The following is a 135,682-nucleotide window of genomic DNA, read 5'->3' on the forward strand; positions in this document are numbered from 1 at the left end:
GTAGCTTAGTTCCTAGCTTTTTCCACAAAGTTTTCCAAAAGTGGCTGAGAAATTTGGTGTCTCGATCTGAAAAATGGTTCTTGGGATTCCATGTAAACGCACAACTTCTTTGAAAAAGAGTTCAGCAGTTTGAGTAGCATCATTTATCTTGTTACATGGAATGAAATGCGTCATTTTAGAGAACCGGTCCACCACAACAAAGATAGAATCTCGGTTGTTGATCTTAGGCAGCCCTAAAACAAAATCCAAAGAAATATCTACCCATGGTAGGTTAGGAATAGGCAAAGGCATATATAAAACATAAGGATGTGACCTGGATTTTGCTTTCAAGCAAGTGATGCACTTTGCACAGAACCTTTCCACATCTCTTTTCAAATGCGGCCAAAAAAAATGCTCCATCATAATACTTAGAGTTTTGTCTCGCCCAAAATGTCCCATAAGTCCTCCTCCATGTGCTTCTCCTATTAGCAGCTCTCTCATGGATCATTGTGGAATGCACAGCCTTTTGTCCTTAAAGAGAAATCCATCTTGTTGGTAGTATGACCCATAAACGGCTTTGCTTGTTTCCTTAAAGGCTTCTTTGAAATCTGGATCCTCCGCATATAGACCTTTGATATGATCCCATGACTTTAGCCTCCATTGTAGTGACCAAAGCATGTATCCTTGATAAAGCATCAGCTACAATGTTCTCTTTGCCCTTCTTGTACTTAATCACATATGGAAATGTCTCCACAAATTCAAGCCACCTTGCATGCCTCTTCTTAAGTGTTGTTTGTCCTCTAAGGTGCTTGAGTGTCTCATGATCTGTATGAATAACAAACTCTTTGGATAGCAAATAATGTTGCCAAGTTTCTAGAGATCTTACCAAAGCATAGAGCTCTTTGTCATAGGTTGGATAATTAAGTGCAGCTCCACTGAGTTTCTCACTGAAGTATGCTACTGGTTTTCCTCCTTGAGTTAGAACAGCACCTATTCCTGTACCAGAAGCACCACATTCAATCTCAAACATTTTATCAAAGTTAGGAAGTACCAAAACAGGTGCATGTGTGAGGCTGTTTTTGAGCAGATTGAATGCATCCTCTTGTGCTTGTCCCCATTTAAATTCCACATTCTTTTTAATCACCGATGTCAAGGGTGCAACAATGGTACTAAAATCCTTCACAAATCTCCTATAGAAGCTAGCCAGCCCATGGAAGCTTCTAACATGTCCAATGGTTGTTGGAGTTGGCCAGTCTTGTATAGCCTTGATCTTTTCGTCATCGACCTTTAGTCCCTGCGAACTCACAACAAACCCTAGAAACACAACTTGATCAGTGCAAAACGTGCATTTCTTAAGATTAGCATAGAGATGTTCAGCCTTAAGCGCTTTTATCACCATTTCAAGATGCTTTACGTGATCTGCAAGACTTGTGCTATAAATCAAGATATCATCAAAATAAAAAACCACAAACTTACAGATGTACTCCCTTAGGACCTGATTCATTAACCTCATGAAGGTGCTTGGGGCATTGATGAGTCCGAATGGCATAACTAACCACTCATATAGTCCTTGCTTTGTCTTGAAAGTCGTTTTCCATTCATTACCTTCTTTCATTCTCACCTGATGGTAACCACTCCTTAGATCAATTTTAGAAAAGACAGTAGCTCCACTAAGCTCATCTAGCATGTCACCAAGCCTTGGAATGGGATGTCTATATTTGACAGTGATGTTGTTGATTGCTCTGCAGTCTACGCACATTCTCCAAGTTCCATCTTTCTTAGGTACTAGAAGAACCGGTACAGCACAAGGGCTTAACCTTTCACGAATGTAGCCCTTGGACATTAGATCACGAACTTGCTTTTCCAGCTCTTTTGCTTCTTCAGGGTTTACACGGTAGGCTGGTCTGTTAGGCAATAGTGCTCCCGGAACTAGATCAATTTGATGTTCGATTCCTCTTATAGGCGGTAGTCAAGGTGGTATCTCCTCAGGAAATACCTCTTTAAACCTTCCTAGTAATTCAAGCACTTCTGGTGGTAAGTCGTTCTCCTCTTGACCTGAAAACAAACCTTCCTTAAAGATCATTAGTACCATCTTGTCCTGTGAATTAATTGATTTCAAAACAGTATAAGGTGTTATGTAAAGATTGGTTTTGTTTGACTTAGCTCCCTTTGACATTGTTTGTTGCATTTCATGCACTTCTTGAGGGGTGAGTGGAGCTAGAGTATGCTTCTTGTTGTTGTGTGAGAAGGTGTAGTAGTTTGTTCGACCATTGTGTAAAATATCCTTATCAAATTGCCATGGCCGTCCTAGAAGAAGGTGTCCAGCTTGCATAGGAACCACATCACACACAACTTGATCTGAATATTTACCTATGGTGAATGGTATTGTGACTTGCTCGGAGATCCTTAGTTAAGCCTCATCATTGAGCCACTTAAGTCGATATGGATGGGATGCTTTGTCTTTTGGAGACCTAGCTTATCAACCAAATACTTGCTGGCTACATTAGTACATGAACCACCATCAATGATTAAGCTACATACCTTGGAGTTTATTGAGCAGCGAGAGTGGAAGATATTTTCTCTTTGAATTGTTTCAGGATCAAAAAGAGTGCTAAGCACCCTTCTTATGACTAGAAGCTCTCCCATCTCTGGATAGTCCACAATATCCTCCTCAGATTCAACACGTTCTTCTTCCTCATCTTGTGATTCATACTCTCAATTGGCTTTAAGGATCATTACTCGCTGGTTTGGGCACTCCCTTGCATAGTGTCCTTTTCCCTGACATTTAAAACAAGTAATATCATGAGCTCTTTGGTTAGTAGGCTTACCTTGCTCTGGTTTGATTACTTTTGATGCCTCAGGTGCAGCTCTTTTAAATCTCTGGTCCACATCAAGAGATTTTCCCTTGTCTAATGGTTTTTGAGGTGGTGGTGTCCATGGAGTCTTACTGCGGTTAGTAGAAGCTGCCTTCCTTTTGATGTGTTGTTCAGCTTGGACTGCTAGGTGCAACAACTCTTCAAGATCATGATATGTTTGTCTTTCCACCTTTCTAGCAATCCGATCATGAAGACCATCTAGAAACTGCGCCATCAAGTTCTCCTCAGAATCTTCTACCTCCAATATGTTTTTAAGAGATTCAAACTCTTCAAAGTATTCCTCAACAGATTTGCTTCCTTGTGAAAGCTTGCGGAACTTCTTTTGTAGCTCCCGATGGTAATAAGCTGGGATATATCTATTTCTTAGCTGAAACCTCATATCATCCCAAGTAGTGATTTGTGTATGTCTATGCCTCCTCCTCTCAGATACATCTCTGTCCCACCAAGCTAAGGCATTGTCGGTAAGTTGAGCAGCAGCTAGGGATACCTTTCTTTGCTCAGAATAGTTGTAGTAGCCAAAGATATGCTCCATACGTCTTTCCCAATCAATGTAAGCTTCAGGATTAACCTTTCCAGCAAATGTCGGCGGATTGAGCTTAAGATCATAGCCTCCTTCTCTTATGTTGCCATCATCTCGTCCTCTACCTTGTTGGTAGGGTCTCCTTGGCCTGTGGTGCTGATTAAGATCTTAATGTTCTTCCTCTGAATCAGACTGATCTCTATTATCAACCTCATGGTTTCCTCTTGGCAAGTTGTGAACTGGTGCTCTTGGTGCAGGTGGGGGTTGTTCAATTCGTGTCATGCGATCACCAAGCGTTTGGAGTTGGGCTTGAATAGCTGTAAGCATCTCAGTCATGTTCACCTCTCCTCCTTGTTCTCCCATGGTTCAAAACGTTTCTGTAAAAGTAAGAAAAACAGATCAAGTGCACAGGAAGTCGAAAGGTCCAAAAACCTGACAGATCTAGGATTTGGGAGGTTTTGGGCAATCAAATAAACAGATAAACGAAATTTTTTTTTTCTAGGGTTTTCTTTTTAGAAGATGAACAATCAAAAATAGAGCAAAGACACACGAAAATAACAGATCTAAAAAGTGAAAAACGAACTGAAACAAAATGAACTGAAAAAGACACAAACTGAAGCAAACAAAGGGAAACAAACTGAAACAAAAGGGATAGATAAAACCGGATTTGGAGCGTTTAGCTCTGATACCAGATGATATAGGATCCCAGATGAGAGAACCCACATGGATAGATGGAAATAGGCAAATGGTGGATAACACTATTCTGCCTATTTGTTGGATGATAGATGGAGCGCAGCAAAGAGATGGTGAATAGAAAAATAGTTGAAAACACAGTTCTGTCTATTCGGTAGCAGTGGAAGATGAAGAGATAGATGGGTGGATTGAAGGACGCCACACAGATCTGTGAAAAGATCTATGATAAGTCAAATCTCAATCTTCAAGGAATCACACACAAGAAGAAGGAGAAAAGGGAGGTTGCTTCTATCTCAGAAGAAAACCTAAGAAAACTCTCATTTTATTTCATAAAAACTTGAAAGGTTACAACGCTGTGAAGGGACCTTATATAATGATCCAGCAGCGGGGGACCTTCTAGGGTCGAAATTTATTACAAATAAAAGGACTAAACTTGCAAAAACAACATACTCGATTTTAGGACCTAATAAATAAAAGACTCAAATGACCCAACGGTCGATTCCTGCAAAACAAGAAAAGAACCATTATTATTTGAATTCAAACACTTACCTTGGTAATAGCTCTCATGCACGCTCCAGCCCTTCATTGATTGCTTCGGAAATGATGAAAAGAACGGGTTCTTTAATTCCTAGTAGAACTGGCAAAAATGATGGTTGTGGAGTCTTCTCTTTGGAATCTTCTAGTTCAATGAGAGTAATCAGACTTGCAATGGACTTGTTGAATTGTTCCCTTAAGGTCCTTGCTCCCAACCTTTTCATAGGTTTATGTACCATTTGTTGGCAGAACGAGTTTTTCACGAACTGGAAGAACGGGTTCTTCGGGAAATGCCAGAACGGGTTCTTCGGGAAGTTGACTACTGATGTCCTCATCAAAAACCTAGAGTCTAAAACAAGGTGATCAGTCCTATTTTAGCATTAAGATCATGTGAATCAAAGAACCTAAGGATTAAGAACTCCAAACAACAATTAAAACATCAATTCATTGAATCTCCTAATTGGAACCCTAAAACCCAATTGGAGAACTACTCACACATAGCAAAAGAGAAAACAAAAACCATAGATAAAGAAAACATGATTAAATTGCAGAAATAATAAGAAGGGGTTTAGAAATCTTCTCCAAATTGTCAATGAGGATGGATCTCTAGAATCTCAAAAGAGCGGCTTACAAAAAGTCTCAGGTTGCAGAAAGAAAGCGTAGAATAAAACATAGAATAAAACTTAGGGTTTTTCTCCCAGCAAATAAAAGGTGTTTATAGAGTTCTCCAAATAAGGTAAAAAGGGTACCAGCCTAGTCAAAACATTTCTCAACCAGGCGAGTTTTTCAAGTAGGCGGGTTTTGACGTGAAACTTGCCGATTTAAATTTCGCTTCTCAGCCACGCGGGTTCCTCAGATAGACGGGTTTTGACGTGAAAGTTACCGGGTTAGACTTCGTTTCTTAGCCAGGCGGGTTCCTCTGGTACGCAGGTTTTCACGTGAACCAACATTCATCTCATATGCTTGTTTGAACCCAGAATAACTCATTTTCCTCCAATTTCCTCCAAAGTGTCTTAAAACCTGTAAAGACTCGATAAAGAACCAAAAGACTCCAAAAACACACTTTGACTCAATAAAAAGTATAAAATAAGAGAGAAAACAAAGAGTCAAAACCGATAAAAACTCCACACATCAACTTCCCCCGACTTAGATCTTTGCTTGCCCTCAAGCAAAACGAAAACCTTTGCCAAGTAAAGAGGTTTGAAAACGCAAGAACTCACATATTCTTCTGGGATTATGCTATCAAACAACTGCCTGAAAACCACTGTCACAAAGCTCATATCAAACCGTACTAAATCATACTTTGCCATGACCGTAACAACTTCATAAATCCTAAGATCACAAAGACTTTCAGACTCAGCTAACTTAGCCTTTTAACATTCATTAGTAAATGCATGCACTCTCACAAAGGGGATATCAAACACAGTATGGTCTAGGTGTAGGGACAATTTCAATGTGGATCAAGTGTTTAAGGTTTCCAGCAATGCGAACGGATGCAAATCATTATGAAAAATCACAGTGAGACACAAACCAATTAAGAGGTACACAACTTCCCTCTAACTCGGATCAAACCAACCAATGCAAAACCCCAAACAAATCATCATTGTTCTAGATGCTTTTGATAAATAAACAAGAGCACTCTGACTTTTCCGGTGCAATTCTTACTCCTTTCCCATTTTATTCATTTCTTTTTTTTTTCTTTTTTTCTGTTTTTATATGGGGGAGTGGAACCGGTTCTCGTCTCACAAAATTGCATCAAAAGAACTAAATCATGGAAACTCAACACATGCTTATGAACATAACCGCACGACCACAAAAACTCAATATCAATCACCCAAACAAACTACATTGACAATCCTAACTAGAGGAAAGCTATGTCGGTGTGTATACTCCGTAGTTTTTGCACATGAATGCACATGATGATGATAATCAAAGAATGTGAGTGGTATGAAACTAGGATATGAGTACAGGTGTGGTACTAGACTAAAAATGAGTCTAGCCATTCAGAGTTTACAAAGAGTGGTAAAAATGGTGTAAACTAAACTCTGAATGTATGATCCATTACATGATTCTCAACCCCCTAAGTGAGATATAATAAATCCATATTAAGTCCAAATAAGCAAGGCCAGCCTCAAATCATCCAAATTTCAAAGCGACAGGAATTATTGAAGTGATCAAGTCATGGTTTTTTCTAAACTTCCAAATCATCCTTAAACTATGCTAAATGGTCCCAAGGCAATGAATCAAGCATGGTGCAATTCCCTAAGAAAAGCTCATAATTCTTAACCAGCATTTTGAATCAATAAAACACACTTTTGACTCAAAAAAAACAAATTGACTGACTCAAAATAAAGCAACAAAGGAGAAACAACCAAAGCAAACAAGATTAGTAGACATATGACACATTTACCCCCAAAACTAGCTTCACACCGTCTCGGTGTGAAAAAAAATCCAAGAAAAGAGGTCAAATAGACTCAAAAGAAATATAAAAGAAAATTAAATAGTAAAAGAAAGAAATACCTAGTGGGTTGCCTCCCACAAAGCGCTTGTTTGAAGTCACTAGCTTGATCGGATTCTTGTGAACTAATGGGTGTGAGCATGAGGACGTGCGCCAAAACAAGGTCCCGAGTCATTCATCTAGAGCTTCAGAACTATACTCATAACCCCTTTCGCAGCTTTTCGACCTTTTCCTTTCAAGTCTGATGTTAGAATACTCATAGCTTTGGAAAAAGGTTTTGAGGTTCCCTTACACTGCACCTTATACTCTATGGTATCTCCAACACACTTCATTGGTATTAAGGTTACATGAGGATTTTCCTTGATCCTTTTGGGCTTAACCTTGCATGTAGCACTAATCTTTTTTATTGGAATTTGAAGGTCTCCATCCAGGACTTCCTTGAACTCACTCCAACCAATGCATGTCTTCACATACTTATCCCTAGGATCATCAATGGTTTCAATTGAAAAGGCTTGTCCTCCAATAGTAGGTTTTTTCAGCAACCTTTTCATGTTAAACTCCTGAGTATGGTCACCAATCTGCAAGTGAATTTGCTGCTTTTTAACATCAATCATAGCCCCAACCGTATGTAAGAATGGGCAACCAAGAATGAGAAGATCATGTGGTTCTTTATCAAGCTCCAAAACTGTGAAGTCAGTTGGGATGTAGAAGTTCCCAACTCTAACATGCACATCCTCCACAAACCCAACTGAAGATCGCACAGAACGATCAGCAAGCACTAAGGAGAACCTTGACGGTTTGAAATTGGTGATTCCCAAACGCTCTGACACAGAAAGCGGCATCAAATTGACACTAGCTCCCAAGTCACATAAGCATCTCTCAAACATGAATCTCCCATTTTGGAAAGGTAGTACAAAACTCCCTGGATCTCCAAGCTTCTTAGGAATCTCAATCGGGATGATGGCATTGCACTCAGAACTAACCATCTCTACCTCCTGTTTCAAGTGTGCCATTGAAAGGGTTTTCTCCTTGTTCCTTTGATGTTTTTCCTACTTCTCAAAATGCACATATGTCTTCCCAGTTGAAATCATCATGACCCCTTCTTCAATGCCCTTCTTGTAAGACAAGACATCTTTCAAACATTTCTTGTATGTTTTTGTATTCTTTATTGACTCTAGGAATGAGAGTTTGATGTGAAACTCTTTCATAACTTCATCAAAGCGAGTTTTCGCCTTATTAGCTTGCATTTTACCTTCCATTATACGACCTGGAAATGGGAGCTTAGGAACATATGGTGGTTGTGCAACGTATGGTGGCTCATCATCTCCTGCAATCTCATCATCTACAACAACATCAACAATAAGAACTTCCATCTCTGAAATAATACTCTCATTTGCAGCTTATTGTAGACCTCTCTCAGCAACTTCTGCAGGTTCTTCTTGAATCATAACAGCATAACAATGGTCTTTATTTTTGGGTTCACTTTTCCCTGGTAAAACACCTGATGGTCGCGTAGAGGTGGAAGAAATCTGAGCTACTTGGTTCTCAAGAGTTTTATCATGTGAAGCTAGTGTTGTGAACTTCCCATTGAGATCACGATACATGTTGTCCACCTTAACATTGATTTCAACAGCATTCTTCACCTGACCTTCAAGAATCTGCTGCATCATCAACTTCATTTCATTATCCCTTGAAGAAGACGTAGAAGTGTTGCTCACAGGAGCTTGAACTGGTGCTTGGTAACTTCTCTGGAAGTTGTTAAACTGAGGTTTTTGCTGAAAACCTCCTTGACTATATACATTTCCCTGTCATTGCCCCTGAGGCACAAATGACTTATTGTAGTTCCCTTGCCCTGGTATAAACTGCTTTTGTTGAAACTGTTGTGGTGGATATACCTGATCTTGTGGGTTCTCAACATTAGTGCTCCGGTAAGAGAGGTTGGGGTGATTCCTGTAGCCCTGGTTGAAACCATTGTTCTGATATCCTTACTTCACGTAATTCAGCTCAGCTTGTAGTTCCTCAGAACCATCCCCAGCACCTTCCTGATAAACCTTACCATCACCAGTATCATCACAGAAATTCAAACTCCTCTGAAGTCTTCTCAAAAGCTGCTCCAATTTTGCAGTCAACTCAGCAATCTGTTTTGATTCTCCTCCTCCACTACTTCTCACTGTCCTTTCATAGTCAACACAATGGTTACTGTTGCTAGCAGCTAGGTTCTCAATCAAAATCTCAGCTTCTCCTTCTATTTTGGTCATGAAGTCCCCATTACTAGCTGTATCCAGGGCCATCTTAGACCTCTCATCAACCCCTCTGTAGAACGTGTATATGAGTGATTCTAGTGTGAATCCATGGTGAGGACATTCTCTCTTATAGTCTTTGAACCTTTCCCAAGCCTCATAGAATGACACAGTAGCATGCTGCTGGAAGCCTGAAATCTTATTCCTAAGAAGAGTAGTCCTTGCTTGAGTAAAATACTGTCCCAAGAACGCAACTTTATACTCATCCCATGTTCGAATGGTATCTCCCTTTAACGACTTAAACCAACGATGAGCTTTATCACTCAGAGAAAATGAGAACAATCTGCATTTGACAGCATCATCTGGTACCCCATTCATTCGCGTTGTGCCACATATATCCTCAAAGTACTCCAAATGATAAACTGGGTTCTCTGACGGTAGACCATGAAACTGATTTTGCTTCACTAGACCCAACAGTGCCGGTTTGATCTCAAAATCATTTATGGCGATTGGAGGATGTTGGAAACCTCCGCGGTACATCTCAGCGTTGGGAGCATCATGTTCCCTCAAAGTCTGTCGAACATTGGCGGTCTTTGATTAAAAGCAGCTAAACGGGCAGCTTCGCGGCTCACAGCTTCTCTTTGCGCAGCTACACGGGCAGCCTCTCCACCAGCAGGAGGATTAATGTTCCCAGCAGGAGGGGGATCCTCAAAATATCCATGATGTTCATCATCCACATTGCCAACATTTCGACCAGCTAAGCCATCAGCCATTTCAGCAAGTCTTTTCTTTCTCCTATTCTCTCTCTCAAACTTTTCCAAGTCTTTGTGATATTGTTCTAGGTGTGAAGAGCCTGCACTGCGGGAATACACTTGAAAACACCAAAAAGACAGAAAAAGCTTTAGTTACCAGCTGTAAATAAAAATACTATAGACTATAAACAAATCATAAATCTCTAGGTAACGCAATTGGTCCCCGGCAACAGCGCCAACTTGATTGCTCGAGTAATTACCAGATACACTTAGCTGCAAGGAAGTATATACGGGGTCGAATCCACAAGGACCAATGGTACACTAAAGATTTGCGAGACTTGTAAATAGCTAAAGCGAACGAATGTTTGTTTGTTTGGTTTTCAAGTTTGTAAATAAAAATGCAAAGAAACTAAATCGATTAACTTATAAGATTAAAGAATTGGGTCATAGGGTATTTCAGAGATCAATGACTAATGAGAAAATGAAATATGGAATTCAATAATTAGGAACCGTTCTAGAACATGAACACTACAATAGACTAACCCTCTTTCAAGGCATTAGAAACTAAATTTGACTATTAGTTTGCTAAACTTTCATTTGCAACCTCATAGCCAAATTTGCGTTACAATCAAGTTCATTAAGTTCACAATGCGTCCTAACATCAACTTTCGCAGGCTAGAAATACATTGCTCAATTCACACTCATTCAGGCATTCTATCGAACACTTGTGATGCATAGAAAAACCTAGAGTCTAAAAAAAGGTGATCAGTCCTATTTTAGCATTAAGATCATGTGAATCAAAGAACCTAAGGATTAAGAACTCCAAACAACAATTAAAACATCAATTCATTGAATCTCCTAATTGGAACCCTAAAACCCAATTGGAGAACTACTCACCTTAGCAAAAGAGAAAACAAAAACCATAGATAAAGAAAACATGATTAAATTGCAGAAATAATAAGAAAGGGTTTAGAAATCTTCTCCAAATTGTCAATGAGGATGGATCTCTAGAATCCCAAAAGAGCGGCTTACAAAAAGTCTCAGGTTGCAAAAAGAAAGCGTAGAATAAAACATAGAATAAACTTAGGGTTTTTCTCCTAGCAAATAAAAGGTATTTATAGAGTTCTCCAAATAAGGTAAAAAGGATACCAGCCTAGTCAAAACATTTCTCAACCAGGCGAGTTTTTTAAGTAGGCGGGTTTTGACGTGAAACTTGCCGGTTTAAACTTCGCTTCTCAGCCAGGCGGGTTTTGACGTGAAAGTTGCCGGGTTAGACTTTGTTGCTTAGCCAGGCGGGTTCCTCTGGTAGGCAGGTTTTCACGTGAACCAACATTCATCTCATATGCTTGTTTGTACCCAGAATAGCTCATTTTCCTCCAATTTCCTCCAAAGTGTCTTAAAACCTGTAAAGACTCGATAAAGAACCAAAAGACTCCAAAAACACACTTTGAATCAATAAAAAGTATAAAATAAGAGAGAAAACAAAGACTCAAAACCGATAAAAACTCCACCTATCAAGTCTTAATAGGTTTTCTAGGATTTTGGCATGGATGGAGCAAAGTGGAGCAGTTTGGATCGTTTTGGAGCATTAATCCGGAGGAAGTCAACTTGGAATCGATTCAGAGAGATGGTGTCGGTCGACACCCCTCTTGGTGTCGGTCGACACCCCTGTTAGCCGCAAGAAGACCTAAGTTTTGGAAGTTTTACAAATCTGCCCTAAAGTTTTCCATAAATGCAAGACAAGTCTCTGACGTGTTTTAGGACATATATATATATTGTTTTTGGGTTTTAGAAACCCTTAAGTTTTATTCTAGCAAGTTTTATTTTCTGAACTGCTTTGAGAGAAGAATTCATAAACTCTCTCTTTACTCTTTTAATTCTAATTGCTTATTATTCAGAATTATGTTTTGTTCTTCATTGAATATGTCTGAGTAGTTTGCTTGTTAGGTTCAGAGTTTTTCACAGGGATTTTATGATTTATTAGATCTGTTTGTTTAAGATTCATTATCATTCTAGATCTTCATCATAGGTTGTTCTTCATATTAATTCTTGATTGATCACCTATAATTAATAACATAGGAAAATAAATTGATATGAGAATATAATTGATTATCCACATAAAACCTAGATGAGCAAAATTACTTCTTGCAAAGAGATTTGATTTATCAAATTTGTGAACAATCTAAACTTGTTTTTAAAGCTGATTTTTAACCTTGAATTTTACAAAGAGATTTGGATTTTCTGGTTTTAAATTTAGATAATAATTGCAGTGAGAACTGAATTATTTTACAAAACTGTTTAGAGTTTTAGAGCAGATTCTTAATTGCTTGAATCCTAATTAATTTATTGATTTAATATTTCAAATTTCCTGAGAAATTTCCTAGACCTAGCTTTTTGATCATCTGAATTTACACAGCTTTTATTTAATATTTTGCATTGTTTATTATAATTCAAATTATTCAGTTTAGCGTAATCATAAAACTCTATAGTTTATTGTGTAATCTTGAGTCCTTGTGGAATTCGACCCCCTAAGTATTATAGTGATCTCTTAATTTGAGAGATTAGCTCTAGTGTTTAATTTGAGAATATCATTTACAATTTTGAAAATTAAATAGTAATTTTTGTCCATAATTAATTAGAGGGAGAAAATTTATTTTTAGAAACTAATAATTATTTAAAATATTTTGTTAGTCAAATATTAAGATTATATTTTTACCCTTACTCAAAAATTAAACATTTGCTTTAAGACCAATGGCATGCCAATGTAATTTCTTACACATTATAAGATTAGTTTCATATTTGTACTTCTCAATTAATATAGTAGGATATAAAATAATAGTTATAATTAATAAAAATAAATGGTTATACAAAATAACATGCATGTGTATTAATTTTGAGTAGAATCTATTGATTATTGTCCATTTTGTATAATTCTAGACTACATATATATATATATATATATATATATATATATATATATATATTGTAATTAAGACTGCTAGCAGTCAAGTTGGACAGCTTGAGAACCAAAAAAAAGATCTTAAGTGTATGCAAATTTCATATTTTTAATTTAGAATAATTTTATTAAATCTCAGGTACTTTAACAATTACATTTGCAATGTTAAACTCCACAAGAGTTTCCTCCCGGGCCACCATAATTGAAAAAGTAACCGAGTAGAGTACGATGGAATGGTTTTACCGTACCAATTCTTAGCCCATAACAGTTTGGACTATCTAGCAACTTCTCCATATGAAAAGAACTGATTTTACGCTGCCCATAGTTGGAATTTAAGGCTTCAATGTTTGTAAACATTGCTGATGCTCTTCGTTCTCCGGTTGGAAATTTACCAGTACCCATCGGAGGGCTTGAACCTGAAGGAGAAGCCTGAACCACACCTCCAACTCCAACGACATTTGCACCATTATTTATAAGGTTAAATAACTCTTTTGGCCAATAACCAATATCTACATTAGGTTTTGACAAAAATGTTAACCACCAGTTTTCTGTTTGTTTATCCTGTTTACATATCAAAAAAGACAAAATAAATTTATGCATTAATAAAAAGGGCATTAAATTTAATTGATAAACATGTTACTGTAAAAGCAAAGTATTTATTGCATACTACACATGTTATACTATTATAATCAAATACATCAGTCACTAAGTTTATGTTAAAAAACTTAGTGACTGATGTATAAAACTTGCATAAACATTTGGAAAAGAAGAAAAAACAACTAATGAAAACTAAAAAAGCCTTAAAATATTTTAGTAAAAAAATGAGAAATTGTATATTAAATTAGAAAAATACTTGATGGATGGAACAACGCAACCAGACAGGGACTCCTGGCTTAAGGTCAAAGGGTTCGACTAAGGGAACCTCATGCGAAACTTGAACAAACCCTGGACAAGCGGTATTGTAACATCCTTTCCCATCTTTACCCTATAAAATCCATGTTGACTATTAATATGTTAAGGATTTCAACACAGACATTGTATACACAATAAACGGAATTCATACATGCCAAAATCCATATGTCCAAACACGTCCATCACCGAATATACTTGGATTTATCTGTCAAAAAGTACTTGCACAGTTTAGTATATAACCCAATATTAATGAATTGATAAAAAAACCAATTAAATGTAAAAAAAACGTACCATAAAACCTGCTGAGATAAAATTGACCTCTTTATCCGATCCACTGCCTATATATATTTCACTATATGAGGCTTCATCTGTGCTGATGTTTAATGCATAACCATTAAACCAAGCTTCTATACCACGAAATGGACCATTATTTGACCGTACTCCAGCAATCTACCAAGTACCAGGTAAAAAGACATACAAATGTGTGTATATATTTTTATTTAAAAGTATATATTCTTTTTAAAAATTATTAGATTGATTAATTAGGAGAGGGGATAAATGCTTACATGTGCTTCAGGGCGATTCTGTGAGAGGGGATGAAAATATTGTGGGTTTGTTATGTAATCTTTTGAATTTCTTAATATAGGAACGGTTCCGTCTGAACATCTAATTTTCTTCTTATATGTTTTGTCGTTGTCAGTTGGATTTTTAAATTCAGATCTCGAAATTGATGGTTTCATCTTCAAAAAAAAATGAATATTGCATACAGTGAAATTTAAATTCACATTTTAGGAAAGTAATTATGTACATAGGAGAAAATTTTCTCAAACATTTACGCACCTGGATTGTGTGGTTTTTGAGTAATGGATGATCAAGCCCTGGTTGATTGTAAATATCAATGCAATCGTACGTTACATTTCCACTTATCTGCCAATGCCCCAGAAAAAAATTAAGATTTCTATGACAAATATAAACAAGACAACAGATGTTATTACAAAAACAAAAAAAAAAAAAAAAAAACAAGACGATGTCGAACTTAATCCATGACGTGTATCTCAAGTTTTTTATTTTAAAGCTGACCTTAAAAGATTTGAGAGGCAACATACTTGGACCGGAACGAACTAGGGCTGCTGACAACAAAAGAAGTAAAAGATTCATAATAACAGCCATTATAATTTCTGTAGACATTTTATTACTTTTCTTTTCTGGGGGTTGAGAAGATTGTTATTTATATTAGGTTGTCTAGAAGAGAAAGCAATATAATTACTGTAGATTATTAAAAAAGCAATATAATTACTATATTTGACTATTTTAGCAAAGAATTTTAAGGCAATGTATATATTATATTAATATATTCTAACTACAACTATTACTATGGAAACATGATTTACAAATATTATGGGCTTATAGTAAATAAATAAAAACTGGGAGGAATACAATATCATTATGGCTTAATATATTTTGAAACTTTGACCAGAAAAAAAACTATTGTGTTGACAAAAAAAAAAAAAAAAAAAAAAAGAAGAGTTTTTGGGAAAAAGTGTTTTAGACTTTTTAGTCAAGTGTTTTTTTTTCTTTTTCTTAGAACAACCTCACTGAATTAAAGATAAACGAAGTTTACACTCCACGGCCTCCACCAAAGGAGGACGAGTTTGCTGCTAATAATGCAGACTTTGCGATCGAATCAACTACAACAGTATTGTAATCCGCGGACTGCCCAGTTGTATGATTGTGCTGAACCTATTCCCATTTTTGTCGATGACAATAAGCTTTGTGAGCCGGAACTGCAGGATCTCCATGGCGCCGTCCTTTGTGCTCCCTCCACAAGCTATGATACAAAGCTTGGAAGACATACCTTAGTGTAAAAGTGTTCAGACGTGGCTGTGAAGAGTCAAGAAAGAGGGTAGTGATTGAGCTCCATTTCAATGTGTATCTACTGCTAAGAATGCCATGAGCTAGAGAAAACCAAATTTGTGAGGAATAGGGACAGGAGAAGAACAAATGGTCCCGTGTCTCTAGTTCCTCATTACAAAATGCGCAGCCAATCCGAGATATCCCCTGTTCCATTTGCTGAGTCTGTCTCCAGTTGACAGCCTATTATGAAAAGCAAGTCAATATATGAAAGAGTACTTTGGAGTTGATAAGGGAACCAAACTCCTTTGTACCATTCACATACCGGGCTGATTATTCTGATCTGGTTCCAAGTGCTCTGAGAAGGGAAACTGGTCCTATAACAGAATCAACTACAACAGTGTCCAAACGAGGGACGATATTGAAAACGATTGAGAAAAAAGAACCACTTTAATGGAGGATAGCTTTGAGCTCCTTAGAGCTTGCTTTTGATTTGAGGGAGATAATGAGAGTAGTTGGGAATGCGAGCACACCTCCAAGTTTATGCTAGTGGTGAACTCCGGATCATCCTTCAATGAAAACAGAGCAATTTGTAGCCTGAGAGCCTCTGCTGCAAGAGCCAAGGAGACAAACCTTTGTGCATCAGAGAATCGACGTGGAGCATTGCCAAGGGGGTCATAGATAATCCAGTCTTAGCCACAAACATTAGTCGCCGCATCCACATAGCCTTTAAATGCGTCCACATTACCATTAGCAATAATTCAACTAGAGTTCAAGTTTGCAATTCTTTCCACAGGAGTTCGATTGGCTACATATCAAGTTTTGTCGATACATATGATCTTAAAAAATTTAGAGCTACGGGAAAAACAACAAGGGTCAAGCTTCTAAGTCCCATCACTTCAGAATTTGGTGATGCAAATGATGAGGCACCTACTCTGTTTCAAAGCTTAGGTAATAGAGCCACGATCTCCTTTTAAATCACAGTAGATTAAAATGGTTGTAAAAATTAGGTTAATGAACCCTATCTCTTGGCTAAAACTGTTTCTCTCTCTCTCTTAACCCTTAAGCTTTTCAACACAAGAATCAAGTTTTTTATTTTCTGTGGCAAACACACAAGTTTTACACTTAACTAAATAGGCATTTTAGACAAAAATTACATTACAATTACAATGATACAACGTCTGAAAAGCAAAGCACATAATCATAAATTTGATTTATTTTTTAGAAATCTGAAGTTCTTTCTCACGCCATTTCAATTTCTTGTGGCGTAGGAGAAACGAGTAAATTACTTCGTTCTCTACGTCTTGCGATACACCAGCAAGTGATTCCGCAAGCAGTGATTAGAAGGACAAGAACGAGAAGAGCTAGAAAGACGTACTTCGGGGAGATGGGATCCTCAACATGTGGTTCCTTGAATGTCATCTACGTACAAAGATTGAAGATGAAGAAGTAGAAGTGGAGTAAGAACTGAAACTGATGAACTCGATAAAAAAAAAATTGTGAGGAAATTATGTAAGAGTGCTCTGCTACTTAATTCATCTTATATATTGTTTTAGAAAACAATTTAGATAGTACGTAACAACATTACCCGTCTGGAAAAAAAAAAAGACAAAAACAAAATATAATTCTTTCTTCTACGTTTTTGGCTCTCATTTGTACTCTCTATGACAAATTAAGACAGTTTTTGGCTCTCATAACTCATAAGACCTTAAAAAGAAAAAGACAAATCATAATGAATCAGTGAAAAACTTAAAAAGTTATATGTGAAATGTTAACAAACTTTGCGATGTTATAGATGTTCAGAAAATTAACAGTGAGAAAAAAAACATGTTAATATGAAAACAAAACATGATAACACTTCATAAACTGATCAAAAATTTCGTTAATTAATAGAGGTATTAAAGATTTTGATGCAGTGTGCCTTCTCTCTTTCCTTTTGTTTTCTTAATTAGTTGGGCTTTGGTTTTACGGTTCTCTTTACTTGGGCTTTACGTTTTGCTTTCTATTCAAGCTTTAGTCGGTTAAAGCTTAGGGTTTCTTGTTCTTGTCTAAATAGCCTCAAAACCTTATGGAGGAAGACATCTTTTATTGAATAATATTTAAGAGCTTTAAGCTTATCTCTCTCTTGTTTATCGGCTATTCACTTTGAATCAACGATCTACAAGTCTTTCGTCTTTTGTTCGGCTATTCCTTGAATCAACGAATGAATTGACAACCCTTTTGTTTGGCTATTCTTCGGAATCAACAAACACAAGGTTTATCACAGGTTACGCTGCGCCAGATTTCCCAAGTAGACAAAATCTTTATATTCAATCAAGTAGTATTGTTCTTCTCTTGACTCTTGTAATGGTACCAAGCACAGAAAACTGTGAATTTCGATCTTTGTTTCTTGTTATTCAGTTTTCCCATCAACTGTTATGTTCTCTTCTAACACGCAATTGCGAGCTTCGGTTTGAACGGCTAACTCTCGCCATCATGACCTTATTATATACTAAAGGAAAATGATATGCCAAAAATCAAGTAATAATAACCTTAAGAAGAAAATCCTAAGGTCATTAACAACTCTACCTATATATGTAAGCCAATTTGGAACGATACAAAACCGTCGAAAAGGTTTAGTGCGTCCTCAAATCTTGCATTCACATCAACCAAATAGTCATTTGCCCAAACAAGAGTAGTAGTGAATGAGTGATTTCTCTTATACAACACAACTAGATTAAGACCGGTGCTAAAGTACGGGTTGAAAATCATTTTATTTATATTATAACTTTTCTATAAAATATAATATATGTCATTATTTTTAAAAGCTTTTTTGGATAAAATATTATGCAATAAAATCATATGCTAGATATGATGGCTTGAAAAAAGACATCTATTTTGTAAGTTTTATATTGTTAATGAATCTAGATAAGTACCCGTGCTAAAACACTGGTTAAATTTTATTTTATAAATTTTTTTGTATATTTTATATTTTATAATAAAATTTAATATGTTGTATTAGATTATATATGTGAAGTTATTTCAACAATGTATATTCTACATCATGACTTGAATTTCATTATAGGACATACTTTTGTAAATTTAAATTTAAATATTCAAATTTTGACCCGTTACCCCGTAAAATTTTTGATTCAATAATTATTATTTCTAAATAATAATATTGCTAAAGCTTAAATATTTTATAGATTGAACAATTTATATTTTTTTTTTAAAAATCAACTTATGGTATATCCGGAAATAAAACTATTTTTTATTAGAATAAATAATATAATAATTTATTTGTTTCACAAAATAGACTAATATATAAAAATAATAGGTGAAGTATAATGATAATTAACAAATGAATATGTTAAGTTAGATATCAAAAGATTTTATTTAATGGATAATTTAATAAAAAAAAATTAATATGGTAAGTTAGATGATATGATTCTTTAGAATATTCTCTTTAAAATTTTCGGTATAACCTATTTGTAACCAATTAATCTATCATTAATATATAACATATTTGTTACCAACTTATTAAAATTATATAGTCTACAAAACAATGTCGTGTACTTCCGTTTAATTATAAATGGGATAAGTTTTTTTTTCTTCCAAAATTTACATCATAATGATAAAAATAAATCAAAAATGGTTTTTAGCTCAGGACTCTCTACCTCTACAAGAGGCTTTCAACTTCCCATTTCTTGTGGGATATCCAGAACTGAAACCTATCCTCCTTAGTCAGTGTGATCCCTCGAACTCTGTCATAGACCCCCCCACACTCGTGGCATCTTCATTATCTTCATTGCCATGCTCTGGCTTGCCGGATTCAGCAAACGACCAATGAGGCTGAGTTTGTTTTCCACCACCGCACTGAACGCGCTTTCCTCCGACAGAATCATCGGGCTCTCATCTGCAATAACAAAGATGATAATTATAAAGAGTCCTGAGCTAAAAACCATTTTTGATTTATTTTTATTATTATGATGTAAAATTTGGAAGAAAAAGAAACTTATTGTGCTGACCTGTAATTAAAAATTAATGAGTGATTCTAATAGTAATTACCATAAGACCGTAGCTCTCTATACAATTCCATAGCATCATAAACATGTAATGTATATTTTTAAGACCATGCAGCTCTTGAGTCTCTGGCTGTCAAGATTTATCATTACAATTGCAACTTCAAACCAGCCAGAACCCTCAGCGAATCAAATAGATTCGCACAACACTAAAAGTTATATGAGTTTTGTATATGTCTCGGTGAGTTTTTGGTTATAGGTTCTCTGGGAGATCAAGCTAAGCAACAAGAAAAGAAGATGTACAAAGATGATATATAATACTAGAGGTGTAAAAACAAACTCATCTCTGTCATTTTCTTATTTATTTGATGGGCTTAGGCCGAACCTTTGAAGGCAGGAGTCATGACCAAATTATTTGATAACCTCATATTTTGTAATCAGAAACCAAACCCTGAACCATGGTTCTGCCCAAATACCCGGTCCGAAGCCAATTGTCTTCCGGATTCTAGTAAGAAGTTGCGGTTTCGCATCTTTTGTATTCATGATCATAAGCGATGATTCCCTTTTTCGTTCGCGTCTTTCAACATCAATAAATTAATGCATCACTCCATTTTCTGACTGAAATTACTGACTGCTAGATCGGAAGCATCTACTCAAGGGATCAATTTTTTATTCTTTAAATCGCAGGATAAATTTAGGATTCGAGTTTGACGACATAAAATATAAACAATTTGTCAATGGTAAAATATAATAGTGAAATATAAAAGAATGGTTAAAAATAATAAGAAGAAATGGTCATACAAAAAAACATGCATGTGTATTAATTTTGAGTACAATCTATTGATTATTGTCCATTTTTGTATAATTCTAGACTATATATATTATTAGTAATTAAGACTGCTAGCAGTCAAGTTGGACAGCTTGAGAAAAAAATAAAAGAAGAACTTAAGTGTATGCAAATTTCATATTTTTAATTTAGAATAATTTTATTAAATCTCAGGTACTTTAACAATTACATTTGCAATGTCAAACTCCACAAGAGTTTCCTCCCGGGCCACCATAATTGAAAAAGTAACCGAGTAGAGTACGATGGAATGGTTTTACCGTACCAATTCTTAGCCCATAACAATTTGGACTATCTAGCAACTTCTCCATATGAAAAGAACTGATTTTACGCTGCTCATAGTTGGAATTTAAGGCTTCAATGTTTGTAAACATTGCTGATGCTCTTCGGTCCCCGGTTGGAAATTTACCAGTACCCATCGGAGGGCTTGAACCTGAAGGAGAAGCCTGAACCACACCTCCAACTCCAACGACATTTGCACCATTATTTATAAGGTTGAATAACTCTTTTGGCCAATAACCAATATCTACATTAGGTTTTGACAAAAATGTTAACCACCAGTTTTCTGTTTGTTTATCCTGTTTACATATCAAAAAAGACAAAACAAATTTATGCATTAATAAAAAAGGGCATTAAATTAAATTGATAATCATCTTACTGTAAAAGCAAAGTATTTATTGCATACTACACATGTTATACTATTATAATCAAATACATCAGTCACTAAGTTTCTGTTAAAAAACTTAGTGACTAATGTATAAGTCACTAAGTTTATGTTAAAAAACTTAGTGACTAATGTATAAAACTTGCATAAAAATTTGGAAAAGAAAAAAAACAACTAATGAAAATTAAAAAAGCCTTCAAACATTTTAGTAAGAAAATGGGAAATTGTATATTAAATTAGGAAAATACTTGATGGATGGAACAACACAACCAGACAGGGACTCCTGGCTTAAGGTCAAAGGGTTCGACTAAGGGAACCTCATGCGAAACTTGAACAAACCTTGGACAAGCGGTATTGTAACATCCTTTCCCATCTTTACCCTATAAAATCCATATTGACGATTAATATGTTAAGGATTTCAACATAGACATTGTGTACACAATTAACGGAATTCATACATGCCAAAATCCGTATGTCCAAACACGTCCATCACCGAATATACTTGGATTTATCTGTCAAAAAGTACTTGCACAGTTTAGTATATAACCCAATATTAATGAATTGGTAAAAAGATAAAAAAAAAACCAATTAAATATAAAAAACGTACCATAAAACCTGCTGAGATAAAATTGACCTCTTTTATCTGATCCACTGCCTATATATATTTCACTCTATGAGGCTTCATCTGTGCTGACGTTTAACGCATAACCATTAAACCAAGCTTCTATACCACGAAATGGACCATTATTTGACCGTACTCCAGCAATCTACCAAGTATCAGTTAAAAAGACATACAAATGTGTGTATATATATATATATATATATATTTTTGGTAGAACAAAGGGAGTGACCTCCCTTGAATTATTAATAAAAAGTAAAATTAAATACAAACAGTCCGTGGTATAGCATACCCACTAAGATCTTGCGAGAACAAATCCACCACACAAGTCGGACTAGTCTCAAACAACTGAAAACCTAAATGTAAAGAAAAAGCATAGGCTCCTAACCCATCGGCAAAACGGTTAGCTTCTCTATGCACATGCGTAACTCGGACCACTCAGTCCCTTGATATGAAGTCATGGCATAACCGTACCAGGAAAGACAAAGGATGAGATGAACTAATCCCTGTCTGAAGAAAACCGACCACTATCTCACTATCCACCTCTAGTTCCAACCTCTCGACTCGTTTCTCCCAAGCAATACACAACCCATAGTAAGCACCCCACAATTCCGCCATCGGGGCTGAGCAAACACCAATATTGAGAGAAAAACCCGCCTGCCACTCCCTGATTTCATTCCTCAAAACACCACCTGCAGTTGCTAACCCCGGATTCCCTTGTGAAGCTCAATCAGTATTCATCTTCCACCATCCCCTCAGCGGACGAGACCAACTTATTAACCGCTCCTCCCTTGCAGGTCCAGAACGTATCCCCTTTGTAGCTTGATGAGCAAGTCCAACCTCCTTCGCCAGATCTTTAAGAAACTTTACCCTATCCCTGCATTTGCCCTGTACTCCAAACACATTACCACATCGCCACTTCCAACCCCACCAAGCCGCGACACTAAACAAGGTAGACCACACCAAATCCCCTGAACTTGACACCACATGGAGGTTTGTAAACAGCCACTCAAGTAAGGACGCAGAAAAAAACCAAGGCTGTTTTCGAGCCATTGCTGGACAGTCACGCAAAATGTGCATTATAGTTTCCTCTCCTCCTTTACAGATTTCACACAACGAGGAACCACATAAGTGGCGACGAAATTGCTCAGCGTTTGACATCAAAGCCTGATGTCCAACCAACCACAAAAACACTTTCACACCCTCTGGTGCCGATACACCCCAAACTCGAGCCCAAAACTTGTCAAGCTGCGGTCCCTCACCCTATTTACGAGAAAGCAGAGTATACGCCGATTTAACTATGAACTGACCATTCACAACTTCTGCCCATGACAGTTTATCCCTGGCCCCAGTGAAGTTATCCAATACCATAGCCCCGAGTCGTAACTTGATATCCTCATATACCCATGGTGTTATTCTGTGCAATAATCAACTCCTCCCATCCTCCCATAAATCACTTGCGACCTCATCCAATCGGCTTTCAGGGATCCCATTCTGTATAATCTCAATAATAAGTTTCTCAAGCAACCACTTGTTCTTCCAGAAACGAATCTGTCTGCCATCACCCACAACCCAACCGTGTCCTGGTACAATCACCTCTCTTATCCCAACCGCCACACTTCTCCAAGTAGAAGACCAGTTCCCCTTTGGCTTTACCAATCCACCACCCGAAGATCCCATACACGGTATTTGCGGTGAAGGACACGAGCCCATAGGCTCTCCTGATCACCCAGTAACCTCCAACCCACCTTGGCAAGAAGCGCCTTATTCATATCCTGAAGTCTTTTAATACCAATCCCTCCTTCATGCTTTGGTGTACACACTCGGTCCCAAGATATAAGATGCTGCTTCCTCTTCTCTAGAGTGCTCCCCCAAAGAAAAGAACGTGACACCTTCTCTAACTCGTCTAACAGCGCTTTAGGTAAAGAAATAACACTCATGGTGTGAATCGGAATGGCTCCAAGCACAGCTCTCGTGAGAGTGAGTCGACCTGCAAAACTCAAGCAATGTTCTTTCCACCCTGCTAGCTTCGAAGATACCCGTTCCAAGACCTCCCCAAACATGGACTTATTCAACCTCTTCTGTAGGACTGGCACCCCAAGATACTTCCCCAAATCTGTCGTTGATTTAATACCACTTTCCACTGATATCAACCTCTGCATATTCCTGGAAACATTCTGGGAGAAGTAAATCTTTGACTTCTCAAGACTCACCTTTTGCCCTGAAGCAGTGCAAAAGTCTTCAAGAATCCTTCTAATGACTCTGATCTGTGCAACAGAGGCCTCAGCGAAGAGAATCAGATCATCCGCAAAGCAGATATGCGAGAGAAGAGGTCCTCCCTGAGATAGCCAGATCGGCTTCCATTGCTTCCTTGTTGTAGCTTTATCAATCATTTTACATAGGCGCTCCAGACGCAGAACAAATAAATACGGGGACAAGGGATCCCCTTGGTGAAGTCCCCTAGATGGCTTAAAAGATTTTGTTGTTTCTCCATTCCACAATATGTTCATTTACGGGTTCGTAACACACTGCATAATCCACTTGATCCATAAATTAGAGAAACCCACTGCGAGTAGTGTATCCTCCAAAAAGTCCCAGAGTATGCGGTCATAAGCTTTCTCCAAGTCCAATTTTAACAACATCCAGCCCTTTCGACCCTTCTTCCTCCTCATCGAATGAACTGCTTCTTGGACGACTACAATATTATCAATGATGAGTCGTCCTGGTATAAAACTTGATTGGGAGGGACCAATCAATTTGGAGATCACCAGCTTCAACCGTGTAACCATTACCTTTGTTATAATCTTAAAAATAACATTGCATAGGCTGATGGGCCGGAATTGTGTTATCCTCTCCGGCTTCGCCACTTTAGGGATCAAGCAAAACAAAGCATCATTCAGACCCAATGGGAGCTCCCCCGTTTCAAAAAACTGTAACACAAACTTAACCACCGACTCTCCAACAACATCCCAGCACTTCTAATAAAAAATAGGTTGATAGCCATCTGGTCCTGGTGCTTTATAATCACTCATACTTCTGATAGCAGCCTTGACCTCAGTAGCGAGCATAGGTTTACTCAAACTAACCTTCTCCTCCCATGTAAACGCTTGGAACCCCACCTGTGGTAGAGCCGGAACCAGCATGTCAACATCAACCATTGAATACAAGCGCTTATAATAGGTCACTGCCATAGTCTCCAACTCGTGTGGATCAGTGAGCCAAACTCCATCATCATTCTTCAAGGCTTCAACCTTGTTCCGGCGTCTCCGAATAACAGTGGATGTATGAAAAAAGCTAGTATTGCGATCACCCAAACTAAACCATTTTTCTCTAGACTTTTGGAACCAGATGACTTCCTCTTGCTCCAACACCAAGTCAAGCTCCTGGAGTAAAACCTCCTCCTTACAAAACAACTCATCCGTTTGTGTAATATCCAAAATATCTTGTATTTCCTGGATCTCCCTCAATAACTTCTCTTTTCTCTGAGCAACATCTCCAAATACTTCTCAATTCCATTTTTTCAGAACCAAATTTAGTGCCGAAAAAGCTTTTGTTGTTGTGATATCCCTACGCCACGACATCTCCAACAATTCCTTAAAGCTTTCATGAGTTAACCAAGCGGCTTCAAAACGAAAATGTCGTCGTCTCGGATCCCTCTCCACTTTGGGGTTCAACTGCACATAGAGGGGGGCATGATCTGAGGCCATAAACGGTAGATGAGAGACAACCGCATCTTGCCACTTAAGCCGTGCTTGAGGACTGCATAACACCCTGTCCAACCGTTTAGCAATAAAATTTTGTGTCACCTTCCCTCGTCTCCATGTGAACCTGTTCCCTCTAAACCCCATATCAATAAAGGATTCAGAGTTAATCCAGTCCCCAAACAGAAGTGAATCCGTGGAGAGTTGCCCATTTCCACCCGATCTTTCATCCAACCGAACTATAGTGTTGAAATCCCCTCCCACTATAATCGGTCCATCAACACCGCAGAGCGTACCGCTAAGCTGATTCCATAAACCAGTCCGTCTACTCGTTGTAGGCGCTGCATAAACCGCGATCACATTCAAAACATCATCACCATTCACTACACGAGCATGAATAAACTGAGTAGTCAAAGCAACAATATCCACAACCCCAATCTCACTTCTCCACAACAACCACAACCAACAACTCTGACCAGTTGCGTCCACCTTAAACGAGTGATCAAAACCTAAACCACGACAAATGCGACTCGCATTATCCCCACCAGCATGGGTTTCAAACACAGCTAACAGATCCGTATTGAATTTCTTCAACATATATCGAATTGAGCGGCGAAAATTGGGTTTATTAGAACCATCGGGGGAACCTGATAAACCGTCGGATCTACCGTCCTTCCATTACTCGAGCTATGGCTCCTCTCCTCAACCTGCATCTACTCAGTCCCCGACAAGGAAAGAATCGAACAGCCAACATCATCCTTCTCTCCTCTTTCCGATTCCTTTCCTGGTACACTACCACCAGACGAGAAAACCCCTCCGACGTGACCAGTATCCTCCGACTCCACCCATAAACGTTTGCCATTCGATGGTAACGACACCTCGCCATTTCTGGGGCCAAAAATCAACCCTTTCCCAGGCCTATTGGATCTATTCTGAATTGTTTTAGGCCCATTCCCTCCCACAGTAGCTTTTTGGGATTTTTTATCAGAGGGCCCAACTCGACTCGACCCCTTATTTTTACCAGTCGCCACACCCACACGTGCGCCCCTCCCGTGTTGATCACGTTTTCCCAACGGTAATTGAGAAGTCAATATCACAGTTTCCTTATTTGCCTCCAATTGAATCATCCCACATGGAGAATCAGAAGAGATATTCGTATCTTCCAACCCTCCGAATTTATTGGAAACAAGAATATTCACCGTATCCTGTGGGGAGATTTCCCGAAGATTGCGCCCGATTCCCCCCGAACTACCTGCCGCAAAAACCACCGTCTGTTGTGGTGGTCCTGTTCGCCGGCCACCCCTCCTAACCTCAGTAAACCCATCCTCGGTCTGGTTTTCCGATCGCGTTGTAGTGACCTCATGACATGGGGACGGAGCTGTCACCTCCCTCTCATTCATCCGCCGGGGACAAGAATGCACCAAATGCCCATATATACCGCAGCCAGAGCATATGTTACTTAACCCCTCGTAAGACACAAAAAATCTCTCACCATTCACCTGCACTGTACCCTTCAATGGTCATCGGAGATCAACCTCCACACAAACCCGTGCAAACCTAGCTCGATCGAAATTGAGAGTGGTGGAATCCACACGAATAGGTTTCCCTAATCCCCTAGCAATCCCCATCAAGATCCGATCATGATAAAAGGTCACAGGAAGATTAGCCAGCCGAATCCAAACAGGCGTTGTCGTGATATCATCCCTCGATGGATCGAAATCCGGTGACCAAGCTTGTACCAACAAGTAGCTACCAAACACTTTCCATGGACCTCCGGTGAGTGCCGCCAAGTACTCCTCCTCTCGCTCGAACCGGACCATGAAAAACTGTTTCGGGAGATCAAACACATGCATTGCCCCGTTTGGTTTCCACATTTCACGCAATTTTTTGTTCAACACCGAAATCGAAATATGCTTCCGAGCACTTTGACTATCATACATTGTTTCCACAAACCCTGCATCACCTCTTGTACCTCCTTTTCAATAGTTATAACTGGTTCTCCATCTTCCCCATCCGGAAACGCCAGTTTAACTCTCGCATCCACAAACGCCCCATCAAGCACTGCCTCCGGCATCAACTGACCCCCTCCAAAACTGTCTTTCATTTTGTGCACCCACAATCCTCCAGAGTCCGGCGGATCCCCCAACGGAAGATCCTTCTCCCCAAGGTCAACCATAGTCGTATCCTGTGCCACCGTCTCGGAAATCGCCATCACTTAAAGAAATCAGTTGCTTATAATGTGTGTATATATTTTTATTTAAAGTAAATATACTTTTTAAAAATTATTAGATTGATTAATTAGGAGAGGGGATAAATGCTTACATGTGCTTCAGGGCGATTGTGTGAGAGGAGATGAAAATATTGTGGGTTTGTTATGTAATCTTTTGAATTTCTTCTTAATATAGGAACGGTTCCGTCTGGACATCTAATTTTCTTCTTATATATTTTGTCGTTGTCAGTTAGATTCTTAAATTCAGATCTCGAAATTGATGGTTTCATCTTCAAAAAAAAAACGAATATTGCATACAGTGAAATTTAAATTCACATTTTATGAAAGTAATTATGTACATAGGAAAAAAATTTCTCAAACATCTACACACCTGGATTGTGTGGTTTTTGAGTAATGGATGATCAAGCCCTGGTTGATTGTAAATATCAATGCAATCGTACGTTACATTTCCACTTATCTGCCAATGCCCCAGAAAAAAGTTAAGATTTCTATGACAAAATATAAACAAGACAACAGATGTTACGTTATAAAAACAGAAAACTAGACGATGACGAACTTAATCCATGACGTGTTTCACAAGTTTCTTATTTTAAAGCTAACCTTAAAAGACTTGAGAGGCAACATACTGTGACCGGAACGAACTAGGGCTGCTGAGAACAAAAGAAGTAAAAGATTCATAATAAGAGCCATTATAATTTCTGTAGACATTTTACTACTTTTCTTTTCTCGAGATTGAGAAGACTGTTATTTATATACATATTACGTTGTCTAGAAGAGAAAAGCAATATAATTACAGTTTATTTAAAACAAGCAATATAATCACTATGTTTGACTACTTTAAGAAAGAATTTTTAAGGTAATGTATTTATTATATATTCTAACTACAACGATTATGGAAAAACATTATATGCAAAAATTATGGGTTTATAGTAAATATATAAAAACTGGGAGGAATACCGTATCATTATGGTTTAATATATTTTGAAAATTTGACCAGAAAAAAAAAAAGAAGAAAATAAACAAAGAGCGGAATATTTATTAAGCTTATTAGATTGTAAATTCAATAAAGAAATTATTTGTCGTTATTGTGTTGACAAAAAAGAAGAGTTGGGAAAAGTTGTTTTTGGGAGTTATTGGTTTAAGATTTGAATAGAGTTTTAAATACTTTAAATGTTATTTAGGGGGGTGTATTCAATTTGACATTTTAAGTGATTTATGTGAAATTTACAAATCTTATGTTATTCAATTATGGATTTTAAAAAGTATATTAAAATTCACTGTTATTGAACTGATGATTTAAAAATCTACTTTAAAATTCACTGTTATTGAACTGATGATTTAAAACCTACTTTAAAATCTACTGTTATTCAAAACAATTTTGTGGATTTGGATTTTAATGATTTTTAGGATTCTGGAGGATTTGAGAGGATTTGTTTAGTTAAAAATACAGAAATCCAAATCTCATGGTTTTAGGTGGGATTTGAAAGAATTTTACAGAAAATCATATCAACTTCCCTAAAATCTATCAAAATTCTAAATTTCCTAAATCCCATCAAATTCTCCAAAATCATGGTTTGAATACACCCCCTTAGAATCTGTTGTTATTAAATCAAGATTTTGTTAAACTCTGATAAAGTTTAGTGTTAGTTTGTGACTTAACGTTGCTCAAGCTAAGAGGGCTAGCTCGCATCAGATGTAACGTTGGGAGTGGAGCGAAAAGCGAAAGCTTGGTTCTGGTTTGTTAATTAGACACCAATGGGTCCCCTTATAATCAGCATGGGAGAAGATGGTCGGAGATGTTTGAGAATACCTTGGCTTTCAAAGAAAATTGAAGCTACAACCAGGAAGGCGGGAAGATTGCAAATCCAAGATCAGATCAAATAGTAAATCTTCAATTCTACCTATCAACTCAGCCTGCAACTTTTACCCGACCCGACCCGACCTGACCCGAAATTTTCGGGTTTCGGTTCAACCAAATTTAGGGTTTGGTTTAATTCGGAAAGATTGAAAATCAAGTTCGGTACCCAGACCCGAACCGACCCGAAACCCGATTTTTTATATTATTTTTTAATAAAAATAAAATTATACTGAAATATACCGTAATTTAACCGGTTTAAACCGAATTTATACCGATTTCAATCGATTTTAAGATTTAAACCGGACAAACCCAAGACCAATTCTCATTCGACCCGACCCGAAACCCGACCCAACCCGAACCGATTTTTTCTTCGGTTATATTGGTGGAGTTTTTGAAAACCCGAAAACCCGAATAACCGAAAAACCGACCCGACCCGACCCGTATACCCGAACTCGCAGGCTGACTATCAAATATAGAGCTTCCTAACCCTTCTCCGACAGAATACTCTTTTGAGTGGTTAATAGACGACTGATGATGAACTTGTTACAAAAAGATGAAAAAAAGATTTCTGAGGAAGCAATATAGAGTGCCTCTGCTACTTATTTCATCTTATTGCTTTAGTTACCAATTTAGGTAGTACGTAACATTTCACGTCTGGAAAAAAAGACAAAAATATAAAATTCTTTCTTTTACGTTTTTTGGTTCTCATTTGTACTCTATGACATATTAAGACGTTTTTGGCTCTCATAAGACCTTAAAAAAAAAAAAGACAAATTAAAAAAAATGAATTAGTTAAAAGCTTATATATGTGAAATTTTAACAAACTTTATCTGCATCAAAAACATATGAGTTTGATAGATTTGCTATGTTATAGATAATCAGCAAACAGTTTAAAAAAATATGTAATAAGAAAACAAAACATGATCAAGATTTCCCAAGTAGACAAGTAATTATATTCAATCAAATACTATTGTTCTCCTCTTGACTCTTGTAATGGTACCAAGCACGAAAAATTGTGAAAAATTATATCTATACTACAATTTTGTCAATAATAGTTAAAAAGTGTCCCATTTGTTACTATATTATTCTCATAACTTTCTAGCAAAATAGCTATAATTTGCGATCGTTGATTTTTCTTGCTAACTTGCAGCCATTTTTCACAGGTTTGCAAGGATTGCAAAATGCTATTTTGCAAAACGGTCACAAAAGTTTGCAATGATTGCTTTTTTTATCATAAATTTGCAGTGAATTCACAATAATATTGTGATGTATATCAATCATTGCAAAAAGATTGCAAAAATATTGCAAAAAGATTGCAAAATATGTTACTAAATTGGAACGAACTTGAATATTGCAAAATTTATGTTGCAATACCATATTATTCTTGTAGTGCAATTACAATGATACAATGTCTGAAAAGCAAAAAACATAATCTTAAATTTGATTTATTTTAGAATTATGAAGTTCTTTCTCACACCATTTCAATATCTTGTGGCGTAGGAGAAACCAGTAAATTACTTCGTTCTCTACGTCCTGTGATACACCAGTAAGTGATTCTGCTAGCAATGATCAGAAGGAAGAGAACGAGGAGAACTAGAAAAAGTACCTCGCGGGGATGGGATCCTCAACATGTGGTTCCTCGAATGTCATATGCAAAAAAAGATTGAAGATGAAGAAGTCGAAGTGGAGTGAGAACTGAAAACTGATGAACTTCATGATATTATATAAAGTGCCTTTGCTACTTATTTCATCTTATTGCTTTAGAAACCAATTTAGGTAGTACGTAACATTATACGTCTGGAAAAGAAGACAAAAAAAATAGAAAATTCTTTCTTTTACGTTTTTGGCTCTTATTTATACTCCCTTTGACAAATTATATTAACACGTTTTTGGCTCTCATAAGATGTTAAAAAAAAGACAGATTAAAAAAATGAATTAGTTAAAAACTTTAAATTGTTTATGTGAAATTTTAAAAAACGTTATCTGCATCAAAAACATATGATTTTGATAGATTTGCAATGTTATAGATGTTCAGCAAATAGTTTTTTAAAAAAGCATGTAATAAGAAAACAAAACATGATAACATTTCATAAATTGATCAACCGTTAATTAATAGGTGTATTAAAGATTTCCCAAGTAGACAAAGTCATTATATTCAATCAAATATTATTTGTATCTTGTTATGGTACCAAGCACGAAATACTGTAAATTTCGATCTTTGTTTCTTGTTCTTCATTTTTCCCATCAAATGTTATGTTCCCTTTTAACACGCAGTTGCGAGCCAAAACTCAAGTAACAATAGACTTTAGAAGAAAATCCTAAGGTCATTAACAACTCAAATTATATACATGTAAATTAAGCCAATCATATACATAAAAGTAATATTTCACTCTCTCCTTATTGAGCCATTAAGCATTTAATTTTAAAAATTAATATTTATTTTTAATTAAATTAAAATGTAAGAAAGTACATTAATCTATATTTTAAGTTCACAATTTACTACTAAATTGTAACTGAAATTACATAAATTAAGAATTGACTATTTTTCCATTCATTTTCATTCAAACAAACTATATATTATAATTGTAACTCTTCTAATTAATTTATTTTAGAAATATAACTTTCATCTCTTGAAATCCTATAAATAATCATTCTCACATCATCATCTACCATATCTCAAATTCTAAATATTTTCTTTGTCTTGTTTATGTTCTTGCATGAGTTCAAAACTCATGGTAAGAATGTGATTATATATTTTGTTAGATTTACATTATATTTTGTTCAATTTGTTTTTTTTTTTTTTTTAATGTATTTCTTCCTTCCTTCTTTGTCTTCTTATTATTTTCAATTTGGAAAAAATGTCAAAAAAATCTCCAACTTTCAAATTTAGGACGTTTTAATCACCAACTTTCAAGATGTCATTTTAATCACAAAGTTTCCGTTGACTTGACCATTAAATAGCAAAGTTTTGTTGACCTCACCGTTTTAGTCACGTCGTTTATTCTCTGTTAAAGATCCAAAAAAACAGAGTAAATTGCAGGTTATCTGCTACCGATTAGCATAAACAACCACGTTTTTAACACCAAAAACAACATCGTTTACCAAATTGAAGACACTAAATCCCTAAATCGATTCCAATTTCACAAATACATAACCTAGAAAGAAAACCCTAAATTCTCTCTACACCATCGATGGCACACCACACTCACCAATGCAACCAGATGTGTCAAAGCTTGAACTTAAACTCATCGGAATAGAGAGATTGCAGAAGAAATTTTGGTATTATAGAGAGAATTTGGGGTTTTCTTTATAAGATTAAAGATTTAATAAACGTCGTACCTAAAATGACGAGGTCAACAAAACTTTGCTATTTTATGGTCAAGTCAACAAAAAGTTTGTGATTAAAATGGCATTTTGAAAGTTGGTGATTAAAAAGTCCCAAATTTAAAAGTTGAGGATTTTTATGACATTTTTCCCTTTTCAATTTTCAATTACATATGTAAATAAAATTTTGGTGGGTGTGAAAAACAATTATCAATGGAGATTCAACAATACTAAGTTCGATCAAAGCCCAATGAAGGAATCAAGCTAAAGAAATCATCTTCATTAATGTATATTTATTTTATTTTTAAAAGTATGCAATGTTTTAACAAAATAAACTATTATAATAGAATTATTAAATCATTGACAAAAAAATATTAAATCAATTTTTTTTAACTCTCTCTTACCTCCAAAAAATTTGTAATACATTTTTTTGTATATTCATCATTATAGTTAGTTCTTGTGATCCAATATAATTATATAAAGATCATTATAATGTTTATTTAATTCATAATTTTGTAATTTAATTATTTTTTATATAAACAATAATATGATATTCAATTTCCAAAAATTTTACTACAAAGAGGAAATCATTAGAATTTAACCTAGCAATATAGCTTAAATTAAGGTGAATATAAAAGAGATTAAAAATTACATTAATCTTTGAGATTTTTTAGTTGCATTTCATATTATTTTATAGGAAATATATTTAGTAGATACTTAAAATTTTTTTAGAATTTAATTATTAAATGTTTTAGACAAATTTTGAATATCATAGTACATTTTTATTTTTATCATTAATAATATTTTTTAAATAAGTGGTATATTTTGATATTGTATGATATGAATAAATATAGTGTATTATTGACATTTTGGAAACTAGTTTGTTATATATGAATTTTTAGGCAGAATTTCATCGATACATCTTTTTTCAATACCATTTTTCGAAATACCATTTTTTATAATTAAAAAGAAAAAAAAGAAATAATCTAAATTTTCTCGGGTCGGGTCTAAATCGAGAGTGCACAGTGCGGTTTTTGGTAGAGAGAAAAGGGTTCTTATTTTTGGGATTATGTTTTCTTCTTCTTCTTCTTCTTCGTGATTCGTCTCACAATTTTCATGTCTCTTCCTACCAAACGCTCTACTTGCTCCGCCGCTTCTGCCTCCGACGACTCTTCTTACTCTTCTCCTCCCATGAAAAAGGCCAAAAACGACCTCCACCATTCCCCGCAACACCCTAACGCCGCCGACAAGGTTGGCTTTCCCATGGAGGAAGATCCAACTCCCGCCGCCGCTAATCTCTCTCGCAAGAAAGCTACACTGCCTCAACCTACTAAGAAGCTTGTAATCAAGCTTAATAAAGGTTTCGATCGATTTCAATTTCTCATTGATCGTAATCTTCAGGATTTTCTCCGAGTAATCTTAGGATTTGTTTTGGGGGGTCTTTTTAGTCTAGTATGTAATCGAAGCTCTTGATTGATTCGATATTACTCTCTGGTACAATTGTTAGGGTTCTTAATTTCTAGGGTTTTCATATAAGCTAGCGATTTGATGGGAATTTTTTGTGTGGGTTTTGCTGTTAAATTACAGTGGAGAATTGAGTGTGACTGATGATTTTGATGTGGATGAGTTGTTGGTTTTTTTTTTTGTCAAGTATGAATCTGTTTGTCTAGCCCGATCTAGCTAATTGAAGATCCGGAATCTTTGTTATTACCTTCTTTTTTATCATTTGAAGGGTTTCTGATTATACCATTTGTTGTTATATGAAGCCAAACCAACTCTACCAAAGAACTTTGAGGAGACTACATGGGAACAGTTGCAGTCAGCTATCAGAGCTATATTCCTCAAAAAACCATTTTCTTTTCACTTCGAGAGCCTTTACCAGGTTAGGCTACTTGCAAATTTACTAGCTTCCTTTCTTTTCCTATCTGTAGATGCCGTGCTGATGAGATGGTGACTGTTTTGTTAGGCTGTTGATGACCTTTGCATGCATAAGCTGGCAGGAAAGCTTTACCAACAGATTGAGAAGGAGTGTGAAGAACACATCTCTGCAGCTTTACAATCTTTAGTTGGGCAGAACACTGATCTCACTGTTTTCTTGTCACTTGTCGAGAAATGCTGGCAAGACTTTTGTGACCAGATGCTTATGATCCGTAGTATAGCCCTGACTCTGGATAGGAAATATGTGATACAAAACCCAAATGTACGTTCACTGTGGGAGATGGGTCTGCAGCTTTTTCGGAAGCATCTATCACTGGCCCCTGAAGTTGAGCAGAGGACTGTTAAAGGTCTCTTAAGTATGATTGAAAAAGAAAGGTGATTTTGTAACTTTCTGGCCTATCAAAAATATAGCGAGGTTAATTTTGTCACATTGGGAATTTCTCTTCATAAAGCCACCTTTACCTTGTCTTATTTTTCTGGCTTTCTAGTAAAGATAATTAGGTATAGGTCAAACTTTCAGGAAAAATAGCACTAGTGTAAGTCGTATATATTTTGGATAACATTTTCACCTGAATCTGCTTACATTTCCTCCATGATATTGGTCCTGCAGGTTAGCAGAAGCTGTTAATAGGACTCTACTTAGCCATCTTTTGAAGATGTTTACTGCACTGGGAATATATATGGATAGCTTTGAGAAACCTTTCCTTGAAGGAACTTCTGAATTCTATGCAGCCGAAGGAATGAAATACATGCAGCAATCTGATGTTCCGGAGTACCTGAAGCATGTTGAGGTGCCTTGCATGACTTCATTTAGTATCCCCTTATGATAAGCTGCAGTACAGTTAATAGTCTTGTTAAGGTTTCTAGTGGTGATTTGTGCAGGGAAGGTTGCATGAAGAGAATGAAAGATGCATACTCTACATAGATGCAGTAACCAGGAAATCATTGATAGCAGCTGTTGAAAGGCAACTTCTAGAGCGTCATATTCTTGTTGTTCTTGATAAGGTTTCACTCTCTTGTTATCCTTGTGGCGGCATGCATATTAGCAAATTTTAGTTTTTCGTAGTCTTGCTGAATTTATGAACATCTCCAGGGTTTTACAACGTTAATGGATGGACGTCGTACTGAGGACCTTCAGAGGATGCAAACCCTGTTTTCTAGGGTCAATGCACTTGAGTCTCTGAGGCAGGCGATAAGTGCATATGTTCGGAAAACTGGGCAGAAGATTGTTATGGATGAAGAGAAAGATAAAGATATGGTACAATCACTATTGGACTTCAAGGCTTCTCTTGACATAATATGGGAAGAGAGCTTTAGCAAGAACGAATCATTTGGGAACACCATCAAAGATTCATTTGAGCATCTGATTAATCTTCGACAGGTATCAAATATTATTTTTCTTGATTATTGCCTGGGTCTCTTGCTAACAATTCTATTTTCATGTAAAAGCAACAGACTGATTAAGTGATTATTGTGGAAATGTCAACCTTCAATTACAATGCTACAATTGAAGAGTTTACATTTTATTATAATCTAGAGATTTTTCGTTACTGATTAAGTACTGTATTGCTATGATTTGGAGACATCTTTGGGCAGTGGGTAGAGTTTTCAAACATAATTTTCAAACATAATTAAGTGCTGTATTCTTGTGGGCGCTGGACCTGATTACAGTAATGTTAGCTAGCATTCATCACTTTGTAGACCAAATAGTCTGATTTATTTTATCCAGTATTTGGTCGTCGCTCAAGTCTTGAGCAAAAAATTTTATATCCAATATCAAGAAGCCTCTTGAAAAAGTTCACTTTAGCTTTCTGCTCATTCGTGTATCACTGTTCTAAATCTATAAGAGTTTCATATTTTGTCCATTAGCATGCATGCCAAATTGATATACATCTTATGCTCTTGGTCTATTTTGCAGAACCGGCCAGCTGAGCTTATTGCCAAGTTTTTGGACGAGAAGCTCCGTGCTGGGAATAAGGGTACTTCTGAAGAAGAATTGGAGAGTACTCTTGAAAAAGTCTTGGTTTTGTTCCGATTTATCCAGGTTAACTCTAATTTCTTACATCTAGTACTGTGTTTTGTCACTGTAAATCACTGCTTTGAGGCAGTGCATTGTCTGTAACCCAGCTATTTGATCTTCTAGATACTGGTTTTGCTGATGGATTTTTATTTTTCATTAAAGGGTAAAGATGTGTTTGAAGCATTCTACAAAAAGGATCTTGCGAAGAGACTCCTTTTGGGAAAGAGTGCTTCAATTGATGCGGAGAAATCCATGATCTCTAAGGTTAAAAACTGATTTATTTTCTGGGTGTTTCCCCTTCCCACAATTTGTTTTCCCCTTTCCGACAATTTGTTTTCTATATCGGTAGTTCTTACCGACTGACCCCAACTTTGGTTTTACCTACAGCTTAAGACTGAGTGTGGTAGCCAGTTTACAAACAAGCTCGAAGGGATGTTCAAGGTACTCTTTCCTTCTCTATTTTCTGAAAAGATGTTGGTCGATTGTTGAATGATCCTACACCATACCTACTTTAATGAATTTTGTACATGTGCAATAGTCCTAATGAGTTTGAACTCTGTTATATTGAATTTTTCTTCAGGATATTGAATTGTCTAAGGAAATCAACGAGTCATTCAAACAATCTTCCCAGGCCAGAACAAAACTGCCATCGGGAATTGAGATGAGTGTCCACGTTTTAACAACAGGGTATGTACTATGTATTAATTTCATCCAGGATTCAACTGCTAGAATGCTTGATAGCATGCGTATATATAAAGCTTGTTAACTTTCCATGTCTATTGCAGGTACTGGCCAACATATCCACCCATGGATGTTAAGCTTCCTCATGAACTAAATGTCTATCAGGTTTTAGTAACAGTTCTTATTTAGTTTTTTCCTTTCCTCGTTGGATTCTTTTTTGTTACAGGCTTTTTTTCTAAGTTATCTGTTTGTTTCGTAGGATATTTTCAAAGAGTTCTATTTAAGCAAGTACAGTGGTAGGAGGTTAATGTGGCAAAATTCATTAGGCCACTGTGTTTTAAAGGCAGATTTCTCCAGAGGTAAAAAGGAGCTGGCTGTTTCCCTATTTCAGGTCAGTAGAATTTTCTCTTTTTCCTTTGTAGCCTCTTTCCTGTCTACCCGAGTTATTGCTTGAACATGGTCTTTTCTTTTTGTCTCAGGCTGTTGTGTTGATGTTATTTAACGATGCAATGAAACTTAGCTTTGAAGACATTAAAGATTCCACTGGCATAGAGGACAAGGAGCTGAGAAGGACTTTGCAGTCGCTTGCTTGTGGGAAAGTCCGTGTCCTGCTGAAGGTTAGGCCAAAATCTCCTTTCAACTAATGCAGAAACTGCTGAGATTGTGGATTTACCTTTTCCCATAAGGTTGAGCCTTATTATGTAAATGTATTTGCAGCATCCAAAGGGAAGAGATGTAGACGATGGTGATGAATTTGAATTTAATGACGACTTTGCAGCTCCCCTGTATCGTATTAAGGTACGTCGTTTTTTCCTTGCTCTCTTCCCGTAAAGTTTCCTCGAATCTTTTGATACTGTTGTAGTGGACCAATTCTTTCTTTTGTTTCCTGCGTGCAGGTAAATGCAATCCAGATGAAAGAGACAGTAGAGGAGAACACAAGTACAACGGAAAGAGTATTCCAGGACCGACAATACCAGGTTGGTTTCTGTTCCATTTTCTCTTGCGATACTATTTTCTTGGATCGTTTTACAACCTGGCTCTTTCAATGAGAGAAGATTTTGACAAAATCCCACCACAACCTTCTCTTACAGATCGATGCAGCCATTGTTCGTATTATGAAGACAAGAAAAGTCTTGAGCCATACTCTTCTAATCACTGAGCTCTTCCAACAGGTAACTTTCATCCTGCTAGATTGATTTCAAAACCCCTAAAGTAGGATAAAAAGTAGACTATATTTTGAACTGGGTTCCACGTGAATGAGTAACCAGACGAATAACATGTTGGTTTATGAAAGAAAAGATAAAACATGAATTCCTTAACTCTGTCCACTGTCCAGTCGTACTGGTAATGTATTCGTGATGATTATGCTGGTAATGTATTCGTGATGATTATGAGGGCTCTCAGGACTCAACTAAATGTTATACACCCTGCGATTGTGTTTGTGATTTACAGCTCAAATTCCCAATAAAACCGGCTGATCTAAAGAAGAGGATTGAAAGCTTGATCGATCGAGAATACTTAGAGAGGGAAAAGAGCAACCCCCAGATATACAATTATCTTGCTTAGAGTCTCTCTGGTAAACACCGTTTCAATATTTTCCTCTCTGTATATTTTATTGACAAACAAAAACAATGGCCGAAATTTTCTTTTTATTCAGTTTGAAAAAGAAAAAAAAAAAGAACTCGAGATTCCAATCATTTCATCTCGCCGCTTTGCTTGTACAGCCCTTAACTTGTGCTGCTTCGTAGGTTCACTTATTCTCCTGTTACTTTTTACCATGAGTATTCACTGTGTTGATTTTATTAGGTTTTATCTCATCTGTTGTTTTTTTTCTTTACTTGGAACTTGCTCGTTTTCTGATCTTTTATAGAAGAACCTAAAAGTTGTTTTGTTTATGGACAAACATAATCGTTTTTTAGAACTTGGAGTAGAATTTTTAAGAGAAGTTATCTTCGAGTTTTCTTTGTTGATTCCGTTTAGTGTTCTTTTGAATTGGTTCGTATGGAGAAATAGTTTTCAAAGCTTTTTTTTTTGGATTCGTTTGACATTTTATACATTTTCTGTCTTTAATATATACTGTTTGTGAACCACAAAAAAAAAACTTCTACTATCAAAGAGCAAAAGAACGAAGAGAGAGAAACAAATTGCAAAAGAACGAAGAGGAATGTCAGTAACTGTGTTTATAGGTGTGGTTAGGACATGTACTTTTGAAAATTAGTTTTGTTCTAGACGCTAATTTACGGGATAAGATTTTATCCTAATCAACTAGAAATAATATATGTTTTTAGGCCAAGACGTTGATCCCGAAATCTCGAATCAACTTATTATTAGTCTTATGATATAATCTTAGTATAGAAAATGATACCAAATATCTTTATTTGTTTATTAACTTTTATTTGTTTATTAACTCTTGGTGGATGGGGGTAATATCTAGAATGTCTATTTATGATACTATGCAATTTTTGCAAGTTTAGAAGTACACATTTTGGAAGTACATTTTACAAATAACTTTAATAAGGTAGATATTTACATTCAAATCCCATTACATATGTATAGGTTTCAGAAAACAAATTAATAACAGGCATAAAGGATAAAAATAACAAATTCTAATTTGTGCAATTTAATTAAAAGTTTTAAAACAAAAATAACCAATCAAAATGAACATAGAAGATTTGATATCTAACTTACCATATTAATTTGTTATTCATCTTTTTTTTTTTTCAACTTGTTATTCATCTTATATATTTAAATATCAAATCTTATATGTTTAGAGGGGATACTTCACCTCTCATCTTTATATCATTCTATTTTTGTGAAACAAATAAATATCATATTATTCATTATCATAAAGAAAGTAATTTTTTTCCACACATGCCACAATTTGAATTTTTTGAAATGGATATAAATTGTTCAATCTATGAAAAAAAACTTGTAAGAGATCAAAAATTTAAATTTTAGTAATATAATTTCTTTAAATAAAAATATATTCAATGACGTAGCGGAAGCTAATAGGGATAGAACTAGAGATCCCGTTGATTACTCGGAATACCGGATAACTAGGTTTTGAAAGTCCTCCTCTCAGGGTTTTCGCAAAAACTCTTGGATTTGTGAATACTCTTCACAGTGGTTTATCAAAACCTCTTTAAATCTTTTGATTAATGAATTCATCAATAACTGAATACAATAGGAGGCCTAAGAAGGCTATATATGATAAAGCTTAAAAACCCTAAAACAGATAATATTCTAGAATAATTATAATTAATAGATTAAAAGATAATAATAATAATAGATATTTGGAAATTATCCAAATATCTCGCTGCATCAGGTCTCACCGGCCAAGAAAAGATTTGTCCTCGAATCTTGTATCTTCGCTGCATCATTCAACAAATATGTTGTCTCAGTAACAGGTCGGATATTAAATATTTTGACACATTTTTTTGTTGAAATGTATAATTTTTATATACTATAATAATCTTTATAAATATTTTAATTTGGAACATTTAAAAACAGTTTAACTTGATATTTTTAAAAAAATTATCATAAATATCAAATAGATCAAAAAGTAAAAAATTATAAATACTCTAATTTAATTTGCTATAGCACAGATCATAATATGTCACTATAATATGAAAAAAAATCAAAACCCCAATTATATTATATAAAGAGAGAGGTATAACGTTTATTAAATTACTCTTATTATAATATCTCGCTTTTAAAAAACTGATTTATAAAATTATGTCTTACAATAAAATTCAAGCATTGATGTATGACAGACAATGAAATTATAACATATATATAATTAAATATAACTATGAATAAGGAAAATTCTCATAAATACCACTATTTAAGTTTTTTTCCAAAAATACTACATTTTTTTTTCAAAACTACCATTAAAATGTTTTTTTGTTCCAAAAATACCATAGAATTGAACTAAAGTTAAATATTAAAATATAATCCCTAAATCCTAACCACTAAATCCTACCCCCTAAAAACTATACCCTAAAACTAAATTTGTCAACCCAAACCTAAAAAACTTAAAAATCAATTTTTGTGTGTTGTGGTATTTTTGGAAAAAAAGCTTTTGTTGTATTTTTGGAAAAAAAAACTTAAAGAGTGGTATTTAAAAAAAACTAAAATAATGGTATTTTGAGGAATTCCTATATAAATAACATCATGATACATAAACTAATAGAATATTTGAAAACTTTTTTTGAAAACATAAAATATACAAAATTATTTCTAAAAATAAAATTCAATTTGTGTTATAGCATGATCTAGTATTTTTAGAAAAATCAACGATATCTTATTATATAAAGTTGGGTTTTGAAAGTTAGTCATTAACAAGATTTTGACATGTGTCAAGTTATAAATCTGAGATTTGACATTTGTAAAAGTTAATATTTAATAGAAAGAATTTGATTACAACAAAAATAAAATAATTTGTTTTAAAACAAATTAATAATGCAAAAAGATAATTATCAAAAATTACAGAATTTATCAAAATAATACAATTTTTTTTACAGCTTTGTATAATTGGGATTATTTTTTTAATGGGAAAGTAATTTTTTCTTATTTTTTTAAACCAAAATTTTCTCATACTTTCTCTTTTTCAGTTGGGAATAGGTAAAATTAATATGTTGACCCAAAAAAATATTAATATATGCATCTTCTTTTCCTAATACTGTATTTGTAGTATTTTTAGATTCTTTTATTTAATTTATATTTTCATTTTTATTTGGGATTCATATATTACCATGCTTATAAATTTCTATTGTTTCTTTAATTATGTCAAATTCATTTTTTTCTAATTTATTAACCTTGATTTGGTCAGAAACCTTTTTTTACAACAACATCAAATATGGACCAATCGTTAACATAATCGTTAACCTTTTTTTTGTTTCTTTTTTTTGCAAACATAATTGTTAACATTAATCATTCAATTTCAAAGGGAAACAACGAGTACAAGCTCATCAACCTAATGAATAAATAAAATAGGCTAATCAAACACAAGCGTACAACAAACATAGATAAATAGATGGAAAAAACATAAATCATTTTTGATAGATCCATATGAGCTTAAAGACTCTGACACCCTGGTTTGCGAAAATGTTTAAAAGAATTTATTTGGCCACATACGTCACCAAAATGCATTTATTATTTCGGTCAAGGGTCTTGAGAGAACTTCATGATGGGCGACCTTCCTGAAAGTGCTTGTCGGAACTGTGCGAGTGAAGACAAAACACAGGAAAATATCATTTGTTGATTTGTAAGGTCGGTAAACAAGTTTTTAAAGCTTCCTAGACGTAACAAACTGACCATCGAATATGGGTGGGTCTACGAGCCGAGAATAGATGTAGGGCCCCATTAGGAAGATGGGCCCATGGACTGAGAATGGACATGGGCTCAATAAGCAAGGTGGCGGTTAAGGCGTTACAGAGACAGATGCTACATCATGGTGTGTCAAAGACACTTCCACGAATACATTGGGAAATTTAACATTAGTTACTATCAAAAGATTTTGTGACGTTAGAAAAATGTTTTTACTTTCATTGGTTGTCGTGGCAAGCCATTTTGAGATAGTAAAAAGACGTGACCATTTTATCTCCACAAAGAAAGAGGGTAGAGCCGAGGTTCTATTTATGGTGGAGAAGGTTGGACACAAGGTTATTTACCTAAGAGAGGAAGGTGGAGGAGGTTGGACGCAAGATTATCTCCCTAAGGAAGGAAGGCGGAGCCAAGGTTCTCTCCATGGTTGAGGAGGTTGGACGCAAGGTTCTCTCTATAAGGGATGAAAGCGGAGCCGGGGTCTTTTCCATGGCGATCATATATTATTGTGATGATATCATTGATTAGTATATTATGTAATATATTTATTATTCAAAATGTTTTTTGAGCCAACAAGTTTAGTAATTAAAAAATTATGGAGAAGTGAAAGTAAAATAGGTTGTTTAATTTATTTATATAGACGTTCTCTAGGTGGTGATAAAGAATTATTTGTAACATAAAGTATATTTAGGTATAAAATAAAATAAAAAGTATGTGGTTATTCATCTACGTAAACTCACATAATATATTTATATATGTAGGAGTTTGCTTTTTATATAATCTAAAAGGATGAGTTCTTTGTCCATTTCAGTGTCGTTAAGTTCTTAGAAACACCTAAAAGGATGAGTTCTCTGTCCATGGCTTAAATTTGTTTCATATGATTTGTAGGCTTAAAAAACTGAGTTCCTATTTTTGTAATCAATGCAAATAAAGCCTATTAATCAAAAAAAAAAAAAAGGAAGAACTGGAAACATCTATTCTAGAAAGAAAAAAAACTCACATTAGAATCAGATATCACCAAATTGTACCAAATCTTAGCAGAAAGTAGTCAGTTGTATTCGTATCAGTTATACCAAAAACTACCAATTATACCAAAAACTATCAGGTATACCAGTACTACTAGTACTAAATTCGAACTATTTCTCTAAGATTTAGTTCGATTCAAGTGTTCAATCAATGCCATTATCTATATAATTTGACCCATATCACTACAAGAACAAATCATAATGAATCAAATAAGTATTCATGAAAAATCTTAGAAATTTATAATATCTCTAATTGAACTGAATGAGCATTCATACACAAATAATTTTTTCCTACACCATAAACAAGTTTAGAACTACTTAAATTCGACGCAGATCACTTCAGCTTTGAAGTCTTTCAGTGGTGGTGGATTTTGAGCTTTTTTTTTTTTTTTTTTTAATCTTTTTAATTATATAAAATACTCAAGGGTAAAAATGTGATAAACTGGTCAATAAAGAGTCAAATGGTACTAAGATTATAACATAGTGGAATTGACTCTTTTTTGGTCAAAAGAAATCGGAGATGATTTTCTCCTAAATTTTCAATTAATTTTATAGAAAAATAAAACAAAAAAAAAAAAATACTTTTAGGAAAGGGGATATGAGAGTTGATTTTTTGGTCAAAGGCCATGCAGATTATTTCCAACAATAGAGTTTCTATTTTTGTAATCAACGCAAATAAAACCTATAAATAAATGATAAAAAAAAAATGAGAAAGGAAGAACTACAAACATCTACCTTTGAGAGAAAAAAGAAAAGAGATAAAAGAAGAAGAGAAGAATGGCTTCTCTTTGGCTGAAGTTAGTATTCTCCTTAAGTCTAATAGGCCTCAATTGTATGGCTAAATCAACTCTGGTATGTTGTTAGTTGACACCGTAATTTGGTATAATATATACTAAACTAATCTATTTCTCATATTAAGATTGTTGCATTTTGTGTTGCAGCATCAAGAAACCGAAATCGAGTGCGTCTCTATAAACAAACAGTCTGCTTTACAACATCCTCTTATGAAGAATCATCGTATACAGGTATCATTTTATTTTCCATGAAACATACTAATTAATCAAGTTTTTATAAAGAAGTATGTTGGATTAGTGAACCTAATTAAATGAATTTCTTGTAGACTCGACCAAGTCGAGAGCTTTTATCAATGCTTTCTACGTCCAATGGTAACATACTCGGAGAGATTGATTTGAAGGGATCAGAAGAATGTCCAAAGGGACAAGTACCGATTCATAAACCAAAAACCAACTTAACCGATAATCTTATTCATCCCCAACAACTTCCTAAAGAAGGTAACCTCTTGCATTTGACTTCTTCTAAATATCAATCACCTTTGATGGCAACATCTTGTTGAGGTTTAATTTTGTATTATCTCACTTTACGCTTATATTTCTTTTTTACGCTTACATTTATTTTTACGTATAGACGTTAAACTATATTGTGTTTACTTTTAAAAAGCATGTATATTATGTAATTATTTTTGTGTTTACAATTTGTAATGATGTTTGATAAAATTTGTTATTTTAAACTTTATACAAACTAAATATTTTAACTAGTAATTTGCAAACACAAATATAAGCATGTACACATAAAACTAATAAAAGGACCCATTGTCTACTCTAAAGATTATATTGTATTTATTCTTTGTTGGTACTTGGTTCTTATATCTTTTTAGTAAATAAATAGTATTTTACTCTAACCACAATTCTTTTCCTTCTTCTAGGCAGTCGTCTCCTGAAACAAACTCGTAGGGGTAAAGAACAGAAGAGAAAGAACAGGCTACGTACAAAAACTAAAAGCAAACCCATCTCTTCCGCAATGTTTTCTCAAAAAAATAAGAATCAACACCGCCGGCCAACATTATTTACAGAGACCCATCTACATGTAAGTAGCTCAAGCTGCAACGCCATGCATATATTAGGTGATGATTATCTTACGGTATAAATATGATTTTATTTGCAGTATGCAATTGTTAAGACATTTCTAAATACGACCAACAAATGGCGTGGAGCACAAGCATTGTTTAATATTAACAAGCCCCTAGTGGCACAAAATCAGTTTAGTAAGGCTTGGATTTGGCTTAATTACATACAAGGAAGCGTGACGAGCAGCATCCAGTTTGGTTGGGCTGTAAGTATTTTACTACTAAAAACAACATTGATCGATTTGAATTACTTGTACTTGTAGAACCTTCTTAGATAGTCATTTTAGTTAGATGTTTGGATACTACATGAAAACCCCTCTAAACTTCTCTCTCGATCCATCACTACAGGTGCATAGGAAATTATATCCAGACGATCGTCCAAGACTAACCACATTTTGGACGGTGGTTACTTTCAAAATATACAATGTTTTTATCATGCAGATTAAGAATGTTATATTACTCCCTCACTTTCAAAATATACAATGTTTTTATCATGCAGATTAAGAATGTTACTTTTAACAAGTTCAACTAATCAGAAACAATATTGTATAATATAAAAAATTAAATTAATTCAAAAGTTGTACAGAAACTTGAGAACATCCTATATTATGAAACAAAAAATTATTATTTAAAATATCCTATATTACAAAATAGAAGAAATATTATTTTTTAATATTAAAATTTGAAAATCATCCAAATGGGCTGGGCTGCGGTCTTTACACTTTCGATCCAGTAACAAAATTACGGTTTACAAAATCTACGAACAAGATGATACACGACAACAACAAATCCAAAATAAGAACAAGATGATACAAAAAGAAAGGGAACAAAAAACAAAAATGAGAGAGAAGGCGACTAAAAAGGCGATTTTTTACAGTTATCTTTTCGAATCTCTTTGGCGACGGTTCTCTGCGATTTTGCCGGCGGAGTGGTTCATCTCACCACTACCACTCAGGCAGTTATCTCCACGCTAATTCCCCGAAACAAACGTGATGCCACTCCGACGGTTACAGAGGACCTTTCTCTATATAATCGCAGAATGATAACTCTCTAATTTACATGTTTTTAGCATCCTTTTTTGTCCATATTTTGCATTGTTCATACCTCTAACTTAGCATTTTTAGGTCATTTACTGTAGGAATTCACTTTTAGAGCATTTAGGGTGTTGCATTTCTGCATTTGCATATTTTGGATGAAAACATGTGCTAAAGAGCCAAAAATGGGGAAAAACAAGGACAACTCGAGCATGTACCCGAAGGAGCCATCGAGCTGCAAGAATAAGTCCGAACCCCAACACGATCGAGGAAGATCCAAGAGCATGAAGAGCAACCCGAAGATCCACCCGAGGAGTAACCCGACTTCACCCTCGTGTACCCCATCGAGTAGATCATCCGGCAGGTCTGGGAAGCTAGGTCAAATGGGTTTCCATATATAAACCCCCTCTTCCCCTAGCTTGCAAAGGAGCACGCCGCAAACCCTCAAACCGGAGAGCGAGAGCTTCTGTGAGAGAACTGAGCGACTCAACATTTTTCTTCTTGTTTTGCATTTTTATTTTGTAGTTTTCTTAGATTTCTATCCTTTACTTTCTCTACTCTACTCTATCTTTTAATACAATGTCATTTTCATTCATTTTGATTGCTTTGTTAGTTGCTTCTATGTCCGAGTAGTGTAGTAAGGTTTCTAGGAATGGGAAAGATGATTTTGTGTTCTTGATCGGTTAGGATGATTTAGTTGATTGTAAATGATTGATAGATTTCCTTCTAGATTGGTGCTCTTAATGCTGTCAACAGACCGAAAGGTTGAGATTAGATCTAGGGCGTTTACAAATGCTACAGGTCGAAAGGAGTAGATAAAATGCTTGATTTAGCCAATGCTAGAGGTTTACTTAACTCTGAGTAACAAAATTAGATGAGTTTAAGTGTACTGACAATAATGAATCGTTCTTAATGCCTGCTTGTTCATATTGCTAGTGCGACAGTGTGGTAATGTGTTCAAGGTTGATTGTTGCTAGTGTGAAAGTGTGGTGACAAGGTCTTAGAGGTTCATTGTCTAGGAAATAATTTCATGAGGCATGTAAGGCATCCGTACTGGTCTAGAACACTTAGGATTCGATTACCCCCATCTTTAGGAACTTTCATATTTTATTTATTTGCATTTCTTTCACTTACTCGACTACTTACCCGATCAGGTACACGATAACCTGTATCGAGTAATACCTCGAGCTGTTCATATCTCACTTGCATACTTGATCTCCCCACTCGATCATGTACTCGATTGCTTGCATCGAGTGCTTAGGTCGTGTGGTTTACTTGTTTATATTCTTTTACCTTGTTTATTATAGGAATCGTTAGAACCAAAACCCTAATTGCTTGGCTTGACTTGCATTGTTCTGATCATATCCTTCCTGCTAGCAATACACAACCATTTGGATTGATAACCCTTTGTACTACAACTGCATAGGGGATTGATACCCTGGGTGAAAACCTGTCTATCAATTTGGCGTCGTTGCTTGTCTATCAATTTGGCGCTGTTGCCTGTCTATCAATTTGGTGTCGTTGCCATTTGGTTGTTTTAATTTTGCTACGTTTTGGATTTCAGCGCTTGCTAGATCAAGTTCGTTTTTTTATATTTGGTTTGGATACTGACTTGTTTGCTTTCGCATTGTTTGTTTTGAATCTCAGGTACAACCCGAGCACCCACCCGACCCTTCACTCGATCACCTAGATCGAGTTGATCCTCGTGTACACACTCGGACACATACCTGTGCATGCAAACACGATCCAGAGGTAGCCAGAACCTGAGTTCTTTCATCGACAACATCGACAGACCTCAGCTACTCAGACAACAACAAGTTCAACAAGAACCATCAATCATTGAGGAGACGATGAATAATCAGAACGGTCCACCAGCTCCTCAAGCAAGGACCAATATAGGAGCAGGAGATGTTCCATTTACTCACACTCAAAGGAATGGCATTGTGCCACCAGCTGTGCAGAACAATAATTTTGAGATCAAGAGTAGTCTCATCCAGATGATACAGAGTAATAAGTTTCATGGATTGCCAATGGAGGACCCATTGGATCCAGAGGTAGCCTCACTAAGATCAATGGAGTCAATGAAGATTGATTCAAGCTCCGGCTTTTCCCATTCTCTTTGGGAGACAAAGCACGAATCTGGGAGAAATCGCTCCCTAAGGAGTCCATCACCACTTGGGAAGCGTGCAAGAAGGCATTCCTGGACAAATTCTTCTCCAACTCCAGAACCGCAAGGCTGCGAAATGACATTTCCGGCTTTGTTCAGAGGAACAACGAAACGTTCAGTGAAGCTTGGGAACGTTTCAAGGGATACACTACTCGATGTCCACATCACGACTTCAGTAATGCTTCATTGCTGAGCACACTTTACCAAGGCGTGGTCCCCAAGATACGGATGTTGCAGAACACCGCAAGCCATGGTAACTTCCTCAACAAAGATGTTGATGAAGGTTGGGACCTAGTTGAGAACTTGGCTCAATCTGATGGCAACTACAATGAGGAATATGATCGCTCTGTGCGATCTACAGGAGAGGAATATGCCAAGTACAAGAGGGACATGAAAGCCCTCAAGGACAAGCTCGATCAGCTCCTCAACTAGCAGAAGCATGTTCATGCTATATTAGAGGAAGAGCAGTTTCCACAACAATATGGGGAGACTAGCAACTAGAGGATGTTAACTACATCAACAACCAAGGAGGGTACAACAGAGGGTACAACAACTTCAAGCCGAATCCGAATCTGTCTTATCGGAACCCGAATGTTGCGAATCCTCAGGACCAAACTTATCCATCTGCAATTCAAGGGAACCAGATCCAACAGAAGCCTTTTGTCCAATACAACCAAAGGTTATGCACCTAAGCAGCAGTATTCAGGAACCTACAACCAACCACCTGGATTCCAACAACACCAAGGTCCACCAAACCAATCACAAGAAGCTGAGTTACGCAGTCTCATTCAGCAAATGATTCAGAATTAGGCTACCGCTTCTATGGACATCGCGAAACGGTTCGCAGAGATGAGCAACAAGATCGACTCAGGGTACAATGATCTCAATGCCAAGTACGAATCATTTAACACAAAGGTTCGATACCTGGAAGGCAATCATAACAACCAACCAGCCCCAAAGATCAACCAACTCCCAGGTAAAGCTGTTCAAAACCCCCAAGGATTATGCAACTGCTCAAGCCATCTTCCTTGATGATGACTATGAGGACTACCTCACTGGGGACAGTGATGATCAAGATGGGGAGGAGGTGGAACACCCAATGTGAAATGAGGCCAAGTACTACATATCCGAGTATGAACCCGAGTCTTCACCCGAAGAGACTGATCGAGTTGATGATCGAGAACTGGTTCGAGAATCGCAAACCAAAGAACAACCCGAAGTGGAACCTGATGACCTACATGATGGTGTTGATCGGATGATGCATCGAGTAGATGTTGAAAAGATAGATCATCCTCAACCACCTGCACTAGTAGAAGGGGAGTTAGAGGAAAGGTTCAATGCTGCACTTGACATCCAGCTGGAGGCGCTTGCAGAGCGAATGGCTAAGCGTAAAGCTCCACCACCTAAGTTTTTGCTCCCACACGAGCTTCATCAAGGAAGCTGCCAAGGAAGCAGCTCGATTGGAGGATGAGTTCAAGGAAGCTGTCAAGGAGATTGGTTTTGAAATTCTGATAAGTGGAGTTTGCTTGGATCCTGAGCTGCGAATTGAGGAAAAACTTGAAAATCCTGGCTCTTTCACCTTGCCGTGTTCGATAGGACTTCGGATCTTCAAGAAGTGTTTGTGCGACCTTGGAGCTTCAGTTAGCATTATGCCGCTTTCAGTTGCCAACAAGCTAGGATTCACTGATTTTAAACCAAGTAAATTGTATTTGGTTCTGGCCGACAAAACAGTGAGGCATCTGATTGGTATCCTGGAGAACCTGCCTCTCAGGATTGGAAGATTAGAAGTGCTTGCCGACTTCATGATCCTCGATATAGACAAGGAACCGGATGATCCGCTGATTCTAGGAAGACCATTCTTGGCAACAGTTGGTGTTGTGATCGAGGTGAAGCAAGGCAAGATCAGAATAGAACATGGTGAGCATTTCAAGATGGAGTTTGATGTGAAGAAGGGGATTAAGAGGCCAACCATTGATGGTCAAGCTTTCTTTACAAAGACCAAGCAAAGGGAGGTGCAACATCTTGAAGAGGTCAACACCACATTTGCCTTAGAACCTGGACAAGACCTGGAAAATCTGTTGAACCAGCCTACTGCAGTGGAGAGGATTCCAGAACCTCTTCCACATGGACCTCATGCTTAAGGAGCATGAAGAGTCAAGCTTAGTGACTTTAAACAAGCTCACTTGGGAGGAAGTCCCAAAGGTATCTTTTAATTTTAGCTTATTTGTTTTACTTACTTTTATTTACTTTTTCTCTTTTTGCAATTTTATAAAAAAAAAAAAAATGGAAAATTAAGAAGAGGAAAATTGAGGAACCCGAGGGTCAACCCGACACCGTACTCGACGCGCCTGATCATGTCCCTGCTCAGGTGGCGAGTGGAGTCCGAATCCCACAAGGAAGCCCACTCTCAGTGAAGCCCACCAACCAAACCCTAGCTTATTTAAGGGGTTTCGACATTCTCTCCCCTTCCATCACCGATAAGTATCTCTCAACCCTAGAGTTTTTGCTTTCCAAAGTTTCTATTCTATTCTCTCTCAAACTCGTGCTTTATTCGAACTTTGGGACTAACCCTATTAACCTCGAAACTTAGCCTTTTTCTTCTCAAGGAATCAAACATGGAGCCAATCGCTAAAATCTACCAAAGGAAGGGAAGAAGATCAACCTCCGCCGCTGCTACAACCGGAGGTGATGCCGTCGAAGTTCGAGAGTCTCAAGGAAGAGGAAACGTTCCACATTCCCAACCGTTGGGTGGACGTTTAGCCTCCCCAACCCGATGCACAACCCAATCCACCACCCGACCTGATTCTCGAGTAACCGATCGAGTAGGCCCCCGAGTTCGCTCACCGAGTCCAATGGCGAGTGCTGTCTGCCGTTCTCCTCGACGTAGGGACCTGTCTACGTCCGAAAAGACACTTACCAACCCTATGGAGGTTGATTCTGATGCCGGAGGAGAAGAGCAAGGGGAGATCCAAACCTCTCGATCAAGGAGCAGAGCTGCGGTTGCAAGGGGGAAGAGAACGGCTTCGGAGAAGGGTGAGAAAGTGGTTGAGAGAGCAGTTGAGGAAGAGGATCAACACGCTGAGGAGGAGGACCGAGAGAGAGAAGAGGAGCAGAGAGAGAGGACCCGCCAAGCCTCTCGGAGGCTAAAGCAGAAGGAGGTGGATACTCCGGCAAGACTCTTCAAGTTTTTCCGGAAGATGAGTTTTGTTGGTACCCGCTACCCTCACCGACAAACAATGAAGCAATTGGGCATCGCTAGAGACGTCGAGTACCTGTTCGATATGTGCCACTTGGGCCAATTGATGCGAGCCCACCTTGAAGCATATGAGGAGGAGACGGTCCACTTCCTTTCAACCTAGAAGCTGCACTATTTCGAGGACCACCCAACCTTACTACCCGATGGGGGGATCGGGTTCATCACCTTCTCCCCGAGGATTAAGGACTACCGACTTAGTTTCAAAGAGATGGAGAAGCTGTATAGCTTCAAATCTGGTAGTGGGGAAGGTATGGAGGTAGGCAAAGAAGAAATGAGGTCCCTATGGCTGACAATATGAGAGAAGAACTCCTACAAGTCCACAAGCTCCAAATCCGCTCAAATAAAGAGCCCTGTCTTGAGGTATTTTCACAAGTCCCTTGCATGCACTCTTTTTGCTAGAAAAGAGACTGGGAATGTGAACGACCATGAGCTCCAGCTGTTAGATATTGCACTGTGTGGAGTTTTGCACAATACTAGGGATGGTACACCACTAGTTGGAGATGTTGCGGATACAAGCATGTTGTTTGTGTTACTCGATCAATTCCTCTACCTGAAATCATGGGCCGTGAAAAGAAGAGAAGGAGGCGGAGAGATCTCCATTGGGGGACTAGTCACACCGATCCTAGTGGCATGCGACGTGCCCTTAAAAGGAATTGTTCATGAACCAAGATGGCTGGATGCGGACTACCTCGTGCTGGCGAGATTTTTGGCCCATGAGAGGCCTAATGACATGACGTTGTTCAAGTTTGTCCATCCAACCGCCGGAGCTGCTCAAATGGTTCTACCTAATGTCATATGCACCAAGGTTCGGCTGGGTGACAACATTGACTTCGCACCACCGTTGGAGGAGTTTTACAACCGGGAGGAGGAGTCCGAAGCTGAGAAGAGAGAGGATACCGGGCAGAGACAGGGAGATAGCTCGGAGGAGTTCGATTTTGAGGAGTATGTATGCTCTCAAAAGCAATGGGTTGGAGTGAGGGAACCTCACAAGAGGATCGACTGGCTGAAGAGGATGAACAAGTTCTTGGCGAAGAAAGTAAAAGATCTTACCGGTTCGGTGAAGACAATGGGAGGTCAAATCAAGGAGTTGCAAGATAAGGCAAGCTGTGTCTCAGTTCCTACCTCGGCACAAGCACCAACTTGGATGGGGAGAATCGGACCGCTAGGAGGAACTCGAGGACTGCCACCTCCAGAACCTTACAGAGCATCATCATATGAGCCCCAAGCCGAGGAGAACATCACCCGACCTGAGGCATCGCGGAGAAGTCATTCTGATGCTTACCCTACGTCCAACCCGTTGGGATACACGATGAACTATTCGATGCACCCATCGAGCACCCAATCGGGTGAGTTCACAGGGATCTTCCCTCCACCTTACAAGATGCCATTCACGACGCCATACACGATGCACCCTGCGAGTGGATCTGGACCTTTTCCGCCACTTCCGTCGTACTACCCGATGCCCTACCCGATGAACTACGCGATCCCACCCTCGATCAACACCTCGGATGCTGGTCCGAGTAAGTCGGCAGTGCGCATTTCTGAGCTCTCTGACAAGCAAACACCGGCACCTGCTGAAGCCGGAGACGACCCAGGCTACACGTTGGCGAGTATGGAGGCTGTTGCAACCTCCTTCTTCACCAACCCATGAGGTACCACTTTCATCCGATCTTTGTATATAACATTGCATTTAGTTTAATTCATTTTGTGTGATTCTTGGATTCTTTTTCAAACTTTTATTTACACAGGGACTGTGTAATTTAAGTTTGGGGGAGGGTCCTAGAATGTATTTAACATTGTGTTTTATTTTCTTATTTTTATTATTTCAAATTTTTGCATGCTAGTTTTATTCATTTGAGTCTGCATTGCATCTATGTGCATTAAAAACCCAAAAAAAAAAAAAATTGAAAAATGTTAAGAAAAATAAAAGAAAAGAGTGTTCATGTAGTTGCATTTGCATATTAGGATTGAGTCTAGTTTGTTTCATATAGGATTGTCGCATATGCATCTTAGGGGACAATGATTAAAACCACCTTGTTTAAAATCAAACCTTAGGATTGAAGCTATAGCTCTTAGTCACAGTTCATTGTTGCTAGATCAGTCTTTGGAAAAAAATGAAAAATCTTTGCTTAGACCCTTTCTGTCGATTGAATGCTTCCTCCACTTGCTTGAACATTAGAACATCTCTATATTATTGGATTTAATTTGAACTTTAATTGTCTTGCTTATGGAATTTGAATACTTGCTCCTGGTAACTCCAAACTCGGGTTAGCACTCCACTTTTTACCAATCTTTTCGTTTAACCCGATTCGTTTGTCCTACCCATGAACCCAAACCTTTCTTTCAAACCTTGTTGTGAATTGTTGAGTGAGGCCTCTTTCATTGTGCTATAGGTTGTGAAACCTTGAGAGTATTGAGAACGACAAAGAACTGCCTCTTGATTTAGCTAAGTTAGAATTTGAACTAGCTAATAGATTCAGTTTTGAAGGTTAGGTGGTTAGAATGTTTATTTGGGGTTGGGTTGTGGAATAAAAAAAAAGGAAGAAGAAAAAGTCCCTAAGGTTAGAATCAATTAGCTCTAAGTCTCTAAGTAAAAAAAAAAAAGAAAAAGAAGAATTCTTGCTATAGTCTCCTAGAAAGAAAGAGAAGAATATATCTACATTACGAGTTTAGCAAAGAAAAAAAAAAAAGAGAGAGCTAGAAGTTTAAAGTTTAAAAGTCTAAAACTTAGGGAGTAAAAAAAAAGAGTTAAAATCAAAGATGTGGGTAGTTTAAATTCTAGGGGATTTAAATAAATAAAAAAATGAAAATGAGAGTGAATGAGAAAAGGGTAGATCATCAAGAGTTAAGCTTTGTATGCCCAAATTGTTCTCAGTCTTAGATAGTTTTCACAACTGTCTAGCATTCCATCTTATGAGAGAAAACCACCCAAAGAATTTGTTTGAAACCACCTTACTAAAAAACCTTACACTTCAAACCGATTGAGCTTGATTCACCTTCCATTTGCAAGAATTCGCCAAACACTTAATTGAATGTGAAAGAGATGTTCCTTATCTTTAGTTGGAGGTTGAGCTAGATCGATGCATGGTAATAAGCATAGAAAAATATTTGTAAGTATGTTGATTGATCTTAGCACCATTAAACTATCTTTAAGGACTATAGCTTGAATCTTTCGGTTAGCATCTTAAGGTTATGAGTCCCCACTTTCAAACCGTACCCTCTTACTTTCTTGCTAGAGGACTAGCAAGATTTAAGTTTGGGGGTCTGATAACTCTCTAATTTACATGTTTTTAGCATCCTTTTTTGTCCATATTTTGCATTGTTCAGAAATGCAAATACAGAAATGCAACAACCTAAATGCTCTAAAAGTGAATTCCTACAGTAAATGACCTAAAAATGCTAAGTTAGAGGACTAGCATGTTTTACCTCTAACTTAGCATTTTTAGGTCATTTACTGTAGGAATTCACTTTTAGAGCATTTAGGTTGTTGCATTTCTGTATTTGCATATTTTGGATGAAAACAGGTGCTAAAGAGCCAAAAATGGGGAAAAACAAGGACAACTTGAGCATGTACCCGAAGGAGCCATCGAGCTGCAAGAACAAGTCCGAACCCCAACACGATCGAGGAAGATCCAAGAGCATGAAGAGCAACCCGAAGATCCACCCGAGGAGTAACCCGACTTCACCCTCGTGTAGCCCATCGAGTAGATCATCGGGCAGGTCTGGGAAGCTAGGTCAAATGGGTTTCCATATATAAACCCCCTCTTCCCCTAGCTTGCAAAGGAGCACGCCGCAGACCCTCAAACCAGAGAGCGAGAGCTTCTGTGAGAGAACTGAGCGACTCAACATTTTTCTTCTTGTTTTACATTTTAATTTTGTAGTTTTCTTAGATTTCTATCTTTTACTTTCTCTACTCTACTCTATCTTTTAATACAATGTCATTTTCATTCATTTTGATTGCTTTGTTATTCGCTTCTATGTCCGAGTAGTGTAGTAAGGTTTCTAGGGATGGGATAGATGATTTTGTGTTCTTGATCGGTTAGGATGCTTTAGTTGATTGTAAATGATTGATAGATTTCCTTCTAGATTGGTGCTCTTAATGTTGTCAACAGACCGAAAGGTTGAGATTAGATCTAGGGCGTTTACAAATGCTACAGGTCGAAAGGAGTAGATAAAATGCTTGATTTAGCCAATGCTAGAGGTTTACTTAACTCTGAGTAACAAAATTAGATGAGTATAAGTCTACTGACAATAATGAATCGTTCTTAATGCCTGCTTGTTCATATTGCTAGTGCGACAGTGTGGTAATGTGTTCAAGGTTGATTGTTGCTAGTGCGAAAGTTTGGTGACAAGGTCTTAGAGGTTCATTGTCTAGGAAATAATTGCTTGAGGCATGTAAGGCATCCGTACTGGTCTAGAACACTTAGGATTCGATTACCCCCATCCTTAGGAACTTTCGTATTTTATTTATTTGCATTTCTTTCACTTACTCGACTACTTACCCGATCAGGTACACGATAACCTGTATCGAGTAATACCTCGAGCTGTTCATATCTCACTTGCATACCCGATCCCCCCACTCGATCTTGTACTCGATTGCTTGCATCGAGTGCTTAGGTCGTGTGGTTTACTTGTTTATATTCTTTTACTTTGTTTATTTTAGGAATCGTTAGAACCAAAACCCTAATTGCTTGGCTTGACTTGCATTGTTCTGATCATATCCTTCCTGCTAGCAAATACACAACCATATGGATTGATAACCCTTTGTACTACAACTGCATAGGGGATTGATACCCTGGGTGAAAACCTGTCTATCACAGAACTAGAATGGATGTTTCTTCACTTCCATTCATTGCTATTGGTTCGATTTTACTTTTTCCTTACCGATTCTATAAGATCTTACACAAAATGGAGACAACTTTTGAAGGACAGTTCAAGATCTGAACCTTGGGGTTAATGACGCACCAGTTCAAATCCTAGAGATAGTGGTGGCTCAGGCAGAGGCGAAAAACCGATTCATTCTTATGGGTCGTCCGGTCATGCCTTGAAGACAAATCTCCGTTCAATAATTACTTCAATGCCCCCGGGTGTGGGGACAGGCAGGGCTAGTTTATTGACGAATCATCCCGGGTAACCAGTTTCAATTCATCTTTCCTTCTGAAGAATCCATGGAGACATTCATGAGACGCGATCCTTGGGCGTTTAATGACAGAATGCTGGTCTTGCAACCCTGGAATGCTCTCCAGAATCCTCCATTGATCAACTTTATCCCATTCTGGATTCAGATTAGGGGAATCCCTCTTCAATTCCTCAGTCGAGAAGTCATTGCTCATGTTGGTCGTGCACTTGGAAATTTGATGGAAGTGGACTATGACGCGGAAGCAACGGCGAGAGTTAAATTTGTTAGGGTGCAGGTTAACTGGAATGTGGAGAATCCGTTACGCTTCCAGCGTAACTTTCAATTCCAATTGGGTGTGAACACCCTGCTGTGGTTTCGCTTTTAAAGATTGAGGGGCTTTTGTGAGCTCTGTGGTATGTTAACCCATGACACAGGAGCCTGTCTGCTACAGAATGGTGGAGAGGAGCAAGAGTCGGGTGATGAAGCAGATGACGACATTCCACCAAGGAACCAAAATCAGGGAGTCATAATTCGAGAGATGGACGACGTCGAGGAGAACGTCAATAGAGAAGCGACTCAACCAGACGTGGAAGAACCAGAAGGTGTTGAAGAACTGGATGACATTGATCAAGATCACAATGCCTTAGAGGATGATGAGGATATAGAAGAAACGGGTGGTGAATACAACATGTTTTGCAGTGAGATGGATAGGAATGAGCTCTTCAACCCTATTCCAATCTTTGATAACGCGACTGGAGAGATCCCTGGGAGTTCCTCATACACAACATACTACCCTAACATCCACCCCAATCCAGAGGTAATGGCGGCAAACAACTTAACTCTTCAAGGTGCAGCGAAGGAGACAGGCAAATGCAAGCGAGAAGAGACAGAGTATCAGACAGAGGTAGGTGATCATTCAAAAGTAATCATAAGAGAAAGTGGTGAAGCTAGTGGTTCCTTAGACAGGAACACTCAGTGTAGAGGCGCGGTGAGTCCTAAATCACTACAAGCGCCATGAATACAGCCTGCTGGAACTGTCAAGGTCTCGGCATAGACCTTACAGTTTGAAGGCTTAAGGAGATTCAGAAGAAGTATCTCCCGGACATGTTATGCCTACTGGAAACAAAACAACAAGATGCCAAGATAAATGAAGTCGCTCACGAGTTGGGGTATTCTCGTTTTGTAACAGTTCCACCACAAGGTATAAGTGGTGGAATTGTTGTTTTGTGGAAAAGTACTATTACTGTTTTAGTAGTTTCTCAGTCAGCTAATCTTGTAGATATGCAACTTTGCTTTAATGGAATCTCCTTCTATTTGTCGGTTGTGTATGGGTATCCAGATCAGGGTCGCAGATACCATCTCTGGAATGTATTAGAAAACATATCAGATTCACGATCAGAACCTTGGTTGATAATGGGTGACTTTAATGAAATCAGAGGTAATGAGGAGAAGAGAGGAGGTCCCCGTAGACCAGAGAGTTCTTTCACAGATTTCAGGCGTATGATTACCACCTGTGATTTTCATGATCGAAAATCAATTGGAAATCATGTCTCCTTGACAGGAAAACGTTACATGCATGATATATGGTGTTGTCTGGACAAAACAATGGCAAACCCTGAATGGTTGGCTCTCTTTCCATCAGCCCAGACTGAGTTTCTACCTTTTGAAGGATCAGATCATAGACCCATAGTCACCAGTCTTTGCCACACAACAGATCAGCGAACGAATACATTCAGATATGATAGTCGATTGATTAAACGAGATGGTTTCAGAGATATGATGATCACATAATGGAAACATCAAGATCCATAGAGTTCATTCTCAGAGAGGATAAAAAGAACAAGATCAAAGATCGCTAGTTGGAAGAGAGAGAACATATTGAATGCTTCAGTCATAATCCATATTTTGAAGAAAGATTTGGATAATGCTTTGACAAACGGCTCACACACTAGAGAAGAAATCAACAGAATCCGTTATGACATGAACCAAGCTTATAAGGATGAGGAATATCATTGGAAATCAAAAAGCCGAACTTTGGGGGATAGAAACACCAAATTCTTCCATGCAGCGACAAAACAACGACATGCCATAAATCGAATTATGGCCATTGAAGACTCTGGAAGGATTTACAGAGGGGATGCATAAATAGGAGATGTTGCAGAAGTATTTTTCACTAATCTTTTCCAGTCAACTCGAGACAAGAACCAGGATTACACGAAAGTGTTTAATGGTATGCAAGCGAATGTTACCTCTAGCATGAATGCAGATCTCCAACGAATGGTGACAGAGGATGAGATTAGTGATGCAGTATTCAGTATTGGGGCATATAGAGCTCCAGGTCCAGATGGGATCACTGCTGCGTTTTATCAACAGTTTTGGGACGACATCAAAAAAAAAGTTATAGAAGAGATTAAATATTTTTTCCGGGAAGGACGAATGAAAGAGAATCTCAACCATACAAACATTTGCCTTATTCCGAAATTTGAGGTTTCAACAACCATGAGCGACTTCAGACCGATAGCGTTATGCAATGTAAGCTATAAAATAATCTCAAAGATCCTGGTAGCACGGTTACAATGTCATCTTTCAAGCATAATTTCAGAGAATCAGGCAGCTTTCATCAAGGGTCGCAAGATAATGGATAATGTCATAATAGCACATGAAATGCTTCACTCCCTCAAGAGACGAAGGAGATGGGCGAATAGTTATATGACAGTCAAAACAAATATCTCTAAGGCCTATGATAGACTTGAATGGCAACTTCTACGACAAACAATGCAACATATGGGTTTTTCTCCTGTTTGGATCAACTGGATTATGAATTGTGTGGAGTCAGTGAGTTATTCAGTTCTAATAAATGGAGTTTTGAGGGGTCATATTACACCAACAAGAGGAATCAGACAAGGTGATCCTCTATCCCCTTATTTATTTATTCTCTGTGTGGAAGTTCTCGGTCATCTATTTACAAAAGCTGCAAATGAGGGAAAACTAAAAGGAATGAAGATAAGTAATACAGGACCAACGGTTAACCATCTGTTGTTTGCTGATGATGCACTTTTCTTTTGTCATGCCCATCTGAAATCTTGCACAACAATTATGAATATCTTGGCAGTTTATGAGAGGGCCTCGGGCCAAGCAGTGAATTTGAAAAAGTCAGCTATCACTTTTGGATCAAGGGTTCATCAACATGTCAAAACCAGACTCATAAGAATACTCAACATACATAGTGATGGCGGAGGTGGGACATATCTCGGACTACCGGAGCAAATCGGCCAGAAAAAGAAAGAAATTTTTAAGTATGTTGTTGATAAAGTTACTCATCAGACTCAAAACTGGAAAAACCGGTATCTATCTGAAGCACGAAAAGAAGTCTTAATCAAGACGGTGGCTCTAGCTACGCCTATCTATACGATGAACTGCTTCAAACTGCCTAAAGGGATTTGCGAAGATATAAACAAGACACTGGCTAGATATTGGTGGAGTAAAGACCAAAGGAAGAAACCAATGCATTGGGTATTTTGGAGTAGAATGAGCCTACCTAAGAAGGAAGGAGGCATAGGTTTCAGAGATATTGAAAAATTCAATCTCATCCTATTGGGGAAACAAGTATGGAGGATATCACAAAATCCTAACAGCTTAGTAGCACGAGTACTTAATGGCAGATACTTCCCTGAACAGAACAAATTCAATGCTGGACTAGGATACAAGGCTTCTTTTATTTGGAAATCATTACTAGAGGGTAGAGATCTCTTAAGACGACGAATGAGAGTACTAATTGGAAATGGACGAGATACAAATATTAGGACAGAACCCTGGTTAATGACTCACCCACCAAGATGTATAGAAGGAATCCAAAATAATCTACAGAACGTGTGCGAGTTAATGAATGATACGCATACAGGTTGGGATATAGACATTCTACGAAGGACCATAGCGCCAGAAGATATAGGTCTAATACAGCAAATCAAGGTGATTAATACAGAATTACCGGACTTACTGGGATGGCACTATAACGAGTCTAGACTCTACACTGTGAAATCAGGATACTGGTTGGCATCCAATTTACCAGAGTATGAAGACAATGCAAACATTCCTTTGATAAATCATGAGCTGAAAGGAGCCATTTGGAAACTAAAAACAGCACCAAAGTTACAACATTTTCTTTGGAGAGTTGTATCAGGAGCCTTAGCTGCTGGAACTGAATTGACTCGTAAAGGGATTACAAACAGCGCACGGTGCCAAAGATGCCATCAGACCGATGAATCTACCAACCATCTTCTATTTGAATGTCCCCATGCTCAAGCTATATGGACTAACCAACAACATCTGCTCCCAGATATTTCAAACCCAGGCAACACGCTGATAGGAAGAATCAAGACCATCATTGACAACAGCAAGAATATGAGTTCATCTTTGATGGATCGTCAGCTCCCAATATGGTTACTATGGAGGATTTGGAAAAGCCGGAATCTATTTATTTATCAACAACAAGTCCACACATGGCAGGAAGATCAACATTATGTGATACAAGAAGCAATGGAATGGGTCGATGCTTGGAATGAAGAAACTGTTATGGATACTACACGAGAACGTCATCATCATTCAACAATGTCCAGGTGGTCAAAACCAAAAGAAGGTTTCATAAAGTGCAATTTGGACTGCAAATTCTTCCAGAATGGAGAAATATCACAGTCAGGGTGGCTTTTTCGAGATTGGAGAGGTTTTTTTATCATTGCTGGATGTAGTATTGGCGAAGTATGTACAACAGTCATAGAGGCAGAACTCCAAGCTGTGATCACAGAAATGAAGCAAGCATGGATGAAAGGCTATACCACAATAATTTTTGAAAGTGACAACATCAAGGTCATGCATTTAGCACAAGGAACCACAAAAAGCTTCTAATGGCACACTTGGATTCGCGAGATAAACTACTGGAAGCAGAAGTTTGATAATGTGAAGTTTCAATGGACAAAGCGAACAAACAACAAAGGAGCTGATAAATTAGTAAAGATACATTTTCAAAATAATTTATCTTTTGTTTCATTTGATTATGTACCCAGTTTCCTTGTAAACATCCTTCATGACGATATCACTCCTAATTGATCAATGAAAGCAGCTGTTTTAAAAAAAAAAAAGAACAAGATGATACACGACAACAACAAATCAAAATAAGATAATATATTTTGGTGTTATCTTATTCAAAAATATGTTTTTTTATTATCTTGTGATCTATTGTAAAAATCTTAAAGAGAAATTTATGAGATCTGCCATGTACAATATCATTCTTCAATGTAAATACCATTTTTAATTAAACATTTTCTAAAATGCCATAGGGCCCACTTTGATCTATTAAAAATGACAATAATATCCTTCTCCTAATTCTTTCTCTTCTCTCTTCTCTATTCTCATTTTTCTCGATCTCTCATCTCCCACTCTCTCTCTCTCCTCTCATTCTCTCCTTCTCTCCTCTTTCTTTCTTCTAAACAAAGAAATCTTTTCAAAATCACAACTTCCATTTAATCTGCTTGCCTCTGTCGTGGATGAACAGCGTGTTTTATTCGTTCTAGGGATGCTCTACTCAAGGTTGAGTATAATATTTTTCAATTTGAGTTTCTTTTATTTGTTTCCTTCTCCATAAAACTTCAATGGACCAGATCTGATATCTAACCCAATTTTATTTCCGATAGACCAGATCCAAAAGACTAAATATGCTCAGATCAAGTCTGAGTATGATATTTTTCAATAAAATGTGTCAGCAAGCATGGAGGTGGAGAAAATTGTTTCAAGTTATTGATGGACAAATATCGTCATTTAAGCGAATATAGTCCACTAAGAGAGCTAAGGACATTACTATAGTGGACAAGTTTTGTAAACTTATCCACCCAAGCGGATATGGTCTACTAAGACTGAAAGACATAAATGTGGTGGACAAAAAACATGTTCGAGCTTTAAATCTGGTCCACTAGAGGCACAATTAGATCAATTCATGGATCAGTATACCTGCAGGTGGACTAGTAGAGTCCAACCAAGCGGATCTTGTCTACTTCAGAGGACAAAAAACAAATTTGGGATGTACTAAAATTGATTACGCGTTGGATATGGTCCACTAGAAGTTCAGCACGTGTGTGTTTTGTGCCACAAAATTGTTCCTGTTTAAAAACACAAGTTACTCATCCCAATTTTTTTTAATCCTCTCTTTCTTTAATTCAATGATAGAAATGTCTTTTTATCTCATGCCATAAACTTAGAAAATGGCATTTCTGATAAAGAAAAACTAAAATGGCATTTCTCACAACTTTCGTTTTAAAATGATATTTCTCACTAAATTCTCAATCTTAAACATACATATTTTATTTCATGTTATATAATGTTAGTGATATTATCTTAATATAACTACTGTCACACCTAAATATGTAAGAATTATAATCTCAGTTATCGTTCCAACTTTCTTTTAAATGTTTATGTTGTTCTAATAACACGTCTTAAAAAAAATTATCGATAATAGTTTATAATAAGATAAAAATAAGATTAAATTCTAAATAAAAATATATTAAATTAAAAGTTATAAAAATATTCCGCAGCATATGGTGAGCCTAAAAAAAAAAGACTTTAGGGTTAGCCATATTGATTTTCAAAGATTGCGACTAAAACTTCAAATCGAAACAAAAGTTAGGGACTTTCTTCGAATATTTTATAACAGAAGAGATCATCAAACTATAATTTCTTTTAACCCCCTCGCCGTCTTCTCTCTCTTCTCTCTTCTCTCTTCTGCAACAGACAAATCACAAATCCTTCTCTCTCTCTCTCTCAATTAGAAAAAGAAGGGTTCTTCTCTTCCGACCGGCCTCTCTGTTCATTCATTCAAGTTCTCTGAGAATCTCCGTACAACTTGTATGTTCTTGGCTTGACTCGATGATTTCTTGTCTGATTACAGTTGACAAAATTTTCAAATTGAATCATAAAAAATCGATACTTTCAGTTTTTTCTTACTACACAATTCTCAAATTTTAGTTTTTTTTTTAGGGTTTCTCTCTGATTTGTAACCTAACCCTATCAATCTCTTCTACAATACATTGCTTCTGTTCTTGATGATTCTTTCTCTCTAATCAAAATTCTGGTTCTTTTTGTGTGTGTTGCGTTTCAGGTTTCTTTGTGAATTGCAAAAACAGTCAACAATGGTGGAGCGTGGGAAGAGGAATCATAACCGTTTTAGAGACAGTAACAATGAGAACAACAGGAATCAAAAGAGACGTCTTTCTTATGAATCCGAAGAGAAGATGGATAACAAAGACGATCTCATTGTTGTTTACAGAATCTTGTGTCCAAGTGGAGTCATTGGTAGTGTTATAGGCAAAAGTGGCAAAGTTATCAACTTGATTAGGCAAGAAACTAGAGCTAGGATCAAAGTTGTTGATCCTTTTCCAGGTTGTAGCGAAAGAGTCATAACCATTTTTTGCTCTGTTACTGAGAAGAAAGACATTGTCGACATTGAGAATAGCGAATTGAATTATACTGTTCCTTTGTGTTCTGCTCAAGATGCTCTTCTTAAAGTCCATGATGCTATTGTGGCTTCTTTAGCCACTGCTGCTGAGAACACTAAGATAAATAGAGATGATATTAGAGAATGTCGCGTTTTGGTTCCCTCTAGTCAATGTTCTAATGTGATTGGTAAAGCTGGTTCGATTATTAAGAAGATTAGAAGTAGAACTAGAGCAAACGTTAAGATTGTCTCTAAAGATGTTTCTGATCCTTCACACACTTGTGCAATGAATTTTGACAACATTGTTTTGGTTAGTATCTCTGAATTCTTAGCATATATAGTTTTCTGTTTCTTTGCTTATTTCTAATCGTTGTTACTTATTCTTGTTATCAATCAGATTTCTGGTGAGTCTGAATCAGTGAAGAAGGCACTTTTTGCTGTATCTGCAATAATGTACAAAGTCAGTCCTCGAGAACAGATTCCTCTTGATACAACTGTCCAAGAAGTTCCCGCTAGTATTATAATCCCGTCAGAGCTATCTGTCTATCCACAAGCCGGTTTATACCCAAATCAGGATCCTATTTTCCAACATGGGGCCAACGTTTCATCATTTATGGGTTATGGAGACAATGCTACAAATCCAATGCCAGTTTTTTCTGCTTCTGCTCTTCCTGTAGTTCATGGTGGTTTTGGAGGGTCTTCAAGATCTGAGAATTTGGTTATAAAAGTTATGTGCTCGTCTTCCAAGATCGGCCGTGTTATCGGGAAAGGAGGATCAGCCATTAAGGGGATAAGACAAGCAAGCGGGTCTCATATCGAGGTAAATGACTCGAGGTCAAATCATGATGAAGACTGTGTTATCACTGTCACTGCTACAGAGTCTCCTGATGATTTGAAGTCTATGGCGGTTGAAGCTGTTCTTCTACTTCAAGAGAAAATTAACGATGAAGAAGAGGAAAAAGTTAAAATGCAACTCCTTGTACCTTCTAAAGTAATAGGATGCATTATAGGGAAGAGTGGCTCAATCATAAGCGAAATCAGGAAAAGGACAAAGGCTGATATTCACATTTCAAAAGGGAGTAATAAGCCTAAGTGTGCTGATCCCAATGATGAGCTCGTTGAGGTAATGATTCTTAAATTCACTCAGGTTTAGCTTTATTCAGTTCTTCAATATCTCTCCAATAGTGTATGATTCTTTTTATTGTATTTCAATTAGATATCAGGTGAAGTAAGCTGTGTGAGAGATGCTCTTATTCAGTTAGTTCTGAGGCTGCGAGATGATGTTTTAAGAGATAGAGAGATTGGTTCCAGGAATCAACCGCCTGCAAGATCTGAGAATAATAATTTCTTCTCTTCGGGTAGTAGCAATACTGGTGTCGCAGTTCCTCCCTCTTTCATGTCTTCTGTTCCGGCTACTGTAGATTTTGATAGGAGACCAGAAACCAGGAGCAGCATGAGTATGCTTCCTTCTAGCGGTGGACTCTATGGTTATGGAAGTTTTCCGGTAACATCTCCTTCTGCTCAAACTGGATTTATCTCATTTATTATGTTTTCTGTAGCTTATACTCATAACCTAAAGTGTTTTTATAAACAGATGGGCAATAACAGTTACGGATCCAACTCTTACTCATCCAATCTATATGGAGGGTAAGTTTTCAAGTTAGTTTTATTTTTTTACTATTAGAGTTTCTGTTCTTTATCCCTGTTGATATCTTGTGCATTCACAGATTGCCTCAATCTACTACTGTGGAGGTTCGAATTCCTGCAAGTGCGGTGGGTAAAGTTATGGGAAGAGGAGGAGGCAACTTGGATAACATAAGAAGGGTTTGTTCAAAAGTTTTTTTAGATTTTTACTTCCTCGTTGCTCTCTGATCATCATAGCTTTGTTCGTCTCTTCTTCTGTCTTTCCGCTATAACATTTTTCACATGATGTGTGCCCTTTTCTCTTCTCTCAGATATCAGGAGCTTTGATAGAAATTTCTGATTCCAATAATTCCCATGGCGGTCGCATTGCTCTCATTTCCGGAACACCTGAACAGAAGCGTACCGCAGAGAACTTGTTCCAAGCTTTTATCATGTCCACTTGAATAGTTTGCTCTGCCCCCAAAATCCTTTTCCATGGAAGTTTGTTCCATCTCTCTAGCTCTCAGTGGATTTCTTTGGTCGGGTTCTCAGGCTCTTCTCCCTCTTCCATCAAGTTCATGTTTATACATGGTTACATCTCTCTCCAACTTTTCAGTATCTTTGTCTTCATTAGGTAACTTTTGGTTTCTCGTGCTAGACATCTTACAGTCTGTCAGGATCATTCTTTCTTCCTTTCCTTGCGAGCTGTTCGTATGATAAATGCTTATCTCTCTGTGCAATAAAACAAAAGCGTTCTTATATCAAATCAAACTTTGCTTATTTTCCATATATGAATCAGGTCTGCTTTGTGCTTTGTCCAAAGCAGTCCTTTCAGTTAGGTGGTACTTTTACCAGACTCTGGCACATCCCACATCTCAGCTTCGTCATATGTGATTCCAAATGATACTCATCACATCAGGGTGCTTGGTTTTTCTGTAGAAATTTCTGCAGTGAACAGAAATAACAATTAGAGCCTTTAGATCTCTTCTTGTTAATGGTCGTAACTTTTTCTGCTTCTTGGAAGTTTTTTTTTAACCTTTTTAGTTCTTTTGATCTTGCGATCTGTTTATTTGAAAATCCGTGGGTTTATATCAGTTAAGAAACTTCTCATTCTTTCTGATCATCCCATTCTCTGCTACGATTTTACGGTCTTTAGGTAGAACTCCACCGATTGATCTTTGATATATTTACCACTCTGATCATCATATCTGTGTTCATCTCAAATATCGTTTTTAACTTAAATCTTTGATCTTTAGTGCTTGTAGCTAGCATACTAGGTTGTCAGTATATGATTTTAGTTAGCATTAGATCCTGCAACACTAAAAAAGCTTTTCTGAATGTGGTGTGTTTTCGACTTAGCTTATACAAGTCTTGTCACTCCGCGCTGGCATTTTACCATTCTCACATTCTAGGTTGTCACTCTAGGATCTTAGCATTTAAATCTGGAACACCAAAAGATTTTCTGATTCTGGTAGCGTTTGTGGTCTGATCTCTTTGGCATGGCATATATATGTGATAAACCTGGGGTTCCACAACATATCAGGTTGTTAGAAACCTGCCACAATTTGGTTTTTATTTTTGGGGTTTGATCATTTTTCCGATAAGCCTAACCCTCCAACCACATCCTGGGATTTTTCCTTTTTTCGCAAAAACGCAGTTTCCAAAATATAATGTGTAGTTTAGTTGTTGGCAATTATGAAGTCTTGTTCATTGTTTGATCAGAAGTGATTGAGGATAAGTTTCTTAGAAGAAGATAGATGTTGATCCATTTGGCAGGTTTTGACGTTTGTATTCAAATTGGTCATGTACATACGTTACGCAATTATAAAGTGCTTCACCATTAATATCTACTGAGTTAACCAAGTTTGTTTCTTTTAGTCTCTCTCTCTATTGCAGAACTATTTAAATTATGCAGGCATTTAAATTAAGAAAGAATGTGGCAAGCGTTGGATTAAGTTAAGTGAAAAAGACTACAGCTGGACAATTTGTTATTGTCGTTAATTATTGGTATATAGAACTCACTAATAAGGTTTGCTTATATCCGACTATTCTTGCTATTTTTTACAATATATAGAATAACCAAAATACAAAAAAAAAAAAAAAAAAAAAAAAAATTTGAGAAATAATTTTACCATGTTGAATTTTCTAATTGACGGGAGTAGGCATAAAAATAAACCAAATCAAATTGGGATGTCAATTGATAAAAACTAAATTTCAAACCCGTTAAACCGGGACTAAACCGTTAAATCAAAAATTTAAGTCACATTTACTAATTTAATCTCTTACTTCATATTAGCCACTTTTTTAGTATTCCGTCGGATAAAATTTTACATCCCGAGAAAGTCAGAAAACCATCATTTTCTGGGGAAACGAACTCTCACAGATAGAGAGAGAGAGAGAGAGAGAGAGAGAGAGAGATTAAATTGGAAAACGTTACGTTTGCTTTCATATCTGAAAGACTCTTCTCTAATAATGGCAGCTACAACGAGACGGTTGCTTCAGTGTGCGTCTAAAAGAGTTTCTACCTACGCCGGAGTGCGGCGGAGCTATGGCGGTGTTCCGCAGTCGAACTCCAATTCTCCTCCGTCTTATTCTTCTTCTTCTCAGCGATTGATCGAATTAGAATCTGAATTCAGTGCCCACAAGTAAAATTCTCTCTCTTTCCTTTTTTCTTTTTCCCAAGTTTTTTTTTTTTTTAATCTCCGCTTTGAATATATCGTCGATGGAATCAAGAAACTTTAATCTGTTGAGCTATGGCGGTTTTGTTTGTTTCATTAAAAAGTTATGATTTTTGGGGTTCGTTTGTTTCGATCACAAGTTATCTGTTGATCTCTCGGTTCTTGGTTTACATGATATAAGCTTTTATTGATATTATTTGATATGCGATAGTAGAAATAGGATAAGAGCTGTGTTTGTTATTGATTAAGTAGATCCATATTGAGGCGTAATCAATCTGATAATTGTAATACTTTAGCTTTCTTCTTGATGTTGTAAATCCTGCTAATTAGCTTTCTTCTGTAAATTTCTCTTGTATGTGTTTAAAAAATCCAGTTACCATCCTGTTCCGGTTGTGTTTTCTCGTGCAAATGGCTCAACTATATGGGACCCTGAAGGAAAGAGATATATCGATTTCCTTGCTGCTTATTCCGCAGTTAATCAGGTAATATAATAGTTCTTAAAGCGTCTCGCTTCTCTTTAAGATGCAAGATATGGAAAGTTTCATACTTTTTCAATTCATTGTTTTTGTTCCAGTGTGAGATCTTGTGTTTGTTTTTTTTTCGAATACCGATGCAGGGACATTGCCATCCTAAGATCATGAAGGCGTTGCAGGAACAAGTGGAGAAACTCACTTTGAGTTCACGAGCGTTTTATAACGATAAGTTCCCGGTGTTTGCTGAGCGTCTCACGAATATGTTTGGTTATGATATGGTGCTTCCTATGAACACTGGTGCTGAAGGTGTCGAAACCGCTTTGAAAGTAGCAAGAAAATGGGGTCATGAAAATAAAAATATCCCCAAAGATGAGGTACATGCTTTTCGGGTTCTTTCTTTATAAGAATTGTTATTTACATTAGCATATTAAAAAAATTTGGAACACTTATTTTTACAGGCTATAATCGTCTCTTGTTGTGGCTGCTTTCATGGTCGTACATTAGCAGTTATTTCCATGAGTTGTGACAATGATGCTACTCGTGGATTCGGACCACTGTTGCCAGGGAATCTTAAAGTTGATTTTGGTGACGCCAATTCACTTAAGAAAATCTTTGAAGGTATGAAAATGTTTCCTGCTTCATATTTTAACCGAGAATTTCATTTTCGAGATTATGATTACCCTTGAGCTAGTTGATCATGCTTATTGTCATGATAACTTCAGAAAAAGGAGATAAAATAGCGGGATTTCTTTTTGAGCCTATTCAAGGTGAAGCCGGAGTGAGTTCCTTTTCTTAAGCTATATTAATCTTTATGAATTATTATTTAGAGGATGAATTAGACTGGTTTTTGTCTCTGAAAATGTTTAAAATGGCTTTGGTTTAGGTTATTATTCCTCCTGATGGTTATTTGAAGTCTGTAAGAGAACTGTGCACAAAACACAATGTTTTGATGATAGCTGATGAAGTACAAAGCGGTCTTGCGAGATCTGGAAAGATGTTAGCTTGTGACTGGGAAGATATTCGTCCTGACATGGTGGTATGTTCTTTTACATTTTATAAGCTCTTTATTCTCATTTTCTTTATAGCAAAGCCATTATATAGATTAATATTTCATATCTTGAATCTGTTTCTTGAAAGATACTTGGGAAAGCATTAGGTGGAGGAGTAATTCCTGTAAGTGCAGTGCTTGCTGATAAACATGTGATGCTTCATATCAAACCCGGCCAACACGGAAGGTTCGCATAGGCTTTACTTCAACTCTTCTTACTAACTGTAATTGGAATTTTAAGAACATTTTATTGGTTTGATTAATGCGTTTAAGCTTCTTCCTTTTTTTTGTATTCTTGATTGTCGAAATCAGCACATTTGGTGGGAACCCTTTAGCTAGTGCTGTAGCTATGGCTTCTTTAGACGTTATCGAGGAAGAGAAACTCGTGGAAAGGTTCCATTTTTACTTTCTTAATTGGTTTGTGTTCTTTAGATCAAAATTTTCAGTTCTTGTTGTGGTTTGAATCTCTTATAGATCAGCAAGTCTTGGAGATGAACTGAGGATTCAGTTGAATGAAATCAAGAAACAGTTTCCAAAATACATAAAGGAAGTACGAGGAAGGAGATTGTTTAATGCGGTTGAGTTCAATACCGAAAGCTTATCTCCGGTTTCAGCTTACGATATTTGCTTGAGCTTGAAGGAGAGAGGAGTCTTGGCTAAACCAACTCACAATACTATTGTCCGGTTAACTCCACCGCTCTCCATAAGGTAAAATTCAAAACAGCAGAACCGGTCTGGTTTATTCAGCAGTTTTTTTCTCATCGGTTTATCGATCAAATCAATTATTGATTTTTTTTTTCTTTTCTTTTGCCAGCTCTGATGAACTACGAGAAGGCTCTAAGGCTCTTCGAGATGTTCTTGAGCTCGATCTTCCGAATCTGCGGAAAATCAATTCCGGTAAAACCCCGGTTTCTCATTTAACCGAGTGCGATCGCTGCGGAAGAAGCCTCTATGCTTGAACCGGATCAGAGGTTGATTATGTTCTGGTTTTATTTGATTGTTTGTATCTTGTTTATGTAGGACACAACACCGGTTCGGTATAAGATATATATTATATGTACGTATAAGGTCGAACCGGATTGTACCGAACTCAGTAGAAACAACTCTAGTTTATTTCTGGTTTGGCATTAAATAACCCCGATTTGGCTGTTTGCACAATTATCTCTTTAACGGTTACATGTTCTGGTACGGAAATCAAAAGAAGAATAATTCCGCAGGTCCTTTATGTAGTTCTTTTTTATTTACGAATTTTCTCCGTACTTTTATAGAATTACATTTTTTGGTAGAAATTTTTATAGAATTACTATTAAAGTTAATTATAGCCTTATATGAGAACTATTTTTCATGTATTGTGAAAATATGATTTATTGATTTTTAATTTAAAACTTTTTAATTGTTAATTTATATTAAAATACAATAATATTAAGAAATGAATTTAGAATTTTAGTTAATATTGTAATAGCGACGTAAATCTTATGTTTCCACAAGAAATTATGAAAAATTGATATTTTCATTATGCTGCCTGTTTTTCATAAATGTATCATAAAATTCATAATAGGTATGGGATTATGGGTGTAGTACTAATGTATATATGTACACGTGTTGGCATGTGTATGTAGATATTGATACGGGACATGAAATCATGAATAAACATATGCTTGTCTTCTATAATTGCTCAACCCCAAAAACATGTTGAGGCGTGGAACCCCATATGATTGGTTGGCTCTCCAATAGTTAAATTACATTATCATAGTAACCTGATCAAACTTAACAAGTCTATAAATTATCATCTAAAATATGGTCTTAATTATTTACATTTTCTTTTATAAATCTAGTGGGAGAATATTACTCTTTTCTTTTTGTAAAACTATACAATAAAGCTATGTAGAAGGAAGAAACTTAGATGTTTCATTGGTGATTCTGCATTTAACAGTCACATGTGTCTCTATTGTATCCTAACATTTTGCAACGCCGAGGCGTGCGAAATGGGAAACACACACATGATACAACGTGCATAGTATCGCATAATCAAACACATGACTTGTCTAGTCACTAGTTCATTATGCATATCTTATTCGTTTCAATTTATGACGAAGTTCGGTAGGATATGCAAATAAACTAATAAGTTTGATAGTTACCGGTTGCATAAGGAAGATATTATAGACAGACATAAAATGTTGTCATTTAGTCATCAATTGGATAATTATATAAGTACATATCTGAATGTTTATTATGTACAATATCTTCTATCCAAGAGCTAAACTACAAGTATGTTTTTCCAAACCGTCAGCAAATAATTTTTCTAATCGTTTTTTTCTCTAACACCAATATGTCTTTTTTTTTTGTAACCAATTATATTATAAAATTTTAAAAAAAATATATTATGAAATTAAAAAATATCAAAATATCACCTACTATATTATTTATAATAGAAAAAGTTTCGTCTTCTATATTATGAATGTGGTCTAACTAATCTTAAAAATTAGTTCAAGAGAGAAAGATGATAAAATCTTTTATATATTGCCTAAAGATCTTTTATTACATCCGATGTAGGATTTGAATTATAATAGCCCCTCTCGAAATGTAGATGAGAAACAGTGCAATACACAAATTGTCCAAATCTAATATCTCAAAAATACCACATCAAAACATGCCACTTATATAAATGATATAGAAGAAAAATCATTTTTTATAGGAAATTGCTTGTTAATTCTAACCATAGATTATGATACATATTAGAAATATAGTATAATCAATATGAAAAGCTAGCTCAACAAAGAAATATTACCACATTCTAATCTGAAGCAAAATGCAAATCCAATTAATTCTCACGTGGCACAGCTACCTATAAATTTGATATTCTTCTATATTTATCAAAATGACAATAAATACATTTTTGGCAATATATATACAATCTTACACAAAAAAATTAAAATATATAATTGTCACATCAGTTGTTGATTGACAAAAGAAAAAAAAAACACTTCACGCATCACACGCGCTCATTTTGAAACGACGCGCTTTAAAGTAGAGACAAAACCTCGTGGATATATCTCCTCCCACCATTTGATTTTTTTTTTTTCTTTTCATCTTCTCTCTAGAAACATCTCTCCGAAATGCGTTATCTTCTCCAAAAGCTCAGATTCTGATTCTGAATCAATCTCTCACAAACCCTAGAAAATTTCCCCCCCCCCCCCTCCAAAATTCTCATAGATCCATGGCCGTTATTATCCACCGTTCAGATCCACCGTCACGGATCCATCCCGAACCACCTCAAACCCTAGAAATCGACCACTTCGATCGTCTCCCTGACTCAATCCTCCTCCTCGTTTTCAACAAAATCGGCGACGTCAAAGCTCTCGGACGATGCTGCGTCGTCTCTAGAAGATTCCATTCTCTCGTTCCTCAAGTCGATAACGTCGTCGTTCGTGTCGATTGCGTTATCTCCGATGATGATTCGTCGTCTCTTTCGTCTATCAAATCTCGCTCCGCTGCTTCTTCCGGATCGTTCTCCGCTATATTTCGTCTTGTTGTCGGTGGCATTGTGAAGCCGTTACAAGCTCTAGGTCAATTCCTTGGTACGAAGAGATCTTCATGCGGTGGGTCTGGATCGTCGTCTTTGTCTATCAGTGGTGATGATGATGGTGGAGAGATCGAGCAAGGAGGTGTTACGCATCATTCTCCTACGCAGGTTTTGAAAAACTTCGATGAGATTCGTTACTTGCGTATTGAGCTTCCTAGTGGTGAATTAGGGATTGATGATGGAGTTTTGTTGAAATGGAGAGCTGAATTTGGTTCTACTCTTGATAATTGTGTGATTCTCGGTGCTTCTTCCGTGATTCAACCCAATCCAATGAGAATTTCTCAAGCTTGTGATACTACAGTCGTTGAAGCGTCGGCCTCTGACGATAACGGGAGCATACCGGAATCGTTTTACACAAACGGAGGTTTGAAATTGCGTGTTGTATGGACGATTAGCTCTTTGATTGCTGCATCTGCACGGCATTACTTGTTACAGCCGATCATCGCTGAACATAAGACGCTTGATAGTTTATTTCTCACTGATTCTGATGGGCAAGGTGTGCTTTGTATGAACAGAGATCAGCTAGAAGAACTTAGGGTGAAACCATTATCAGCTTCCTCTGCTTCCAAGAGGACACTTGTGCCTGCTCTGAACATGAGGCTTTGGTATGCTCCAACTTTGGAGTTGCCTGATGGAACTGTGTTAAAAGGTGCGACTTTAGTGGCGATAAGACCTAGCGAGTCGAAAAAGGAAGTTTCTGATATCTCTTGGGTTTCTTCAGCTTTTGAAGAGCCTTATGAGACGGCTGCTAAGATGCTGGTTAAGAGAAGGACTTACTGTCTAGAAATGAACTCGTTCTAGCTTGAAAGGTTTCAGTCGGAATCTGAGGTAAGATATTGCTCCTGTCCTCTTATATGTTTATGAAGTGTTATGGAAAAGCCATTTATGCGAGAATCAATTTCCTTGTGCCTGCATTGGTAATAATAGCTTATCATCAACAACATTAGGAGCTTGAGAATGAATCAGCTGTTTATGAAGTCGTTTGAGAACATCATTTGGCAAGAATTGATTCCCCTCTTGTGGAAACCATTATGATATAATTTTTCTGCATTGGTATAGTTTCTAAGATGAATTAAGTAGTTACTACCACATCTTACTGCATTGCATTTGATGATTAGTTAAGCATTTGTGATCGTAGATTGATAATAGAAATTGGGATTTACGTTGTGTAATCTTTACAAATGTCTTTCACTATTTATGAAAGCACATAGATTTCTCATTGTTATGATTTATTGTATATCAGGGAATCCGATGATGCAATTCAGAAATGTTACATATAATCTTATCATGGGGAAGCAGAGAATGGAATAAAATCGAAGTTTTGATGAATCCAGGAACAAGTTTTGCTGCCTACTGCATCTGCTAGCTAGTTTTTTTCTTTGAAGCATATGCTTTTGCAGGATCTCGCAATCATATATATATATATATCAACAAATTATAGATATCATGTACGAGTTTTCTTTTGTTTTTGTTTTATGTCTTTGTTAGTTACTTAAAAGTCTTGTCCTTTGCTTGCTCTTCTCTATTTATGTGAATATTTGTAGGTATTGCTTATTCACCTGTCATTATTATACAAAGTAATATAAGATTGTAGTTTTGGAATTCTTTTGTTCTGATTAGTAATTTTTTTTTGTAGAATTGTTAAACAAAAAAAAAAAACCTACAACAATGGCAGATTCATTATGCTGAAAAGTAAACTTTAATTTGGTTGTTGATTGACAATTGGTTTTGTGAAAAAGAGGAAAGTAGTTTACGGTGTGGTTGTGCGAGATGCAACGCAAAAGTCGTGGAAACGAAGTTAGGTTCGATGATAATGCGGTTGTTATTATTGGTCGTCAGATGACAAAAGACTTAGAAAGGCTGAGAAGAGGCGAATCTGGAACCGCTTGGCACAAGTGTTTGGAATTCTGTATGAGTTCCGCAAGATAAAACATCTCAAGTTCTTTGCTTTGGCTCTGACACATTGCATGAGAATATGAGACGCAAAACCCTAAACCTTACTGATACATCTTTACAGATTCTGGTTTCTAGTAATTCTTATCAACTTAGTTGTGTGTTGTAAAGAAGTAAGAGACTTAAAAATTAGTGAACCAAATCCATATAGTTAAAAAAATAGGTCCAAATTCCAATAATGCTTGTAGTAGGGTATTTATTTTCACCAAAATAAGTATAAGTTTTGTATAAACAGAGATGTATGGTATTTTAAATGTTTATTTTGAATCTTTCTGATTCAATATTTTGTTTTCTCCTCACTTTTATATTTTCTGTAGACTATCATCGTCGTTTATATTCACCTTGTCTAGAATTTGCTCCTCTCTCTCAATGTTTTTTTTTTTTTTTTTTTGTCTCAATGTTTTTTCTGTTTTGTTTCCTAAAATAAACTATACGTTTTTGAAGCCCAACATTCATTTGTTTGGGCCAAAAGTAGAAAACTCATATGACAATTACTATGATACCCCTAACTAAAACCTTGTATTTACTATATGGTGCCACGCTTAAACCTTTCCTGATACACCATATCCTCCCCTCCTCCGCCCTCGCTCGCTCGATCAGTCGTCACTTGCTGCAACGAATCTGTTCTTTTTCTTCTCTATTAACAACAACACGTAAGTTTCAATAACCAATTCCATCTCTCTCTCTCTCTCTCTCTATATATATATATATATATAATCCCTTTTGTCTCTCTATATATATATATATAGTAAGATCGAAAATTTTCAATTGCAGAAATGGCGGCAGCTCTCGCTTCCAGATTATCCCGAGGTAATTGAAACAACCTTATTCCTCCTCCTTCGATCTCATCCTTGTTTCTTATAACCATAGATTCTCGGTTTTGTTATGAAGATTCAATTTTTTAGACTGTGATAGATGATGGGTTTGGCTAAAAGTCAGATCTTTACCAAGTTATAAAATTTTCCAAATCATGAGCAGGAGGACGCTCGTTGCTTAGAGGTCTTAACAATGGTGGTTTGATGAATACTTCTTTTACTGGAATGATGAATGAAACTATCCTCTCTCAGGTCAGAAACCAATTTCTTATATATATATATATATATATATACGTCTTCAAGTTTTAGTATTTGTTGATTTGAACGGATACTACAAGTGTTTTATTTATGTCGATTCTTGCTTGGATTGAATCGGTGCGGATAAGTAGGATCAAAATGGATATTTGAAATGTCTTAAAAGCTTCTTTGTTTTTGGTGGAAGCAGCAGCAACAGCGCAGGACATTCATTCAAATGGGAACAGTTCTCAAAGTAGTGGACAATTCGGGTGCTAAGAAAGTGAAGTGTATTCAAGCTCTAAAGGGGAAAAAGGGAGCTCGACTTGGCGATACCATAGTTGCTTCGGTGCAAGAAGCTATGCCAAACGGTAAAGTGAAGAAAGGAGCGGTTGTTTACGGTGTGGTTGTGCGTGCTGCGATGCAGAGAGGTCGTGTTGATGGAAGCGAAGTTAGGTTTGATGATAACGCTGTTGTTCTTGTCGACAGTAAAGACAAGAAGACCAAAACCGATCGCCAGCCGATTGGTACTAGAGTGTTTGGTCCTGTTCCGCATGAGCTTCGCAAGAAGAAACATCTCAAGATTCTTGCTTTGGCTCAACACATTGCTTGAGACGCAACAATAGTAAACCTCCTAATGTTTTTTTCTTTTTCTTTTATGGTGCTCTTCAGTAAACTCCAGTGTTACATCCATAAGGAATTAAGATGCTTTACACTTTCAAAAGTCCCCAAGGTTTATTGTAGGCCTCTGTGCTTTGGATTTTTTTTGGTCACTGAAATATAAAATTCAAATGAAAGCCAAAAACAATTTTTTTTTTTTAATTGGGTTTGAGTATAAAACCACAACAAGAAGCAGTTCTTCACTTTGAATATTTTGATGAACTTTTTTGTATATTATGGTTTTTTTTTTCATTAGAATTGATATTTTTTGAACATTTGTGAATTTTTTTGTGAACATTTGTGAAATTTTTTGAAATATTTATATGTACGTCTTATTCACCCTTTTTTGCAGCTCTTAACAATATAACTATTTTTTTTTTCCAAAAAAAAAAAACAATATTACCTTTTTAATATCATAAATACTCCCTACAGTTTCGCTTATTACATATTTTCGCCAATTTTTTTTTTTTTATATCACAATTGATCCTTTTAAATAAATTAAAAAAAACATATTACCAACATAATGACCTAATATTTTTAGTTTATTCGATATATAAAACTTTTCAAATTCAGTCCTCAGTTTCTAAAATTTTCTGGTTACTTTTTTCTCCTTGAAGAAAAAGATTTTAATTTACAAATTCAAAAACAAAAATCTAGATCAGGTGAATTTACCCAGAGAGAGAGGAAGAGACAAACGCGATTTATCGATCCACCGGTGAGAGACGCCGGCGTTTTTGTTCCCCCGCCGCGAAAGAGAATTAATATCTTCTTCCCCGATGTATTGGTGAAGTAGTGTCGGGAGTGGAAGGATCGATAATAATGATGGAAGTGGAAGGATCGAGCACTTCAATGAATCGTGCTCCTGATCAATCCTCCTCCTTACGATCTAAAGGTAAAATCATAAAACTTTCTTCTTCTCTCTTAAGGATTTCGAAGTTTCAATCAAAGTCTTTAGTTTTATAGTTCGTTCTTACGGGTTTAATCAAGGGCACAAATTTGATGTGATTTGGTATCGATTTGTTGTTTTATTAGACTAATGTAACATTTTTTTGATTTGGCAGCTCTGTATCAGTTTAAGCAGCAGAAACTCCCAGCTTGTAAGCCAGTCTTAACACCAACGTCGGTTAGTAGTAGTAACATGAATCTTTGTGACCTTTTATTTTTTCCTTCCTTTCTGATTCTTGGAAATTTACATTTTACATGTCTGTGCAGGTTATAACAGTGTTTCTACTGATGGGTTTTGTTTTCACTCCCATTGGTCTCATTACTCTTCGTGCTTCTCGTGATGTAAGTCTCCTTTAATCGAATGAAATGGTTTTTGAAACTTGTCTGTCTATTGTGTTTGAGGTTTTTAAATCCTTTCAATGGCAGGCTATTGAAATTATAGACCGGTATGATGTTGATTGCATTCCTGAAGAATATAAAACCAACAAACTTTTGTATATAACTGATTCATCTATCCCAAAGAATTGTACGCGTTACTTGAAGGTAAATTTCTTTCTGCTCCATTGATTCCCCCAACCAGTAGAAATCTTAAGAGGCTCTTCATTGTTGCATATTGGTGCGTTTTTCTACTCCTCAATATCATTTATTTTGTATCAACAATTATAGGTACAAAAGTATATGAAAGCTCCAATTTTTATCTACTACCAGCTTGATAACTACTATCAAAACCACCGTCGGTAAATTAGCTAGATCCCTTTTTGATTTACTTAGTAAATTTGGTGATGAGAAAGTCCAACTTTTTGGTGGCTAATGATTTTTTTGCAGGTATGTAAAGAGTAGGAGTGATCAGCAACTGTTACATGGACTTGAGTTTAGCCACACAAGTTCTTGTGAACCCGAGGAGTCAGCTAATGGTCTCCCGATTGTTCCTTGTGGTTTGATTGCTTGGAGTATGTTCAATGATACATTTGCGTTTGCTCGTGAAAGAACGAAACTGAAGGTGAGCCGGAATAACATTGCTTGGAAAAGTGACCGTGAGCACAAGTTTGGAAAGAATGTGTACCCTCTCAATTTCCAGAATGGAACTTTGATTGGTGGAGCGAAGTTAGATCCGAAAATTCCAGTTTGCATCTTAACCACTTAGTTCTATTATCTTAAAAATCTTAATCAGATAGTTTAGCTTTGGCAATGCTGTTTAATCTACAGCTAAGTGACCAAGAGGACTTTATCGTGTGGATGCGAGCAGCTGCTTTGCTAAGCTTCCGGAAATTATATGGAAGAATTGAAGAGGACTTGGAACCTGGAAACGTTGTTGAAGTAAATTTGATGAACAATTACAACACTTACAGCTTTAGTGGGCAGAAGAAGCTTACTCTTTCCACATCAAATTGGTTAGGAGGAAGAAATGATTTCCTCGGCATCACCTATATTGTCGTTGGTTCTTCTTCCATAGTCATATCCATCATCTTCATGCTGCTCCATTTGAAAAATCCAAGGTAAAAAAAGGTTACATTGGCAGAAACTCTTTCTTTTGTTCAATTGCTTATATATATCATTCTCAATCTCAGGCCTTATGGGGACAATTCTTGGAACAAGAAAAGCCTTTCAAGTTGAGAAGCTCTTACATTCTTACTCTGACAGATTCCGATTCCAGGTTCATATATATTCCTACATACTCAAGAGCTGTAATTTGTCACTATATATATGATCGTCTCGATAAAAGGAGTATATAACCTATCTGTGAGCCTATAGTTCTAGAAAACTGAGAAGGTTCCTCCGCTCTCTCTCTCTATATGACCCTTTTGTGTTTGGTTTTCGGGTTCTAAAGATTAATTGAAAAGATAATTGTTTGACCCTTCTTTTACTCTTAAACCTCTAATGTGATGGGTATATCTGTTTTTAGAGCCTCTAAGTTTAGCAAATCTAAGAAAAGCATTATAGAGAATGCATCACTGGCGTTCTGCAAACCTTACATTTATTTTCATCCATATGCCGAAAAATCCTCATGTTTTCTTCTCAATTTTCCATATTTGCCACCTGAAGTCTCTCTATATAGCCTCTCCCATTTGTATTCTCCACATCATATGCACCTCTAAGTTCTCCCATTGAAAGATCTTTCATTCATCAAGTCAAAAGCATCTTTCAATCTTCCTCTGCCCTCCTCACTCGTAAAAGATCCATTTTTTTCTTTCTCAAACTAAACCCGTGTTTTTCCTTCTGCTGCATCGGATTGTTGTCGGGGAAAAGAGAACTGGGTGAAAGAAAAAAAAAATGGCCAAGGAAATGAGGTTTGTTCAAACATGGGGAGAGGTAGCACCAAGGCTTATTGCATCTCACCAGAAACAACAACAGCAATTCTCAAACTTGCCAAAGCTTGAGACGATTTTCGAAGAAGGATGTTGCGTCGATAGTCTTTCTGTTAGGGCGCCGAAGCGGATTGTAATCTTTCTTCCTCTTGCACTCTCAATGATTTTGTACATGGTGTTGCACAAGAGTATCATAGGTTATTGATTTGACTTTGTCTATATTGAGACTTTTGAATCTGTGATGATGAGAAGAAGAGAATGTTCAGGACGATATACAAGAGAAATTGGAAATGTTGTTGATGATGCAAAGTTAAGGACAAAATCTCTATACGAAATTAGGTCAAGAGAGAGTTGAAATTGAATTGTCTGTGTTTTTTATTTCCAGGATTTGTAATCTGATTGCTGATTCTGATTCTGATATATTCAATTGAATAAACTCTGATGAGTTCCAGACAAATACAAGCTTTAGTTCAGTTTTTGTTTGGTTTCGATTCAATTCTTTACATTTTGGACAAAATTCACTACTACACATCCAGAAAAAACTTCCCAAATCTGTATATTTTTGATCCTATGTTCTTTGAGGAACCATGTTACGGTGTAAATGCGTAATCCAAATGGACTTCCTCGATGAGCTCTTTGTCCTTAATCACAATGTGTTTTTTATAATACCAATCCTGTATGGCTATGCGGCCATCTGGAGATTCGTTGCCAGAATCTGCGAGTGTAAGGATGTAGTCAAGTAACATATACAGGTAGATTGGCATAGACCAGTACCACCGAACCATGTTGTTGTTGTTGTGTTGTGTCTCTGCCACATGTAATTAACAACATTGATCTGATTAATTATATCTATAAATTTTTACTATTAGTATACAGTAATTAATAGAAAAGCTTACGATGACATTTTCGAAGACAAGAGGCTCCACAAGGCGGTTGAGAAGTTGAGACATTTTGCTAAATCTTCTAAACTATCGTGGTTTAGTTCTTGTACAATGTACATCTCAGCCGAATACTGTCTACAAAGATAACCTTGAACACCAAGCTGACACATTAAAGAACATTATTAAGGAAATACGAAAGTTTGGACACCAAGTTCAGGCATATAAATTAGGCATGACAAATACTAAGAAAACAGCATATAATTTCATACAAAAAAAAAGTAAAGACATGACAACTTTTAAGGAAATGATCAAGACTCAAGTCATACAAAGAGTACATCACTACATCTTTAGACGCCAAGTTCAACAGATTTTAAATAAACAATGCTGGAAGAAAAATCTTCATGGCAATTTCGTGTATATATAGAGAGTACCAAAAAATATCTCTTTAGAGATTATATAGAGTAAAAAGTGTGGACATCAACTTTACATTGTACAATAATGGCTCATTGTGTATCTAACCAGCGACAACAACAACAATTATCAAACTTGCCAAAGCTTGAGACTATAGTTCCTTTCACTGTTAGGGCACCTAAGCGGATTGTTATTTTTGTGCAAGTAACATAATGATGCACAAGAGTATCAAAGGTTCTTGATTCAACTTTGTAATTTGGTTCTGAGACATTTTTATTGTGTGATGGTGAGAATAATAGAATACGTTCTGTTTTGAACAATAAAAGATTGGAAATGTTATTAAATATGGAAAGTTGATGATGACAATAATATATATTGGTTTAAGGGATGAACCTTGAGTTAAATCTTTTATAATCTCGTTTCTTTACCCTCCTACCATCAAATATATATGTTAAATTATATTTCCTTAAAAATATTATTCTCGCGTTTAATGTCAACTTGGTGTTCAAGCATAAGTCTCTATAGAGAAGACGAGAGAAGATCCACACTAGAAATCGTCACCTCAACATAGTTTAGAGATTTTTGAAATATGCCTCAACTCTTAAGCCAAATCTTGAAGCCCTTTGTCAACAAAAACGTCTTCGTAAGTTTTATTTTTAATTCTTTATACAATAATTGGTGGTGCTTATTTAACTACTACACTATATATTGTTAATCTTGTTGTTTGATTAGTTAACGTACTTACATATTGATAGAGACACAACATGATGGTTCGGACGTTGTGGCGTTCGTCTACGGAAATTAGCCTCGGTAGCTACCCGTTTATGTTAATTGACCACATCCTTAAGGTCGGAGATTCTTCAGATGGTCGCATAGAGAGAGCGCAAGATTCATGGGATGAAAAAGAAGTCTTGATTAAAGACCCGAAACTCGCAGACGTTGTTCGTAGTACAATGAATATCGGATTTGACCGAATGGGAAGAGATATTCACATGGTGGAGCAGACAGAATATACATGCCCCGAGTTGACTGCAAGTGATCGTCTCTACATGTCAAATCAAGAGACATACGAAATTTTTTACTTTCCACCTCTTCCTAAAGGTTCTCAAATCCAAAACCTAGCGCTGTCCTCTCGTCCTGACATAAACAATGAAGATTGGGTACTGGCTGTCAAGTTTTCAGCTTCTAAGCTGAAGCTTTATAGACATAATAATAATAATAATAATAATAATAATAATAATAATAATAATAAGAAGAAGAAGAAGAAGAAGAAGAAAAAGAATAAGGACTTTCGGTGGATCGATATCGAAACCACACATGAGTCTATAAGTCCGTATTCGAGTCTCATGTATTCAATGAAAGATCAAAGGTTCTATGTTCCAACTCCTGGATGCAATTACTTGTGCTCCTTTGATCTCAACTTCAAGGAGAAGGATAAGCTCGAGTTTGTTGAGGTGCGAAAAACAGTTCTTCCTAAGTATGAGTTGTATGAGTTGCAGGAGATAGATGCCTTTACCAGGACAGACCACATGGTGGAGTCACCCTCCGGTAAACAATTCCTTATATCATGGTATGTATTTCTTAACTTTAATTTGTTTCTTGTTAAGACACATCTGAATTTGAAATCTTAGGAGTTAAATTTTATTCATTCATTTTGTGACTATATCATGTCTTTGAAGGGACTTTGGGGACGACTTTAGACTTCACAACACAAAAAAATTCAAGGTGTTTAGAGTGGATGAAAAGATAGCCGATAGAAAAACAAAATACATTTATCACACCGATATCATTGGAGATCTTAGTATTTTTCTGGGACGTGGTGAAGCTTTTTGTGTCAAAGCGAGCACTACTCCTGGTCTAAGGCCTAATTGCATCTATTTCATGGGACACAACTATGGTGTTTTCGATATCACCACCCAAACTTGCACTCTCTTCTCCACCGATGAAGGTCTATTAAGCTCCACAGAATTTCCTTCTTGGCCTCATCCACTCTCTCTCACTCCTAAATTACTTTGATGGCATTGTTGTATTTCTTTTTTATATTTATGCTTTATTTGAAAGAAATACGATTTTTACAATAAAAATATATGCATTTATCTTAAATATAATATTTTATTAATTTTAATTATTTATCTGAATTCTAAATAAAAAAAGAAAATTAATTGAATTAAAGAATGACAAGTGTCAAGTGGGTATGTTAAAAAATTAGAAACTTTTCTCAAATATCTCAATCTGTTTTTTTTTTTTTTTTTTCATTATATGTTTTAAAACTTTTTTGACATGCATGAAGCTGCTGAATGGTGAATATATATTGAAAAATATTCATGAGATTATTATGTAAACTAGTGTGTCATGATACATTTTCAGCAAAAAGTTATAAATGTAAAGCAACACTTAAAGAAAGGAGAATTCAATTCTTTATATTTCATTTCCTTTTCTACCTTCAAATATGTCTAATTATTTATTTCCTTAAGAATATTATTCTCTTCTTTAATTATTTCTACCTTCAACAAGTTTTATTCTCAATAGAGACGAGAAATCACCTCAACATAGTTCAAAGATTTTAGAAAAAGGTCTCAACTTCTCAGCCGAATCATGAAGCCCCTTGTCTACACAAACATCTTCCTAAGCTTCTTTCTTCTCTTTTTTTTCAATTCTTTCTAAAATCATAAGGCTTTATTTTATGGTTCTACTATTTTGTCTTTCTCTTTGTATGGTTACGTTTTGGCAGAGACACAATAACATGGTTCGGTGGTGTTCCTCTGCGCCGATCTACCCGTTAATGTTAATTGACCACCTCCTTAAGGTCGGAGGTTCTTCAAATGGTAACAACTCGATATCAAGAAGGTCCGGATCAGAGGGGGAAAATGAAATCATAATCAAGAACAAGTGTCTCGCTAGAGAAGTCCGAGAGGCAATGAGTACTGGATTTAATCAAAGTGGAGTGTATATTCACATGAAGGAAAAAACACTACTCCGTGATATGGATAACGTTCGTCTAAACATCTATTACGAGCCCTCTGACCCTAAATCAAAATCTGTTACTGTTCATCTACCTCCTCTTCCAAAAGGCTCACAAATCCAAAACCTTGCCATGTCCTCTCTTCCTGACCTGGAAAATGATGATTGGGCCGTTGCTATCAAGTTATCGGTATCTCGGCTTAGGCTATATAGGCACAAGGACTTACGGTGGATCGATATTAAAACCACGCATGGGCATGAGTCTATATGCCCATACTCAAGTCTCATGTACTCTAAGAAAGATCAGAGATTCTACACTCCAAGCCCTGGGTGCAAATACTTGTGCTCATTTGGTCTCAACTTCAAAGAGAAAGATAAGCCCGAGTATGATCACATTTGCAAAAAAGATCTTCCGCAGTATATGTTGTACGAGTTGGAGCAGATGAATTCGTATACAAGGACAAATCATCTAGTGGAGTCACCTGCCGGGGAACAATTCCTCATCTCTTGGTACGTACGTACTAGATATATTTTGTTATTTTCTTTTCTAAGTATACATTACATATCTGTTTCGTTGTAATGGCTCTCTCGTATGTTTGAAGGTACTACGGGGACGGCTTTGAGTCAGACACAGTCGTGCAAAAAACAAAGAGGTTCCTGGTGTTTAAAGTGAATCAGAGATCGGATACAGGATGGAAAGATATGTATTACACCGAAGATATTGGAGATCTTTGTATTTTTCTTGGACATGGAGAAGCTTTGTGTGTTCCAGCGAGCTCGTCTCCAGGTCTTAAGCCTAACTGCATCTATTTCGTGGGACATAACTTTGGTGTTTACGATATCACCACCCAAACCTGCACTCTCTTCTACACTGAGGAAGGTCCATTAAGATCCACTGCATTTCCTTACTGGCCTCATCCATTTTCCCTCACTCCTACTTGATATGGTGTTTTTTAAGAAATTAAAATTTACTTATGTTTTATTTCAACATAAACAAAAGTTAAAATTTTATACAAAAATAATAAAATTTTATTACTATTAAGACTTTAGGTGTAATTAATGGATTCATCAGAGACATTCTTTAAAATTATATCCAAGAAAGGAAAAGAAAAATAAGTTAACCACTACAAAAAAATAATCGATTTGCTATGGAACAATTCATCGCAAGTGCCTCGCAAATGTACAATCATAAGAGATTTGCGAGACACGAAGATTCCTTGCAAATCGCGTCTAGCAAATCGACTAACACCGCATTTTCCTCGCAAATTTTGTGAGAAAATAAGCTAGTCGCAAATCCGATGCAAGTTGCGAGGGAGAATATTCCTTGCAAATCTTAAGCAATTTGCGAGTGAGCGTATCCTTAGCAAATTCGTTGCAAGCCACGACGTAGTACATCTGTCGTAAAAGTTGCGACAGCTTTGCGACGACATTTTTAATCTGCCTAGCTGACATCTGGACTCGTAGTTACTCGCAATATTTCAATTCTGTAGTTTATAAGTGCGTTTAATTTACATTGTTCCGTTTAGTTTTTTTTGTGAATAATAAAATCAAATCAAATTGAAAAATAAAATTCAAATTAAAATAAAACTTCAAAAAATTACAAAACAAAAATTGTCTTTAACAGAGAGTGTTTGTCCCTTCGGGGTCATCCGATAAAAAAGAGAAAGAGTTTTTAAAATGATCTAGAGAGAGATGTCACGTTTCTGGTCCTGGTCCCTGTTTGGCTTCCAACTCCTATTTCACCGGTGTTGCTCTCTAGTTCGGTTTCTCGGTTGCTGCCTTGTGGGTTGGTCATTGTTGGGTGCCCAAACTTAGCAGTAAAGTTTAGATCTTTTTTAGCGAGATACTCGAAGTATGCATCATAGCTATGCATTATCTCTGCACTTTGTTGGATTTGAGTCACCTGAGTTTGAATACATTGCTCAGCGGTAGCTAGCTTTTGAGCCAAATAACCGGATCATTAGGCGGAGACATAGGTGGTGGACCGCTACTGCTAGAGGATGCTTCAAATTGCAAAGAACCAACCCCAAAATCCTGTTTTTCTTCTTCGGAGCAAACTAAGAACAAAACAACAATGAACTTGTAAGTTCCATGGAAATCAAAGCAAGACAGACACAAAACTCAAAGAAAGACAAAGACAACAAATTATACACAACCACTTGAACAAACGAAAATTATTTGACATCCACAAGACATACAAAGTATTTAAAACAAACAAGTTAATTATTACAAGTTCATTATTCAATCCTAAAACTCCAAAAAAAAGACAACCGCTTAAACAAAAAAATCACAAACAAAGTATTTAAAACTTACAGATGTGTAAATTTTGTTTTTGATATGAATGGGCACTCCACCAGAAGCAGTTCTCTCTCCAATATCCCCTGTACAAAGCTCATATTCCAACTCTTGAATCTTGGACGACACCTCATTGAACAGGGACTCAGACTTTCCATCCGTCAATGACTCATCAAGCTTTCGATGAGTCTCTTCTATGATGCGTACAAAATCAGGAGTTAACTCACCAGTTACCTCAGACTGAAAAAGAGAAAAAGAGAGTTGATTAGTCAATTATTAATTGTCCATAAGGTCTAAACACACATGTTTTCGAGTACTTACATGTCCGAAAAAAGAAGGCCTAAACACTTACATGTTTTCGAGCACGAGCTTTAAAAGAGGTTTGGCCTGAGCGGTGCTTATATATGTTGGTGCCATCATGATCATGATATCGAGCATTACGAATATGGTTACTCTTGACTTCTGATTTGGGATAAAGCCAATATCTAACAAGACCACCCCATATTTGAGGATCAATTCCTCTTGGCCTTGCCTCATCACCTTTTAGTTCCACTTTAACTTCCACTTAGACACTTGATTACACATCCTTTACAGCTGTTGTCAGCCTTATAGACACTTGATCACACATCCTGTAAGCCCTTGAAAAAGCATCCAACCACTATCCTCACTATCCAGGGAAGGTTGATTAGTGAAGAAAGCGGCATTACACGAGCATGGGATCTTGGTAAGTTTCTCGGGATGCCTATCATGCATAAGCGGATAAATAAAGACACATTTGGGACTGTTGTTGAGTGGGTGTCGTCAAAACTTTCATGTTTGAAAGGTCACATATTTAGTTTAGCAGGCCGCATTGCTTTGACGAAATCGGTGCTGTCTTCAATTCCAATCCACTCGATGAGCACTATCTTATTGCCTAAATCCACTATGTCAAGGTTGGATGCTTTGTCAAGGGCATTTATTTAGGGGAGCACTATATAAAAGAAAAAACAACACCTAGTGGCCTGAAAAAGGCATGTTTACAGAAGAATGAAGGTGGAATGGGGGTTAAATACTCTGAAGTGATGAACAAAGCTCAAATTGTTAAGATTGGCTGGTGTATAATGCATGATAAAGTGAGTCTGTGGCCAAGGGTGCTTCAATGTAAGTATAAGATTGGAGATTATCCGGATATCACTTGGACTAAAGCCAGGGGTACTTGGCCTTCTACTTGGAGGAGTGTGGGGTCAGGTTCAAGGGATGTGGTGTTCCCATGTTTGAGGTGGGTTCTGGGAGATGGACACTCTGTGAAGTTTTGGACAGGCCATTGGTTGGGTGAGGAACTGCTTGTTAATGGGAGAGTGAGGGATATACGAGCAGATCATATTGAGCTATGAGTGTGTGACCTTTGGGTGGACGGTTTGGGATGAGCCTTGTCTCAAATTACAAAGTTTGTTTCTCCTTTGGACAGGTAACGGTTGGGGACAATGGTGGTTGACTTATCTACGGGCGCTAAGGATAGGGTGGCATGGGGAGCAAACCCGGATGATCTTTTCACGGTACGCTCTGCTTACTCCTTTTTATCACGACAGAATGACAAGAGCAAGTATGGGGAGTTTTTTTGGAAGAATTTGGAGATCCATTCTCCCTAAAAGGGTCCGAGTCTTTCTCATGACAAATGCTGACGGTCAAAGGCGTCACTTAAGTGATTCAAGGATTTTTCAAGTTTGTAAAGATGGGGAGGAGACAATTCTTCATGTATTGAGAGATTGTCCTGCTATGTCAAGGCTATGGAGCCAGATCTTATTGCCAAGTAAGAGAGGGTTGTTCTTTAGCCAGTCGTTGTTAGGATGGATGTATGGGAACTTGGGGGATATGGTGTTGCAGTTTGATGTTCCTTGGGCTACAATCTTTGGAATGGCAGTATGGTGGGGATGAAAGTGGAGGTGTGGAAATATGTTTGGAGAGAGTGAAAAATGTCGAGATAGAGCGGTTTGTTAAGGATAAAGCAAAGGAAGTTTTTTCAGGCACATTTGGCGGCTGGTAAGGGAACTCAAGAGTAAGGTGCAGATGGTAAGACATATTGTTTTGGCTCCGCCTCATGCTGATTGGGTTAAGCTAAACACGGACGGGCATCTCGTGGTAATCCATGGTTGGCTGCAGCCGGGGGAGTTTTAAGAGATAGTGAGGGGAGATGGTTATATGGTTTTGCTTTGAATATAGGGTTTTGTTCAACGTCGTTGGCAGAGCTCTGGGGAATATACTATGGTTTGGTCTTTGCCTGGGAGAGAAGGGTTACTCGGGTGGAGTTAGAGGTGGATTCGGAGATGGTGGTGGGCTTTTTCAAGACTAGAATTAGTGCTACTCATCCCTTGACGTTCCTAGTACGTTTTTGCTATGGTTTTCTTTCGAATGACTGAATAATCCGGATATCTCATATGTATAGAGAGGCGAATCATTTAGCAGATGTTTTGGCTAACTATGCATTTGATCAACCGTTAGGATTGTATTTGTTTGAGGATTGTCCTTCTTGTGTTCATCCCCTATATATTAATAGAGAAGCACATTCTTAAAAAAAGTTGATGTGTCGATGCTAGAGAACTCTGTGCACCTTTTAGTTAAATACCCTTAAATTTTCTACTTAATTACATTAACATACCACTATATTTTCAAAACAAAAACAATTAACTGAATAACAATTAGATATCTCATCATTTCTCACACAAATTTAAATATCACATATTAAAACTAATTAAACAATTACATACTATTTTAAGGCAAAATATCACTAAAATTTACTTACAAATATACAAGTCAAAGTTATATTGATTTCTTAAAATCAATACAAATATTGATTTCTTAAAATCAATATAAGTAAAATATTTTAAAAAGGCTATAAAAACATATCAATTAATATAAAGTTAATAAAAATAAAGAAGATATAACTTATTTACAAAATCATATAAAAAAAATATTTTTTATGTTAGTATTATTACCATAATAATTTAAATAACAAGCTTTCAATAGTTATTATAACTGATTATAAAAAGAAGTATATTACCCCTGAATTATCTCCAACTCATTAAAAGAAACTTAATTCCCAATAAATATATATTTATATATATTCACAAATAAATATAAAAATGATAATAAATTAAGGGATATCATGATGTGTGATTAATATCTAAGTAAGTAAACTAATTAATCTCAACATTTAGAGTGATTATTCATTAAAAAATGGAAACATTGATAACTGCATAGGAATATACGTTCTAATTGTACATTCATCTATGTGCTATTAAATAGGAATGAGACAATAACCCTTATTATTATAGATAAACTTAATACCAAAAAAAAATCATAATATATTTAAAATAAGTGATTATTAGATTATGCAAAATTGTTATAGTTACTCGATTAACAATAAATATAAATTTGATTTTTAAAGAATTAAAGCACAGTTGTCAAAAAAACAAAAAAAAGAATTAAAGCACACAAAAATATATATTGCCATAAATTGTAACATTTTATAAATATTTTCTTTACCACGTTCACATATTTCACGGGTGAAATACTGAAATGTATTCTTGCACGAATACATTGATTTTGAAATTTCATTAATTTTTTCATATGTTCTTTTTGGTAATAATCCATCATTTATGGAAAATATTAAAAACCGACTAATTCAAAAGATTTAAATAGTCTAATCAAAAATATTAAATCAATAAACTAGATTATCTTTAGAAAATTTAGTTTAGAATCTGAGTGTTACTAACATATAATAGAATTAAATAATTTAACTACCGAGTAATTTAGTATATGTTGTTATGGTTAAATAAGAAATATGCAAAATTGTTATGATTACAAAATAAAACATAAGATATATGATTTTTTTTTTAAACCACACAAAAGACATTTTGCAATAAATAGTAATATTTTATCAATATTTTCTCTACCACAAAATCTCTTACATATTCAAAGATTTCACGGGTGAAACATATTTTTATACAAAAAAACACAGCTTCGAATAAATAAATAAAAAACTTTAGTTACATATTATGGTTGACACAAACAAATATTGGTTGTAAGATAATTATTATATTTATAATAATTTTCTTTAAATTGATCTATTTCGCACGTAGTGCGGATTGTTACCTAGTTCAACATTATTAGAGGATTCTATTGGATTTGCGTATATTCCTCGTCATGTGCGGTTGTAATTTATTTTTTTGTTTTGAATAAAGTAAGGAAGGCTATTGTCTCTCTGTCCACACCAAAAAAAAAAAAAAGGATCATTGATAATTTTGAAATGAAATTTGAAACTCTGAGGTCATTCAGTACGCAAATAACTAGATTCTCTGTTTCTTTAAAGCTATTCTTTACTTTTTTCTATCAAATAGGTAATCTAATGTTCCAACTTTCAATTCAAGTAAAATTTAACTATAAATGGAACAAATATATTTTGTATAATATAAGAAAATCTTCATTTATTGGTTTCTTAAAATACAAATATCCTCGAAAAGAAAAAGAAAAAAACAAAAAAGAGAAAAGAGAAAAGAGAAGAAAGGTCCAAATAACATCGCAACATTGGCAACCATGGCTAGATTGGTTCGAAGACTATGTCCATCTGCTAGTCATCCCGAGGCTCCTCTAAAATCAATGACAATCTCATCAAAATGTGCTGCATGTTACGAAGGTCATGAAAATAAGCAAGGCTACAAGTGTAATATCTGCGATTTGTATCTCCACGAGGAATGCATTAACACCAACATCCTTTCTCGTCATACACACCCTCTCAAGCTCAACGATATGTATTACTCAAAGACATGTTCTCTTTGCCACACCAGTCCTACTTCAATAATTTATCAATGTTCACAATGTTCTTTTTGTATTTGTATCCCTTGTGCGAGAAAACCTCTTATCATTAGCCAAAGTAAAGCCCATGACCACGAACTCCTCCAATTACCGATAGAAGTCTCCTTCACTTGTTATGCATGTGGGTTGTGTGTTACAGAATACCCGTGTATTTGTCTTCAGTGTCGTTTTATAATTCATAGAGTATGCATCTCCTTACCACGTGTTATACGCATCAATAGACACGACCATCGTATCTCTCGTGTTTCTTCTCTTGGCCCTGGGAAGTGGATTTGCGGGGTATGTTATGAGCATGTTAATGGAGAGTATGGTGCATATTCTTGCTTGGCTTGTTCTTATGTTGCTCATTCAAAATGTGCAACATCTATTTATAGTTGGGATAGGATAGAACTTGAAGGGGTACCCGAAGAAGAAGAAGAAGTAGAAGAAAGAAAACCATTTAAAGTGATAGATCACAACCATATCAAACATTTTAGCCATGAACACAATCTGAAGGCTTCATTATCATCATCAAGACTCGAGGAACCCCGAGAACATTGCTATGCATGCACCATTCCTTTGTATTCTGAATTGTGCTATAGATGCACACAATGTGATTTTATTCTTCACGATGCATGCGCAAATCTCCCTCTGAAGAAAAGACATGAGTATAGCTCGCGAAAACTTAAGTTGTATGCCAAAAGGCAGGACGCCATACAATATTTTAGTTGTGGGGCTTGTAATCGTTTTTGCACCGGTTTCTCATATATGGATGAGTACTCTCTATTTAAGATTGATGTGCGATGTGCTTTGATTTCTGGTGCAATCAAACATGAAAGTCATCCACATTTGTTAGTTATAACTCAGGACATGGTCTCTAGCCGGAGGTGTGATAGTTGTGACTCGGTATGTTGGTTTTTTCTACGTTGTAGCGATATAGATAATTGTGGTGGCTACAATTTATGCTTTAGATGTGCTACTTTACCCACATTGGTAAGACACAGATACGATGATCATCCTCTTTCCTTATGCTACAGTGAGAGAATTGTGAATGCGATACTTTGTTGCGGGATATGCGAAGAGGAATTAGATTCAAAAAGTTGGTTTTACAAATGCAATGAATGTGGCTCAACTCTTCATACTAAATGTGTATTTAATCATCTAATACACTCAAGACCTGGATGTAGTTTACAGATGGGTTACTGGGACTCATTTTATTTGCTTCCCAACCATCATCTCTCTCGGCCTATTTGCTACTTATGTAAGACTCGTTGTATGGGTGATTTTGTTCTAAACCATAAGGATGATACAAATCTATTCATATGTTGTTCTTGTAAAATTCACTAAATAATTCTGTTGATATTACGACGCTTAGTATTGAAATTAATTTATAGAATTTATAAATGCATTCTGTCATGTCTCTTGTAATAAATTTATAAAAACTAAAAACTGTATTGATTAAAGTAATACATTAATCTATCTATTTTACAATTTTTTCATTCAAGCTACAATATTATTCTCATCTTTAATACTTGGTGTGCAAGCATAAGTATATATAGAGAAGACGAGAGAATTTCCACCCTAAAAATCATCACCCCACAGGCTCTCAACATAATTTAGTGATTTCTGATGTATGTCTCAACTTTTCAGCCAACTGTTGAAGCCCTTCATCAACAAAAATTTGTTATAAATGTCATGTTAGTTGCATTTCATTGATCAATGTCTTCTATATATTAATAGAGAAGCATTATCTGGAAAAAGTTGATGTGTCGTCACGAGAGAGCTCGAAACACTATTTGTTATTGTGCTCTTAATTTTTAATAATATTTCTGTTTACATACCATTGTATTTTTTTCAAAAAAGTCAATAACACCCAAAATTGAATTCTTATATTATATTTCTAACTTAATTGTATCTCTTAATTACATTTTCATAAAATATTTAAAATAAATTTAAGAACTTTTGGTTCATATGGTGTCATATTATAAAATTGATATTATAATAATTCATATGAGTTAACTCTTAATTATTATAAAATATTTTACATATTCAAATAAAACTAAAATGTATATACCAAACAAATTTTAGATTCCAAATAATTTTTTGACTGATAAGTATAATAGATTTTGTAAATAGAAAATTTATTTTTTTTTATATATTATTTTATTTCGCACATAGTGCCAGTTGGTACCTAGTAGGCCTGCGAATTCGGATCGGGTCAGATACTTCGGGTCGGGTAATTCAGATAATCGGGTAGTTCGGAATCAGAGAAGTGTTACCGAAAATAATTGAATTAAATAACGGGTCGGGTCGGTTCGGGTATCGGGTTTTTCGGTTATTATTTTTGGTTACCGAAACTAACCGAAGTTTTTAATTTTTTGGTTAGTTTGGTTATTTAAGTTGAATAGGATCAAAAATCTTGGTTATTTTCGAGTAAATTCGGGTAATTTTGGTTATTTTCGGGTAGTTTGGGTAATTTGGTTAATTCGGGTTGGTTAATTTCGGGTAATGCGGGTAATTCGGGTAACCGATCGGTTAGAGTGAACCGAACCAACGAAACCGATAACCGACTACATTTTATAATTCCTTCCGATCGGTTTTCTTCTATTCATAAATAAATATACAAATGACAACAAATTAGGGGATATCATGATGTGTGATTATTTATATATATATCTAAGTATGTAAATTAATTAATCTTAACGTATAGTGCGATTTTTATTAAAAATAGAAATATCGATAACCGAATAGAAATATACGTTCTAATTGTACATTAATCTATGTGCTATTAAAAAAGAATGAGAAAATAACCCTTACCAGTAGAAATAATCTTAGTACCACAAAAAATCATAATATATTTAAAATGAGTGATTATTAGATTATGAAAAATTGTTATAGTTACTCAATTAACCATAAATATAAATTTGATTTTTAAAACACACAAAAATATATATTGCCATAAATTGTAACATTTTATAAATATTTTCTTTACCACGTTCACATATTTCATGGATGAAATGTATTCTTACACAAATACATTGATTTTTGGAATTTCATTAATTTTTGTATAATATTTTTTTTGGTAATAATCTGTCATTTATAGAAAATATTAACAAACTAACTAACTCAAAAGATTTAAATAGCCTAATCAAAAATTTTAAATCAATAAATTAGATTATCTTCAGAAAATTTAGTGATATCCCAAAGCAGCTTGAATTTTTCTATCCAAATCATGTAATGAGTTCGCCTTAAAATTTTCTCTCCCAAGCCCGACTATCGAGGAGCCGCTACCACCAATTTTCTCTGACACTGTTAAGCAGTCTCCTCTCTCCACAACTCCGAACCAGCCTCACTGCCGACGGAACTCAAGTCCCCGTGTCTCTTTAGCTTTTGATCCGGAATGGTCATCGCCCCTGCAGATTCCTCTTTCCCAACGTCACCCGAGCCTTGGCAGGCGGAGACGGAAACGACGATTCGTGAGGAAACCTCCAGAGAAGCGCTTTCCCTCCGCTACTGGACGTCCGTCCTGAACACATGCCATCCCCTGAGCTTGGCAGCTCTGTTTTTGCTATCACCGGAGACGCAAAGCTTACTTCAATCTCCCTGGTCAGCCGCTGTGTGTATCAATTCTCAAACCTGAACATCAAATCTGAGATCGACATGATAGCTTTACAAGAGGACTCACCCAATTTAAAAAAGCCCAGGTTCTCTCTATCCAACCCTTTGTTATCTCATCCACTTTGTCTAGACTTTTTGGCTATCCTCGGTGTTCGAAGACTGCATCAGAGATCCCAATTAGCTAGACTGTCTTGGATGTACATAGGGTGTGTTAGAACTATGGTGATTGCTCTCTGTGTGACATTGTCTGTTGGATATCAAAACTGGTTTTATCAAAGTGCCCTCAACTCCCAACAACCACCCTCCTTTATGAAGCTCAGGTCTGCTGCTTCCTTGTCTGTGTCTTACCGATCACATCCTTTGTGTTGAATTCTTGATCACCATTTCCATGGCAGAGAGGATCCACCTGGATTGTCACGGTATTACATTCTCTTTGCACCTGTTAGTAACTTCATTGGTAAGCTCTGCTGTCCACAATACTTTCAACCTCTCGCTCGAAGCTCAGGACTGTTTTCATCGGTTACGGTTAGTATCTCACCGGCTTCATACTCTGTGTGGAATCCTTGATCACCAGTTTCATGGCAGAGAGGACCCACCTGGTTTGCTCCAGCATTACATTTATTCTGTGCACCTGCTATTAGCTTCTTTGGTAAACTCTCCCGCTCCCACTGCCCTGCAATCTACCTCTCCTTTGAAACTCAGGTATGTCCTCTCTTCGCCAATGTCCTCCCGACTACAAACTTTGTGTGGAATTCTTGGTCACCATTTTCATGGCAGAGAGGATCCACCTGTTATGTTACGAGTCTGCATTTATGTTATGTGAATCCTGGATTTAGCTTCAATCTTGAAATCCATTGCTCCTAAGTTCCTGAAGATTCATGGCATACTAGACCTGAATTCAAATTGTCGAGGCTGTGGTTATGGTATTAGAAGCTTCTCTACCAACAACCACCCCTCGACAATTCTAGCGGTATACTTCAGGTACCACCTTGGTGAGCAAACTTTCACTAGCACCTCCATCACCCCCCCCCCCCCCCCCCGAGTTTTTTACCCCTGAATCTCTACCTTGGCTTTGCGTCTGCTAGTGATCTTCACTTCAGTTAGCTCCTTGGGTATGATTCTGCTACAACGACACTGTGTCTATTGACCGTGACCTACCTGGCATTTCTCGAGATCCTCGACGATGTCCAATCCTGCAACCATGATCCCACATGCCTTCAAATGCTTCTTAGCGCTTGTGTGATAGCCCTCATGGAATCTTGCTCGATGTTTCCTTTATGTTTGTTCTTGCTTTTGGCTTTGGGGAAAGCCTCTCCTTGTAATCGTTTAAATTATGGGATTCTATATCCTTTCTTTGTTGTTTTCTATTTGAAATGAATAGAATCATCGTTTGTCCAAAAAAAAAAATCTTCAGAAAATTTAGTTTAGAATTTGATTGTTACTAACATATAATAAAATTAAATAATTAAACTACCGAGTAATCTATATTAACATTTTTGAAGTACATTTTGTGTTATGTCCTTTTAGTTTTGTTTATTTAAAAAGTTATTTACAACATTAACCCTTACAAAATTTTATAAACTAATATTACTCCAGATTTTGTTTTCTAAATAGTTTACATTTCATTCCAACTAAAAAATAACAGCAATCAATATGGAAATAAAAACTCTCATATATTTAACTACACATTTTGTTGTGTTTTGAGATGTTCTATATCTGAATCCTTCGCAAACAAAGAAAACAATAATTTGATTCCCATTTTGTTTTTCAAAACCTGTGAGCTTTGACTATTAACGTAAGAGAAACTTCGATTGACATTTATTTAAATATTATAATTAACATATATAAACTTAATAAAAAATTTAACACTTACGAATATGTAAAATTAAAAAAGTCTAAAATACTATATAATGTGGTTATATAATAGATGAGTTATAAAGAGGACATGTTGAAATTAATAAAATATTATTAAATTTGTGTTCACACAGGTTAAATCCTCATTTAATTATTTATTAACACTACTAATATTAGAATATTCGACATAAAATCAAGTTGATTTAACTAAGATTGTGTAAAATAATCAAATCATTAGGAATAATGTGACTTAATCAAAGCGTATAAATTACTGATTATGTACTTATATCCCTTATTTTTTGTTATAATAATTAAAAATCAAAATAGAATCTCAAACACTAAACAAAACAAACTAAATATAACAAACAAGTGGTCATGAAGTGTATTGCGGGTTAAAAAAATAATATAAATATTTAGCCGCACAACAACCGGAAATTTTAGTTATTCCTCTATTTACAAAACCTCCAATATTTAACAAATAGATACAACATAAAATATAGATTATAATAAAAATTATATGCCTGCAGTGTACCGCGAGTTAAAATCTAGTTTAGTATATGTTGTTATAGTTACATAACAAACATGCAAAATTGTTATGATTACAAAATAAAACATAAGATATATGAATTTGAGTTTGCCAAAAATATATATATATATATATATATATATATATATATTTGATTTTTAAACCACACAAAAGACATGTTGCTATAAATAGTAACATTTTCTCGATATTTTCTCTACCATAAAACCTCTTACATATTTAAAGATTTCATGGATGAAACATATTTTTACACCAAAAAACACATTTTTGAATAAATAAATAAATAAACTTTAGTTACATATTATGTTCGATACAAACAGATATTGGTTCTAAGATAATAATTTTATTTATAATAATTGGTTGTCACCTACTTTCTAAATGTAAAGCAACACTTCAAAGAAAGGAGAAATCAATGCTTTATATTTCATTTCCTTTTCTACCTTCAAATACGTCTAATTATTTATTTCCTAAAGAATATTATGCTCTTTTTTAATGTCAACTTGTTGTTCAAGCATAAGTCTATAGAGACGGCTGGAGAAGACCCACAAGAGAGATCACATCAACACAGTTCAAAGATTTTAGAAAAATGTCTCAACCTCTCAGCCGAATCATGAAGCCCCTTGTCTACACAAACATCTTCGTAAGCTTCTTTCTTCTCTTTTTTTTCAATTCTTTCTAAAATCATAAGGTTTTATTTTATGGTTCTACTATTTTGTCTTTCTCTTTGTATGGTTACGTTTTGGCAGAGACACAATAACATGGTTCGGTGGTGTTCCTCTGCGCCGATCTACCCGTTAATGTTAATTGACCACCTCCTTAAGGTCGGAGGTTCTTCAAATGGTAACAACTCGATATCAAGAAGGTCCGGATCAGAGGGGGAAAATGAAATCATAATCAAGAACAAGTGTCTCGCTAGAGAAGTCCGAGAGGCAATGAGTACTGGATTTAATCAAAGTGGAGTGTATATTCACATGAAGGAAAAAACACTACTCCGTGATATGGATAACGTTCGTCTAAACATCTATTACGAGCCCTCTGACCCTAAATCAAAATCTGTTACTGTTCATCTACCTCCTCTTCCAAAAGGCTCACAAATCCAAAACCTTGCCATGTCCTCTCTTCCTGACCTGGAATGATGATTGGGCCGTTGCTATCAAGTTATCGGTATCTCGGCTTAGGCTATATAGGCACAAGGACTTACGGTGGATCGATATTAAAACCACGCATGGGCATGAGTCTATATGCCCATACTCAAGTCTCATGTACTCTAAGAAAGATCAGAGATTCTACACTCCAAGCCCTGGGTGCAAATACTTGTGCTCATTTGGTCTCAACTTCAAAGAGAAAGATAAGCCCGAGTATGATCACATTTGCAAAAAAGATCTTCCGCAGTATATGTTGTACGAGTTGGAGCAGATGAATTCGTATACAAGGACAAATCATCTAGTGGAGTCACCTGCCGGGGAACAATTCCTCATCTCTTGGTACGTACGTACTAGATATATTTTGTTATTTTCTTTTCTAAGTATACATTACATATCTGTTTCGTTGTAATGGCTCTCTCGTATGTTTGAAGGTACTACGGGGACGGCTTTGAGTCAGACACAGTCGTGCAAAAAACAAAGAGGTTCCTGGTGTTTAAAGTGAATCAGAGATCGGATACAGGATGGAAAGATATGTATTACACCGAAGATATTGGAGATCTTTGTATTTTTCTTGGACATGGAGAAGCTTTGTGTGTTCCAGCGAGCTCGTCTCCAGGTCTTAAGCCTAACTGCATCTATTTCGTGGGACATAACTTTGGTGTTTACGATATCACCACCCAAACCTGCACTCTCTTCTACACTGAGGAAGGTCCATTAAGATCCACTGCATTTCCTTACTGGCCTCATCCATTTTCCCTCACTCCTACTTGATATGGTGTTTTTTAAGAAATTAAAATTTACTTATGTTTTATTTCAACATAAACAAAAGTTAAAATTTTATACAAAAATAATAAAATTTTATTACTATTAAGACTTTAGGTGTAATTAATGGATTCATCAGAGACATTCTTTAAAATTATATCCAAGAAAGGAAAAGAAAAATAAGTTAACCACTACAAAAAAATAATCGATTTGCTATGGAACAATTCATCGCAAGTGCCTCGCAAATGTACAATCATAAGAGATTTGCGAGACACGAAGATTCCTTGCAAATCGCGTCTAGCAAATCGACTAACACCGCATTTTCCTCGCAAATTTTGTGAGAAAATAAGCTAGTCGCAAATCCGATGCAAGTTGCGAGGGAGAATATTCCTTGCAAATCTTAAGCAATTTGCGAGTGAGCGTATCCTTAGCAAATTCGTTGCAAGCCACGACGTAGTACATCTGTCGTAAAAGTTGCGACAGCTTTGCGACGACATTTTTAATCTGCCTAGCTGACATCTGGACTCGTAGTTACTCGCAATATTTCAATTCTGTAGTTTATAAGTGCGTTTAATTTACATTGTTCCGTTTAGTTTTTTTTGTGAATAATAAAATCAAATCAAATTGAAAAATAAAATTCAAATTAAAATAAAACTTCAAAAAATTACAAAACAAAAATTGTCTTTAACAGAGAGTGTTTGTCCCTTCGGGGTCATCCGATAAAAAAGAGAAAGAGTTTTTAAAATGATCTAGAGAGAGATGTCACGTTTCTGGTCCTGGTCCCTGTTTGGCTTCCAACTCCTATTTCACCGGTGTTGCTCTCTAGTTCGGTTTCTCGGTTGCTGCCTTGTGGGTTGGTCATTGTTGGGTGCCCAAACTTAGCAGTAAAGTTTAGATCTTTTTTAGCGAGATACTCGAAGTATGCATCATAGCTATGCATTATCTCTGCACTTTGTTGGATTTGAGTCACCTGAGTTTGAATACATTGCTCAGCGGTAGCTAGCTTCTGAGCCAAATAACCGGATCATTAGGCGGAGACATAGGTGGTGGACCGCTACTGCTAGAGGATGCTTCAAATTGCAAAGAACCAACCCCAAAATCCTGTTTTTCTTCTTCGGAGCAAACTAAGAACAAAACAACAATGAACTTGTAAGTTCCATGGAAATCAAAGCAAGACAGACACAAAACTCAAAGAAAGACAAAGACAACAAATTATACACAACCACTTGAACAAACGAAAATTATTTGACATCCACAAGACATACAAAGTATTTAAAACAAACAAGTTAATTATTACAAGTTCATTATTCAATCCTAAAACTCCAAAAAAAAGACAACCGCTTAAACAAAAAAATCACAAACAAAGTATTTAAAACTTACAGATGTGTAAATTTTGTTTTTGATATGAATGGGCACTCCACCAGAAGCAGTTCTCTCTCCAATATCCCCTGTACAAAGCTCATATTCCAACTCTTGAATCTTGGACGACACCTCATTGAACAGGGACTCAGACTTTCCATCCGTCAATGACTCATCAAGCTTTCGATGAGTCTCTTCTATGATGCGTACAAAATCAGGAGTTAACTCACCAGTTACCTCAGACTGAAAAAGAGAAAAAGAGAGTTGATTAGTCAATTATTAATTGTCCATAAGGTCTAAACACACATGTTTTCGAGTACTTACATGTCCGAAAAAAGAAGGCCTAAACACTTACATGTTTTCGAGCACGAGCTTTAAAAGAGGTTTGGCCTGAGCGGTGCTTATATATGTTGGTGCCATCATGATCATGATATCGAGCATTACGAATATGGTTACTCTTGACTTCTGATTTGGGATAAAGCCAATATCTAACAAGACCACCCCATATTTGAGGATCAATTCCTCTTGGCCTTGCCTCATCACCTTTTAGTTCCACTTTAACTTCCACTTAGACACTTGATTACACATCCTTTACAGCTGTTGTCAGCCTTATAGACACTTGATCACACATCCTGTAAGCCCTTGAAAAAGCATCCAACCACTATCCTCACTATCCAGGGAAGGTTGATTAGTGAAGAAAGCGGCATTACACGAGCATGGGATCTTGGTAAGTTTCTCGGGATGCCTATCATGCATAAGCGGATAAATAAAGACACATTTGGGACTGTTGTTGAGTGGGTGTCGTCAAAACTTTCATGTTTGAAAGGTCACATATTTAGTTTAGCAGGCCGCATTGCTTTGACGAAATCGGTGCTGTCTTCAATTCCAATCCACTCGATGAGCACTATCTTATTGCCTAAATCCACTATGTCAAGGTTGGATGCTTTGTCAAGGGCATTTATTTAGGGGAGCACTATATAAAAGAAAAAACAACACCTAGTGGCCTGAAAAAGGCATGTTTACAGAAGAATGAAGGTGGAATGGGGGTTAAATACTCTGAAGTGATGAACAAAGCTCAAATTGTTAAGATTGGCTGGTGTATAATGCATGATAAAGTGAGTCTGTGGCCAAGGGTGCTTCAATGTAAGTATAAGATTGGAGATTATCCGGATATCACTTGGACTAAAGCCAGGGGTACTTGGCCTTCTACTTGGAGGAGTGTGGGGTCAGGTTCAAGGGATGTGGTGTTCCCATGTTTGAGGTGGGTTCTGGGAGATGGACACTCTGTGAAGTTTTGGACAGGCCATTGGTTGGGTGAGGAACTGCTTGTTAATGGGAGAGTGAGGGATATACGAGCAGATCATATTGAGCTATGAGTGTGTGACCTTTGGGTGGACGGTTTGGGATGAGCCTTGTCTCAAATTACAAAGTTTGTTTCTCCTTTGGACAGGTAACGGTTGGGGACAATGGTGGTTGACTTATCTACGGGCGCTAAGGATAGGGTGGCATGGGGAGCAAACCCGGATGATCTTTTCACGGTACGCTCTGCTTACTCCTTTTTATCACGACAGAATGACAAGAGCAAGTATGGGGAGTTTTTTTGGAAGAATTTGGAGATCCATTCTCCCTAAAAGGGTCCGAGTCTTTCTCATGACAAATGCTGACGGTCAAAGGCGTCACTTAAGTGATTCAAGGATTTTTCAAGTTTGTAAAGATGGGGAGGAGACAATTCTTCATGTATTGAGAGATTGTCCTGCTATGTCAAGGCTATGGAGCCAGATCTTATTGCCAAGTAAGAGAGGGTTGTTCTTTAGCCAGTCGTTGTTAGGATGGATGTATGGGAACTTGGGGGATATGGTGTTGCAGTTTGATGTTCCTTGGGCTACAATCTTTGGAATGGCAGTATGGTGGGGATGAAAGTGGAGGTGTGGAAATATGTTTGGAGAGAGTGAAAAATGTCGAGATAGAGCGGTTTGTTAAGGATAAAGCAAAGGAAGTTTTTTCAGGCACATTTGGCGGCTGGTAAGGGAACTCAAGAGTAAGGTGCAGATGGTAAGACATATTGTTTTGGCTCCGCCTCATGCTGATTGGGTTAAGCTAAACACGGACGGGCATCTCGTGGTAATCCATGGTTGGCTGCAGCCGGGGGAGTTTTAAGAGATAGTGAGGGGAGATGGTTATATGGTTTTGCTTTGAATATAGGGTTTTGTTCAACGTCGTTGGCAGAGCTCTGGGGAATATACTATGGTTTGGTCTTTGCCTGGGAGAGAAGGGTTACTCGGGTGGAGTTAGAGGTGGATTCGGAGATGGTGGTGGGCTTTTTCAAGACTAGAATTAGTGCTACTCATCCCTTGACGTTCCTAGTACGTTTTTGCTATGGTTTTCTTTCGAATGACTGAATAATCCGGATATCTCATATGTATAGAGAGGCGAATCATTTAGCAGATGTTTTGGCTAACTATGCATTTGATCAACCGTTAGGATTGTATTTGTTTGAGGATTGTCCTTCTTGTGTTCATCCCCTATATATTAATAGAGAAGCACATTCTTAAAAAAAGTTGATGTGTCGATGCTAGAGAACTCTGTGCACCTTTTAGTTAAATACCCTTAAATTTTCTACTTAATTACATTAACATACCACTATATTTTCAAAACAAAAACAATTAACTGAATAACAATTAGATATCTCATCATTTCTCACACAAATTTAAATATCACATATTAAAACTAATTAAACAATTACATACTATTTTAAGGCAAAATATCACTAAAATTTACTTACAAATATACAAGTCAAAGTTATATTGATTTCTTAAAATCAATACAAATATTGATTTCTTAAAATCAATATAAGTAAAATATTTTAAAAAGGCTATAAAAACATATCAATTAATATAAAGTTAATAAAAATAAAGAAGATATAACTTATTTACAAAATCATATAAAAAAAATATTTTTTATGTTAGTATTATTACCATAATAATTTAAATAACAAGCTTTCAATAGTTATTATAACTGATTATAAAAAGAAGTATATTACCCCTGAATTATCTCCAACTCATTAAAAGAAACTTAATTCCCAATAAATATATATTTATATATATTCACAAATAAATATAAAAATGATAATAAATTAAGGGATATCATGATGTGTGATTAATATCTAAGTAAGTAAACTAATTAATCTCAACATTTAGAGTGATTATTCATTAAAAAATGGAAACATTGATAACTGCATAGGAATATACGTTCTAATTGTACATTCATCTATGTGCTATTAAATAGGAATGAGACAATAACCCTTATTATTATAGATAAACTTAATACCAAAAAAAAATCATAATATATTTAAAATAAGTGATTATTAGATTATGCAAAATTGTTATAGTTACTCGATTAACAATAAATATAAATTTGATTTTTAAAGAATTAAAGCACAGTTGTCAAAAAAACAAAAAAAAGAATTAAAGCACACAAAAATATATATTGCCATAAATTGTAACATTTTATAAATATTTTCTTTACCACGTTCACATATTTCACGGGTGAAATACTGAAATGTATTCTTGCACGAATACATTGATTTTGAAATTTCATTAATTTTTTCATATGTTCTTTTTGGTAATAATCCATCATTTATGGAAAATATTAAAAACCGACTAATTCAAAAGATTTAAATAGCCTAATCAAAAATATTAAATCAATAAACTAGATTATCTTTAGAAAATTTAGTTTAGAATCTGAGTGTTACTAACATATAATAGAATTAAATAATTTAACTACCGAGTAATTTAGTATATGTTGTTATGGTTAAATAAGAAATATGCAAAATTGTTATGATTACAAAATAAAACATAAGATATATGATTTTTTTTTTAAACCACACAAAAGACATTTTGCAATAAATAGTAATATTTTATCAATATTTTCTCTACCACAAAATCTCTTACATATTCAAAGATTTCACGGGTGAAACATATTTTTATACAAAAAAACACAGCTTCGAATAAATAAATAAAAAACTTTAGTTACATATTATGGTTGACACAAACAAATATTGGTTGTAAGATAATTATTATATTTATAATAATTTTCTTTAAATTGATCTATTTCGCACGTAGTGCGGATTGTTACCTAGTTCAACATTATTAGAGGATTCTATTGGATTTGCGTATATTCCTCGTCATGTGCGGTTGTAATTTATTTTTTTGTTTTGAATAAAGTAAGGAAGGCTATTGTCTCTCTGTCCACACCAAAAAAAAAAAAAAGGATCATTGATAATTTTGAAATGAAATTTGAAACTCTGAGGTCATTCAGTACGCAAATAACTAGATTCTCTGTTTCTTTAAAGCTATTCTTTACTTTTTTCTATCAAATAGGTAATCTAATGTTCCAACTTTCAATTCAAGTAAAATTTAACTATAAATGGAACAAATATATTTTGTATAATATAAGAAAATCTTCATTTATTGGTTTCTTAAAATACAAATATCCTCGAAAAGAAAAAGAAAAAAACAAAAAAGAGAAAAGAGAAAAGAGAAGAAAGGTCCAAATAACATCGCAACATTGGCAACCATGGCTAGATTGGTTCGAAGACTATGTCCATCTGCTAGTCATCCCGAGGCTCCTCTAAAATCAATGACAATCTCATCAAAATGTGCTGCATGTTACGAAGGTCATGAAAATAAGCAAGGCTACAAGTGTAATATCTGCGATTTGTATCTCCACGAGGAATGCATTAACACCAACATCCTTTCTCGTCATACACACCCTCTCAAGCTCAACGATATGTATTACTCAAAGACATGTTCTCTTTGCCACACCAGTCCTACTTCAATAATTTATCAATGTTCACAATGTTCTTTTTGTATTTGTATCCCTTGTGCGAGAAAACCTCTTATCATTAGCCAAAGTAAAGCCCATGACCACGAACTCCTCCAATTACCGATAGAAGTCTCCTTCACTTGTTATGCATGTGGGTTGTGTGTTACAGAATACCCGTGTATTTGTCTTCAGTGTCGTTTTATAATTCATAGAGTATGCATCTCCTTACCACGTGTTATACGCATCAATAGACACGACCATCGTATCTCTCGTGTTTCTTCTCTTGGCCCTGGGAAGTGGATTTGCGGGGTATGTTATGAGCATGTTAATGGAGAGTATGGTGCATATTCTTGCTTGGCTTGTTCTTATGTTGCTCATTCAAAATGTGCAACATCTATTTATAGTTGGGATAGGATAGAACTTGAAGGGGTACCCGAAGAAGAAGAAGAAGTAGAAGAAAGAAAACCATTTAAAGTGATAGATCACAACCATATCAAACATTTTAGCCATGAACACAATCTGAAGGCTTCATTATCATCATCAAGACTCGAGGAACCCCGAGAACATTGCTATGCATGCACCATTCCTTTGTATTCTGAATTGTGCTATAGATGCACACAATGTGATTTTATTCTTCACGATGCATGCGCAAATCTCCCTCTGAAGAAAAGACATGAGTATAGCTCGCGAAAACTTAAGTTGTATGCCAAAAGGCAGGACGCCATACAATATTTTAGTTGTGGGGCTTGTAATCGTTTTTGCACCGGTTTCTCATATATGGATGAGTACTCTCTATTTAAGATTGATGTGCGATGTGCTTTGATTTCTGGTGCAATCAAACATGAAAGTCATCCACATTTGTTAGTTATAACTCAGGACATGGTCTCTAGCCGGAGGTGTGATAGTTGTGACTCGGTATGTTGGTTTTTTCTACGTTGTAGCGATATAGATAATTGTGGTGGCTACAATTTATGCTTTAGATGTGCTACTTTACCCACATTGGTAAGACACAGATACGATGATCATCCTCTTTCCTTATGCTACAGTGAGAGAATTGTGAATGCGATACTTTGTTGCGGGATATGCGAAGAGGAATTAGATTCAAAAAGTTGGTTTTACAAATGCAATGAATGTGGCTCAACTCTTCATACTAAATGTGTATTTAATCATCTAATACACTCAAGACCTGGATGTAGTTTACAGATGGGTTACTGGGACTCATTTTATTTGCTTCCCAACCATCATCTCTCTCGGCCTATTTGCTACTTATGTAAGACTCGTTGTATGGGTGATTTTGTTCTAAACCATAAGGATGATACAAATCTATTCATATGTTGTTCTTGTAAAATTCACTAAATAATTCTGTTGATATTACGACGCTTAGTATTGAAATTAATTTATAGAATTTATAAATGCATTCTGTCATGTCTCTTGTAATAAATTTATAAAAACTAAAAACTGTATTGATTAAAGTAATACATTAATCTATCTATTTTACAATTTTTTCATTCAAGCTACAATATTATTCTCATCTTTAATACTTGGTGTGCAAGCATAAGTATATATAGAGAAGACGAGAGAATTTCCACCCTAAAAATCATCACCCCACAGGCTCTCAACATAATTTAGTGATTTCTGATGTATGTCTCAACTTTTCAGCCAACTGTTGAAGCCCTTCATCAACAAAAATTTGTTATAAATGTCATGTTAGTTGCATTTCATTGATCAATGTCTTCTATATATTAATAGAGAAGCATTATCTGGAAAAAGTTGATGTGTCGTCACGAGAGAGCTCGAAACACTATTTGTTATTGTGCTCTTAATTTTTAATAATATTTCTGTTTACATACCATTGTATTTTTTTCAAAAAAGTCAATAACACCCAAAATTGAATTCTTATATTATATTTCTAACTTAATTGTATCTCTTAATTACATTTTCATAAAATATTTAAAATAAATTTAAGAACTTTTGGTTCATATGGTGTCATATTATAAAATTGATATTATAATAATTCATATGAGTTAACTCTTAATTATTATAAAATATTTTACATATTCAAATAAAACTAAAATGTATATACCAAACAAATTTTAGATTCCAAATAATTTTTTGACTGATAAGTATAATAGATTTTGTAAATAGAAAATTTAATTTTTTTTATATATTATTTTATTTCGCACATAGTGCCAGTTGGTACCTAGTAGGCCTGCGAATTCGGATCGGGTCAGATACTTCGGGTCGGGTAATTCAGATAATCGGGTAGTTCGGAATCAGAGAAGTGTTACCGAAAATAATTGAATTAAATAACGGGTCGGGTCGGTTCGGGTATCGGGTTTTTCGGTTATTATTTTTGGTTACCGAAACTAACTGAAGTTTTTAATTTTTTGGTTAGTTTGGTTATTTAAGTTGAATAGGATCAAAAATCTTGGTTATTTTCGAGTAAATTCGGGTAATTTTGGTTATTTTCGGGTAGTTTGGGTAATTTGGTTAATTCGGGTTGGTTAATTTCGGGTAATGCGGGTAATTCGGGTAACCGATCGGTTAGAGTGAACCGAACCAACGAAACCGATAACCGACTACATTTTATAATTCCTTCCGATCGGTTTTCTTCTATTCATAAATAAATATACAAATGACAACAAATTAGGGGATATCATGATGTGTGATTATTTATATATATATCTAAGTATGTAAATTAATTAATCTTAACGTATAGTGTGATTTTTATTAAAAATAGAAATATCGATAACCGAATAGAAATATACGTTCTAATTGTACATTAATCTATGTGCTATTAAAAAAGAATGAGAAAATAACCCTTACCAGTAGAAATAATCTTAGTACCACAAAAAATCATAATATATTTAAAATGAGTGATTATTAGATTATGAAAAATTGTTATAGTTACTCAATTAACCATAAATATAAATTTGATTTTTAAAACACACAAAAATATATATTGCCATAAATTGTAACATTTTATAAATATTTTCTTTACCACGTTCACATATTTCATGGATGAAATGTATTCTTACACAAATACATTGATTTTTGGAATTTCATTAATTTTTGTATAATATTTTTTTTGGTAATAATCTGTCATTTATAGAAAATATTAACAAACTAACTAACTCAAAAGATTTAAATAGCCTAATCAAAAATTTTAAATCAATAAATTAGATTATCTTCAGAAAATTTAGTGATATCCCAAAGCAGCTTGAATTTTTCTATCCAAATCATGTAATGAGTTCGCCTTAAAATTTTCTCTCCCAAGCCCGACTATCGAGGAGCCGCTACCACCAATTTTCTCTGACACTGTTAAGCAGTCTCCTCTCTCCACAACTCCGAACCAGCCTCACTGCCGACGGAACTCAAGTCCCCGTGTCTCTTTAGCTTTTGATCCGGAATGGTCATCGCCCCTGCAGATTCCTCTTTCCCAACGTCACCCGAGCCTTGGCAGGCGGAGACGGAAACGACGATTCGTGAGGAAACCTCCAGAGAAGCGCTTTCCCTCCGCTACTGGACGTCCGTCCTGAACACATGCCATCCCCTGAGCTTGGCAGCTCTGTTTTTGCTATCACCGGAGACGCAAAGCTTACTTCAATCTCCCTGGTCAGCCGCTGTGTGTATCAATTCTCAAACCTGAACATCAAATCTGAGATCGACATGATAGCTTTACAAGAGGACTCACCCAATTTAAAAAAGCCCAGGTTCTCTCTATCCAACCCTTTGTTATCTCATCCACTTTGTCTAGACTTTTTGGCTATCCTCGGTGTTCGAAGACTGCATCAGAGATCCCAATTAGCTAGACTGTCTTGGATGTACATAGGGTGTGTTAGAACTATGGTGATTGCTCTCTGTGTGACATTGTCTGTTGGATATCAAAACTGGTTTTATCAAAGTGCCCTCAACTCCCAACAACCACCCTCCTTTATGAAGCTCAGGTCTGCTGCTTCCTTGTCTGTGTCTTACCGATCACATCCTTTGTGTTGAATTCTTGATCACCATTTCCATGGCAGAGAGGATCCACCTGGATTGTCACGGTATTACATTCTCTTTGCACCTGTTAGTAACTTCATTGGTAAGCTCTGCTGTCCACAATACTTTCAACCTCTCGCTCGAAGCTCAGGACTGTTTTCATCGGTTACGGTTAGTATCTCACCGGCTTCATACTCTGTGTGGAATCCTTGATCACCAGTTTCATGGCAGAGAGGACCCACCTGGTTTGCTCCAGCATTACATTTATTCTGTGCACCTGCTATTAGCTTCTTTGGTAAACTCTCCCGCTCCCACTGCCCTGCAATCTACCTCTCCTTTGAAACTCAGGTATGTCCTCTCTTCGCCAATGTCCTCCCGACTACAAACTTTGTGTGGAATTCTTGGTCACCATTTTCATGGCAGAGAGGATCCACCTGTTATGTTACGAGTCTGCATTTATGTTATGTGAATCCTGGATTTAGCTTCAATCTTGAAATCCATTGCTCCTAAGTTCCTGAAGATTCATGGCATACTAGACCTGAATTCAAATTGTCGAGGCTGTGGTTATGGTATTAGAAGCTTCTCTACCAACAACCACCCCTCGACAATTCTAGCGGTATACTTCAGGTACCACCTTGGTGAGCAAACTTTCACTAGCACCTCCATCACCCCCCCCCCCCCGAGTTTTTTACCCCTGAATCTCTACCTTGGCTTTGCGTCTGCTAGTGATCTTCACTTCAGTTAGCTCCTTGGGTATGATTCTGCTACAACGACACTGTGTCTATTGACCGTGACCTACCTGGCATTTCTCGAGATCCTCGACGATGTCCAATCCTGCAACCATGATCCCACATGCCTTCAAATGCTTCTTAGCGCTTGTGTGATAGCCCTCATGGAATCTTGCTCGATGTTTCCTTTATGTTTGTTCTTGCTTTTGGCTTTGGGGAAAGCCTCTCCTTGTAATCGTTTAAATTATGGGATTCTATATCCTTTCTTTGTTGTTTTCTATTTGAAATGAATAGAATCATCGTTTGTCCAAAAAAAAAAATCTTCAGAAAATTTAGTTTAGAATTTGATTGTTACTAACATATAATAAAATTAAATAATTAAACTACCGAGTAATCTATATTAACATTTTTGAAGTACATTTTGTGTTATGTCCTTTTAGTTTTGTTTATTTAAAAAGTTATTTACAACATTAACCCTTACAAAATTTTATAAACTAATATTACTCCAGATTTTGTTTTCTAAATAGTTTACATTTCATTCCAACTAAAAAATAACAGCAATCAATATGGAAATAAAAACTCTCATATATTTAACTACACATTTTGTTGTGTTTTGAGATGTTCTATATCTGAATCCTTCGCAAACAAAGAAAACAATAATTTGATTCCCATTTTGTTTTTCAAAACCTGTGAGCTTTGACTATTAACGTAAGAGAAACTTCGATTGACATTTATTTAAATATTATAATTAACATATATAAACTTAATAAAAAATTTAACACTTACGAATATGTAAAATTAAAAAAGTCTAAAATACTATATAATGTGGTTATATAATAGATGAGTTATAAAGAGGACATGTTGAAATTAATAAAATATTATTAAATTTGTGTTCACACAGGTTAAATCCTCATTTAATTATTTATTAACACTACTAATATTAGAATATTCGACATAAAATCAAGTTGATTTAACTAAGATTGTGTAAAATAATCAAATCATTAGGAATAATGTGACTTAATCAAAGCGTATAAATTACTGATTATGTACTTATATCCCTTATTTTTTGTTATAATAATTAAAAATCAAAATAGAATCTCAAACACTAAACAAAACAAACTAAATATAACAAACAAGTGGTCATGAAGTGTATTGCGGGTTAAAAAAATAATATAAATATTTAGCCGCACAACAACCGGAAATTTTAGTTATTCCTCTATTTACAAAACCTCCAATATTTAACAAATAGATACAACATAAAATATAGATTATAATAAAAATTATATGCCTGCAGTGTACCGCGAGTTAAAATCTAGTTTAGTATATGTTGTTATAGTTACATAACAAACATGCAAAATTGTTATGATTACAAAATAAAACATAAGATATATGAATTTGAGTTTGCCAAAAATATATATATATATATATATATATATATATATATATATATATTTGATTTTTAAACCACACAAAAGACATGTTGCTATAAATAGTAACATTTTCTCGATATTTTCTCTACCATAAAACCTCTTACATATTTAAAGATTTCATGGATGAAACATATTTTTACACCAAAAAACACATTTTTGAATAAATAAATAAATAAACTTTAGTTACATATTATGTTCGATACAAACAGATATTGGTTCTAAGATAATAATTTTATTTATAATAATTGGTTGTCACCTACTTTCTAAATGTAAAGCAACACTTCAAAGAAAGGAGAAATCAATGCTTTATATTTCATTTCCTTTTCTACCTTCAAATACGTCTAATTATTTATTTCCTAAAGAATATTATGCTCTTTTTTAATGTCAACTTGTTGTTCAAGCATAAGTCTATAGAGACGGCTGGAGAAGACCCACAAGAGAGATCACATCAACACAGTTCAAAGATTTTAGAAAAATGTCTCAACCTCTCAGCCGAATCATGAAGCCCCTTGTCTACACAAACATCTTCGTAAGCTTCTTTCTTCTCTTTTTTTTCAATTCTTTCTAAAATCATAAGGTTTTATTTTATGGTTCTACTATTTTGTCTTTCTCTTTGTATGGTTACGTTTTGGCAGAGACACAATAACATGGTTCGGTGGTGTTCCTCTGCGCCGATCTACCCGTTAATGTTAATTGACCACCTCCTTAAGGTCGGAGGTTCTTCAAATGGTAACAACTCGATATCAAGAAGGTCCGGATCAGAGGGGGAAAATGAAATCATAATCAAGAACAAGTGTCTCGCTAGAGAAGTCCGAGAGGCAATGAGTACTGGATTTAATCAAAGTGGAGTGTATATTCACATGAAGGAAAAAACACTACTCCGTGATATGGATAACGTTCGTCTAAACATCTATTACGAGCCCTCTGACCCTAAATCAAAATCTGTTACTGTTCATCTACCTCCTCTTCCAAAAGGCTCACAAATCCAAAACCTTGCCATGTCCTCTCTTCCTGACCTGGAAAATGATGATTGGGCCGTTGCTATCAAGTTATCGGTATCTCGGCTTAGGCTATATAGGCACAAGGACTTACGGTGGATCGATATTAAAACCACGCATGGGCATGAGTCTATATGCCCATACTCAAGTCTCATGTACTCTAAGAAAGATCAGAGATTCTACACTCCAAGCCCTGGGTGCAAATACTTGTGCTCATTTGGTCTCAACTTCAAAGAGAAAGATAAGCCCGAGTATGATCACATTTGCAAAAAAGATCTTCCGCAGTATATGTTGTACGAGTTGGAGCAGATGAATTCGTATACAAGGACAAATCATCTAGTGGAGTCACCTGCCGGGGAACAATTCCTCATCTCTTGGTACGTACGTACTAGATATATTTTGTTATTTTCTTTTCTAAGTATACATTACATATCTGTTTCGTTGTAATGGCTCTCTCGTATGTTTGAAGGTACTACGGGGACGGCTTTGAGTCAGACACAGTCGTGCAAAAAACAAAGAGGTTCCTGGTGTTTAAAGTGAATCAGAGATCGGATACAGGATGGAAAGATATGTATTACACCGAAGATATTGGAGATCTTTGTATTTTTCTTGGACATGGAGAAGCTTTGTGTGTTCCAGCGAGCTCGTCTCCAGGTCTTAAGCCTAACTGCATCTATTTCGTGGGACATAACTTTGGTGTTTACGATATCACCACCCAAACCTGCACTCTCTTCTACACTGAGGAAGGTCCATTAAGATCCACTGCATTTCCTTACTGGCCTCATCCATTTTCCCTCACTCCTACTTGATATGGTGTTTGGGATTTTTTATTACCGTAAGAATTTAATATTTACTTATGTTTTATTTCAACGTATGAAAAAAAAAATTTACACAAAATAATAATAAAAAAATACTATTAAGACTTTCAGTGCAAGTATACATTATTTTTTAAGAAATTATATCCAAGAAAGGAAAAAAAGAAAAGAAACAAGTTAATCAAGTTAAACTGTTTTTAAATGATTATCAAGGGGTTTTTTTCTAGTATAGATTTCGAAGCTTATAGATAGTTCTCGTAAAGCTAGCTTCTAAATTGATGTATAGTTCATTTGTATGTACTGTATATGGTCGTCATTTGTCATATATATTCACTACGAGGACAAAAGTAACAAAAAAAATATTCTGACAATCATATCCGTGAAACAATGATTCAGGGACTCAATTTCAAATGATGTATAAATTGTATTAATTAAAGTTTTGAATACCAAGTCTAACCTGGTCCAAGTGGTTGGAGTCTAACGATTTTAGATACCACCTCAAACTTGCGACCACGGTTCGAAATGCTCTTGGTACCTTACCTCTCTCTCTCTCTCTCTCTCTTTCGTGGGAAAGCTTGTTTGTTGTTGTTGTTCTCGCTACTAGAAAAATGAGGTAATCCAAATTACCTTTTTTTTGTACTTTACTTAAATTATTATTATTATTATAACATCAAATCATTTCCAGTTTCATTACCTAAAACTCTAAGATTTGAAATTTTACTCTCAGTTTCTAAGTATTCATAGGTTCGTCCATATCATCTTTCTTAATTAACAACTTTTAAAATTTATCAGTTCAATTACACTCCAATTATAATACTGATTATGCCAATTAAAATGATCCCGTTAAAAGAAAACAATTTGACCCCAAATCGAATCTGGTTCAAGTGGTTGAATTATAGTCTGAGTAAGTTTTATATGGAATCTAGAGTTCGATTTCTGTTTGGTGCCATGTCCTTCTCTCTGTCTTTCCAATCTTCGTTACCAAAGAATTTGTTCGCTTTGGTTACACACTTACACACAATATGAGGTCATAAATTACTTCTTTTTGTATATAAAAGTTCTTAGTAAATTTTATATTATGGAGATTATTTTTTTGCCGTTAATTATCATGATTTGCAGATAAAGTTTCATTAGTTACTTCACAGAATTCCCACTCCTACACTACATGTTTTAAAACGAAAAAAACTCTTAAATTAACTACATAAACTCAAGAATTTTGTATAGCTTTATGGTTACCAAATTTGAATGAAAAGAATATATATCTAGCAAAATAAAATTGATCATTGCCACTACTCTCATTTGCGTTGTCTTCTTCGTTGTTAGTGTGAGTGTGACTCTTTTGACGACCATAAAGACCATAACCATGTCCTGTCTCTCGGACAAAGGCTGGCTCTAGCTCGTCTTCCTCATCTATCTATCATGCTTTGGTGATTCTTCGACAGCGGTAAACTATGGTTTTGATCAGTTAGTACAGTTAAGGTTTGGAGCTTTTTTTGCTTGTGTTTGCATAAGAAAGATAGATAATGTAAAGAAGGTGAAACACAAAAGAGACATGAGGTTGAGTAATTGAGCCATTTTTTGTATGGTTTATATTAGTGGATTAGAGATTATAAATAATAGTATGGATTTTGCCAATTCTTTGTTGGAAGTTACCAAGCATTATCTATTCGGTCGAGTTAATTGGTCAAAATTATTAGGCATACCAAACGTTTGGTAAAATAAAAAAAAATAAAAAAAAATGATGAGTTGACGAAGAAAAAAAAACTAATTAGAAGAGAAAGCAACGAAAAGAGACTAAAGACTTTCACTAGTTTGGTTGCTTGATTGACGGTAAAACAATTGGAATGATCGACCACCGGAAATATATATAATGTTGTTACATGGTTTTTAAAAAAACAAATAAATATATATGTATATATATTTTTTGACAATAAAAAAAAAACTTAATGTTGCAAAAAAAAACAGATATGTTTAGTTCTGTAACAATCCATTTAATGTTGCAAAAATAGTAATATGTATATTTGATAGAGTCATTTCAAATTTCTTTGTTTTTCAATTTTATATGGTTTTCTAATGTTTGATACCTACCAAAGTTAATAATTCAAAAAAAAAAAAAAAAAAATTGGTATTTCTAATGTTTGATACCTACCAATGATATCCATACAGCTGTCCTTAACACTCTTAACGTATTCAAAAAATCAAAATTGTAGCCGTTACTTTTTTTTTGATAGGGCAATTATAGCCGTTAGTGATATTGTTTCTTCTTCTTCTTCTCTTTAATTCTGAATAGATAATTCACTGACCATTAAAAAAACAAAAAAAAAATTGAGAAGGAGCCGAGAAAACTAAAACGCCTATTGTTCCATCTCTTCCTTCTCTCTCTCTCTCTCTCTCACGCTCTCTTCTAGTTTCATGTTTTAAGTATGGAAGCAGCAACAACAGAGGAATCAACCGTTAGTACGGGAGAGGAGAGACGGAAGACGAGGCTCGCCGAGCCAAGCCAAGCCCAGTGTGAGTTCTTCTCTCCATCTTCGGTGTTTGAATTTTTAGATTCTATGAATTGAATTCGATTTCGTTGATTTCTTAACATCAACAGTTTGATTAGGGTTTCAGTTTCGTTGATTTTGATTCTCTAATCTGATAATCCAAAATTAGGTTTTGATTTTAATTTTGTTGATTTCATAACAACTACGGTTTCAATTTCGTTGATTTTGATTCTCTGATCTCAGAATCCAAACTAGGGTTTTATTTTAAAATCTTAGGGTTTCGGAACGAATTGGTTTTTTTTTTTTGTCATATCTCTGCTTTGGATTTTGTTTTTTTCTTTTTCTTTTTGAGAATCGAAAACTAGATCTGCCGTTCCTAAAATCTTATATATGACTTCCAAGTTCTCTTTATCGTTGATGCAGATTCGGTTCCTTAAATCAAAGCAAGGTTGAACAAAAGGGTTGGCAATTTATAAGCAAGAGATGAATATACTTTTCCCTGAACATGGGCTAATTGGAGATATCTGCTGAATCGGTGAAGAGGGTTTAACCAAAGTAACGAATGGCGCAAAAGGGGGTTTTCTCTGAGTACACCATCGTCCTATCAAGGAACTGTTGTGAAGCAGTTAAATTTTGCTACAGTATCTTGGTGGAGCTAAACACAAATGCCTCTTCTAAATCGAGGTAATCAAAATTACCTCTCTGAAAAGTCCCTGTCCCTGTCTCTGTCCATGATGGTAGAATGATAACAAATGCCTCGGGTTGGTTGAGGTAATCAAAATTACCTCTCTGAATGTCCCTGTCCCTTATGAAAAACGAGATTGTCCCCGATTCTGTAATTTCTCGGGTTCCTAGTCACCGAGCTGAAACAAATGCCTCGTGCTGCTAAGGTAATTTTAATTACCTCTCTTAAGGTCCATGTCCCTATCCCTGATGGTAGAATGATAACAAATGCCTCGGGTTGCTCGAGGTAATCAAAATTACCTCTCTGAATGTCCCATCTTAAAGTCCCTGTCCCTGGCCATGATGGTAGAGTGATAACAAATGCCTCGGGTTGGTCGAGGTAATCAAAATTACCTCTCTGAATGTCCCATCTTAATGTCCCTGTCCCTGTCCATGATGGTAGAATGATAACAAATGCCTCGTATTGGTTGAGGTAATTTTAATTACCTCTCTGAATGTCCCTGATGGTAGGCTCTGCAGTCCCATCTTTATGTCCCTGTCCCTGTCCATGATGGTAGAATAAGAACCAATGCCTCGGGTTGGTCTAGGTAATCAAAATTACCTCTCTGAATGTCCCATCTTAAAGTCCCTGTCCTTGTATGTCCCTGTCCCTGTCCATGATGGTAGAATGATAACAAATGCCTCGGATTGCTCGAGGTAATCAAAATTACCTCTCTGAATGTCCGTGTCCCTATCCATGTCCCTGATGGTAGTATGAAAACAAATGCCTCGTGTTGGTTGAGGTAATCAAAATTACCTCTCTGAATGTCCCTGTCCCTGATGGTAAAATGAAAACAAATGCCTCGTGTTGGTTGAGGTAATTTTCTGAATGTCCCTGTCCTTGTCCCTGTCCCAGATGGTAGAATGAAAACAAATGCCTCGTGTTGGTTGAATTAAAATTACCTCTCTGAATGTCCCTGATGGTAGGCTCTGCAGTCCCAACTTCTTAAATACTCGGGTTCCGAGTCACCCAATGTAAAAACAAATGCCTCGTCTATGAAATAGCTTGAGATCCTAGTCACTCAAGCCAAAAGAAATGTCCCTATGGTAAAACGCAAGTGAGGGTTCCTAGTCACCAGAGCGGAAAGAACAAATGCCTCGACTCGGTATGAGATCCTTGTTGCTCATGCAACTGGGATTTCCATTAGTGTGGGGGTTTAGTCATCTAACCCAAAAACAAATGCCTCGGCGCAGTATGAGATTGAGGGTTCCTAGTCACCTGAGTGAAAAGCACAAATGCCTCGTCTATGAAATAGCTTGGGATCCTAGTCACTCAAGCCAAAAGAAATGTCCCTATGGTAAAACGCAAGTGAGGGTTCCTAGTCACCAGAGCGGAATGAACAAATGCCTCGACTCAGTATGAGATCCTTGTTGCTCATGCAACTGGGATTTCCATTAGTGTGGGGGGGGGGGGGGGGGGTTTAGTCATCTAACCCAAAAACAAATGCCTCGGCGCGGTATGAGATTGAGGGTTCCTAGTCACCTGAGTGAAAAGAACAAATGCCTCGACTCGGTATGAGATCTTAGTCATCTAACCCAAAAACAAATGCCTCCACGCGGTATGAGAATGAGATATCTCGTTAGAAGTACTTATGCCTCAAGTGAACTCCGAAATGACGCAAATCAGTTAGTTCCTTACCCTTACTTACCTCTTGACTTGCTTAAAACAGCTCTGCAAAATCAATATACTGTATGTGAATTCAGGTATGTAAATTTCTGTTTCTTCTATATCTGATGTCTTATTATATTCAGTTTCGTTATAATATTGTTTCTAAACTGAATCCTCTTCTTTTTTTCTGGCGTCTAAAACATTCATGGTTTTGCAGACACTTACATAGATCTTCTAACATCACATATTTTTTTTGGGCAGGCTGTTGTTCCTCGGTTTCCAAAGATCATCATCAGGTTATTTTCATGTAGACTCTTCGGTTTATATTCTTCCTCATATTTCCATTTTAAGAATTGGAATCAGTCTGTTAGAATTATGCATATTGCCTTTGCTTAAGTTTGTCTCTATTTCAAAAAGAAAGTAGATCATTCTATAAGTTGTTACTGTTTCTGTAAAAAGATAGTAAATCACTTGATAATTATAGCTCCGTTTCTAATTATTGTGCTCACATAATTATAGAGCAGATTGTTAAGTTTTAACACTTTTTTAACTTGCTAACGGATAGTTTTGTTTGTCAAAATTGTATCAAGGATTGAGTTTGTTGAGTGTCTTTAGGAGTTTAGGTGACTAGAGCTAATTAAAATTGTTCATCTCATGTTTACACAGGTGATTCTCTGTTGAAATTTTATTCCTGTAAATTGTCAATTTTAATATATTGTAGAATCTTGATATCTTTATACAAATTAGAAAGCTGCATTTTTTCTATTGTTTGTGACATTCAAGTTCGTCTAGAAAACCATTCAATTACTTGTAGTATGAGTGATACAATGTTTTCCTGTGCTTTCATTTAAGTGTAGCCGTGTAGATAAATATGTTGAACAGCTGAATGTTGTTCTGGAAGATCGTATAGTTGTGTCTGCTTACTATATCTTGTGTTATCTGGTGTTCACAATATTGATTGAGCAGTATCTTCTCTGACTTGTACAGAATGATTGATACAATTGAGTTTTTTCTGTGATGGTTGTTCATATTTGATTCTTAGAGAACCTCATGTCTGAGATCTGTCGGGTTTGTCGTAATGCAACCCATTTGCATTATGAGAACAGAGGAAGTTTTGTGTAGCAATAGAATTTTATGGATATTTTGTTAGGTGCATTGTTCTCATTTGTGATTTCTTATTCCAGTTACGCATTCGGCTTACCCTTTGTATCATCTTGTTGTTAGTTACTTGCTCATTTGGTCATTGTTCTGGAAGATCGTATAGTTGTGTCTGCTTACTATATCTTGTGTTATCTGGTGTTCACAATATTGATTGAGCAGTATCTTCTCTGACTTGTACAGAATGATTGATACAATTGAGTTTTTTCTGTGATGGTTGTTCATATTTGATTCTTAGAGAACCTCATGTCTGAGATCTGTCGGGTTTGTCGTAATGCAACCCATTTGCATTATGAGAACAGAGGAAGTTTTGTGTAGCAATAGAATTTTATGGATATTTTGTTAGGTGCATTGTTCTCATTTGTGATTTCTTATTCCAGTTACGCATTCGGCTTACCCTTTGTATCATCTTGTTGTTAGTTACTTGCTCATTTGGTCATTCTCTGTCTTCTTGTTATGGTCTTATGCCCTTGTTTGTCGAGATTTCTCAGTGATGACATGTTTTAGTATAATGGGCTATCTTGTTTCCTATGATTGGTGATGAATATTAGTGATCTATAAAATTGACCACTTCTTACTGTTGAAGCTGAAAAGCATAGCAGTTCTCTTAGCTTTGTAAATATTTCGGCATCTGATTTTGTGTATGTTTCATGTTACTTTTATAGTTTTTTATTCATTCTTGTTGCTATTTTTGTTATGGTCTGATCTGAACTTGGTTATTTTGGATCCAGCCATCGTTGGATGAAACCTTAGATGTTGTTATCATGTAAAGTTTGCCTTAATTTCTTTTTCAGGAATGACTCTGTTTCTAATGTTTGTGCTCATATGATTTAGAGCAGATACTAATAGTTTTGGGTTTTCTTTTGTTTGTCAATGTTCTATGGATGACTGAGTTGGTGAGAGTAAAAGTATCGTTCAGTGTCTTTAAGGTCACTAGAGTTAAAATGGTGTAACTCATATCTACACATGTGATTCTTTTGTGTAACATTATTCATATAATTTTTTACTTCCTTTATACAAAGATCAAAAGCTGTATTTGTTTTTATTTTGTTTTAACATCCAAGTTTAAGTAGAAACCACTCACTTACATGTAGTGTGAGTGGTATAATAATGTTTGTGTTTCGTTTAAGTGCAGCCGTGTAGCTAAAATATCTTGTGCTTTGTTCTGGGAGATGGTATAATAGTTGTGTATGCTTACCATATCTAGTGTTCATCACATTATTGATTGAGCAAACTATATCTTCTCTGACTTGAGCAGGATGACTGATTCTATGAGTTCATATCTTTTCTGTGTTAGTTCATATCTGATTCTTAGAGAACCTCGTGTATCAGATCTGTCGTGTTGCAATCCATTTGCCTTATGAATATTTTACTACATGGATTTAGAGTGTATTTTTCTTACTTGATTCCTTTTTACATTTTGTCTAGCTGTTAGTTACTGTTCGATCCCGTCCTAAATGGTTGTGTCCTCTGTTACTTTGCCCGTCGTAGCTTTCTCTTCATCCCAGAGTTTACTCTCTCTGGTAACTCAGCCACCTTAATTAGTGGTTGCTTCCTTGAGGTACTTACTTTTAATTACCTCTTCGTTCAGAATTAATGTTTTTAAAAAATTATTTTCCTGTTTAAGGTGTTGTGATTTCGCAATTTAATATGGACGATTCTTTCTTATATATTTCATATGTGTAATATATCTCTTATCTAACAACCCATATAATATTTACAAGAACCATATATAAGTTATAACCAATTTACAAGAACAACATAAAACCAATTTGCATTATATAATAGAAATTATCAGTTAAAAAAAAAAAAAAAAAAACAAAATTACCAAGGACAAAAAGTTAAAAGAACCAACAAAATTTTCGTTCTATGATGATATGGCTATATAGTGTATGCTCCAAAAGAAACAGCAAATAAATACATTATTATGCATTTTATCCGTCAAGATAATTGCATATTCTGAAGAAATGGAAATGTTCTCCATTAAAAACAGAAGAAGCAGAATAAAAAATATATATATAAACTTTTCAGAAAGCAAAAATAAACAAAAGATAGGAAGAAAAAAACTCGAAAACAATGGTTGATGGTACCATACAACATACTATATTGCATTTTGGTTATTTATTATATATAAACATATCAATCGGAGGACTTTGTTTATGCAACTGTCCTCCGCCGTCTTCCGCCTCTCTCTAAGCTTTCTTTCCTTGCTGAAGCATAACATGAAAAAACATACAAATCTCATTAATTAATCATCATTTTCTCAAGCTCCAAAACAATTTATTATTAATTATAAGAAAATATCATAAGCTTTGTTGTGAAAAATTAGTGAACTGACCCGTTTCTCTTCTTCGATCTTGGCCTTAATGACAGAGTACATTGCAACTCCAGCAATTGCTATTCCTGTTCCAATACCTGTCTGTGTCGAGATCTGGTTTCCTGCAAATATTAATTAAGTGAAATATATTAGTTTGTTACATTTGTGATTGTCTAAATAAGTAAAAAGGTTATATGAATAAAAGAGTGTCTGAGTAATCTTTTACCGAAGATAACGATGGAGAAACCGATCACGAACACACGTTTCAGAACGTTTCCAACAGCGTGAGTCAGTGGTGCGACCCTCTCCAAGGTATTGGTAGCCAACTGCAACCGTGGTTTTTTAAAATGATTTAGTTTCCTCTATAAAACACAGGGGATTAAGGTTATGAAACTTGAATTTTATATTACCTGGTTGTAGAGATGGTAAAACATTCCAACCCAGAAGAGATCAGTGACGAATTTAGTCATTCCCACTTTAGCAATAGCGTCGGCGAAACCGTGGTTAAGCAGTTTAGGACCTTCAACCTAATAACAAATTTTAACCAATAACCCTAATTAATAACAAAATATGAACATATTACTTCTTTCATACGTAACTAGTGAGAGATTATAAAAGTGACTTACGATGATGGCAGGAGGAATGCAGACGAAGAGAGCAATGATGGAGATGTAGGCATAGACATTTGTACTGTCCATATCAGTCTGAAAATACAACACAATTTGGGTTCATAAATCAAAACTCGACTCGAGTTAGTAGCGTAAGGAAGAAGAGAAAAGAATCAAGAACCATGGCTTTCTTGGAGAAGATGCTACGGTAAGTGAAAGAAATGTTTGAGATCATCGCACTGATGAAACCGAGCCAGTTGAATGATAGCTCGGTTAGTGAAGCCATTGCAACACCTGCAAAAGTTTAAAGGTTAATCCAAGATACTTTTAACAAAAAAAAAAAACAAGAAATACGGAAAATAGTATAATTGAGGGTTTACCAAGAACAACAGGAGCTAGAGACAACCATAGTGTTATGGGGATGGATTGTCCCATAATGAATTGAGAAGCAGCCGCATTGAAGAATGGCTCAAGTGCTGCGTTTTGGCAAAAACGATAGAAATGTTAGATTTTTGATTAAATAAAATGTGATCCATGTTGTGGAAAATTAAATTGTATCAAATGATTTTGAAAGAAAGAAACAAAAGAAAATGAGAGTACCTTTGATGGTGTGAGTGAAGGAGACAGCAACTGCGGCAAAGGAAACGTTGCTAGTGACATGGCCTAAGGCGTGACAGACTGCAACTGGTATCAGTACCTTGAGGAGGTTCGCGTCAATCGGCTGCAGCCATCAAATCATCCACATGAGCGAAGATAGTAGATAAATACAATCACAAATAAGGAAATAACGATTGGGCGTTTGGTCTAGTGGTATGATTCTCGCTTTGGGTGCGAGAGGTCCCGAGTTCGATTCTCGGAACGCCCCGTCTTTCTATTTCCATTTTGCTTCTTTTACCATCACTCATATAAATTAAGAACTTCATGGTGGTTGAGGCTACGAAGAGTTGTTGTTTACTTACGGCACGTTTAGGAAGACCCACGGACCAGCTAATCAAGCAGTATACAACTCCCACGAACAAGTGTATAACCGATACAAAACTGAAAAAAACAAAGCACGAGCATTATTGTATTAAATTATGTATAAAAAGACAAACATAATTGTATAAAAAATCAAGCATTATTTTATAATATTCTTCATTAAAACAAACTTAATTTTCTAGATACCAATATTCGGATTCGATTCTAAATTGGACCAACACACAGAATATGGTTCTATCATAAAAATTAACCCAAACTGTTAAAACTAATTTATTTGTGATTAATCACCAAACTATATACATAATCAAAAATGTGATTAAAAAAAACTTACTAGGGGTAAGGGAAGTAATTATAGATCTTCTTGTTAAGGATGTTGAAAATCACATTCAAGAAGTACCTGCAAGGAAAAAAAAAAACACAATACCAAACGAGGGTAGAACCGGCAATTCAAGTTCCCAAGAACTTGGCGGTAAGAATCTGCTAAAGTGCGCATTGTTTAAAGATAAGATAAGCCGCGTGAAGAGACACGTACCACATGAAGAAGAAGAACCCAGTGACTAGCCATGGATACTTGGCTAGGAATCCAACCTTAGCTTGCCTGCCAAACAAACAAAAAACGAGTTCAGATCAAACGAGTAAAACGAGCCAACTCGTTCTGACCTAGAAACGGACCTCCTTTTCTTACCCAGCGGTATCTCCACCTTCGGCTGCAGCGGCTCTAACCGGTTTGAGAATCTCTCTCTTCTCTCCTCCTCCGTTGATCGCCAACGATGAAGAATCGAGAAGCAGAATCGGACGGAGCTGACGACCGGAGATCAGGTTCCCTCCCTCTCCGAGTCCTCCGATTGGCTTAACCGAGAACGAAGATGACGAAGACGAAGACGCAGTGCTGAACTGATGACGGTGGATCGCTCCGATAGGTCGTCTCAATCTCGGTACTCCGACGACATTCGCGGTGGCGCGTAACAGCACGCGTGACTCCATTGATTTTGAACCTTCACTTTTTCTGATCTGTGACAGAGAGAGAGCGGAGAGGGGAAGACGAAGATATGAGGTTCTCTGTGTGTATATTTCAAGAAGTTGGGATACGATGATCCTGATTAGGTTGATCTAGTGTGACTCGGTGTATGGTGTTACCGTAGGGTTAATAACATGGATATGAATCTAACGGTGGAGAAAGATGTGATTAGATAAGAATCGTGAGATATTGGTTTGGATCGGATGAGTGTAGGGTCCATCTTATCTTGATATGTGGATGGTTTTAAGAGACACAGTGAATATTAGCCAATCGATGTTCCATATCATCATCATCTGCTGTATAATTTTGATTTTTTGGAAAGACAATAATAGTATCTATATATATATATATATATATATTTTTTTTTTTTCAATTTACCTTATATGTTGAGTGGTCTTCAAATTATTGAATGTGACATAGTCACAGGAAAGTATATTTTTCTTTCAAAATAAAAAGAAAGAAATATATATGTTTTGATGGTATAAAATATCTCTATTTTTTTTTTTTAATTGGTAATGTATCAGCATTTGACTTGCAGTTTCAATGCTTCATATATTATTCTACATTTTTAAAATGTATTCTTATTTTGTTTTTGTAATACATTTCTTTTTGTAGTTTCCAAAAATTAAATTAAAATGGCTATAAGTAAAAAAATTTAATAGTTATTAGATTTCTAGATTAATAAAGATTTTTGAATTTAATGTTTGGTTGACAAAAAAAAAAAGATTTTTGAATGACCATATGTGTACTTGAGAATTGGTCATTTAGGGTGTTTAATATTCCTAATGTAAATCTTGAAACATTTCTCTGAGGTTGGATTAATTTATTATGGGAGATCGGAAAGAGGATTAGAAAAGAATATGGTCAACATTTTACAAATCAAGTAGTTACAAGAAGAATAAGCTCAACACTTTGCTCACCTCCAAAATTATATGGTTGAATTCAAACTTTCAAATAAGGGATCAATTATAATTGTTGACACCATTTCTAATGATGTTGGGAAAGATGAATTAGGTTAAATATGGTTTATCAATCGTAATTATCTGGTTTTGTTGGATGGGTAGAATTTTAGATAAAAAAGAAGTTAGGAGGTATGAAAAAAAAAAGTTCATAGCCCATGAACAAGAAATAATATTCCGATATCCATGTGATCATAATGTAAAATAAGGGACAAAGATCCTTTTATATTAACCAAATATTGTATGTAGTATACTGTATATTATTTGGTTTTGATCAGGTCAGTTTTTTTCCAAATGGAGGCAACTTCAAAATATTGAACCTCTCTTGCATATACGAAAAGGATTTCAACAGGATCATCTAAAGAGCCATCCAATAGATATTTTTTTTTTTTGCAAAACTTGACTGATTTATGTGGTCTAAAACAAACAAACAATATTATTTGAATGAATTTTACTTTGTTTAAAACTATGAATATTTCTATAAAAGTCTTCTTTCTTTTAATTGGTTATCTATCTACATTTGACTTGAAGGTACAATGCTTCATATGTATTTTAGATTTTAAAATGTTTTATTACATTTTAATACACATTTACGTAGTTTCCAAAAAATAAACAAAATAAATATAACGATAATGTTGGTTTTTGATTTAGAAATTAATATTTCTTTTTGAATAATATAATGTAGACAAAAGTTTTATTTATTTAACTTATTAATCCAGCTTTATATTTACGACCACTTATGTGAATTGAATAGCATTAGTTTATCTTTATACATGAAATCATTTATCAATGCAACTACAATTAAAAGATAGTTGATTGAATTATACAAAAAAAAAAAATCAACATAAATACATTAAAAGATACTTTCCTTTCCCCTTCTGATTTTTTTTTTCTAAAAGCACACACATTAAAAGATACTTTCCTATAATTTTTTTTGCATTTGTCTTTTCACATAAAACATTATTTATATACATTTAAAATAAATTCAATCAGTAAATGATAATACTTTATACTTTTTTTCAAAGTTTATAGAATATGTCTTATGTATTCAAATAGATGTTGCCCATAGTTAATTTGTTATTTATCCACCTTTATGATCCTATCTTAAAAGAGTTTGTAGATCTTAGTTAGAAATTTGCTCACAATTTAGAGACCTACACTTTGGTTGATAGATTTTTTGGTCTATCTTACTTAGTTTTGGTCTAAATTTGTACTATAATCTTTATTTGGTTTTCAGATTTGAAAATAAGGTCATAAAATTCTAATTACCTCTTTTAAATTGGATGATGTTAACACAACATTCAACATCATTAATATAAGAGTTTTAAGGTTGACAAATAATCCCTATATTAGTAAAAGAGAAGTACAAAATTGAATTCGGGTCAGATCAAAATTTTAAAAAAACCCGAAATTAAACATATGAATACTTGGAAATCGGATCATTTGTTGGGTATGGATATAAACCCGAAAATCAAAAACAATAAATTTTTAAAATTAATTTTAAAAAAGGAGTTAAGTTTTAGACAATAATAATTAGCTAATATTTAGGAAAACCGTTTAAAGTTATTACCATAAAAATCAAGCTATTAAATTCGAAATTGTATATATAATATAAACATATTTAATTTGGTTATATTATTTGAGATATCTATGGAAACGATAATCAAAATTTAAATTACCAAATCATCATTTATTTCAGTTTTTTAAAATTTTCTTAACAAACTATGCTTATAAATTCGAATTACTATATATGGGAAAACACTTAATTTAAACAATTAATACATAATATTACACATATATTCTAATTTAATGTGTTTCTTAATTGTAGCCAATGATAATAAATATGACTTGCTCACATAAATGTTTTTGATTCGAAATCAAAACTAACCTAATTGTCTATGACCTCTATATATATAATATTACTAGCAAACTAAATATCACACATCTCCATTGTTTCTTATGAAAACGTTTGTACAAAACATCTCATTATCAAGCCAAGCAAATGCGTCATTGTTTATTTTTTGTTATAAGAACATTCATATTTCATGTCGTTTGTTTCTGAGTATACTAATTATGTAATCTGGTTTGCAGCTAATTCTAAAAAACGCAAACATATTAATCATGATTGCCATGTTCAAGAAATTATGCTTTAATTTTTTGCATGATTTTTTTCGTATGGTTAGTATTCTCATACTCTTTTTAAACTAAATTTTCAAGTTTAAACTGATAACAACTATTTAAGATGAATCTTTTTGTCCTTTTATCAATGTATATAATTTTCTCTTGCTAAGATGCATGAGATTCATGATCATGATTATATGTTCATAGAGATGGATAAATATTGAATATTTCTTTGTTTCGCATTTTAACTTTGTGCCACCATTTTATTACTTGAATAAAAAAATGGCAAGCATGAATCCAGCCGATATTATATTTTTCGATTCAACATCATATACAAGAGGAGATAATCAATACGTTCCATATGTATCAAAACGGTGGGCAAGCATGAATTCCAACTGATATTTTATTTTTCTATAGTTTTTTAATATTTTTTCCTTGGCTTTTTTTTTTTGTTTTTGACTATTAAAATTAAGGAATTAAACACATTATTTATTTTTCTACATGTTTTGCCAAAAAAAAAAAACAGTCTTCCAATCACATTCACTTATTAATGATAATATTTTATATTATTTGTATTAAATTTTGAAAACTATACGGTTTATGGAATCATTTAAAGTAAAAAAATTACCTCATTTGGATTACATAATATATAGGCTTTGTAATATATATTACTTTAAGAACAAACAATGACCAAATATATGTAATAACACTACATTATTAAAAAATGATCCGAAAATATAAGTTCATATATTTTTTGGATTGAAAATTCTGATGTATTATAATCCTATATTATAAGGATTTACAATATCTATAATATCCTAAAAATTTACTTCTCAATATCATATTTTCAAAAATTTAATCAAATCTAACAATCTAATATATATACATATAGGATTTAGAATATCGGATTCTCTTTTACAAAAGTGCACGGGTTGGTTTGCAAAACTCACAATAATACGGTAGATTTTATATTAATTGTTTACATATTTAGGTTAGGATTGATATCTTTATAAATGCAATTCTTTAAGGGTTGGTCTATCAAAATATATTGTGACTGTGTATCTTCTGCAAACTCATATTTTTATGCACACAATCTTTTAGTGGGTTGGTCCGTTAAAATATACACTGTGAATGTGTATTTCTTACAAATATATATACAAATGCAATATTTTATGGGTTGTTTTGTAAAAAAGTACATTGTGATTGCCTATCTTTTAGAAATGTAATTTTTTACGGATTGGTTTTGTCAAATATAAATGTAAATGCGTATTATTATAAATGTATATTTTTATACTAATACAATCTTTTACAGGTTGGTCCGTCAAAACATATATTATGAGTGATTATTTATACAAATGCAATCTTCTATAATACTTTATGTATATTCTAATTTCTACTACAAATCATATTTAAATAGATGAATATTTTCCCGCGCTGTAGCGCGGATCTGATTCTAGTACTTTATAATTTGAAAAAAAAAATTGTGGACAACCTTGCCACAAAATTTGGAAAAGGTACGAGGCAGTGTTTAAGTGTTTGAGCTTACATTGACTAAAAAGCACTTGAGTGATCGATCCTTATCTCTAATCATGTGATTGTGTATTGATTATTTTAGGAGGCTATTCAAAGAAGAGACTTTGCTGCTAGAGCTACAGCTCGAGCTTTGGAGGAAGCCAATGCCAACGAGTGCATCATAAGATGTTTAAGGTAAACACTTGTACCATCTTAAAACTTAGGTGAAATCTAATTAAAATTGCATATGGTTTTTGATACTTGTGAATATGTTTTCAGTAAAGTCTCGGAACTCTCTTCAGCCTCCAAGGTAGAGAATCCGTTGGGAATCATGAACCAGTTTTTAACAATCTATCAAGATGTCATGAAATACTGTAAGATAGCCTCAGAATACAGTTTCAGCTCGTCATCTGATCAACAAAACCCAATCTCTCTTTGGGTTGAAGCTGCGTTAGTTACTAACCTTTATGGGTTCATCGACCACTTTTTTTTATGAGGAAACAGAAGCAATGCAACCGTTAGGAATGCACTTCAATATAATCAGGAAAGGAGAGAAGCATCATGTTTAGACGGAATACAAAATCCAGTGAAGCACCCGATGCTAATGACAGATTTTTGAAGCAAAGATCTAGTTGGGATTTGACAAACGAAACGATGGATCTATTGTAAGAATAATGATGCCCAATATAATTATGAAGACACAAAACATATTCTGGTGAATCGGCGAAGAAGAAATTGAGCATAAACACATAAATTCTGGTAGATCGAAGAAGAAGAAAACATCATGTCCAAGAAGAAAGAACCAAAACGGCAACAAAGAAGAAGAAGAAATTGAGGAATAGACAAAACGCGGAGAAGAAATCAAGGAGAAGGTAAAACACTCTCTCTTTCTTTTCTCTTTTGTTTAGTCCACATAGGGAAAACAAAAATCTGACTTGTATTAATTGTTTTTGATAGACTGCTGATTTTTTCTAAGATGTCAACACCAGCTTCAATATTGAGGCTGATGTTGAAAACAATGCATACTAGTTTTATTGTATTGATATGTTATCTGGAGTTAAGATGAAAATGAATATAGAAAGCTTTTTGTCTTAGGTAAATATAATGACATATGAAAATAGTCATGTGGAAATCATTTTCATAAGTGGATCTGTTAGCTTTTGTAACACATCCACTAAGTGATTAAGAAAAAATATCTTTCTACTATTACTATAATATATAAATTAATATAGGTATATATATTAATATATATTAATATAATTTTTAATTCATATAAAATTGAATGCTTATTTTAATTTAATGTGCATTAAAATGAAACAATTAATATAAAATTTCAAAATATTAAATTTCTAACAATAAATAAATTAAAAATATCAAAATTTGGTAACTCCTAAATTTTATAAGATAACTAGATGTGTTTGAGAACTGATTTAAAGAGAACAAAAATATAAAAAAAAACTATGTGTTTGGCAAATGTAACAGTAGAATTAAATAAATAAAAAAGTAAAATGAATGAGAAAATTTTGAAAATTACCACATAAACACTAAAAAGTTATTTCAATACGTAAAGGATGTTCAAACCGAAACGTCAAGGTTTCTAACATCCAACACATTAATGTTATTTAACCAATTATCTCAACATATTTTCTAATCATTTTTTTTTTTTTTTGTCAAATTTTCTAATCAATTAAAAATTATAATAATGACTAATAAGGTTATAAAATTAATATAATATCTTAATCCAGAGAGGTTTTACTTTTACCGTAGTTTGGTTAAATTTGGTCAATCATATTTGTTGCGAGCTAAAAAAAACTACATACTCTGCTCTTTGCAGCTAAAGTCTCCAAATTCATAATCTAAGTCGCCAAACTGGTGATGTTTCTTCTCCGGCGCTTTGATTCACCTTCTAGTTCGTAATCGTAACGATTCTCACTGCTGCTTTTTTTTTTTTTTTTTTTTTTTCCAATTTGGTGATTTGATTTACTGAGAGGTGTCTATAACTCAGAGAAGCTGTTGATATTAACACAGAGGGAAACGGGGGAAAATGTTAGTGAAGTCTTCTTTTTGTATCTGTGATTGCTCTCTCTCTATTCTTAGGTTTTGATGCTCAAATGATTTACCTGGTCTGGTGTTTCGCTTATTTAATTTGAGTCTACTGAATTGTTTAGTGCGCACAACCTGTTCGACGGAATGCGTAGCTGAGATCATTTTTTGCGTTTCTCTATAAAAAAAAAAGGTTTAGTTTTTATTATTTCTAGAAAGGTATCATTGTTTAGTAATGGGTAGCAAAGCGATGATGTTCAAGTGGTCAAAGAACATCACGCCTTCACAGGTTATTAAACTGATGCGAGCTGAAAAAAACGTGGAGAAGTCAATTGCAGTGTTTGATTCTGCCACAGCGGAATACGCGAATGGGTTCTCGCATGATCAGAGTTCTTTTGGTTACATGGTCACGAGGTTGGTCTCTGCTAATAAGTTCAAAGCAGCTGAAGATCTTGTTGCTAGAATGAAGACTGAGAACTGTGTTGTTAGTGAAGATGTATTGCTTTCGATATGCAGAGGGTATGGTCGGGTTCATAGGCCATTTGATTCTTTGAGGGTTTTTCATAGAATGAAGGATTTTGATTGTGATCCTAGCCAGAAGGCTTACATCACTGTTCTTGCTATTCTCGTGGAGGAGAATCAGTTAAATTTGGCCTTTAAGTTTTACAAGAATATGAGAGAGATTGGTTTGCCTCCTTCTGTGGCATCTCTCAATGTTTTGATTAAAGCTCTTTGCAGAAATGATGGGACAGTGGATGCTGGTCTTAAGATTTTTCTTGAAATGCCTAAACGAGGGTGTGATCCGGATTCTTACACATATGGTACTTTGATTAGTGGTTTGTGTCGGTTTGGAAGGATAGATGAGGCGAAGAAGTTATTTAAGGAGATGGTTTATAAAGATTGTGCACCAACCGTTGTTACGTATACTTCTCTGATTCACGGTTTGTGTGCATCCAAAAATGTTGATGAAGCAACGAGATATCTAGAAGAGATGAAAAGTAAAGGCATTGAGCCAAATGTTTTCACTTATAGTACTTTAATGGATGGTCTTTGTATAGATGGTCGTCCTCTGCAAGCCATGGAATTATTTGAGATGATGGTGGCTAGAGGCTGCAGGCCGAATATGATAACGTATACCACTTTGATCACTGGTCTCTGTAAGGAGCAGAAGATTCAAGAAGCCGTTGAACTTCTCGATAGAATGAATCTTCAGGGTTTGAAACCTGATGCTGGATTATATGGGAAAGTAATCAGTGGGTTCTGTGCTGTCAGTAAGTTTCCTGAAGCTGCCAACTTCCTCGACGAGATGATTCTTGGAGGAATAACTCCAAATCGTTTAACTTGGAACATCCATGTTAAGACTAGTAATGAAGTAGTCCGAGGTCTTTCTAAAAGTTATCCAAGTCGTGCATTTACTCTATATCTAAGCATGAGAAGTAGAGGTATCTCAGTTGAGGTTGATACACTAGAATCTTTGGTGAAGTGTCTGTGCAGAAAGGGCGAATTTCAGAAAGCTGTTCAATTAGTAGACGAGATAGTGACTGATGGATGTATTCCAAGTAAAGGAACATGGAAGTTACTAATAGGTCATACATTGGATAAAACAGTTGTAGGAGAAGCTTCGGAGTCTGTTCTCAGAGGTTTGGATATCTAAGTGCTTGGAAGATTGGATGAAGACAGCTGAAACAAACATGTCGCATGGAACAGCTTATACAAACATTGAGATATTATATTCAAGAGTTCATTTGAGAAGAATAATGGTAAAGCACAACATACACAGAGAATTTCAGGGATTCCAAAGGGATTAGGAGGATTTTTACATTTTAAATCAGAACATCATTTAGCAGAGAGGGGAAAACCGATACCATGGCGTGTAGTAGGAAATGTAGCGAACAGCATACTGCAGAAGACTCCTACGGCTACGGGCAAAGCTGTGAGAAGCTCTGCTGCTTCAGCTGATGGTTCGGGAAAGAAACATTTAACCGCATTCTGATCAAACAAAACCACGGCTCCAAACACCAGAAATGACATAATGGCATGTGCGAAATCTATAAACCGTAGTTTGTAGCTCTTGGAACGTTCTTGAGGAAGAGTAGCTGAGCCATCAATTATCCAGAAACCATTCATTGTTGCAAATCCATAGCAGACATTTCCGTTCAAGTCCTTGTAAGAATCTGTGAAGCTAAGTATGAGACAAGAGAATCCGCAGATGGAAACTAGCGATGCAGTCATGATCCTGCTTGCTAAACTGCAGTGCCCAGCGTTTGTAAAAATTGGAGATAGAATCTGGAACGTAAGAACTGTCCCTGTAGGTAAAAGATTAGCTAGATGAGCTGTTGTCTGAAAAGTCTGACCTATTGCCTTTTGTATCCAAGTGTTCCTTTCTATGTCAGGAAAGTCCCTATTTCGAACTTCGGTTCGATCTTCATCTTCCAAGAGTGGAACAGTCTCGTCTTTGATCATGCGGTGAGCGCCATTGAACCCAGCTTCTTCATCAACCTTAATCTCCATTACACCCAAGATTCAAATCTCTTTTTCTTCAGGTGCTTTGTTGTTGTTTTCTCTGTTTTGAGCAACTGGCTTGTGTTTTAATGTAACTTTGGCTGCTTACTTTGTTATGCATTGCAAGCAACTCTGAAACTAAACTTAAGTCTTCGTTTGTGTGAAGGATAAGCTTTGACCTTGTCCATGAAATAATTATAGTTTTCGTTTTAAAATGTTTGGGTTCTAATTGAATCTGTTTTTAAAGGTTTGGTAATGTGATTCTGATGTGAATTTCCCATGAACATTTGTTTGCATATCTCTCTGTCACAGTCAATTTTTATAGATTTTTGTAACGAAGGAAAGTAATATTAGTGGGATTCATGTTAATCAATCATGTTTGTGTCAACCCAATGAAAGTTTATGTTAAGCCTTTGGATAATTTGAAGTTGAAAACCTCCTTCAAGAATTGTCTTTGATCCAATCTGTAGGAATCAATAGAAAAGGCAAATCCCTTATGATACACCAGATCCGGCTCGGTTATTGATAGAGTGAATAGATCTGCCATTTCTTGAAATCTCTCTTCTGACTCGTGGCGTAACGTGTATCCCCCCTCTTCCGTTCATGGAATAGATGAAATAAATCAAAAAATGGATTTTTGTTCAAGAATGAAATCTTATTGGAACTGTCCATATCCAGTTCATCCTTCGGAACCATATCACATCCCAGATCTGATGAAATAGGATGAATTGAGACGGTATTTTGTAAATACGTAATTATCTTGAATATATTAACTATTTCTTTATTTTCCGATCGCTTGGAAGGGGCAAAAGAAACATTTTGTTCTTTCTTCAACAATTTCTGATCCCTAGTGGACCTCTCAGTAGGATTCGAACCCAGATGAATTTCTGACCATCTGTCAGAGAAAAAAGAA

At 35.7% G+C, this 135,682-nt stretch overlaps 15 protein-coding genes, 1 long non-coding RNA gene, 3 other non-coding genes and 6 pseudogenes across 33 annotated transcripts; 19 read left to right on the forward strand and 6 right to left on the reverse strand.

Annotated features, from left to right (window-relative positions):
• The first annotated feature begins 9,406 nt into the window (after positions 1 to 9,406).
• LOC147921365 (small nucleolar RNA R71) lies at positions 9,407 to 9,513 on the forward strand. The gene has a single exon (XR_015589908.1). It is a non-coding gene; the product is annotated as a small nucleolar RNA R71 (small nucleolar RNA).
• A 3,601-nt stretch (positions 9,514 to 13,114) lies between these two features.
• LOC104760278 (protein neprosin-like) lies at positions 13,115 to 15,152 on the reverse strand. Its single transcript, XM_010483180.2, has 7 exons — positions 15,001 to 15,152; positions 14,761 to 14,847; positions 14,487 to 14,660; positions 14,212 to 14,370; positions 14,072 to 14,125; positions 13,862 to 13,993; positions 13,115 to 13,569 (listed from the first exon to the last, which is right to left on the reverse strand). The coding sequence occupies exons 1-7, from the start codon at positions 15,106 to 15,108 to the stop codon at positions 13,174 to 13,176; spliced, it is 1,110 nt and encodes a 369-aa protein (XP_010481482.2). The 5' UTR covers positions 15,109 to 15,152; the 3' UTR covers positions 13,115 to 13,173.
• A 5,646-nt stretch (positions 15,153 to 20,798) lies between these two features.
• Positions 20,799 to 28,538, reverse strand: LOC147921366 (protein neprosin-like; annotated as a pseudogene). The gene is made up of 7 exons (XR_015589498.1): positions 28,431 to 28,538; positions 28,201 to 28,287; positions 27,923 to 28,099; positions 21,888 to 22,047; positions 21,739 to 21,792; positions 21,529 to 21,660; positions 20,799 to 21,194 (listed from the first exon to the last, which is right to left on the reverse strand). The product of XR_015589498.1 is annotated as a protein neprosin-like (transcript).
• LOC147921367 (uncharacterized) lies at positions 24,862 to 27,776 on the reverse strand (annotated as a pseudogene).
• Positions 28,539 to 33,864: 5,326 nt separating the features above from the next.
• Positions 33,865 to 39,348, forward strand: LOC104763064 (cullin-4). Its single transcript, XM_087498191.1, has 17 exons — positions 33,865 to 34,372; positions 34,779 to 34,894; positions 34,979 to 35,325; positions 35,561 to 35,741; positions 35,833 to 35,955; positions 36,044 to 36,331; positions 36,869 to 36,994; positions 37,133 to 37,234; positions 37,358 to 37,411; positions 37,551 to 37,657; positions 37,756 to 37,816; positions 37,911 to 38,042; positions 38,131 to 38,268; positions 38,369 to 38,449; positions 38,548 to 38,628; positions 38,743 to 38,823; positions 39,104 to 39,348. The coding sequence occupies exons 1-17, from the start codon at positions 34,129 to 34,131 to the stop codon at positions 39,215 to 39,217; spliced, it is 2,376 nt and encodes a 791-aa protein (XP_087354317.1). The 5' UTR covers positions 33,865 to 34,128; the 3' UTR covers positions 39,218 to 39,348.
• A 5,361-nt stretch (positions 39,349 to 44,709) lies between these two features.
• LOC104760279 (protein neprosin-like) lies at positions 44,710 to 46,559 on the forward strand. Its single transcript, XM_087499817.1, has 6 exons — positions 44,710 to 44,853; positions 44,943 to 45,026; positions 45,122 to 45,293; positions 45,725 to 45,885; positions 45,964 to 46,131; positions 46,274 to 46,559. The coding sequence occupies exons 1-6, from the start codon at positions 44,779 to 44,781 to the stop codon at positions 46,427 to 46,429; spliced, it is 816 nt and encodes a 271-aa protein (XP_087355943.1). The 5' UTR covers positions 44,710 to 44,778; the 3' UTR covers positions 46,430 to 46,559.
• Positions 46,560 to 49,192: 2,633 nt separating this feature from the next.
• LOC147921368 (small nucleolar RNA R71) lies at positions 49,193 to 49,299 on the reverse strand. Its single transcript, XR_015589896.1, has one exon. It is a non-coding gene; the product is annotated as a small nucleolar RNA R71 (small nucleolar RNA).
• A 649-nt stretch (positions 49,300 to 49,948) lies between these two features.
• On the forward strand, positions 49,949 to 58,519 carry LOC147921369 (uncharacterized; annotated as a pseudogene).
• An 86-nt stretch (positions 58,520 to 58,605) lies between these two features.
• LOC147921370 (uncharacterized) lies at positions 58,606 to 59,292 on the forward strand. Its single transcript, XM_087497651.1, has one exon. It carries the CDS (start codon positions 58,606 to 58,608, stop codon positions 59,290 to 59,292), a length of 687 nt encoding a protein of 228 aa, XP_087353777.1.
• Positions 59,293 to 64,185: 4,893 nt separating this feature from the next.
• On the forward strand, positions 64,186 to 67,384 carry LOC104760281 (KH domain-containing protein At4g18375-like). The gene is made up of 7 exons (XM_087498146.1): positions 64,186 to 64,392; positions 64,646 to 65,291; positions 65,379 to 66,104; positions 66,198 to 66,485; positions 66,576 to 66,628; positions 66,709 to 66,805; positions 66,937 to 67,384. Exons 2-7 carry the CDS (start codon positions 64,677 to 64,679, stop codon positions 67,066 to 67,068), a joined length of 1,911 nt encoding a protein of 636 aa, XP_087354272.1. The 5' UTR covers positions 64,186 to 64,392; positions 64,646 to 64,676; the 3' UTR covers positions 67,069 to 67,384.
• A 1,310-nt stretch (positions 67,385 to 68,694) lies between these two features.
• On the forward strand, positions 68,695 to 71,961 carry LOC104760282 (ornithine aminotransferase, mitochondrial). Its single transcript, XM_010483184.3, has 10 exons — positions 68,695 to 69,249; positions 69,656 to 69,764; positions 69,899 to 70,129; positions 70,214 to 70,373; positions 70,478 to 70,533; positions 70,639 to 70,791; positions 70,893 to 70,990; positions 71,116 to 71,196; positions 71,278 to 71,511; positions 71,618 to 71,961. The coding sequence occupies exons 1-10, from the start codon at positions 69,077 to 69,079 to the stop codon at positions 71,760 to 71,762; spliced, it is 1,440 nt and encodes a 479-aa protein (XP_010481486.2). The 5' UTR covers positions 68,695 to 69,076; the 3' UTR covers positions 71,763 to 71,961.
• Positions 71,962 to 73,799: 1,838 nt separating this feature from the next.
• Positions 73,800 to 75,988, forward strand: LOC104760283 (F-box protein At5g46170). Its single transcript, XM_010483185.3, has 2 exons — positions 73,800 to 75,214; positions 75,630 to 75,988. The coding sequence occupies exon 1, from the start codon at positions 74,021 to 74,023 to the stop codon at positions 75,185 to 75,187; it is 1,167 nt and encodes a 388-aa protein (XP_010481487.2). The 5' UTR covers positions 73,800 to 74,020; the 3' UTR covers positions 75,188 to 75,214; positions 75,630 to 75,988.
• Positions 75,989 to 76,853: 865 nt separating this feature from the next.
• Positions 76,854 to 78,193, forward strand: LOC104760284 (large ribosomal subunit protein uL14mz). 4 transcript variants are annotated; one of them, XM_010483187.3, is made up of 4 exons: positions 76,854 to 76,992; positions 77,114 to 77,149; positions 77,318 to 77,406; positions 77,603 to 78,193. In XM_010483187.3, exons 2-4 carry the CDS (start codon positions 77,116 to 77,118, stop codon positions 77,999 to 78,001), a joined length of 522 nt encoding a protein of 173 aa, XP_010481489.1. In that variant the 5' UTR covers positions 76,854 to 76,992; positions 77,114 to 77,115; the 3' UTR covers positions 78,002 to 78,193. The 4 variants fall into 4 exon arrangements, with proteins under 4 accessions (XP_010481489.1, XP_010481488.1, XP_019096048.1 ...); XM_010483186.3 differs by having other exon boundaries at positions 76,855 to 76,992; positions 77,600 to 78,193; XM_019240503.2 differs by having other exon boundaries at positions 76,870 to 76,992; positions 77,089 to 77,149; positions 77,600 to 78,193.
• Positions 78,194 to 78,196: 3 nt separating this feature from the next.
• Positions 78,197 to 81,756, forward strand: LOC104760285 (putative ALA-interacting subunit 2). Of its 6 annotated transcripts, none has more exons than XR_015588481.1 (9): positions 78,588 to 78,940; positions 79,110 to 79,171; positions 79,261 to 79,335; positions 79,420 to 79,536; positions 79,660 to 79,730; positions 79,819 to 80,097; positions 80,200 to 80,489; positions 80,562 to 80,647; positions 81,241 to 81,756. XR_015588481.1 is itself a non-coding variant. In XM_010483189.2 (9 exons), the coding sequence occupies exons 1-8, from the start codon at positions 78,868 to 78,870 to the stop codon at positions 80,605 to 80,607; spliced, it is 1,032 nt and encodes a 343-aa protein (XP_010481491.1). In that variant the 5' UTR covers positions 78,588 to 78,867; the 3' UTR covers positions 80,608 to 80,647; positions 81,241 to 81,756. The 6 variants fall into 6 exon arrangements, 4 of the variants coding, with proteins under 4 accessions (XP_010481490.1, XP_010481491.1, XP_087354274.1 ...); XM_010483189.2 differs by having other exon boundaries at positions 79,819 to 80,116; XM_087498148.1 differs by having other exon boundaries at positions 78,596 to 78,940; positions 79,819 to 79,993.
• Positions 81,757 to 83,358: 1,602 nt separating this feature from the next.
• Positions 83,359 to 84,607, forward strand: LOC104763065 (uncharacterized). Its single transcript, XM_087497652.1, has 2 exons — positions 83,359 to 84,161; positions 84,271 to 84,607. Exons 1-2 carry the CDS (start codon positions 83,359 to 83,361, stop codon positions 84,605 to 84,607), a joined length of 1,140 nt encoding a protein of 379 aa, XP_087353778.1.
• Positions 84,608 to 85,275: 668 nt separating this feature from the next.
• On the forward strand, positions 85,276 to 86,594 carry LOC104760287 (uncharacterized). Its single transcript, XM_010483192.3, has 2 exons — positions 85,276 to 86,062; positions 86,155 to 86,594. Exons 1-2 carry the CDS (start codon positions 85,305 to 85,307, stop codon positions 86,492 to 86,494), a joined length of 1,098 nt encoding a protein of 365 aa, XP_010481494.2. The 5' UTR covers positions 85,276 to 85,304; the 3' UTR covers positions 86,495 to 86,594.
• A 5,575-nt stretch (positions 86,595 to 92,169) lies between these two features.
• LOC109129965 (uncharacterized) lies at positions 92,170 to 94,144 on the forward strand. The gene has a single exon (XM_087498150.1). It carries the CDS (start codon positions 92,420 to 92,422, stop codon positions 94,022 to 94,024), a length of 1,605 nt encoding a protein of 534 aa, XP_087354276.1. The 5' UTR covers positions 92,170 to 92,419; the 3' UTR covers positions 94,025 to 94,144.
• A 5,081-nt stretch (positions 94,145 to 99,225) lies between these two features.
• On the forward strand, positions 99,226 to 100,709 carry LOC104760288 (uncharacterized; annotated as a pseudogene). The gene is made up of 3 exons (XR_015589440.1): positions 99,226 to 99,333; positions 99,440 to 100,177; positions 100,270 to 100,709. The product of XR_015589440.1 is annotated as an uncharacterized LOC104760288 (transcript).
• A 5,575-nt stretch (positions 100,710 to 106,284) lies between these two features.
• LOC147921371 (uncharacterized) lies at positions 106,285 to 108,259 on the forward strand. Its single transcript, XM_087498594.1, has one exon. The coding sequence runs from the start codon at positions 106,535 to 106,537 to the stop codon at positions 108,137 to 108,139; it is 1,605 nt and encodes a 534-aa protein (XP_087354720.1). The 5' UTR covers positions 106,285 to 106,534; the 3' UTR covers positions 108,140 to 108,259.
• A 5,043-nt stretch (positions 108,260 to 113,302) lies between these two features.
• LOC147921372 (uncharacterized) lies at positions 113,303 to 114,876 on the forward strand. Its single transcript, XM_087498638.1, has 3 exons — positions 113,303 to 113,451; positions 113,558 to 114,297; positions 114,390 to 114,876. The coding sequence occupies exons 1-3, from the start codon at positions 113,398 to 113,400 to the stop codon at positions 114,727 to 114,729; spliced, it is 1,134 nt and encodes a 377-aa protein (XP_087354764.1). The 5' UTR covers positions 113,303 to 113,397; the 3' UTR covers positions 114,730 to 114,876.
• Positions 114,877 to 117,001: 2,125 nt separating this feature from the next.
• Positions 117,002 to 122,410, forward strand: LOC147921373 (uncharacterized). Of its 2 annotated transcripts, none has more exons than XR_015588748.1 (3): positions 117,002 to 117,246; positions 117,645 to 117,905; positions 119,815 to 122,410. It is a non-coding gene; the product is annotated as an uncharacterized LOC147921373 (long non-coding RNA). The 2 variants fall into 2 exon arrangements; XR_015588747.1 differs by having other exon boundaries at positions 117,028 to 117,246; positions 117,645 to 119,648.
• Positions 122,411 to 122,707: 297 nt separating this feature from the next.
• On the reverse strand, positions 122,708 to 126,066 carry LOC104760289 (triose phosphate/phosphate translocator TPT, chloroplastic). 2 transcript variants are annotated; one of them, XM_010483195.3, is made up of 12 exons: positions 125,300 to 126,066; positions 125,147 to 125,212; positions 124,946 to 125,011; positions 124,596 to 124,674; positions 124,237 to 124,357; positions 124,017 to 124,112; positions 123,818 to 123,930; positions 123,655 to 123,732; positions 123,439 to 123,555; positions 123,255 to 123,354; positions 123,050 to 123,150; positions 122,708 to 122,921 (listed from the first exon to the last, which is right to left on the reverse strand). In XM_010483195.3, the coding sequence occupies exons 1-12, from the start codon at positions 125,596 to 125,598 to the stop codon at positions 122,904 to 122,906; spliced, it is 1,254 nt and encodes a 417-aa protein (XP_010481497.2). In that variant the 5' UTR covers positions 125,599 to 126,066; the 3' UTR covers positions 122,708 to 122,903. The 2 variants fall into 2 exon arrangements, 1 of the variants encoding a protein (XP_010481497.2); XR_015588746.1 differs by lacking the exon at positions 123,255 to 123,354 and having other exon boundaries at positions 123,050 to 123,201; positions 123,402 to 123,555; positions 125,300 to 125,775.
• On the forward strand, positions 124,430 to 124,501 carry TRNAP-UGG (transfer RNA proline (anticodon UGG)). Its single transcript has one exon. It is a non-coding gene; the product is annotated as a tRNA-Pro (tRNA).
• A 6,436-nt stretch (positions 126,067 to 132,502) lies between the features above and the next one.
• On the forward strand, positions 132,503 to 134,984 carry LOC104724777 (pentatricopeptide repeat-containing protein At5g46100 pseudogene; annotated as a pseudogene). Its single transcript, XR_015588749.1, has one exon. The product of XR_015588749.1 is annotated as a pentatricopeptide repeat-containing protein At5g46100 pseudogene (transcript).
• On the reverse strand, positions 133,979 to 134,778 carry LOC104724778 (protein DMP6 pseudogene; annotated as a pseudogene). Its single transcript, XR_015588750.1, has one exon. The product of XR_015588750.1 is annotated as a protein DMP6 pseudogene (transcript).
• Positions 134,985 to 135,682: the final 698 nt, after the last annotated feature.

Source organism: Camelina sativa, chromosome 18 (assembly GCF_030686135.1).
Source record: "Camelina sativa cultivar CO46 ecotype springtype chromosome 18, ASM3068613v1".
Taxonomy (NCBI): Eukaryota; Viridiplantae; Streptophyta; class Magnoliopsida; order Brassicales; family Brassicaceae; genus Camelina; species Camelina sativa.

Excerpts from the sequence above, each read along its gene's own strand:
- LOC104760278 (XM_010483180.2), bottom strand. The coding sequence starts at position 15,108 with ATGTCTACAGAAATTATAATGGCTGTTATTATGAATCTTTTACTTCTT. Across the intron at positions 14,848-15,000 it reads TGCCTCTCAAATCTTTTAAG|ATAAGTGGAAATGTAACGTA; the intron begins GTCAGCTTTAAA and ends GGGCATTGGCAG. Across the intron at positions 14,661-14,760 it reads TCAAAAACCACACAATCCAG|ATGAAACCATCAATTTCGAG; the intron begins GTGCGTAAATGT and ends TTTTTTTTGAAG.
- LOC104763064 (XM_087498191.1), top strand. The coding sequence starts at position 34,129 with ATGTCTCTTCCTACCAAACGCTCTACTTGCTCCGCCGCTTCTGCCTCC. Across the intron at positions 36,332-36,868 it reads ATCTGATTAATCTTCGACAG|AACCGGCCAGCTGAGCTTAT; the intron begins GTATCAAATATT and ends TCTATTTTGCAG. Across the intron at positions 38,450-38,547 it reads CTCCCCTGTATCGTATTAAG|GTAAATGCAATCCAGATGAA; the intron begins GTACGTCGTTTT and ends TCCTGCGTGCAG.
- LOC104760279 (XM_087499817.1), top strand. The coding sequence starts at position 44,779 with ATGGCTTCTCTTTGGCTGAAGTTAGTATTCTCCTTAAGTCTAATAGGC. Across the intron at positions 44,854-44,942 it reads GTATGGCTAAATCAACTCTG|CATCAAGAAACCGAAATCGA; the intron begins GTATGTTGTTAG and ends TTTGTGTTGCAG. Across the intron at positions 45,886-45,963 it reads TTACAGAGACCCATCTACAT|TATGCAATTGTTAAGACATT; the intron begins GTAAGTAGCTCA and ends TTTTATTTGCAG.
- LOC147921370 (XM_087497651.1), top strand. The coding sequence starts at position 58,606 with ATGTTATGCCTACTGGAAACAAAACAACAAGATGCCAAGATAAATGAA.
- LOC104760281 (XM_087498146.1), top strand. The coding sequence starts at position 64,677 with ATGGTGGAGCGTGGGAAGAGGAATCATAACCGTTTTAGAGACAGTAAC. Across the intron at positions 66,486-66,575 it reads ATGGTTATGGAAGTTTTCCG|ATGGGCAATAACAGTTACGG; the intron begins GTAACATCTCCT and ends TTTTATAAACAG. Across the intron at positions 66,806-66,936 it reads ACTTGGATAACATAAGAAGG|ATATCAGGAGCTTTGATAGA; the intron begins GTTTGTTCAAAA and ends CTCTTCTCTCAG.
- LOC104760282 (XM_010483184.3), top strand. The coding sequence starts at position 69,077 with ATGGCAGCTACAACGAGACGGTTGCTTCAGTGTGCGTCTAAAAGAGTT. Across the intron at positions 70,991-71,115 it reads AAACCCGGCCAACACGGAAG|CACATTTGGTGGGAACCCTT; the intron begins GTTCGCATAGGC and ends TGTCGAAATCAG. Across the intron at positions 71,197-71,277 it reads GAAGAGAAACTCGTGGAAAG|ATCAGCAAGTCTTGGAGATG; the intron begins GTTCCATTTTTA and ends AATCTCTTATAG.
- LOC104760283 (XM_010483185.3), top strand. The coding sequence starts at position 74,021 with ATGGCCGTTATTATCCACCGTTCAGATCCACCGTCACGGATCCATCCC.
- LOC104760284 (XM_010483186.3), top strand. The coding sequence starts at position 77,116 with ATGGCGGCAGCTCTCGCTTCCAGATTATCCCGAG. Across the intron at positions 77,150-77,317 it reads CGCTTCCAGATTATCCCGAG|GAGGACGCTCGTTGCTTAGA; the intron begins GTAATTGAAACA and ends AATCATGAGCAG. Across the intron at positions 77,407-77,599 it reads ATGAAACTATCCTCTCTCAG|CAGCAACAGCGCAGGACATT; the intron begins GTCAGAAACCAA and ends TGGTGGAAGCAG.
- LOC104760285 (XM_010483188.2), top strand. The coding sequence starts at position 78,868 with ATGATGGAAGTGGAAGGATCGAGCACTTCAATGAATCGTGCTCCTGAT. Across the intron at positions 79,336-79,419 it reads CTCTTCGTGCTTCTCGTGAT|GCTATTGAAATTATAGACCG; the intron begins GTAAGTCTCCTT and ends TTTCAATGGCAG. Across the intron at positions 79,731-79,818 it reads TACTATCAAAACCACCGTCG|GTATGTAAAGAGTAGGAGTG; the intron begins GTAAATTAGCTA and ends ATTTTTTTGCAG.
- LOC104763065 (XM_087497652.1), top strand. The coding sequence starts at position 83,359 with ATGGTTCGGACGTTGTGGCGTTCGTCTACGGAAATTAGCCTCGGTAGC. Across the intron at positions 84,162-84,270 it reads AAACAATTCCTTATATCATG|GGACTTTGGGGACGACTTTA; the intron begins GTATGTATTTCT and ends ATGTCTTTGAAG.
- LOC104760287 (XM_010483192.3), top strand. The coding sequence starts at position 85,305 with ATGGTTACGTTTTGGCAGAGACACAATAACATGGTTCGGTGGTGTTCC. Across the intron at positions 86,063-86,154 it reads GAACAATTCCTCATCTCTTG|GTACTACGGGGACGGCTTTG; the intron begins GTACGTACGTAC and ends GTATGTTTGAAG.
- LOC109129965 (XM_087498150.1), top strand. The coding sequence starts at position 92,420 with ATGGCTAGATTGGTTCGAAGACTATGTCCATCTGCTAGTCATCCCGAG.
- LOC147921371 (XM_087498594.1), top strand. The coding sequence starts at position 106,535 with ATGGCTAGATTGGTTCGAAGACTATGTCCATCTGCTAGTCATCCCGAG.
- LOC147921372 (XM_087498638.1), top strand. The coding sequence starts at position 113,398 with ATGTCTCAACCTCTCAGCCGAATCATGAAGCCCCTTGTCTACACAAAC. Across the intron at positions 113,452-113,557 it reads TTGTCTACACAAACATCTTC|AGACACAATAACATGGTTCG; the intron begins GTAAGCTTCTTT and ends ACGTTTTGGCAG. Across the intron at positions 114,298-114,389 it reads GAACAATTCCTCATCTCTTG|GTACTACGGGGACGGCTTTG; the intron begins GTACGTACGTAC and ends GTATGTTTGAAG.
- LOC104760289 (XM_010483195.3), bottom strand. The coding sequence starts at position 125,598 with ATGGAGTCACGCGTGCTGTTACGCGCCACCGCGAATGTCGTCGGAGTA. Across the intron at positions 124,675-124,945 it reads AATTACTTCCCTTACCCCTA|TTTTGTATCGGTTATACACT; the intron begins GTAAGTTTTTTT and ends TGTTTTTTTCAG. Across the intron at positions 124,358-124,595 it reads TGGGTCTTCCTAAACGTGCC|CCGATTGACGCGAACCTCCT; the intron begins GTAAGTAAACAA and ends TGATGGCTGCAG.